The sequence below is a fragment of the Notothenia rossii genome (genome assembly GCF_949606895.1).
Source record: "Notothenia rossii genome assembly, chromosome: 5".
NCBI classification, from domain to species: Eukaryota; Metazoa; Chordata; class Actinopteri; order Perciformes; family Nototheniidae; genus Notothenia; species Notothenia rossii.
In genome coordinates this window covers 57,057,231-57,201,409 of record NC_136903.1, presented here as the reverse complement: position 1 = coordinate 57,201,409, position 144,179 = coordinate 57,057,231, and the positions used below count along the sequence as shown (strand labels likewise).

Genomic DNA, 144,179 nt, shown 5'->3' with positions numbered 1-144,179 from the left:
GAATGGAACATTCATAAATCAAAATAAATATAACTTAAATATAAATGACCTCTTAAATTAAAATAAAGTGAACATTAACACCAATATTATCATTTATAAAATGCTATAACAAAAAAAATAACATAAACAGCAGATTATTTGATTACATATACATGCCAACTACAAAATAAGCGGGTATTAAAGTGTAAATGGACAACAAAACGGAAATGGAAATGAAAAGGCCTGATGGTGGTGCTAAATCAGAGCCTATTACCTGTTCTCAGTCTTTTTCTCATCATGCATCTTGTGTGTAGTGATCCAATGTTGTTACCATAGCCTTGCCCTTTAACAGTTATGACGAGCCCTTGCTCAGCCTTACTCACCAAGAGCCCAGCGCCTAGCCTTCTTACAGGCAAAGTCACTGATCAAGTCCTTGAAGTCCAGCTTTCTAGCCAACTGGCTTTCAATGGACAGCATGGCAAGACTGCAAAGCATTATGGGGGGGGGACAGGGCTGCTGAGCCTAAATATGGATCTGTTGGTCCTGGCACCAGGGGGAGGGACAACTGATTTATATGAATAGCTGCTAAAAATATACCTGCATTTGTTAAATGTCAGCTAAAAGAGCAGTGAAATGAAAAACCTCTGAATTTTCTGTGAAGATATTAACAGTACTTAATGTCAGCAAAACATCACAATTATTATTTACAATGGACTAAGCTTGGCTAACAGACTAATTTCCACCACTCATGGACCACACCCACCTTTTCTTTTGAAAAACTGGGTGAATACTGTCGCCATTTAGAACCTCTCTCTTGTCTTTCTCTCCTTTCTTTTCTTTTTTGAAAGCCTGACTTTGTGAGTCGTTGAGACACCGTACACATGTAAGTACTAGCATCCCTCCTCACATGTTCACACTCTCTGCTGCTAGAAAGAGCAGTGCCGCACAGTGTGTAGAGGCAGGACCAAACCATTACATGTAAATAGAGGGGGGTGTACAGAGGCTTTGGATAATTAACTTTTGGAAGAAAAAAAGTGAAATGAATCGTTAGTTTAGTGAGTACATTATCAATATTACGTTATATTAATGTTAATTATTGGTTATTGATGAAAGGTTACTTAAACATTTGTTCTTAATGTTCTAAAAATGTTTGGGGCCCCTGTCAGTCACGGGCCCTTAGAATCTTCCTAACTTTTCACCCCTTTACGGCGCCCCTGCACACACACACACACACACACATACACACACACAGTATTTTTGCATATTTAACTGCCTGAGGCTTGTCTTGCCCTTGTCAGTGGGGAATGTCGTGATTAAGACACACTTGCAATCCATGTTGGGATATTCCTTGTATTAAGCCAGCGTTGAAAGTAGTACTGATTAGTTTTTCCAAATGTGTTAGTGTTATTTAAAAACTAGTGCAGTGCCCATTCGGGGCATGGTCGTTCAGAACTTGTGCCCGTACTAACCGGACCGATTGTTTGGCTCCCATAATTGCTGCTCGCAATGTTGTCCGGGGGGCGTACCCGATCGGAGCGCGTAGATTCGTCAAAAATAAAGGTTTAGAGAAATTAATCCCCAAAAATTCTAAATGAAGGATGCACATCATCGTGCAATCCGCAAGCCATATCCGAAAGCTTAGGTCGATCTGACAAACAGTCAGAGAGATATGCGAGCCACAGACACACACACAGACACACAGACATTTCTTGCTTTATAGATAGATAGATAGATAGATAGATAGATAGATAGATAGATAGATAGATAGATAGATAGATAGATAGATAGATAGATAGATAGATAGATAGATAGATAGATATATAGATGGATAGATAGATGTTCATGCAATTGAAGCACAAAGCAACCTAATGATACTTTATTTGTTTTGTTGCAGGTCATAATGTATTGTCCTTTTTGTGGACAGCAGCAGGACTCTAAATCAGCCTTTTGCTGTTCATGTGGCAAGGACATCAAATTCCTGTGTGATGTTGATAAAACAGGCACAAGTGGAGGTAATTTTTATTTTGTTATTTTTTGAATTAGGCTTAGGCAATGTACACTCTATATCTTATGAGTATGGGTGAGAACACTGTATGTCTCTCTGTTCTTTGTCATTGACGATTGATTGGACTCTTATTTCAAGCAGAGGCTACAGGAAAAAGCACACTGGAGTTATTTCGGACTTTCCGGAGTGTAAAAGAGAAGGAGAGACGAGCAGGTTTTAAGAAAAAAGAAACACCATCAAAAGACAACCTGAAGGTTGTGAAGGTACTTTTTTTTGCTGAGATATACTAATAATTAGCTGACAGTCCATTCTGTCATGTATTTATAGTGTCACTGAACTAGTTAACAGTCGCCTATTTAATTGTTTCTCTGTAGATTTCAGTAGGCCTTCAGAGGCTGAAAGATGGTGTACTGAAGACTGTGAGAGGAACAGTACTTCCCCTTTTGATGCGACCAGAGTCGGATGCGGACGAATTGCAGAGAGCTGCTGAGCAAAAAATGAAGACCTTCGACAGAAATGTACATGGCGGTCCCTACGTACTGCTCTACCCTGACGGTACAAAGATAACTAATATACCAGGAACAGAAGTACCCTTCACTCTAAACGAGTACAAAGAGGTAGTGGGGAAGGCCTACCAACGTATCACACTGTACATTTGTACAGCTGAAGATTTCTTTACATCAAGTAATTGTGAAATGAATTACCAACCAAGAAGAGCTTTTTAAATTGATTTGTTTGTCAAGGAAAGCACTCTGTTGTTCTGAGTAGTCTAAAATCCTCTTATACCTGTTCTTGTATTTCACAGCCCAGGAAACCAGCTCTGAATCCAACTCATCGGATTCAGAGGTGATCATCATGAGTCCAACTTCTGCAGAATTCAATGCAGCTGATACATTAGTGAGTAATACATTTGTTGTATCTTAGATCGCTTATATTGTAAATTCTATCTGGAAGTGAAAATGTTTCTAGATTTCACATAGACGGCATATTTTTACGATGAAACATGTCCCAAAATAGCATTTTAAATTGCGGTAAATGTTGCAGCGTCCTGGCCTACCCATATTTTTCAAACTTAAGAAAACAACTTTATTTAGTGCAGATCCCTGCAAAATCACACCATAATAATTTGTAGTTTTTTCACTGAAAGTAATAATGTAAGAAGGATCATTCCCCCTGTCGCAAATCACATACACTATCAGTCAGAATAATAGAATTCAATATTTATGTTCAAATGTGTTAAGCTCTAGTTCTGTCAAATTTGAAGTGTCACACTGATATATTGTTTTTTACTTCCAGGTATGGGAACCTGCAGAGTCAGGCAGTGATTCAGCAGCTCCGGTAATTGTGGCTCCTAAACATTGTCTATTGTTCACATTTAGCCTTGTCTGGAAATATTGTCACACAATTAATGTCTTAAACTACATGAAATAACGTGTCACACTGACCCAGAGATCCACGTTTGTGTACATTAGAATAGTCTTTTCTTTCTAAATCAGCCCTCAGATAGCCATGATTTAAAATACTTCAACTTACCTGTCCTATCCCTGTTATGGTTTGTGATTCAGGTCTTATTTTCTGACTCACAAGAGGGCCCAGGAACCTCAGGAGGTGTGCTGGAAACTGCATGCTATAGGTATTATACTTTCCTTTCTACAATTCAAGTATGTTTTATATGAAAACATCAACAATGTAAACTTGTGTATGTCAATTTATCAGCAAATATACTCAGCTGTATGCGCCCATTGTAATAGAGGATAAGGATGACTAAGACAGTGTTGAGTGCAGTCATGACATTCCAGAGGATACAAAGTAAGAGAAAAGCTACCCTTACTTCAACTGTGGTTGTTATTTTTCCTGATCAAAAATGTGTGCCATGGTGTCATAATTTATCTGATGACAGGGTGGACCAGCAATCACTTCCTGAAATAACTGCAAACCTGGCCCTAGAGATTGACCGTCGAGCTGTCAGCAGATTTAACATCTGTCGCTCGAACATCTGGGATGGAGCAGTCAGAGGATTCAAAAGGGCAACATTCTCAGAAATGAAAGACATCCCGGTGAAATTCTCTGACGATGAAGGGAGGTTTGAGGAAGGTCTCGATACACGTGGCCCCAAGAAAGAATTCCTCTCCCTTCTCATGAAAGAGCTGAACAAACGGCCCATATTTGATGGACCTGTGGAGAGCCGCTACCTGGTCTACAATTCAACAGGTTCTGTTTTGTGTATAATGTTTTATAAGAACCCATATTTCAACCTTGCAGTGTTTTCAAATATGGAAACTAATTTAATATTTCTTTATTCTGCATTATCTTGGACAGCTATCAGAGAGGATGAGTATTATTTAGCAGGGAAGATGATTGCTGTGTCCATTGTGCATGGTGGACCTGGTCCTAATTTTCTGTCTGAGGATCTGGTCAGCTACATCTCAGGGCAGAGCAGTTTCAAGGCATCTGTCGGAGACATTACAGATGAGGAGATAGGGAAAGTCCTGCAAGAGGTATGAGAAAGGTGTGAAATTCTAAAATAGGTAAAGAGAGAGTTTTGTCCACTTAAACCATTCTTTCAAGATATACTTCTGGCATTACCATTTTTTATAATTACGTGTCATATTTGAAATGTGTGGGACTCTGTTATCTCTTCTTTTAGATTCAGAATTCACCCTCAGTGGAGATCCTTCAGGACTTGATGATACGGAACAATGCCATGTTGCAGACTGCTGGGTGCTTCAGACATGTCAGGTCATGTGAAGAAAACAAAATGATAGTAGAGGATTACCTCAAGTGGTACATAATCCACAGGAACAACACTGCAATCGAAAGGTAGGTTTTTGTATTTCATTGTTATTGCTAAAATAATTATGAAAAACGTGTTGCTGTTGTCCCATTTTCTTGCTTACTTACTTCTACATGATGCCCATGTATCTTTGCATGCATCTTTTAATTGTATTTTAGATTCAAGGCTGGACTTGAAAGTTTGCAGTTTCTGACAGCTCTGCAGCAGCATCCGACGGTCCTGACCCCTGCTCTCTGTCATGCCGATGTGAAGCTGTCTGCTGCAGAGATGGAAAATCTGTTCCAGCCTGAATGTAGTCAACAGGGAAGCAACAGAAGGGCTCAGGAAGAGAAAGCTATGAGTTACTGGGCAGACTATCTTCTCGATTGTGAAGGTTAGTCAATTTGCTCTTGTCTGATTTTTATACACACAGATTATAAAAAGTTCCGGTGTTGATGTAGATAGTATTTACTGTCAATTGATTCCAATGTTCTCTACTTTTTAGAAAATGACAGCTCAGTGACCTTGGAGGAGGTGTTAATGTTCGCTACAGGTGTGCCATGTGTGCCTCCTGCTGGTATGAGTCCTCTGCCACGCCTTCAGTTCCTATGTTCTACAACGTCAACATTCCCAATGGCAAATACCTGTGCCAACATTTTAAAGCTTCCTCTTTTGGACACTTATGGTGCCTTCAAAGCCAACATGAACTTTGGCATTAATAATTCCCCCGGCTTTGGGTGCCTTTAAACAATTAAATAACTTGTGGTAAAAGTTAATGTTGCCACACACAGTACACAGTCTGTTGTTTTAATGTGGTCTGTCAGACCAAAATGTTTTGACGTAAGAGAGATGTGAGTATTTTTCATGGCAGATTTGTCCTATTTCATATCTAACATGTGAATAACACCACACATTTGTATTGTATTGTTATTGTATTCTCGTTAGGTAGGTAAGGTAGACCGTGGTTAAATCAAGAGTTCAGAACATGTGTTAAGATGTTTTACAGATATTTACATAAACAGTAAATAAAGACTGCAAAAGGCACCTTGTCGTGCAAATGGGCCAATTTTGTTTTGCCCATTTCATCAACATGTTTTTACATGGGCTTTGTGAAAGAGTAAAGCTGAATGACTCTTCATTAAATGGTTTAAAAGTGTTTCATTTTAACGTAAGGACTTGTTTTTCTACGTATAGCATATATGTTACACACTCGCTACAAAGATGACACGGCTGTAGCTGGTTCACAAGATTTTATTCTCAGATCCACTGTGAAAACAGAAATAACAGTAGCATATGTGACTGATGCAATGAATGAATGTTATTGTTGATTCATCAATTTGTTATGGGCTGTGTCTGAAATCACTCAATACTCCCTATATAGAATTCCCAATATAGGGAGTAGGGAGTAGTGAATGAGAGTGATTTCGGACACGCCTTGGTCTTTAAAATGTCAGAAAGTGAAGCCTCACAGAGAACAAATTAATCCAGCAAATATTCACATTTTAGAGGCTGGAACCTGCTTATATTCAAAACAAAATTAAAATCAATTACCAAAATATTAGGTGTATAATTTTCTGACGATCGACCATTCAACTGATAACACGGATGTAACACTAAACATGTTTTACAAAATACATGAATATGCTGTATGTTTATTTAAACAAAGAAAGGCTTCAGTCTAATGAGTTATGCAAAGATACAAGCTGAATATTTCACTGGACTTATCTACTCAGAATTGCAGCATTCTAAATAATATTCAACCTACATTGGAAACTTGTACACACAAAAAAGGTTCTGGGGGGCTGGTGGGGCAATGTATTCTACACTCCAGACATGTTTTTCATGGAAATGTAATTCTGAACAGCAGCTGTCCAGTTCACTGGTGGAGCCAACCCACTCCGTCTTTGCAAGTCCACAAAATGCATCTCCAGATTCTCATCACCACACAAATTGTACTGGGATGATGCTTGCATGATGCCATCAAAGTGGTGTAGGGCTTCCCAGGACACTGGAAATCCACACTCCCTTCTGCCAAACCTAAGACCAGTCATAAATTGAAACATGAGTCAAGTGATTACAAATGGATCATTTAACCCCCCAAACATGCTAGATAAGCATTATAACTAAAACTCCATTGAGTCAGTTCTTCATTAATTAAATCCTAAACAAAGAGCTTTGACTTGAGAAGTTCATCTCAGGTTAACAGCAGCTCATTCAGTCAAATATGGTCATTCTACTCACTTTCTAACACAAGGTACTTTTTGGAATTGAGTAAGATAAATCGACAGAATAGCTTTGGACATTTTCTGATTTAGGTTTTGTGTTGGAATCCATTTTTAGTCGTTTAAGACTTGAAATCATTTTTGAAATAATGAGTTTTCAGACTAAATGAATCACGTTATTTATCAAGTGACAAACTTGTCATATTGGGCTGATACACCACATTTTATGAAGTCAGATATATTTTAAAGTAATATTACCAAACAATTTGAATACAAACCTATGAGGCAGGTGGTACATGGCATCGGGTTTACCTGATGGACACTGAGACAGGCGAACAGGTCGGATGGTGTGGTTGTTCCACAGCTGTCTGTACTCATTGAGGTCTTTTTGTAAGATGCCCAAAAACACATATCGCAGCAGACACTTGTGCTCATGGCTCCCATTGAAGAGGTGCCTCTCTCTAAGGTCACTGAAGAGCTCGATCCAGAACTGAGTCCTAATGGTGGAATTCAAAACGTTTGTATTTCATGAAAAAAAGACAACTTCAAGTAAAAAGTCACAATATTTTGCTAAAAAGTCACAATATTTCTAGAGATGTTGTACATTTCTTGGTGCGCTCGTACATTATTTCATTTGGGAGCACATAAACTCCCTTGGGAAAATGTTAGTGTACAGCTCTAATGTAATTTCACAATTTTTTCAATTTTTTTCATCCAGATAGATTTAAAGTATTTGGGCACCTCTGTACTATATACACACACACACACACACACACACACATGCATTCTTGGACCTGACCTTAAAAGGCTATACCTTTGCTTTCTGAAGAAAGACCACCAACTCTCGATGCGCTGGTTTGCAGTTGAGGTACCATACATGTGACTGAGGGCTCCTGCAAAATCATCTGTGTGTTGAGATCGTAATGTGCAGTTAATGGCTGCCATAGTGCCGTTTTCAGTTCCACAGTCAGTGCGAAGGCAGGCTGGAAGTAGTCCAAACTCCGATACACACTGCAGGTAGTACTGCGCAATGATGCCCGGATCGTTGTTAGTGCTGCCACTCCTGAGCCACATAACTTTCCTTGAAAAGCCGTCGATGCAGCTACCGATGGCAATACCAAAGGGTTTAAGTTTATCATATCCATCAGCGTGCCACACTTGGTTTGGTCCTGCTGTGACGTATCCCCTTCGGACAAACCTTCGCCTGGAACGAAGTTGAACACCAGATGGATCCAGTCTGGAAATCGTCTGTCTAACATCCTCCCTTTTTACTGTCAGGTGATACTTTTGTTGCAATGTCTGCCACATAGCTCTGTAACCCAACAGCCGACCCGAGTCTCTCAGTTCATGTGCAACAGTTTGGTGTACAGTGCCAATGGGAGTGTAGTCTGTCCTTCTTGTTTAGCCAGCATTCTGTAGCCTCCTCTTTAAGGTCCTCAGACTAAGAAAAATGTTGTGTCTTTTTTCTAGAAAATCAAGTATCACTTCATAAGCGTGTCCCTCCGTGAAGTACTTGTGGATGAGGCCTGCCTCGATTCCTTCATTAGATTCTGTGACTGAAGGGAAAAGACAACAGTGTCATTAGGAATGAAACTTAATAACAAAAAACCTATTAAGAAAAAAATGAAAATGTATCAGTAATGAGGAAAATACCTGAAATGTTTGATGCATAAGTGTATGTTTTCAGTATGTTCAATGCGTGAACAATTCCAGACATGAGGGACAAAAAATAAGAGAAATAAACAGGCAAAGGACAAAATATTGGGATACTTACATAATTGGTAAGGATAAAAATACATATCAATCTAGAGGTAGCGAACAAAAAGGTACCCTTTTAATGCCTGTAGTTGTGCATAAACGCATCAGAAGGCTCAACCCTCAGCACATGAAGGAGCACATAATTGGTCAACTTTGGTATTTCACCTGATTTTTTTACTTGTTGGCATTTTTTTTTATCAGTAATTCTAAATCATGTTGAAATTGCCATGACTGACAATAATATGTGTATAGCATATATTAAAATGGCAACAAATCATATACAAATAAGACATTATCACTGTACTGGTGAAATTCTTGACTTTTAAGGAGGAGCTTACCATCTTCGAGAAAGGGAGCCAAACATTCAATGTTGCTGCCACAGGAGCCGCAAAACCTCCCAAAACACCCACCAGTCCTACAATATGGACAATACATTGCCTGTGGAAAAGGAGCAATGTGAATGTTATTCATTTGCAATGAAGTAACAGCTACTTGGTAAGCTATTGCAGCAGGTAATGTTACCTGCAAACAGCTGACACTAATTTAACAGCAGATATCAGCTGCAATCACTTAATATCTGAACCATGCATCTACAATGTCAAAATAAATATCAAAAAAAAAAAAAAGATTTAAAGCCAGTAAACTTTCCAAAGGAAGCACGTCTTGGACAGGATAGAGACCCTTCTCTATCTCTAAGCAGGATAAGAGACCCTCATTTATCTCTAGACAGGCACATTTAGATGACATGTTGATGGAGTCAAGATTGACTACAGGATGTTAGTGAAGATCTATACTTGTATGTATTCAATATAGGGCTGGGCAACGATTATAACGCGTTAACTTGCCCAGCCCTAATTCAGTAAAAGTTGTTCCTTCAGAGCATGTTGAGGAGAGGACCCGAGCTCGTCTGTTGAATAAAGGCATATTCAACTTACTTTGTGTGTCCAAGCATCATCTTTAAGTACCGGTCGGCTCAGATCCGTTTGTTTAGAAAACAACTAACGTTAGCAGATAAAAGTAGCTATGTTCTACTAACATTATACACTACACACATAATCTGCTCCCACACACAAAATAACATCATTTAAAGTCATAAATACGGCAGTGACAGATATTATCTACATCCTGTGTAACTTTAACATTATAAACTTACCCATGAGATGTTTCCTGGAGATCCCCCAGACTTCTTCTTCTTTCGCATAAAAAACCGCATGTGCATCAGCAATAATAGTCCCCGGTAATTCACTTCCGTTGTGGCTTTTCTATTTGCATCGCAGCGTTTTTATTTGCGCGGCGTTTCTGTTTCTTTTTATTTGCAGCGTTCTTTTTATTTGCAGCGTTCTTTTATTTGCAGCACCCTGGCCTCTCAGGGCCACCGTACTCTTTCGCTTTGTGCTAATTCAGAGGCTTGGCGTTAGAGTTGTGTTTTGTTTCGGTAACAATTGTTCATATCGTCAGTTAGCTGAGTTTCTTCCCGTTAAGTGGCTATGACACATTCATAAGTTGTTAAATGTTAAGAGACCTTCAGAAGCCGTTTCTTGCAAGATGTTGCAGGAAACTTGGGGCTTAATTAATGTCTAAATGTAACTGCAATAACATTGAAGCCCATGTGTAGCTCAGGTAGTATCCAACAGATCTCCTGTAAATGGCCTTTAGTTCTGACCAACATGCCTTCCCACTATCAATTGGCCAACCTAATTGAACACAAACAGGGGCCCCTGCGGAACAGAAGGATCATTGCTCACACAAGTCCCACTCAGCTCGGCCCCATTAACCTCCACATGGGCGGACACACATCAGGCCTGAGAGCAGCCAGTAGACAAATGTGGCTCATCAAACATGTTTGTCCCACATGGACATGCTGGCTGGGAGCCTAATTCACTCTCGCTCTCAAAAAAGAAAATCCTGGACTGGGCCATTGGAAAAATCTGAATCTCTTCAACAACACTTAAACTTGATTTATAGTTTGTAGCTATATAACTATTTACAGGTTCAGAATAATTTTCTGGAGGTCATCAGAGCTTTATTTAGTCAGAGACAAGCAGACCCTGGAGAACCACTGAATAAAACGTAATTTTATTATATAACTTATTCACTCTTTTTGAAATCGGTTGGAAATGGGAGGAGAACTATGTTCCTCCTTCCAAATTTTATTTTCTACGTATTTTGTTATTGTGTCAACATGTGACGTGATCCAGCCATCTTGAATGATACTAGTGACTCTAGTCATTTCTGGATATCTTAGGTAGTTTCACTGTGTGCACACTTCTGGGGTGGGGGGGATACAATATCTATCTTGACTCTGATACCCTTATCTTTGCCATTTTCTAGGCCTCAAGTCCTGGTTTAGATGTACTTTTAACATTAGATACAATACTGAAAGCATTTAGGTGACTTTCTACTTGCATTACATTTTATTATATACCACTACAACATTGCCTCATTCATTTTCTTCTCCAGCATTCCTGTCCAACTTCTATTTGTCCTGACTGCAATTCATTACTCCTTCTCAATCTCTTTTTTCTCTCCTGTCATTGCATCATCTGTCATTTTATTTTATCTCTATCTCCACTCATCATCACTCCAATTCCTTTTTTTAATCCCACCCTCACCTCTTCTCAAGACACCTTGCAAAGAAACTGTGTGTTTTTTTCTGAAGATCCTTGAAGCTTTAGATAAAAGAAAAGTGTGTAGATGTAATAGTGTTTTCAGCATTTTAAAAGAAACATGAGAACATGGACTGGAACTAGAGGCTATTAATGGGATCTTGGAGCTTAATATGTGTTAGAAATCATATAAATCAACATATAGTTTTGTTATCTAGAAATATTTGTATTCCTCATTTTAAATCCTGTAAAACAAGTCTGCACAGAGTCAACAGTCTTGTTGCTGTCACTGCTGTGACAGCAACAAGACTGTTGACTCTGTGGTATCATGATGCCATCTAGTGGAAATATTGTTACATTTTCTTAGACAAATATCTATATATTCAGTATGTGGGACATGCGTCTCACTCCAAAATTAATTGATACGTCTCTCTAAAACATAATATATCCAAGTTATATAAATGCCATGAAAACAAGCAATGGGGTCCTCTGCATGGCCATAACGTTTGGGTTAGGGTTATTTGAATAGTTTTTCTGAGCTCTGGCTGATTCTTAAGTGTTAAACTCTTTAGAAATAACAGTTGCAAAGCACAGTTAATTGAGATAGTTCTAAAACCAAATGGACTTTGCAAAAAAAGCACAAGAATGATGAATTGACCACTTTCAGCATAAGGCTGCAACATAACAACATGTCCGACACCAGACAGTCTTATGTGTCTTTGACTGAGGTGAGGCTTCCATTCAGTCATTGCGCCATAATGCTCAGATTGGAGGGTTGCATTGATGGTAGTTGTCGCGGCTTCCTTTCTTTAGTTATTATATACCAAACACTGGTTCTTAAGGGTGTAGTTCTGAGAGTTTCTCACATCCAAGGTCCTGGATCGTTTGCAGGGCCACATCAAGCTCTCCTGAGTTGTGTGGGCCAACCAGCTTTAGGGTTAGGGTCAGTCCTGGTGCTTTCCAAACTTCTTCCACTTAAGACGTCATGGGGATATGTGTTCTAGGAAACATTCAATGCAGCTGATTATTTATATAATTCTTTGTTGTTAAAGTCTTCCAGTGGTGGACCTTTTTTAGACGGGTTTGTCATGTATGGGTTAGGTTTTTCAATCAAATACATGTATTTATTATTGAGATAAATACATTTCAAGTCTCATATAGCAAAGGGTCTGAATACTTATTACTGATATTGATAACTCAGGTGTTATTGGTAATTTTAAAGAAATCTTATTTGTCCTACTTAGTGATTATGGAGTGTTGAGCAAAGATTGATGGGGATGGGGAAAATATATTTTAAACTATTTTAGCAAAAGGCTTCAACATTAACATTTCAGATCATCTTGACTTTGGAAAAGGAAACAAACATTCTGAACATTATGAGAAACAATTTTTTTTAAATTGATGTTACAATTTAAGTATTTGTTCTTGCTATCCAGTTGCAAGGTCTTTTTGGGTTCATTTAACTGTGAGACAATTATCTTACTCCCTAAATTAAAGGAGCTAACTAACACATTGTCACAAAGCAGAACAATGAGCTGTGTTTTATTTTCAGAGACTTTCACAGAGCAGAGATGACTAAATAATTGTCCGCTTGAAGTTAAAACCCAAGGCCCCGCGGGCGGTGGGCAAAACGCAACATCTTGCAAGAAACAGCGTCTGAGGGCTTCTTAACATTTAATAAACTATGAATGTGTTTTACTCACTTAACGGGAAGAAACTCAGCTTTCAGACAATATTAACCATCTTTAGCTAAACGAAACAAAAGGGTAATAACATAGTCTCTGAATTAGCCCTGAGCGAAAAAAATTGAACTCAGAACTCAAGGTAAAATACCCTTATTACTTATTGGATCTGCATAAACAAGATATCAATTAGCAAGCTGAGATTCCACAGATTCCAGACATATAAGTATCATCACTGAGCGACCAGGACTCGCAACATGGGAAACAAAACCAGACATCACACCTCGTAGCATTACGGAGCAAACAAGGGAGCTATGTCTTACCTTTTGCTGTTTCTGATCAAAAGTTGTGTTCAATGGCATTAAAACGATAAAAAACACTGCTGAAGGTTAATCCAATGGTTAATCCAATGTGTCTGTGTCCCTTTGAAATGATTACTGATAATCCATCTTCATATTTATATCAATAACGGAGATTTCATATTAGCTGCTACGAGAGTGTATGACAGCTTCTGGTTTTGGGCATTCTGGCTACGCATCACTCATTCACCAATGGGTAATGTTTAGATGGATTTTAGGAACTTCCCCTCGATTCTATTGGCTCTAACGGTTAAAAAGAGGTGTCAATCATCAAAATCGACCAAGGGGGGCCATAGATATGGAAAATGCACCAAATGACCTCAGAAGTGGGTCTTTTTCTAAATCTCTCTAAAAAGATCAAATATTACTTGTTTCGCATCAATCTTGATACAGGGTACTTATTATATGTTATGGTTTGGATTCCTAAAGCTTTAAGTCTACTATCCCATCATTCAAGGGTGGTTTTCACTATAAGTAATGTATTTGTTTTGGACGGATATGCACTAATTTAATTTTTTTTACTATGTTCAATCTGAATTTACTTTAAAATAAAAATATTCTATATTGATTCGGACTTTTCTACATCTAACACACAGGTTTATCATTGTCAACTTCGTTGACTCAAGTTTACTTATCAATACTAAACCAAAATGTAATTATATCTCCTTTGAAAGCCTTGTTTTTAGTCTTACACATCCGACCTGGAAAACTTTGCAGCCAATCTTATTTGTTACAGTGTACCGTGTCTTATTATAGACACATGCATTTCCAAACATTTGGTCTACCTACGCTGTAAAATGTATTACCTCTTCGATTTACACACGGCATCTATTGCACGTCTGTCCGTCCTGGGAGAGGGATCCCTCCTCTGTCGCTCTCCCAGAGGTTTCTCCCATGTTCCCCTTTAAACTGTGGGGTTTTTCTCTGGAAGTTTTTCCTTGTACGATGTGAGGGTCTAAGGACAGGTATTGTCATACTGATATTCTGTACAAACTGTGAAGTCCACTGAGACAAATGTAACATTTGTGATATTGGGCTATATAAATAAACATTGATTGATTGATTTGAGAAAAAAGATAATTAATGTACTCCATTTAGAAGTGAAGATATAGTCAATTATTCTGGGAATGTAATTTTCGAGCCTGAGGCCTGAAAAACAGGCTTGGGGCTCAACTCGTATAGCTGTTTTGTAGCAGGTTAAGGCTGCGTGGTGAAAAGTAATCATTTCACACAACGCAAAATCCCATTATCTCTGTCAGTCAGATAAAGTGCAGATGTTAGGGGTGTACAGTAAACACAAACTCTGCATGCTTCTTCTTTTCAGAGGAAACAAAGGATATTGGAAGCACTGAGGTGTACTTGACTCTCTTTATTGTCTGATCATCACATGGTCAGACCAACAAATGTGTACAATCAATATAGCCAAAGCCACTGTGTTGAACTGGTACATGTTATACAGAAAGGACCCAAATCATTTGGACAAGTAGGTAGTTCGCAGGGCTCATCATTTGTTTTTTTAACAAAGCAAATATTTATTTGTACTTGTTGTGGCTGCATGTTTACAGGGGGATTGTCTTGCAAAATAAAACATTAAGATTAAATGGAGGTAAGCAAAATGTAAACCAAATAGCAAAAAAAGAAATATATATATATTCAGTTTATAAATTGTTTTAGTTTACTTGATAAAACATAAATATCTGTTATCGATTTGGTATAATATATTTTGAATTGTTAATTGTAAAAAAACATGTAAAACATGCCTTAATGTTATGATGCCATGCCACACACGTATAGTTACATTTCAAAATTGAACAATTGTAAATTGCTCAATACAATTCACATTTTCCTATAAAGAACGTTTTTTCTGTCATTTTAAAACCCCAAGTCTGGCTCAAATGTTTCAGGTTTAGATTAGACTAGATATACTTTCATGATCATAATTTGGGAATTACAAAAAGTATATATAATGAAGTCAATGTAATTATTTTGGCCCTGTGTAAAAATAAAACAATTGTTTCGATGTAAACACTATACGCATTCAAATGCTGATGATCTTTGGAGTTATTGTAACTACTCTGACAATGTGATATACAAAATACTATTTTCTGTTGAATAAAAATGTTGAATGCCCACAGAGATGGCCAAGAATACAATCATTTAAAGATGAACTCTTCTCAAGACTCATCTATATAGTTTACAAAACGATTATCCAAGTCATAGCATGATAGTAGTTCTTCAAAGACACAAGTTGGAAATCACATTGTCCTTTATCATTGACAGGCATACACACATTTCTTATATTTAGTAACATGTGCATACAGTGGAATACAAATAATACATAGAGGTAAAGGACAACATTTGTTTCTGGATAAAAAAATGGTTTAAGACAATCATATCATGTATCTCTACCTGATGATCGACACAACATGGCAATTTAGGAGGTGTTTATTGGATATCCATGTTTAAGTGGAATTATTTTATAGCTCTTTCCCTGGACTTTTAGGAGCTAAAGAGGGCAAAGTAGGCAATAGTAATCCTTTGAAATTCTGTTCGGTTCAAGTCAAAAACTGTTTTGAATTTATAGACTGACAACATCAGTCCAGGTGTTTTAAAGTGGTATCTAAGAGAATAATCACATAATGGGGCATGCCCTGTAAGGAATTCCTCCCCTAACCCCCTGTCCAAGGTATTACATTCTACTTTTATTATCCATACAAAAATGTACACAAGATTGAGCATGGTGCTGTTGCTCACCGAAGGTACACTTGTTTCGCATGTGAGTGAGTTTAATTGACTACATTGTCTTCAGAAGCCCCTGAATAAAACGTAAACAGGGCAGTGATTCGGGAATTATTGGTCCCAGAGTGTGTGACATATTGCAAAACTGTCACTGATCACTCAGTTTGAGCCTCCTATTATTTACTATAGCAAACCAATGGATATTATGGAGGCAAACTCCAGCAAAGGTATTCAATTAAGTAGTTTAAAAACATGGGGATATCATTATTGGTAAATTAGACTTTTTGCAACAAAAGACTACCCTGACAATTGACAACATTTGAAATGTAGGTCATGTCTTTCAAGTATTTGGTATTCAAGACTTTATCACTATTTTTAATTTTATTAAATTCAGTTTGCCAAATGGGTAGACTATAAGCAAAACCTAATGCCATGTTAAAGGTCCCATGTCATGCTTTTTCGGTTATTACCCTTCCCCTTGTGTGTTATGTAGCTTTTTATGCATGTAAACGGTCTGCAGTCACAAACCCTCAAAGTACACCCTGTAGCGAGTAAAACTCTAACACAGAAAATACCTGTCTATGCTGCCCCAGAAGGCCTCATTGGAGATTTCTCTTCCTGGGTACAGTACGTATTTGGGTATAGTGACGTAACGATTTCTCAGCCTGAGACGGTGGGACGCGGCGAGGCTTCAAGTCTGTGTGTGAGCACACACATAAACTCCCAGCCAGGCTGCGGGTGTGTGTGTGTGCTCGGGCTGGTTTCGGGCTGGGTTACGCTGTGTCTCACTGTCTCGCAGACGGCCACTGGGCTCATAGGGAGGGGGGGGCAGGAGCTCCAACAAGCCGTTTAGGACAGAGTAAATACACATACTATACAGCAATGCTGTATGAGAAACCAATGAGTTTGGAACATTGCACAATATAAACCAATTCTAGTAGACCTCAACAATGGAATTATGATCTGTAGAAATGGCTATGACATGGAACCTTTAAGCTTTGTTTTTGCATGTTTCCCGTTTTTTCAAATCCGCTTATGATCGTGAGCTCGGTTTTAAAGTTGATTTTCTCATAATAACGAGTTCTGACTAAACTAAGCCCCAGGTCTGTTCCATCTTAGGTACTGTGAATTAGTCAAAGTAATAGTTCTGGATAAAGATGGAATTCATGCCTCTGAAGACAGGAGAGAAGTTGTAGATGAGCGCTCGCTCTTCCTCCACCAGACTGGGGAAATGGTGCCGGTTCTTCATGGCTGGAGGAGAGAAAGAGTCCAAGGAGTAAAAGAGAGAAAAACAAATTGGTTATCGAGTGCTTTTCCTTTTGCAGGTTTATTTATTTGTGGGTTTTATTTAGTCACACTTCTATAATTCAACAAAATGGCACCAAAGAAATGAAAAAAAAAAAACAGCCTTTACCTTCAGAGATAAAGAAGCTGGAGGTGTAGAAAGAGACTCTTATGGCAGTGGGGGAGTGAGTCATGCCCGGCTTATCCACCCACTCAAAGGGAGTTTTCTCTGGGTGCCACTGCACGGCATAGAATGGGTATCGATGGGCTGAGGAAAAAAAGATACATTGTCAACAGACAAAGATTCCTCCCCTAACCCCCTTTATATATCACTGTCTTGCAAACTGCTTTAATTTAACTATTAATATACTTTTTTATTATTTATTTAATGTATAAGTTAAATAATAATTTAAAATGCTAAAATGGTATTTAAAAAGAATTGGGACAATTGGGAGCGTTGATCATCAGATCAAGGGGCGTTGGTGAACTCCAGTTCGAAACCCGCCTCAGCCGCCACTGCGTCAGGCCGTGTGTGTCCTTGGGCAAGACACTTTACCCGCATCTGCTCCTGTGGGTAATGTCCACAGTAATTTGTCTAATATGTGTAATGTGTAATTGTAAAGCGCTTTGAGCACCTGTAAAAGCGCTCTATGTAATGTAATGCATTATTATTATTTATTATTATTATTATTAAATGACATGTATGGTCGAACAAAGTCAATAAATAAAAAGTGAAAAAGAAGAAAGATTCCAAAAAAACATTCTTATCAATCATTTTGGAAAACTTCCGACTTCATTATCCATATTTCATAATCTCCAATCCCATCGGAATCTGAATAATATGCTTCAATCTCATAATTCTTAACATTAACAACACCGGTTCAGTCATGAAGGGTTTGCTATTTCTGCCACTTTGCATTAGCTTTTGGAAGGTATAGAGATAACATGAATGATACAGCAGTCAGGAGAAATGGTACCTTCCATGGTGGAGATGAATTCTTTCTTCCCATCGTTGTTAGTGGACAGCACCTTGTAGAACCTCTTCAGTTTGGCATTTCGGCTGTAGTTCTGTTGGTTCAAGGCAGGGATTGAATATCGACTTGACTTAACTTTAGGAAATACTTGTTAGGGCGTTTTGAAATCACTTGAAAGCTGATGACGCCTATCAGATTGTTGGTTTAAAACGTTTTTTTAATTCCAAAATCTGTTGACAATTCAACAAACACAGTGGATGAATCATGCTTATCTAGTCAAGTTAACGGACATATAGGGATTTCAGTTAAAGGGTGAGTTATAACCATAGACTGCATGTATGGTTATGACAAGTTTGAAACAAATTAATCTACGGCACCAAAATACAGCATCTAGCATTAACAGTTAATGCTAAGACTATCGATTATAAGCACGGTCGCATACAAACCATACATAGGTATGCCTGGATTCAAGGTAGGTTTTCCAGGTTGATGAACCTCCCCCTTATACTATCCTTGAGTTTCCTAAATATGTTATTTGAAAATGTTTCTAGAAATATTTAGGAAGACGCAGCTTCCCTAATTTGAAAGCACTTACCCTACTGACATCCCGACCTTAAAGAATTACAAGATTACCACCAAATATAATAATAACCAAGCCAGCTGATGAGGAGAGAAGGGGAGCAGGAAATACCTGTAGAGACAGACTCCATGTGTGGAAGTTGCCAGTGATGTTTTCCACAGCCAGGGATTGCAGAAGATCCTTGGGAAAACTCTGGAACAGACGGCTGGATTGGGCTGCTAGAGGAGAAACATTTCACGCAACACAAGATAGAGGAAGTTACATTTTAGTAAAGAAAACACTTAATGCAGCATCACCGTTGAAATAGTTATTTTACATAGGTAAGGGGAAGTTACTCACACGTTACTTCTCCTTAAAAGTTATATGCATGGCATGTTGTCCTCTATCTAATACAAAAAGCTTAGCAGTTACAACACATACTATGTAATTGTGCTTCTGAGGGCACTGTTTGGTCTCATTTGCATGGGAACCACCCATCCAACCGCATTGATCACCATAAGCTAGACCCTCCAGAAAAACGCGGGCAAAATTCCTTGATTATGCGGGCTAATATCCTTGATTATGCGATCAAACATGTATGGTTTTTATGTGATTTTATGCGGTGAAATTGCGGGAAGTTGCGAAATATGCGGAAAGTTGCGAAAAAAAATAGATTTTTTTTAAAATATTGGGCTGTCTTATTTATTCTCTCTCACACACAACCTGCCAGTAACATTAAACCCCTTTCCTATTCAATTAAACACATTCAATGTTTATTTATTGTAAAAGCAATGGGGCTATTTTAATCACACTCTCTCTCTCACACACACACTTCTCCGCCCCATTCTGTTTACATTTACTCGTTCGTTATCTGACCAGCTTCAATCTTGTAGGCTGCTCACTAGGTTTCTTGTAGCCCTCGAAAGCGTTTTTGAGGTTGATGCCTTGGTTCACGTGAGTTGTTTGGCTTTCTTGTCCACAGCAGCAGAAAGCATTTTAGAATGTTTGAATGAATCAAAGTGGGTCGTCACCTTCGACTTTCTCTTATGCTCCAACACACAGTTGCACGGGGTGCAGAATAGTTTCCCCCCACTTTCGTGAAAGACATCGGGGTACTGCTTTGCCCGGTCTTTAGCAGAAATGTTCGTCGGTAAATGAGATGGATCAGATTTTTTCCTCTTGGTGTTTTCTCTCTCGTGTGAGTTCCACACGTTCACTCTACGGTGTTGTTTACCTTCTGTGATGCGCGAGCTGATGACGTCACGTCATCATCATCACTACTTCACGTCAAGACGAGTTAACTTTTTTTTTTCTCAACTTTGTGTGGAAAAATGCGGGGATTATGCGGCTCTTTGATAAATATGCGGCCTTTTAAAAATATGCTCCATTTTGCTGATTATGCGGTAAATTCTGCGAACGCAGAATCGCGTTTTTCTGGAGGGTCTATCTAATGACCTACAAAGTTATAATGTACAAATGTCAAAGCTTTTTGTGTAACTAGCCTAATTGTAGGAAAATGAACTGAGTCCCCTGATTTGCATTATATAAATAACAACAGGATGCATTGGACACCATGACTGATAACATTTATGAATTACAGTTGAAAGAGAAGAAAAATAGTTAGAAGTTTTGATGAAGGATTTTCTATAAAGATATTCCAATAAATGTCAAATAAAATATAATATGTGTAATGTTTTAATACAGAAAGATGACCTGATAACTCGCTGAGGGGAAATTATTTTCTTTATTCCATGTAATTTAACATTAACACTGCCCGTAATTTACAGGTCCAACAGTAGAGCGACTTCACCGGTTCACAGTCTCCTTCCTTGTTTGCACATTGTTATACTGTTGCCTTCAGAATAATTGAAGATTATCTGAACTGCATGTACCCTTCTAACGCTAACATGTACATGTAGATGTAAAGCTAATGGAAGTCAGCAGCGGGTTCACGTTAAATCTCAGATAAACCTCAGACTAAACCACAGGTCACCGTGCAGTCTAAGCCAGCTTCACAGGACACAGCAATGAGTTAGTTATCATATTTCCTTTACCCAGAGAGCCGAGGACTAAACTGTTCCCAAACCTTAAATCACAGCTAATAATTTTTGTGTTGCCAAAAGGTTTGTATCCAGGGGTGCAGATAACTGGTACGAATGCGCGGCAAACATCTGAAATGCGTAACATCACTTGTGTCACTAGCTATTTTGCGTACCTGATAGGTCATCAGAACAAAAACACATACTTCGTCTACACGTGTTTCTTGTCAACAGTCAGTGGAGTAAACTACTAGACATGTCCAAAAAAACAAAAGACATTAAGCAGCCACTTTGGCGTTTCGCTACCAGCAAATAATCTTCCCACGGACTGGGAGACTTGAATATTTTATTGAAAAAAAGTTACATACAATCAAAAAAACAGCTGCGGGTAAAATGTACCCGTTGGCGGTTCTAGTGTTAATAAGGCATTGTCTGTTATTCAATGCATATGTAAAAACCTAAAAAATGAAAGTAATGGATGCTGAGACAACTCATCTGAGAAGAGAGACAAGAAGAGTTGCTGCAGGAGAAGAGTGAACAAAAAGAGCACAGACCGGCAGAAAGAGTGAAAGGAGAGATTACCTGGCGTGAGAGTAAGAGGGAGAGCCACTGCCTTGGTATCAGTGATGGTCAGCAGGTTTTTATTGGCAGTGAGGACAGACAGCTGCTGGAAGCCCTGACAGGTTCCCCAGATAGGGAAGTAGTCCCCAGCATCATTGGCCTGCAGAGGACAAGAGAGTGAGGAATGAGGAGCTATAATCAAAGTGTCTCAATCGCAAGTAATTCAGGAAAAAATCAAGTGAAACTGGAAAAGTAACCAGTTCAACATGATTGAAAATAAAAATGTCACTTATAATTCAAGTGTCTAAATCTAATACATATAGCAAAATTCATACTAAAACAGTTTGAGCTAGACAAATATCGAAATGTTACAATGTCAAAAATATTTTACCTTTAGAGCCAAGTCGTAAAAGATCTTAGCTGCTCGACTGTACTGTGATGTCTGAATATCTACATCTCCTCCCGGAAGCAACAACCTGAGAAGACAATTTGTTGTTTAAAATTAGGGTCCAGGCTTGTAAATCAAGCACTAGGTTGATTTAAATGTCCAAAGCTTTTACCTGTGTAGAAACATGACTTAATGTGAGTGTTACGTATAAGCTTGCATTTAATATAAAACAACAAGAGATTAAATAAGCAGGTCAAAGCCATAGACAGAAAAATGAGTCTGTGTCCCTTTTAAAAAAAAAAAAATTCAGATGGCATAAACAGCTTTAGCTTGCAGTCTAGTGATTAGCTGCTTTTAAAAACCAACTAACATTGCACATCTTATAAGCTAACAGTAGTCCAAGTAATGGGCATACATATTCTGTCTGTATAAATATCTGGTGACCTGCTCAGCCTGTAGATCTTTTAGCTAAAATCTGAGGTTTAGAGCCTTTAACCACGTTAACAATCGACACGTGCTGTATTAGACCTAAATGCAAAAATAGTCTCCACAGAATAGGGCAAACTCTCAGCCATTGCCACCTCAGCAAACTATAATTGAATGTATAAGAAGCTAACAATAGTTTATTATTGGCCAAACGTCTTCTTTTGATTTATTTCCTGATATGTTTATTAGCCTGTTGATCTTCTAGCTAGCATATTATGCTAAAACCTGCTTTAAGAGACTCTGACCACATTAACAATCTACAACTGTGGTGTATTAGACTCTAAAGCAAAAAATGTTCTCAACAGAAAAGGTCAACATCTCTGCCATCGTCTTATTTCAACATCAACAATCATTTAATGTATAATAAGCTAAGAATAGTTTCAGTATTGGCCAGAAGTGACTTGATCTGCTCAATTAGCCTGTTGATCTTTTAGCTAGCAAGCTATTCTATCACCAGTTGTTATTAGGCCTAGAGCGGGGATGGGCAACTTGGATGGTGGTGGGGGCCACATAATGTATGTACTGGCCACCAGGGGGCCACAGATTCATTTGGAACACACACACACATTCCATATATTTAGTGGTGGCTGGTCATTAGGGGCAGGTGGCACATCCCACTTAGTGTCAGCAGAAAGTATTACAAATAATGAATACAACAAAAGGCAAAAAAAATAATATATATATATAAAATATATTTTAAGATCATGTTTAATCATCTGATTCGTCTGTACATTGCTGTTTTAGTCTGTGTTCTTCTAATTAGTGTCTACAGTGTGTGCCTATTGAGCTGTTTGGAGCCATGTGGGACAAAATCCGATCATGCCCCTCCCTCTCACTGTCTAAGTCAGGGGTCGGCAACCCGCGGCCCACGGGCCGCATGCGGCCCTTCAAGCCCCCTGCTCTGGCTCCCTTGAGCTTAGACAAAAATAAGAAGGAAATAAAATAAAAGTATTTGTAGGACTATTTATATTTTGTTGCATGGTTGAAAATGTTTCGTATCTTGTATTTTGAGGTGATACTTTGACACATAAATAAAAAACAAAACGGTTTTAATTAGGTCAACTAAAATATGCGTCACATCCTGCTACGGTCCCGCGCCAGCGCCTTTTCCTGCGGGTGAATAACCTGACCCCCGGCTTGATGAGCGAACTATGGATAAATCAAAGTAAAGTACCGGAGGAACACAGGATTTAATTCTGTGTGGACAGAGTTATATGCTTTCACAGCAAACGATGCTGGTTTACCGGTATGTTTGATATGTAGAGCCTTTACGTATCGAGGAACAACAAGGGAGAGGAAGACAGCTGACAATCTTCCGTCATAATTCAATGGGGAATTTCATTTATTTCAGAAAACACTTTTTGTTATATTCAATGGAATGCTCTTAACGTCCCGATAGTAATGAATATATTAAATGCGTTGACAATAAATACATACAAAAATTAATCTCTGGAAGCCGTAGCGCTGTAAAAAGCACGACCAATCATTTTAGCCGGCCCGGCTAAAATAACTGGATGGCCTAACTGCCTGTCAGCCTTCCATCTGTGCACAAACTTATCTCGTGGCCTCATTGGTCATGTGCACGTTCGTGTGTGTTGGAGGAGGGACTCTGTAAGAAAGTCTGAAGGAAGAGGAATATTTTTTCCGGTTATGTATTTCCAAATTCTAGCGCACTCGAGCTGGTTTCTCCATTCTTAACTACTGTATCCTACCTTTAACTCTTTTTAGGGTGCAGCTATCTGTTTGATTTATTTCAAAGTGGGCCCATTTTAATAATATTTGTTGTTCCTTCAAATGTGCAGAGGACTCCCCAAGTGCTGTGTTTAATTTATTTTAAAGTAGGCCTGTGTATTATTTTTAATTATCCTTTTAGGAGTTCTTTGTTTCTTATTAGAGGTTAAAAGTTTTATATAATGTAATAAATAGCCTAATAAATGCAAAAAACTGTTTTTTGTCTGATATAACAATAAATACAACTGTATTAGCTATCAAGCTATGAAATATGTTTTGCGGCTCCAGACAAAAACATTTTTGGGAAAAAGGAGCAAAATGGCTCTTTTGGTCAAAAAGGTTGCAGACCCCTGGTCTAAGTGAACGGTGACTGTAAAAACTACACTGCACATGCTCAGAGTATTGTCCTATTTAATGTGTGTGGCAAAAAAAGAATGACCATAGGGGCACTGAGCTGCCATCCCCACCATACTTCATCTCACATAATAGATAATAGAGATTTTTATCCAGAAGGATAGGCAAATGGACTTCATCTTCAAGTCAAGGTAAGACCGCAATTTTATTGAAAATGGGATTTTACTAAGAGAGAATAATTCAATATTTAAATGATAAAATTACATGTTTTGGGTATCCTTTTGTTGAACTGTCTGTTTAAAATTATTCGAAGCATCAGAGAAAAAAAGCTTTTGAAAATAATATTATATTTTGATTTAGGTAAAAGTATAATATTTGTAAACCTGAAGAGTCAGTGCCATGTACCTCACTGCAGAAGCTTATATAGACATCTAAGTTTTTTGTGCCCCACCACTTTTGTACATATAACAACGCCACTGCATATATTGTATGTAATTATTAACAAATTAAGTCTGACATCTTCATTGACATTTTAGAATATTTCAGGGAACATCCTCTAATAAGCTCACTAAACAAATATCCGTTCACAGAAATGTTATTTAATTTTTACAACTGGCATGTTTGTATTGAACAGGTTATTTAACAGTGGAATAAAACTATTTTAAACTATTGGAAAGCGCGAAAAATGTGTGTGCATTAAGATTAACCATTAAGATGACATAAACATGAAGTCATGAACACTAACTCATACATTAGTTGTCTAACTTGAACCTAAGACACTTGTAGCCTGTCTCTGCTGACGCACAATAAAGAGAATGTCAACAGAGACACCTGTCAACCCGCACTCTGCTGTTCCTCCCCTCCCTCCCGATGAAATTATGAATGAAAAGCGTATAGTAATCATAGATAACACGGCAGGGTCCGTGACTGTTTGTTTTCATCTGATTTCAAATAAAAAAAGTCTTGGTTTGTAGAATAATAAACTCGTTTTGCCAAATTCAGATGATAAATACAACTTTGAAGCTTGTAAAGGCATAATTACAAGCGGTAATTTAACGTCACAGCAGGCATAACAACAGCCGGTATTTCTTGTGAGTGTTTCCCTGGGAAACAAACACAATACACACAAACGCGTCACAGATTATTTCGCCGTATTTGGCTGCCGAACGAAATCATGTACGCAGCTTGCGACGTAACTAGGAGTCTAGTCGACGGTATAAGTACTACAAGTTAAAAAATATATATACTTTTTTTATTTGATTAATTACGTTGTTTATAAATTAATCTGAGGGCCGCAAAAAGAGTAGGTTGGGGCCGCGTGCCGCCATTTGCCCATCCTTGGCCTAGAGCATCAAAAACCATTTAGTGTGCTAAATAGAGAGGTTATCAAATCAAATGAGAAAACAAGAGTTGATGTTAACTTACCCATTTATCGCGTTAAATATATGTGCATATTCTTCTTCTGTGCGATTGATTCTGGTGAAAAGAAAAGGCAAAACAAATTTTAGAATTGTTAAACCCAATAACTATCCTAGACAATCAAATACATTATTAACCACACCACATTAAAGCAACATTTTATGTATGGCGACCACTGAAAAATGTACCTTTATTAATAATAACTTCAACATTATAGACCATGAATGTAATATCAACATTAGAGGATATTTAGTACCATGGCCTTTTACTAGTCAAAGTATGACAGGGAAGAAGAGAGAAAAGATTGAGTGTTGTGAATTTTTTTTGATAATTTTGTCTCATATTTCAATCCAATTAGTAATTTCGTCTTAAATAATTAAATCAAATTTTTCTTATAAAAAAAAAGTAACCCACATTTTTAACTACTGGTATAATGACGTTCTGCCCCCTTCTATAGGCTACGCCCCTTAAAAACTCTTCAGGCAGCATGACTGATAACTGCTGTGAGTCACATCACTGTCACATTTTCGCACCAGATGCAAACAGGTATTAATGCTCATTTAGTAATTTTCCAGACTACCTTTTAAATGACACCATACACATCTTACTCACAGCATTAATAGTCATAGTGTCTTGGTATTACACCAAAATCTTCACTGATAACCGTTGGCTTTCTTGGCAGAAAACAAAGCTGCTAGAGCGCCAAGAGTAAAATATAAACTTAAATTGTGGGCTATCTGTTGGATGTTTAACCGTCAACATGTGGTTCTGATGAGATTGTACCACGGCCTTTTTGCTGTACACAGGGGAGCAGTGAGGTAAGCAGTCACAAAAGCAAATATAGCTTAGCTTATGTTGATAGTTGTTTATATCTCTGCGAATGAATGAATGATTTCAGAATGAATTAAGGCATGACCCTATAGGCTACTGTACGTTACACACAGCCTAGATAGAAATTCAAGGAAATTATGCGTAAATACTATGCTTCCTGTGTTTTGGTGTGGACTGCGTTCACATCTCCGATGAACCACCCCAGAGGTCACTAGCAAGCGGTCCGAGACCACCTCTTTTAGGCAGACCAGAGTCCGGTTGTTTAGTTCACTTAATAATAATAATTCCTTATATGTATTATAGCGCTTTTCCAGAGCTCAAAGCGCTTTACAGATACACATTACACACGTAACGGTCATGTACTGTGGAGAATACCCACAGGAGCAAATTCAGGTGAAGTGTCTTACCCAAGGACACAGCGGCTTTACAGACGCAGCGGCGGAGTCCGGTTGTTTAGTTCACTTCAGAGGTCTCAGACTGCGTTCACACAGAATCAAACGAACCGCACCAAGGGGTTAAACACTCCATTCAAGTGTACTTAACAAGGCTGGTGTGCATGCGAACTTAATGTATAGCCTTTTCTCCTTATTCATTGAGGACTCACCTATTTGGCAATCTGAGCTTTCTATCCTAAATCGTTTTTTTGTTGTTTCTCAAAGCAAACGGCCCATTGAAGCAGACACAATGGGAAGATTAGGTACTGGTTTACATAATTGCAGTTGAATGAGTCAGTAAAAACCTTGCGGTTGCAGATGGCCCTGAGCCCAATAGAGATTGCCCTGAAAAATGCGCGCAGACGAAATGACGCACGAAGGGTTTGGGGGGCCTCCCCCTAGAACATTTTGATTTTTGCAGGTCTTAGATGCTGTCTGGTGCATTCTCTAGACTGAATTATAAGATGAACCACCACAATATTATATTCTACAATTTCAATGTTATTCTTCATTTCACTTGTTTCTTGTTTGTGTTTGCTCGCTTGCATACCCTGCATAGCTATAAGAAATACTTAAGTTGTTGGTCAAGACACTTTCCATCTGATGAAGGCAAATGCCTTCCCAGATGTAAAAAAGTAGAAAACATTACATTCAGTTATAACTGCAAAAAAAAACATTATTTACACTATTATGGCCCCTGTTAAAAATGTTTGTAATGTTATCTACTGTAAGTTGGTCGAACGAATGCCTCCTCATCCGGAAGCTGACCGAGCAGACCCGAGCGCATCCCCGAAGCACACAAAATGGTGACGTCAGAGTTCCCGTTAGCCGGCAAAGCTACATCTTTTTGGTCAAAATAATTTCCCTTTAGCGCAATACCGCTTCAGTTGCGCCACTTATGTGACAGACAAGAAGAGTATGTGACAGACAAGAATAGTCAATTCTAATGTCTAACGCTTAATGTGGAGAAAGAGATGTCCTGTATGGGTTGATTGTGCGTTGATCTGTTGGTAATGCCTCGGAGTTCCGGTGGGCATGTAAACAAATGCATAATGCTGCGCTATACTTTGTGGCCTCACCCAGTTGCATAGCGACACTTATTGTTTAGGTGTCTTTTAATAAGCTGGTAGTCATATCATTAGCTAGAACTAGCTGGATCTGATCGATATGGACATAAACGCGAGTGAAGTCTAATCTGACGGGAGAGAGATCAGCTGCTGCTGACGAGTCGACACGCAGCTCTGCATGATCACATGCAGGGGTGAGCGGACAAAACACACACTTCAGGTTAGAATATCACACGTAGCTATTTTAATTACCTCTCAAACTACCTAAACTAGTTATAGATATGTTTAGTTTTACTGTCGGGTCATTCATTACTGATCCGCGAGCAGCATGATCCTGGCATAATAGATTGCCCGATCGGGCAACCAGCAGGTGAGGCTTCATTGCCCGAGCTAAATACTAGATGGCCCCGGCCCATCGGGCAGTCGTTAATGTCGAGCCCTGCTTCTTACAAGTTCCTTAACAAAACATATATAAGAGACTGTTTTACCTCACAGGTACAACTCTAGCCCCGGCTCCTTCCAGGAATTTGACATAGGAGGCAGCGATGTAAGAGAAGCCATGAGCATACTGGTCATCTGGAACATTTTCCTGAGCCAACACACCTTAGGATAAAAGAACACACAAACTTATCACATGATTTTATGTAGATATAGAAAGGATGACAATGCATAGCTGAGAAATCCTACCTACAAAGATTAAAAATAACAAAGAGCAGGAGAATATAAGTCAACGTTAATGTTAATACAAATAACTGGTCCACTCTTGAAGATGAAATCATCTACAATTGTTGTTCATTTAAGTGAGATTTGCCAATCCTTGAGTGTTTCCTTTTGCTTTCCAGAATAAGATATCTAAACAAAACATTATTATTAACATGTAACACAAAACACTACACACTTTACAAGCAAAATGTACCTACTAAAGGCAGTTTGAAAATAATTCCCCATGTCTCCTTAATATGTCAAGAAATTGTCCACAAATCACATCAGACAAAGTTTGACCCCAAAGTCCTCCTGTAATTTCAGCGTGGATTTTAACACTGAAATGCAAAGCAGTAAAAGGGCAAAGAGAGCAGAGGAAGTGGAACAAGCTACATGTATTGCACTGATTGGAGACCACTGGACATTGGTTACAACCATCACGACTTCAAATATTTTTAAAGACAATAACAATGGCATTTATAAAACATGAAAGTAAGACAATACCACTTTTTTTCTAACCCGCCTCCGCCGCCACTGCGTCAGGCCGTTGTGTCCTGGGGCAAGACACGTCACCCTAATTTGCTTGCTTTGCAATTTGTGCCTGTCACGATAATTAATTTAGTTGGACGAAACATTTTCCCGGAAATTATTGCGATAAACGATAATATTGTCGGCACCGTTGTAAGACCATTTTAGACCACTGACATAATGATAATATATAATAATAATAATTCAAGTACATAATTTCAAACAGAACTTTTTATTGAACATCCAACATTGCAAATGAAATGGGAAATAATATTCAAATATATAAATTATATATAATAAATAAAACAAATTATAAAAAATTTATTAAATCACACACAACCAAAACAATCAATTAAATAGACTCGGGCTGGAAAACAGAGCTCTCATTCATATATATATATTAAGGCTCTCAAGTTAACGCGTTAATAACGCAATTTTTTTTGTAACGCCACTAATTATTTTAACGTGCGATTAACGCATGTGTATTTGTCCTTGGCCCGCCCCGTAGTTTCAGAGCCCAAAGGCTTGACATTGTTGTTGTTAGTTGGATGGTTGGATGGGAGATTCTAGCAAGAGATATGGATAAATTAAAAAAAAGGTATTTTAAACAGCAAGCCAAGCACACTGATGCTGACAGCCCCGCTCCTGCCGCTCGCTTGCGGCAGACCGCGCTTGAAAGTTTGCCGGGGAGACGCCTGGACACAGCGTCTACAAGCAGCAAGCTTTCAACAGCGATAGCCAAATGGGTGGCGGTGGCTACAGCTTGCAGGACAATTAACATTGTGGAGGACGAGGTGCTGTGTGAGATAATTTGGATCGCATCCAACGTGTCGACTGGACATCACAGCGCATTATTTTGACCCTAGGTGGGAACTTCAGTCTCATGCTTTGACTGTTATGAAGACAGAGGAGCGGCAATTCGCCGACAACTGTAAACAGGCTTGTCTGTTTGAGCAACTGGCTCAGTGCAAAGAAGTAGACAGGGTTGGGAGAGAGTGTAAGAGAGAGAGAGAGGTTCCAGGTTGTTGTATTGAAAATATTCAGGAGAATATTTGTCATTGTTCCAATGATAATGAACAAACATTTGCATAAAGCATATTTGTCCACTCATATGTTGATAAGAGTATTAAAAACTTGAAAAATATTCCTCTAAGGTAAATTTAGAACAGATAAAAAATGTGCAATTAATTTGCGATTAACTATGGACATCATGCGATTAATCGCAATTAAATATTTAATCGACTGACAGCCCTAATATATATATATAAAATGTAATGCATTATTATTATATATATAAATAAATATGAGCACACATTGTCTTACAAGCAAAAAAAAAGTCCATACAAAGACCCAGATGCCTCAACAGGCCATATCCAAATCTGTATTTCAAAGATTTCGAGCAAGGAACACCAACATGTTTGCATTGTAGGACAAATGCATCTTTGATTGTAAACTTTCGGGAAGGTGGGGGCTCTCCATCTCCAGCTGCCGTGTTTGCTCCCAGCTGGGAAAATGGAGTGGGGTGGTTGTGTTTCAGATGCAGTTTAAGGTTGGTCGTATTGCTAGCTTTTGTTGCTACCTTTTTAAAACAAATGTGACACACCTGAATGAGCTAAAACCTAAACCCTGGGCATGACGAAGGCCTTGCCAGGTCTTTGTAATTCCTCCTTTAGACTCAAACAGAGACCATACAGTAAGTCATCATGGCGTCATGACTTGTCAGTGTTAACCACAATGAGAACAACAGGTTTGTTTTCAACAACATGGTGTCCTGTAATAGTTCTCTATATCTTAACAATAAAGACACATTCCGTAGATCTTCTGTTAAACAAACAGCCTCTGCACAGATTTCATTACGCTGATATCAGTTTAGGTCAGGGGTGGGGAACCTCCGGGCCGTATACGGACCGCAAGACCATTTGGTACGGCTCTCGAGGTGTTTATAAACACACGCAAAAAAGAAAAAAATTAAAGAAATCTAGACCTCAAAATAAGTAAACAAGCGGGTGCCTGTTTTTCCTGGCCAAGGTCAGGGTCCTTGAACACGAGCCTAACGTGTCATCACGTGGTATATGTCTCGTCAGACAGAAATTGCAGTATATCCACTACGTATCGATAGACCACCCAAATACTGTGCAAGCTTTTTTGATGACTTTACTGAACTGCTGTCTATAGTGTTTATTGACTTTGACCGTCTAGTCCAGGGGTGTCAAACTCAAGGCCCGGGGGCCAAATCCGGCCCGCAAACTCATTTTATGTGGCCCGCAAGAGCTTGCAAAGAATATAATACATTTATTATACGGTTACATGCCGCTTTACAGAAGCAGGTTGCCCATAAACTACATATTCCACGATGCATCTTGTTTTGTGACATGGAGAAACTTGCAATTATTTGCCCTAGACTTCTGCTTTCAGACGTAGTTAATTATTACCCTATCCGATAATAATCCAATGCAGGGGCAATAATGTAATATAATACATTATTTTATATATATTATATATTTATATATGTATTTGTATATAGTCTTAAAGTTGCTAATGTTAATGTGGCCCACGATGAAATTGAGTTTGACACCCCTGGTCTAGTCATTGTTGGTGATTTTAACATCCATGTTGACATCCCCCAGGACAGAGGGGCTATATAACTGTTTTGTCTTCTTGATAACTATGGACTGACTTAACATGTGACGGAGCCCACGCACAATAAGGGGCACACTCTGGACTTAATTATCTCAAAGGGTCTGAATATCTCTACGGTTGTGGTGACTCATGTTGCACTCTCTGATCATTCCTGTGTTTTTCCTTTGAGAGCTCTATTTCTGTTCACAAAAATGTTCAAAAAGAGGTAACCACAAAGCGATATTTAACTGAAAATACTAGGGAAATGTTTACTCAGAATTTTTCTTCCACACTTGCCCCTGCTAACTCAAATAATCTCAATAAATGAGCTAGAAGATCATTTTAATTCAAAAATAAAAAAAATTATAGATGCCATTGCTCCAACTAAGGTAAAGGAAGTGACTGGGAAGAAAATATCTCCATGGAGAAAGGCCGTGACAGAAGCAGAAAAAAGAGAGTGTCAAAAAGCTGAACGTAGGTGGCAAAAAACAAATCTCCAGGTTCACTTTGAAATCTATAAAGAGAGACTTGGCCCTTTATAATTTGGTATTGAAAAACACACGACAGTCTTTCTTCTCTGGCATCATTACCAAAAACAAAAACAACGCACGTGCCTTGTTTGCTACCGTCGACAGACTAACTAACCCCCCAGTGTCAGTAGCCTCTGAATTTCTATCCACCAGGGCATACAATGATTTTGCCTCCTTCTTCACTGACAAAATTCAGACAATCAGACAAGCAGTCAGTGCCTCTGCATCAGGTACAGCAAATGTGTTGTCCCTATGTCCACCCAATATCAATTCAAAGACCATGACACAATTCCATCAGATTAATGATAAAAGCCTAGAGGACATTATTCAACTTCTGAAATCCTCCTCCTGCTGCCTTGATATTATTCCAACAGGATTTTTCTAAGATGTTTTTCGTTGCATGGCCTCAGATCTACTTCATGTAGTAAACACATCTCTTCACTCAGGTGTTTTTCCACAGGCTCTGAAAACTGCAGTCATTAAACCACTCTTAAAAAATAATAATCTAGATGCTTCAGTAATGAGCAATTACAGGCCCATATCAAACCTGCCATTTCTAGGTAAAATCATTGAAAAAGTTGTTTTTCAACAGTAATTTCTTGCATTTAAATAACTGTTTCGATGTGTTCCAGTCAGGCTTTCGTCCAAACCACAGCACTGAGAGTGCTCTTCAAAAGGTCTTCAATGACATCCACTTAAACACAGACAGTGGCAGAACTTCAGTGTTAGTATTATTAGATCTCAGTTTGACACTGTTGACCACAATATATTACTCGACCGACTAGAAAACTGGGTTGGACTTTCGGAAGCAGTTATAAATTGGTTTGAATCCTACTTAAAGGACAGAAAAAAACGTTGTTTCTATAGGTAAATACACATCTGAGTTGACAAATATGACATGTGGGGTACCTCAAGGCTCCATCTTGGGGCCTCTTCTCTTTAACATCTACATGCTACCACTGGCTCAGATAATGAAAAACAACAAAATAAGTTACCATAGCTATGCGGATGACACACCAATTTACATAACAATTTCACCAGGAGACTATGCTCCAATTCAAACACTGATTAAGTGCATTGAACAAATCAATGACTGGATGTGTCAGAACTTTCTCCAATTAAACAAAGACAAAACTGAGGTAATGGTTTTTGGAGCCTAGGCAGAATGTATAAAAGTTAGCGCTGAGCTTCAGTCTGCAATGTTGAAAACAACAGATAAAGCCAGAAATCTAGGTGTAGTCATGGACTCTGACCTGAGTTTCAACAGTCACTAGGGGTGGGCGGATCTATCCCAAAATATCGATATTTCCGATATTACGTTACGTTTCAAAATTTCGATACTAGAGCCAATGGGATCGATACTTTTATACTTTTTTTTCCGTCTGCTCTACTCGTCAATTTCTTCAAAAAACTATGTGCAGAAGAACACAAGTATATACGCTCTTTTCTTCTCCTCTCCTCGAGGCTCGCGCACGCACTCCCTGCCTGAACACCTGTTATCAAACTGACTCACAGCAGCCAGCAGGGCAGGACAGCAGCAGCCAGCGACTCGCGAGTGCAACACACACACGCGCATGATGGCTGAGAGAAAGAGGAGTGTTGTGTGGAGCAATTTCACAACTGGCAATTAAAACTTAGCGAACTGTGATGTGTGCAAGAAGACAGTTCGCTACTCTGGCCACTTTGTATTGTTATTTTTCATGTTTGCACTTTAAATTTGCAAAAGTAAAACGTTTATTTGTCTATAAAAACTGTCCTGTCTGTATTCATGAAAATGAATTCAGATTTAGTCTATTTATGATGCTTTCAGCTAAAAAATCATGTCATGCAGCTCTTTTTTTTAAAAGTATCGGTATCGATATCAGTATCCGCGATACTGGCCCTGAAATACTTGGTATCGGATCAAATCCAGATTTTATGGTATCGCCCACCCCTAACAGTCACATTAAAACAGTTACTAAATCAGCCTACTATCCCCTAAAGAATATATCTAGGATTAAAAGACTAATGTCACAGAAGGATTTGGAAAAACTTGTCCATGCTTTTATCTTCAGTAGACTGGACTACTGTAATGGTGTCTTCACAGGTCTCACTAAAAAAATCTATTAGAAATCTACTGCTGATTCAGAACGCCGGTGCTCGAGTCCTCACTAACACTAAGAAAGTGGATCACATCACTCCTGTTCTGAAGTCTTTACACTGGCTTCCTGTGTGTCAAAGAATATATTTCAAAATACTGCTGCTGGTTTATAAAGCTTTGAATGGTTCAGGCCCAAAATACATTTCTGACCTACTGCTAAATTATGAACCATCCAGAACTCTCAGGTCTTCAGGGATTGGTCAGCTTTCTGTCCCCAGAGTCAGAACTAAACATGGTAAAGCAGCGTTCAGTTTATTATGCTCCAAATATCTGGAACAAACTCCCAGAAACATGCAGGTCCGCTGCAACTCGGACTACTTTTAAATCCAGACTAAAGACATTTTTGTTTTTGCCGCTGCTTTTAACTATTCATATCTTAAACTGCACTGTAACTTTTATCCATGTATTCTTTCTTTTAATGTTTATTTTATTATCTTTTCTTTTTAATGACTGATTTTAAATGCCATTTTCTTAATGTCTTTCATTTTTTGTAAAGCACTTTGAATTGCCTTGTGTTGAAAGGTGCTATATAAATAAACTTGCCTAGCCTTGCCTTACGTCCATAAGGAGCCGTACACATGCTGCAGTTTTTGCGTGGCTGTTCCTTTAGCTGAAAGCCCAGTGGCGATCTGTTCATCTGTCATACTGATCATACAGTCAATAACTTTGTTGTTATTAGCATCTGGTTAGCTAGCTATGCTAACGAATACAAGAAGCTTTTTCTACAACCAGTGAGGTAAAGGCACATCTTTATATGATCATTATAAAAAAAATAAGAGAATAAAGTAAACGGGTATAAAATACTATATGACAGTAAAAAAAAGTTGTTATTAATAAACAAGAATACAGTTTAAAAGGAGAGTGTTTTTAAAAATATCCATAAAGAAAAAGAAAACCTGATTATAGTTCTGTTTCATATGGGTGTTGAGAGATGTATCCATAGATCTCTTAATTTTGCTCTCAAAGTGCACCAGATTGATGCTTTTAACTTCAACATTTAAAAAAAATTCTTCCCGGGGAGCATGCCCCCTTGACCCCTAGAGAAGGTTAGGTAAGTTACCTCTAGTTAAAAGTGTTGCAAATAAATCCATTACTGCTAAGTGACATATCATTTTTTACATATTATATACTTATCATTAAAGTTAGAGACGTAAAATAGTGCAAAAGACACATTGTTCAAATTAAGAAAAAAGTACTTATAGTGGTGAAATGTACATTTACCTAAGTAACAAATGTGGGTACTTGTACTTTAGTGAATATTTTCATCTTATGTTACTTTTTACCTTTACGCCACTACATTTTGTAAGCAAATGTTGTAATTTTGATTTAGAGTTACCCAGCAGTATAAATTAATTCATGCTTATACGCTTGTACTTTTACACAACTGCCATTTTGAATGCAGGATTTCTACCTTTAAGTGAGTATTTTGACACCGTAGTATTGCTACTTTTACTTGAGTAAGCAATCTGGGTACTTTTTTCACCTCTACTGATATAAAATAGATATAAGACAAAATGTAGAAATATTTACTTCTAAGTATAATAAACACTGTATACTGAAATAATATATACATATGAGGATATGGGGACTATAAACAGTTGTACAAATAGTGTATGTCAATGGTGACACTTGAGTGAGCGCAGGAGTTAATAAGGGCATCAGATTTTTTTTAATTGAATGGCGATATTAACCAATAATATGCCGACTACAAAATGTTGAGGGCATAGGTAATTAACGTTTATTTAGTTAACGGATTAGATTTTCCTGAAGTGTCGCCTCAAAAAACATACAATACAAATATGATTACATGATAGTACCACGCAGACACATGCTCTCTTTCTCTCTCTCTCTCTCCCTCTCGGTGGCACTGCCAACACACACGCACCTTTTCTCGAACATTCCAGAATAAAACGACATCAGAGCTATATTAATCCCCCAGCCCGTGTCTGCAGGTGGAGGGACTGACACAGAAGCCGGTCCTGGGTCTGGATCTTACCGATGATGGGCCGGTAGTTCAGCGGCTGGTTCCGCCCCGCCGCCGCGCACTGCCGCGTAGAGCACAACAGAGCGGTCAGCGCCGCGAGCCCCACTGCAGCCGAGCGACACATCCAGAACACCGGCAACGAACACAAACACAGATCCTGGAGATGAAGAATGCAGGATACGTTTTTACTAAAATATGAGGGAATTGTTGGTCCAAATAAATGTTTAAATGCAAATAAATTCAGGGCCGATGACAGGAAAACGCGCACAATTGTGGCTGCCAAATAATAATCCGAGCGAAGGTGCTGCCTTAATGACGATCAAAGTTGATTCTCCTCCCTGGCTGTCTTTTTATCTCCGTAAAGCGGGCCGTAAAGCTTCTGAACACGAGCATCAAGTCATTCATTAGGGAACTCCCCTCTGTAGATCTATGTCAGAGATGCGCCCCTTCCTGTTCTCTCCTGATAGAAATAGATCAGCCAGATCAGCCGTCAGCTCAGGTAGAAATAGAAAAAGAGATAAGAGAATAAATCAGTGAGACAAGGCAAATAAAAAATAAAAAAAGCTAAATCACTGTCCTACCTCCCCAGAAAAATAAAATGTCCAACTTTTTGTGTTAAAATTCCAATGTGGCATTTGCTATGTCCAAGCAGGTGGAGTATATTTTAATAGAAACATATAAAAAAAAAGGTATGCATGATCTATAGAATAGTGTACAGCTGCAGAAGTCTATTGTCCAATCATATTAATCTTTAATATAGACATCTATAGCTAATCAGGAATTTGTTTAGTGTTTTCATGTCAGAAAATGTCAAGATTATCTTATTTTACAAGATACACACAATCAAATGTAAAAGATTAGAATTGAAAGACACACTGCAAATACGATTAGGACCCACAATGCATTGCATTGTTTAACATTTGAGTCCAAAATATGTCCTGTCATTTGTTTTATGACCCTTGAAACGTATAATACAAATAATACCTTAACCTACACAGTGGCATATTGTATAAAAGGAAGAGCTTTGTGAAATCATAAAGTTAGAGGCTGGAACAACATTTTAATTTTAATTTGAAGTATAACTCTGAAAGCCTGATTGACACTATAAATCCATGGATATATATATATATATATATATATATATATATATACATGGATGGATGGATACATACAGTACTAGTATAGATAGATGGATAGATATATTGATAGATTGATTGATCGATTGATCGATTGATTTATATATATAGAGAATGTATGTGAATGTAGAGGTATTAAGCCACAGTGGGACCAACTGATTTTTCACACCCAGGGTCATGTTCCAAAAACCCATTCAGTTGCAAAATATGAAATCACTGCCAAACACACTCTCCTGATTTGGTGGCTCTCTGTTCCAGCTTATCGCAGGGCTGCAGCTGTTGTGGGCAGAAACAATCCCAGGCTTTCTTTTATTTTTTTCATGTAGGGGAAAGTTGTGCGAAAGAAAATATGTACAATTAGTATTTATATGCATTTTTGCTAACACTGCATCTCTGTAGACTTCAGAACTTCTGCTGACTGGACATTTGTCAAGAAAAGCACTTTGCTTTATTCACCTTATGTGGTGTATAGTGTCAGCAGGTTATCCTGTTTCATTTAATACCTGAGCATTTGTGTCTGTGTGTGTGTGTGTGTGTGTGTGTGTGTGTGTGTGTGTGTGTGTGTGTGTGTGTGTGTGTGTGTGTGTGTGTGTGTGTGTGTGTGTGTGTGTGTGTGTGTGTGTGTGTGAGAGAGAGAGAGAGAGAGTAGATGAGACTGTCCACAAAATAATGTGTTAGTGAACACTGCAGTAAGGATAAGGTTTTTTTTTAGTGTGTGAATGTGTATGAGTGTATGTAATTTGATGAAGTCAGCTGTTTCATAATGCAGGTATCCCACAAATTAGTGATTTTTAGTTACAGTACATTGCAGAGGGACAACATGCACTGCAACACTATGAGGAACCACAAGAGGTCAGAACTCCTCCACCTACAGTAACAGACATTTTTGAACTGTGTATGTGTGTTTGGGTAAAATTGTAAACCTGTTATGTGCTCAACCTTCATAATTCTGCTTTAAGTTAACACATTTGTCTAATGTGGCATTCTGATATGTCAATGATATCAGTGTTTAATATTTAATTATACAATATCAGGATGTATGTATTTACTTATGTGCAGTTATGCATCTGGTTGTTTTTGTCAGGAGGGGTTGAAACTTCCTGCAGTGGGTCCTGCCTGAGTGATCTGCTGAATCAGCGGTGAAATTTGTTATTTTGGGTTGCAGCATTCCAACTGTACAATCTGCTGGTAAAAACGGCTAAACAGTTTCAAGTTGAATGCTGCTTAAAAAGCACATATTATGCTCATTTTCAGGTTCATATTAGTATTTTGTGCCTCTACTGTGGCATGTCTCCATGTAGAATTGTTTTTTTATTTCTCATACTGCCTGTGCTGCAGCACCTCTTATCACCCTCTGTCTGAAACCAGAGTGCAGTCTGCTCTGATTGGTTAGCTGGCTGACTCTGTTGTGGACATGTCCAGCATACCATGGCCCTTTCTCATTTCATCAAATCCCCCTCCTCGACTCCTCGGTCCTCCGGTAGTGACCCGGATATGAATTTCAGCGCGCCATGTTGAAGGACATATCATTTCTCTAAATGCACTTCAAGGACCGAGGATCGAGCGTCGAGGAGGCTCTCTGGAGGAGCTATAACCGAGGATACACTGATGGGTCCTCCACGGTCCTCCACGGCTCCTTCGTGGATGCATTTCCGGGAACAGAGATGTTTCAAAGAGTCGTGACGCACGGCCGGACTTATCTCAGCCAATGACAGCTCTGCATGCATCCCCTGGATATTATTTTATTCTGCTTTCATCGCAACGCTATGTTTACATTGAGAACAGCTGTGAGGTCTGTGCAGAAAGCAGAGCAGTGTGTATAATATATATATCACTCAGTTTAACAGGCCTACTCTCTGTATTTGCTTTAGTTTAGTAGATATCTACAAACAAAGAGTCGATATTTTTCTAAAACCATTTAGTGCTTCACATAATAAAATACACAACGGCTGTAGCCTGTTTTAGGACCTGTAGGTGCGTGTGTGTGGTGTGGTACAGTGTGTGCGTATGCAGCGGACAGACAGGTCTCAGTTGGTTTGGTGTCCTCTGCCTACTTTTAATTGCCTACTTGTAAATAAAACTTTTGGCCCGTAATTTATTTTCCTCATTGTAGCGACCAGAGAGGGGATATCCAGTCTCTGATAGTGTTACGTTATTATGAGAGTGCTCTGTTTGATTCTGAAATTGTATATATTTATATAAATATATACGTGTGTGTTTTGTGTGTGTGTGTGTGTGTGTATGTGTCCGCATCTGTAGCCTGTTATAGTCTCATTATACCGCACTATGAATTAATTAAAAGAACATATATAAGTCTTCATGAACACATCTGTCCATCAGAGGGCTGCTGTGTCTCCTGTCATCATTAATGGACGTCTCTTTAAAATGACCGCTCAGAGGAGAGGAGTTCTCATTCCTCTAACCGCCTGCTGCTTCCCCTCCTCGGCTCGCATCTCCTGTGGGCGGCACTAAGTCTCGAGGAGGGGAATTAGAGAAATGAGAAAGGGCCCATGAACTATGTGTTGGAGTGCTTGCTAATAGTAGTGCATGTGTTACATTGTGATGTAAACAAAGGAGTCCAATGGAGGTGTTTCAGGAAGGGTGGGTGTAGCTCTTTTCACGACACAGACACAGGTCGGTTCTTTAAAACGGGCGTTTATTTCCTGGGAGTTTTCATCCTGTAGCCTCCCCTCTTCCGTTACGCCGTGAGAACTACAACACCGAAATGACACGTATACATAGCCAAACATATTAGCATATTGTGCTACATATATGAATGAAAATAAGAAAATGAAAACATAAAACAAATACCTCGTTGGCCGCTTGTCGTGAAATGAGATTAATTTAGTTCCTTTTCTGCATAACTTTGTCACAGACTTCTTGTCACATTAAAACTTTATCACAAACTTTAGCAGAGCTTCAAAAAAGATGTCAACCCACGTTGAGTTGCACAGTGTAACAGCAAAACACGCAGTACCAGCACATGAACAAACATTAGTTCCTAGGCACAAGAAACTCACACCCACATCGGCCCAACATGCAAAACAAACTGTACTAAATCATGCTATATTTAACGACTATAAAACAACATGAAATAAAGCATTTATCTATCCAACTGAACTATGACATTAATTATATTATTCTTTTTTTAATCAAGCTAACTTTGTTACGTCATTTACACTCCCACCAAATCACTCATTAACTCAAATGTGGGATTTTCGTTCAAACAAAATGCAAAGAAACAATCAAGTGTTTTCAGTGTGTATGACTATACTCTCATGTATGGGACTTAAAGGCCCAGTGAAGTGCATGTTTTTGCACCAAAATGAAATGGCAGTTTCATTCCTTACATATCATTGTGCCTGTTCATGGCTAAAATATTTTTTAATAATTCATAATTAATGAATTAATGAATTATTAATTTTGCCGTCTGAGCCTAACGGAAGTTGCAGACGATAGTGGCTGTGACGTCACAAGATGTACCCAGTTGCGATTGTAAACATGGCGGAGACTCTGGAAAGTGATACTAGTGTGAGAGAAATGATTGATTTGGACAGCTTTTCGGACAGGATAGATGAGGAAAGTGATCAATTTGGTGCACTTTGAGGGCAACATTAAGAGATTTATGGATACAGCTCTCAACACTCATATGAAACATATATTTCAATAATCAAAAAACATTGGAATGATTTCTTAACCTATTTTATACAACTAATATTACATAGATGGAAATATTTGTTTACATAGATGACCAAACCCACTGAGATAACTTAGGCTACAGTTTACCTCCCTGAGCTGACGTTATCTCTCTCAGTCCCACAGGAGAGCACTCTCCCTCTCCTTATTGTTGAAACAGCTAATCTCCGTTAGCTCCGAGCTAGCACCAGATGCTAACAACAACCCTGTAACTCTGTCAGTCTCTCTTTCTCTCTCTCTCAAATCGACCACTGGCCTTTATTTATCATGATCAATCAAATAATCTACGAAACAATGACACCAGCCAGGCTCACCTTCATCTTTTGGGAACAGAAACATCGCCACTTCGGCAGACTTGACATTACTACAGCCAGCGGCAATGCATCGTTTCCACTGTGTTTTTCATCCCTCTTTCTTCACTGTCGCCTCCATTGTCAGGTTTTCTCGATTGGCAATCACTTCCAGTCGACTCCGACACACTTTCCAGGAAAATACTAGCTCAAAAACGTTGAGAAATTCGACTTCGAAAAAGAGAAAAAACGAACGGTGGTGAATGTAAACAGTGCAGCGGCGTCCATCTCGTGACGTCACGCAGTAGATCGCAAGCCACGCCCACGAAGGCGAAGGTCGACTGCAGATTTCCCCGGAAAATTCAAAACTCGTCAAATTTGTTGCTATTCCAACATTTTTTGATATGGGTTCCAATGGACAATTTTGGTCATTACTATACGTATTAGCATAACAGATCATGCACAGGTGCACACTTCACTGGGCCTTTAAGTGGCCTGAAGTAAGGTGACTACCTTATGAATAGATCTTTCGAGGTAGACTATTCTAGTGTGTGGTTTTCCTTTATCAAGTGTAGTGTTACTGACTGGTAACTTCAGCTTTCGCTTACGCTTTCGCTTCCACTCGTTTCTTGGTAGGCTGTCATCTCGCAGAATGACAATGTCATCTACTTGTGAATTCCGTAATGCCTTTGGCCATGTCTGCCGCTGTTGGAGGTTTAGCAGGTATTCTCGTTTCCATCTTTGACAGAATTCATTGGCAAAGAACTGCACTCTTCTTTCTTCAAGGCTAGTTGCTTCATTAGTTCTTGGCTGAAATCCCTTGGATTCTCCTGCAAATCTTTTGAGTCTTGCGACGGCTATCACTTCCCTGGACCAGTCAGAAAACTTAGAGAAGCGGTTCACCATCAAATTTTCTTCCATAGTCTTGACTGTGTGAAGATGAACTTTGCGAAGTTCAGGATTGTTTGTTTCCACTTCTCCCACCTTCTCTTCACATGGGAGGTTCAGCTGGAAAAGAAAGTCAGGTCCTTTTAGCGAGTTAGACTCTTCGAGTTCAACTGCACTCAGCCCCTTTGAGGCGTAGTCAGCTAGGTTATTTTCTGTAGTGTGTTCAGTGAAATCAGACTCGAGAACTTTGATTATTTCTGTTGGATTGATCTCTTTTACTTGAGTTCTGCACACAAAGTGTACTTATCTCTTCAGCTGAATTGCTGGCTGGACAGCAGGTGTTACTTGTCGCACTATGATTCTGTGACTAGTCCCTTTGTGTCACTGTAGTCTTTAGCTGGATTCGAGGAGCCGATGATACTCCAGCCAAGATCCGTCCGCTGTGCATATGGATAATTGTCTTCACCGGAAAGGGTCTCTCTTGGAAGGAGGGCTTGCTGACAGTTATATCCGATTAAAAGACCTACTTCACAATCCAATGGTGGTGGAATCTTGTCTGCTAACTGTTCCAGATGTGGCCATTTTAGAGCTGTCTCTGAGGTAGGAATGTGTGATCTGTCAACTGGAATGAACTCTCTTGTGAAAAGAGGTGGCAAAGGAATCCTTTTTTCCAGGTCGTATCCCCTCACTTGAAGATCTGTCAGTTTCTGACTGTTGACTTTGTTGACATTGTAGATAGCCGCAAACGAACATTTTCTTTGTTTGTGTCAAGATTTTGGGCCACTTCATCTAGAATGAAAGTCGTGTCACTCTGTGTGTCCAAGAGTGCGTAGACAAGAACTTCTTGTTCTGGCTGTTTTGTGGATGAGACCCAGACTGGTATGATTGAGGACGTTTGTGTGCTTGGGCCTTCTTGTATGACTGTTGGTGGTTGCAGCGATTTCTTTGGTGTCTGTTTTGTCCTTTGAGATGTCGTCTCCATTAAAGGTTGTTGACCTTTTGCCTTTGAACTTGTCATCATGCAAACACATTGGATGTCTCCTCTGACACTTTTCACATGTGCTTTTGTCATTGCATGCCTTTGACTGATGACCAGTATTCAAACATCCAAAGCATAGCCTTTCTGCATACACAAACTTGATGCGATCTTCAACTGTCTTTTCTACAAACTTTCTACACTTTGGGAGGACGTGTCCTGTTCCTTTGCAGAAGATGCATGTTGGGATGCTACTTTGTGTTGTGTTTGTGGACAGTGTCTTTGTTTGAATAGTTTGGCTTCTTGGATTCTTTGTTTTTTCACTTTCGACACTCCTGATAGCTTGTATCGAGGATATGGGATCACATGCGAGATCTGCTTCCTTTGATATGAAATCTAGAAACACTTTGAATGGTGGGTAACCACCGTTTGCATGTCTGGCCTCCATTGCTTTTCGGTTCCAGCCGGATACCAACCAATCTGGCAGTTTCATCAATATTTGTTGACTCTCGTTGAAGTCATTCAGTACTTCTAATGTCTTAATGTGGGGCATTGCAGTCTCACAGCTCTTAAGGAAGTCTACAAATTTTCTTAGTTCGCTGCCATCTTTAGAGCTTACCTTTGGCCATCCATGTAGCTTGTCTCTGAAGGACTTCCCAATAATAAATGGGTCTCCGAAACGTTTTTCTAACAGCTGCCAGGCAGAGTCATATGCTGCTTCGGTGCCTAACAGGAAGAATAGTTCTACTGCTTTCTTTGAAGCACCTCCTATGTACTTTCTTAGGTAATACAGTTTTTCATTCTTTGGAATGTTTTTCCTGTCTATTAAAGTTTCAAAGGATAGTTGCCAGTCTTTGAATTTCAAAGGATCTCCTGTGAATAATGCAGGCTCTGGTGTTGGAAGGTGATTTGCACTTATTGCTTCTGCTAGTATTTTAACCAAGTCAGCACTATTCTGCATCTGAGCTAAGGGCATTGAGGTTGGTAGAGCTTGTGGTACTTGCTGTGGACTGTGGAGACTATAAGCTTGACTTGCAGGTTGTAGTGGTTGAGGTATGAACGGAGGACTTGAAGCATTGATGACTTGTGCTGTTACTGGCTGAGACTGATAAACGAATGGTGGAGTTGTGGAGTACAGAGCTTGGGTTTCTCTAGCTGGTTCAACATCATACAATGAGTCGATTGCTTCACAATTTTCTTCTATTCGATTGTACACCTTGACTCGAGCTCTTGCGGCTTTCAGCTTTTTAACCTCTTCTAGGCGTTCAAGCTTTCTGCGCTTTTCTTGCATTGCCTGAAGTCTGGATTGCCTTTCGAACTCAAATTGTGCCATCTGTTTTTTATCTTCAGTCTCCAGCCTTTGAAGTTCTGTTGCTTCCTTTTCTTGTTCACCTAAAATTGCTAGGACTTCCTGAGATGCAGCAGCTTCAGCTGCAGCTTCAAATCTTTTGAGAAGACTAGAATGAGCGGAGCTACATTTTGATGGACAAGACAGTGGAGATAATGAAGAGTCAGTTGAGTTTAGAACAGATCCAACATCGGGCCAAGATTCTTCCTTTAAGTCTGCTGTATTCTCTTCAAACTGTCTCTCTGCCATTCGAATAATGAATCCTGAGAGTGATATGCATGTATCAACTCTGCGTCGCAGGTTTAGTTCAGGAGTATGTATAAAACATAATTCTTCATACATGGCTCTTATATCTGAGCAAGTGCTTTTTATATTTGCAATAAGCTCTCTCAATTCATCCTTGGAGGCGTCATCATTCAGTATTTCTTTGCCTATTCTCACATGGTACCTCCATTTCTCGTAGACGATTCTGTAGTGACGTTGTACACTTTTCAACTTTTCAGCTTGGAGTTCTTTTCCTTTTTCTGTTAGTGTTCGATTTCTTCCACTTCTTCGTAGCTCTTCCACTTCTTCTGCCAACTCTGATTCTGTTGTTTCAAGTTGAGCAGATGATTTGGCATTTTTGTGGCAGGTCTCAGTCCCTGCTTCTGACATTTTGAGATGACTTAATAACTTATAACCGACTGTAATAGAGCATATGTAACTACTAAGCTTGAATTGGATGACTGAATGTATAAATGTAAGTAATCAGTGAGGTTATCAAATGTATGCACTCATTAACAAGTTTAACTTGACCTCTGCTTTACAACAAAATAACAATAACAAGAATAAGATTTAGCTTGTTACTAATAAACCTTAAATGTAGTGAAATATGCTTAAAAAGGCATTACATCACTTATACTTTACAAAGAAAATGTTTTTGTCAGTGGAATTACCCTTTAAAGCTGAAGTAAATTGTCCTTTAATTGTAATACCTTTCATAACATGTGAAAACGTTCTTCTTTTTTAACTCGAACTTATAAATAATATCTTCTTTCTTTAAGATTAACTTATAATTTCTTTACTTTCTTATATGATTAATTTTCGTCTTTAAACCCTTTGACATGTAACATTCATGCACACCAACACATTAGCTTCATCACCAGCATGTAGGCTTAGCATAGATGATAGACCTGAGTCCTTATTTGCAATTTCCAGATTAACCACTTCTCACACCACCTTTAACTTGAAGGATGTGGGAGAGCACTTCCTGGCTTTATCCTGAAATGTTGCGACTTTGACACAGTCTAATCACCGTAGCTTGCGGTCGTCATGCCGACAGTGCACCGCTGGCGTTGCTTCTCTGATGTGCTGGATGGTCCTTGAACGCAGCGTCGTCTCTCGCTCCAGTCTCGTTGTCTTTCCCACCCGCACTGAGCAGGCGAGTTCTCACTGTAGCTCTTTTCACGACACAGACACAGGTCGGTTCTTTAAAACAGGCGTTTATTTCTTGGGAGTTTTCATCCTGTAGCCTCCCCTCTTCCGTTACGCCGTGAGAACTACAACACCGAAATGACACGTACATAGCCAAACATATTAGCATATTGTGCTACATATATGAATGAAAATAAGAAAATGAAAACATAAAACAAATACCTCGTTGGCCGCTTGTCGTGAAATGAGATTAATTTAGTTCCTTTTCTGCATAACTTTGTCACAGACTTCTTGTCACATTAAAACTTTATCACAAACTTTAGCAGAGCTTCAAAAAAGACGTCAACCCACGTTGAGTTGCACAGTGTAACAACAAAACACGCAGTACCAGCACATGAACAAACATTAGTTCCTAGGCACAAGAAACACACACGCACATCGGCCCAACATGCAAAACAAACTGTACTAAATCATGCCATATTTAACGACTATAAAACAACATAAAATAAAGCATTTATCTATCAAACTGAACTATGACATTAATTATATTATTCTTTTTTAATCAAGCTAACTTTGTTACGTTATTTACAGTGGGAGTGTGTGGGAGAGAAACTCCCCCTGCAGGGAACATGCAGAACAACGTATATAACACTACAGCCCAAAAAACACGATAGGGCTTTTTTAAGAACACTTTGTCCATATGCACTTAAGTGAAGCTTTATAAAGTGAAGTGCTGGTTTGCATGTTGTTTAATGTATTTTGCAGAATTGAGCAAATGGAAATTAGATTAACGGTAATGTAAGGGGCTACCAAGTTATTACAATTCATTCTGAGAAGAAAATAGACAATGAAAAAAAAGTGTTTTCAAGTTCAACTTTGTTTTGTTTAAAAATCAGGTAAAGTTCATGATGATGCATCAGAATTGAGCTGAGTTCTCAACACTGCACCTATGCAGTGCTTATCAGGTGTGTAGAACCTGAGTGTGTGTGTGCTTGAGAGAGAATAGAATACATTCAAGGACACCTTCTATATGTTGAATTGTGTGTGTGTGTGTGTGTGTGTGTGTGTGTGTGTGTGTGTGTGTGTGTGTGTGTGTGTGTGTGTGTGTGTGTGTGTGTGTGTGTGTGTGTGTGTGTGTGTGTGTGTGTGTGTGTGTGTGTGTGTGTGTGTGTGTGTGTGTGTAACTTGCTTTTTTTATGATTGCACTCAATAAGCCCCTGACTGTGTATTCTAATCTGCTCTTCCTACGCCTCGGGCAGTTCAGTTTGTACGGGTGAACACCCTTTTTGCAATCACCAAATGAAGAAGAGTGTGTTCCACCTCCTCATCTGTGATGTCACACCGCTGTACAGAGAAAGTCCACTGAGACTGAATTAGGGAACAAGCAGCCAAAGAGTGTGACAGTGGAGCTACAGAAGGTGATTCTCCTCAGGATATGAGCTCACAGTACTGCTGATGAATACTAAGTGGGATAGAAAGGTTATTAGCATTGCTAATCAATAAGGTTTGTTATTAACAGGGGATCACATGTGTGCTATAAAAAAGAGGATAAAACCACAGAGGCTAACTCTGCATAGCAGTCAGAAAATGGTAATGGCTCAGTCAGTAGGGGCTTGGAATGTGCACCTCCTGGGCCCTGCCGTGGTGCCCATGAGCAAGGCACCGGACATTCCCTCACTCCACATTGTTCCCCGGGCGCTGTACACTAGCTCCTAGTACTAGACTCCTGATACTAGGATGGGTATGCAGAGAACACATTTTATTGGGTCTTTCTCAATGTCGAGGTGGCTTCCTTGGTAGAACATGTCCCTCCGAGTCAGTTCCTTCAGAAGCAAGGCAAGAATCCTTCCTTTCATTCGGAGAACGAAGAATGGGACAGGCTAGCAAGTGTGCAGGTGTGCGTCATATGAGAGGCCCCGCTTTACATTTTCCGCCAAAGATTTGGGAAATTGGTCCATGTGCAAAGCCTTGTGGGGATTTTAAGACTGCGGAGGATACACATGTGCAGCCTCAAAATTTTCCGCAACGAAGTACGCCGGCCTCGGTAGAATTCCAAGTATCCTGGACATTGGAACAGTCCTTCGGCGGCACTCGATGACGTATAGTATCCTTGAAATAGTGGCTCTGGAGCAGCTTTCCTCGACATTGAGAAACACCCAATGCGTGTGCTGTGTGTTATGCATGTGTGACCATTAAAGAGTGTTTCATCCTCCAATTCTATTTTATTCTATTTAGCAAAGAGCAAAAACTGATTTATATGCAGTTGGTGGAAACCAGAAAGATGGACACAAACATGACCTCAAATGAATCCTATGACTGCTCTGTGTCTGCTGGATGTGTAATAGCCTTGACATTAGCTGTATCAAAGGATCGCTATTCTGCTCATTTTCAGGCTCATATTTGTATTTTGTTCCTCTACTGTGACATGTCTCCTTGCTTTAATGTTCAAAAAGGTCTTTATTTTCTTCTGCAGCACCTCTTTTCCCCCTCTGTCTGAAACCAGAGCCCAGTCTGCTCTGATTGGTTAGCTGGCCGACTCGTTGTGATTGGTCAACCGCTTAGAAACATCCCGCCCCTTAGCCTATCATGTACAATGTGTTGGAGTGCTAGGCAATAGAAGCCCAAGTGCTACCCAGTGATGTCATATGATACGGAAGTACATAAAAGAGTCCAATGGAGGCAATGGAAGGAGAGAAACTGTTACGGCTGCTGCCTTCCTGATCGTCTGAGTGTTTTCAGCTGTGTGTTCTATGTAAATGAGCTGTGCGGTTGCCCTCCCGGTATTGGCTCCCATCTCCTGGTCCGCCTCCTGAAGATTGCGATTGGAGCACGCCGGGCCCGACGCACTCCAATCGCAGCGCACAGCCGGCGCACACCTGCTGGAGATGACTACAAAGCTTGGGGACAATCCTCATTCTGGAGGCTCTGTATGTGGACAGATGCCTCTCGCTACTTGCTCTCTGTTCTGGGGTTAAACTTGTGTGGTTAGTTAGAGTGTAGAGTAGCTTAGTTAGTGTTTAGAATAGTTTAGGATTCGGTGACGGTTGCCTGTAGTTTAGTTGTGGTGTTGTATAGATTCTCTGTGTTAGTTGTACCACTTTTAGAGTGAGGTTTTGTTTCGTTCCTTATTTAGTATATTAGTATGTATTTTCCCTGTATGTCTTAAGACTCCCTTTTTGAGTCCTCCTTTAGTTGGTTATTTGTCAACCTGTGCCCTTTTGGCGCCTTTGTTTGTTTCAGGCTGCTTGCCTGCCATTTTGTTCACAGCTGTTTTAAATAAACACTTATAATTAATACCAATTCCCTACTGGTGTGTGTTGCATTCCTCTTCCCCTAGTTGGGACGTAACATACATGGGGGGCTCGTCCGGGATAAATAACTAATTCCTGGGGTTATAAGTGGTTTGTATAGCTGAAAACAAATTGGTAAGGTTGTGTGCAGTTTTAGCTGAGTATGGCAACTTTTGATTTGGAGTCGTTTTTGGTCTGTCCTTCTCATGAGCAGTTAGTTCAGTGTCGTAGAAACGACTTATATGAGATAGCGCAACATTTCGGTCTCCCAGTGGCAAAACAATTGTTAAAAAAAGAGTTAAAGGCTCTGGTGGTGGATGAGTTGGTGGAAAGGGGTTTTCTGATGCGGCCTGCACAAGCTGAGCTCACTGTGCCAAATGACCGTGCTAAACCAGAGGGTAGTGGCAGCGAGGGGGGCGAGCCGTGTGAAGCACTGCTCAGGCCGCCTCGTAAATGTCCACCCTCTCCGGTTGGTAGTACAGATTCCCGGGAAGGGAATAAACTTAAAGTCCGCCTCGCCCGACTTCAGTTGGAGGCAAAAGACAGGGAGCAAGACAGGCAGTTTCAGTTGGAGCTAAAGAAAATCGAGGCAGATAAGGAAGTCCAGATACGGATTCGTCAGCTGGAGCTAGACTCCCAACTGCGCGCATCCGGTGCTTTTGACTCTGCCGGAAGAAACTTGTCATCTCCACCTCCTCCACCTGCCTTTGACGTGAGTAACAACATTTCGCTAGTGCCAACATTCTGTGAGACTGAGGTGGATGCCTATTTTAGCGCATTCGAGAGCATTGCTACAGCATTGCGCTGGCCGGTTGAAGTTTGGGCTCTGATGGTAACGTGCAAATTACATGGAAAAGCTCGGGAAGCAGTTGTGGCTCTCACGTTAGAGGACAGCCTGCAGTATGACTCAGTAAAAGGTGCCATCCTCAGAGTGTATGAGTTAGTTCCTGAAGCTTACCGGCAAAAGTTTAGACACGATAGGAAGAGTCCTGATCAAACGCACGTAGAGTTCGCTAGGAAAAAGGGAATGTGTTTTGCTAAGTGGATTGCTTCATGTAATGCTACGGATTATTCTTCTCTGAGAGAATTGATCATGTTGGAGGAGTTTAAGAAGTGTTTGCCTGATCGCATTGCGGAGTACATGAACAAACAAAGGGTAAACTCTCTCTCTGCTGCCGCTGTGTTAGCTGATGAGTATGTGCTGATGCATAAAACTGTGTTTTCCCCTGTCTCTACGGAGAGATCCCGCCGTGTGTCAGCCGCACCATTTACTCAGCCAGCAAATGTGTGTAACGTGAACAGAGAAGAGAGGGAGTGTTTTTACTGTCATAAACCTGGACATGTCATCGCCAATTGCGCAGCTCTGAAACGCAAGGAACAGCGGCAGAATATATCCCCGCCTAAAGGCATTGGCCTGGCTACACGCGCACGCGCACAGGCAAGTAAATGTGACCCTGATGTTTCATTAGCTGATCCTGTGATTGTGCCTGTGCCTTCAGATGAAGCTGTGTCCGAGGAGAAGCCAGAAATGGTGGCTCCCCCTCCTCCTCGTGAGGATGTCGCGAGACTGGCGCAACACGCCGGCTCAGACAAGCCTCTAGACTTCTCGACACTCCCGGTAACCCGAGAGCGTCAGCTCGTGTATCGGATCTTAGTGTTAGTGTTGGCTCTACAACATGCTAAGATTGATGTTGGACCCAGCCTTTGGCCAATTGTGATGTGTACCTGTTACGATCCATTCATATTCTGCCCCAGCGTGTCCAAGCACAACCAGCGGCTCATGCAATGGGCTCTGATTGTGCGGGACTACAGCAGTAGACACCCGTCATTAAAGGGTTCAGAGAATGTGTTGGCCAATGCTTGTCCAGGTTGAGTTTGAGATGTTAGTGTGTCCAGGTTGAGTTTGTGATGAATGTGTGTTATTAGGAATTTCGTTAGAGTGCTTAGGTTCACAAAACCTGTGGGTTTGTGTCTTATGGGGGGGAGTGTTACGGCTGCTGCCTTCCTGATCGTCTGAGTGTTTTCAGCTGTGTGTTCTATGTAAATGAGCTGTGCGGTTGCCCTCCCGGTATTGGCTCCCATCTCCTGGTCCGCCTCCTGAAGATTGCGATTGGAGCACGCCGGGCCCGACGCACTCCAATCGCAGCGCACAGCCGGCGCACACCTGCTGGAGATGACTACAAAGCTTGGGGACAATCCTCATTCTGGAGGCTCTGTATGTGGACAGATGCCTCTCGCTACTTGCTCTCTGTTCTGGGGTTAAACTTGTGTGGTTAGTTAGAGTGTAGAGTAGCTTAGTTAGTGTTTAGAATAGTTTAGGATTCGGTGACGGTTGCCTGTAGTTTAGTTGTGGTGTTGTATAGATTCTCTGTGTTAGTTGTACCACTTTTAGAGTGAGGTTTTGTTTCGTTCCTTATTTAGTATATTAGTATGTATTTTCCCTGTATGTCTTAAGACTCCCTTTTTGAGTCCTCCTTTAGTTGGTTATTTGTCAACCTGTGCCCTTTTGGCGCCTTTGTTTGTTTCAGGCTGCTTGCCTGCCATTTTGTTCACAGCTGTTTTAAATAAACACTTATAATTAATACCAATTCCATACTGGTGTGTGTTGCATTCCTCTTCCCCTAGTTGGGACGTAACAGAAACTCTGGAGGGAACTTTGGGATTTAAGTCTTTGCAGAACATTTACATGCACATAAACCTATATAACACACTAAAGGGAAGGGGAAACCCCCCAAAAGCCCTGAATATATAAGATCTGGTGCTCTGGTGCTTTGGGAAAGCCCCCAAAGCCCTTCCAAAAGCACCAGATCAGGTGAAATTAAGAACGGTAATCATCTTATTCATGAAAAATAACCACAAAAAAGGAAACGGAAAGGGAAACCGCCCCCAAAAACTAATAGGGCCCCTATATTTTCATAAAGTGATCTTTTCATTTGAAGAAAAAAACTAGTATATGAAAAGTTTGAAATTACCACATCTACAGGAAAACCTATCACTACCAGTCCAAAAACCATTAAGAAAGGATACAGTTTCTCCTCAAAGGAGAAACTGTATCCTTTGGCATTTCCGTTGAGAAACACCACATTGAAGTTCTAACTAAGACATTTAAATTCACTCTCGGCTTCCTTGACTTAAATGTTGTTTTTCAACTTCTTCCCGTAAAAGGTTGGTCTCTGGCTTATTCCTGTCCCAGCTTGACTACGATGATATAATTTATAGATTTGCCTGTCCCACTGTTTTGGCCAAACTTGACCCGCTCTACCATGCTGCACTGCGATATATCAAATGCACCCTATAGGACTCATCATTGCAAACTGTATAGCTTAACTGGATGGTCCTCACTTAGTATAGGATGCAGCATTGGTTTATATTATTGTATAAAGCCATTTTAGGTATGCTTCCACTGTATATATGTGCCAGATTTGTTCCAGTTTGTGACTCGTATAACCTCAGATCCAGTGCCTGGATACGGTTCCTGAGGCCTGTACTACGAAGGGAAAACTCTGGGATTCCGGTCCTACGACGCTGGTTCTCTTCTTACCGGGCTAGATCTCCATGGTAACTTATGCTGAACGGCAAACCTGCTCCGAAGCAGGTTGGGTTCCAGGATAAGAGATCAACTCAGAGCAAGCACCACCTGCTGACCAATCAGAGCTCAGTGTGTGGAGTTTAAAGCTATAAAGGAAATACGGAAAAACTGCCGTTGCAGGAAAGACGGCAAAAATCTACTGACTGTGTGAACGTGAACATTAATAGAATATCACCTCCCATCTTCAGAGCAATCTGACTATTATAACATTAGCGTTAAGAAAGCTTACTTAAATATCTGCACAAGTTCACATAAGTAACCGGATCAAACTAACATTACGTACAGTCCACGGCACTGTGAGTGCAGACGTCGATGTGTCCCATTATCATTCATATCACATCATAATGTATCATACATTTCCTTATCTGAGTCAGCTTCTTGAGCCGTATCTGGCCGTGCCACACTTACAGTATCACATACTGTATGCAGAAGTATTATTTTAAGCAACGCATTAAGTTGACGATCCACTCGTGGCACTCGTGGCAGTGATATCATAAACCTGTTAATGTATTCACCTTGCAGGTGATGTGGCTTTTATCATGGATAAAGTGTTTTAGCCATGGATGTTTAAAGTTTAACTTCTTCATATTTGACTAATATTATAGTTCACTTTTCATTCAGGAAGTATGACGCTGCGCTGTCGGTACGCTTCTCCATGTTTGTGATTGGTCAAATGTTGCTAACCCTGCCCCTTTCATGTGAACGTGCACTCAGCCGGACAGAGAAGCCCTGGCTTGAGTTAACGAGTTAATAACCAGCGTCGTAGGACAGTTTAGCGAGAGCGCGTTTGTTTTGGATTAGGTAAACCGGGTAACTCAAACATATCCAGCTTATGTTGAACCGGCTTCGTAGTACAGGCCTCAGGTACCTGCAGTGCGGACTGAGGCTGGGAAAAGGAGTTTTTTTTATTATGATGCTTGGTCTTGGAATGACCTTCAATCAAGCCTCAAACTGAGGGCACTTGTCCCTATAGCCTGTTTTAAATTGAAGTTGTCTGAGGTCCTTACCACCAGCTGCTCTTGCGGTAATAAGTAGTGTACCTTTCTTACTGTCCCAAATGTGCACAATGTAGTCACTGCTTTTCGTCCTGTTTACTTAGTTGTGTTCTCTGTATTTTATATGTCTGTGTTATGTGTAATAATGTGTAACTTTGCTGCCTTTCTTGGCCAGGTCAGCATTGTAAATGAGATGTTATCTCAATGCTTTTTATCTGGTTGAATAAAAAAAAAAAAACATGGTTATCCATCATTAGGTTGCATTGGTAGTTGTGTGTGAGAGATGAGAGACGCTCAAACTGCATCATTTCTGAGCTTGTCGGTTGCAGAAAGTTACACTAATTGTCTGGTATTCTGATTTTAGAAAGGTGTCATGGTTTCAGACACTTTTCCACCATCTGGAAGCATTTTGTTTGAAGCATACTGATCTACAGAAGTAAGTTGAACTTTTGACCAAAACATCTATCAGTCAAAATTAATTTGTACAGTAAAGAAATCCATGAATACTAAAATAACGAAACCCATATTCTCAGCGATGTATTACTTTTTGTTTGATTGTATTTGGCTATCCACATTGCCTATTTGCATAATTGTGTCTCTGTAAGGCACTTTTAACATGTGTAATTCAGATTTGGATAAATAATATTAATATACGTATGGCTTTATTGTACAAGGGGAAGGTCTGTTTCTGATGGTTGTAATTGCTTTATATTAGCAAAGCACTCAAAGTGCTATGTTAAAAGGTTTGTATATTTTAGGAGTAATGCCGCAAACAACCCCTACTTCTGCATTGTTCAGTGTGCGGTACTAGTAGACACTCAAAATATTCAGCGGTTCTTTTTTCATTACATTTAGTTTTGAGCATTTTTTTTTACTTTTCAATTAAAAATCTTAACTAACGCTTATTACAGTGCATCTTACCCACCCCAACAAGTTAGCTAGCTAGCACTAGACTTAATAATCTATCAGTTGCTATGCTAATAATACTAGGTCCAGCTCCACCCTCTCTTACACTCATGGTACCTAAGGTTAAGGTGACTATGTACACCTTGTATACACAGTCTATGCTCATCATAACTTTTTTAATTACAGTAATGATGTATTTGCTTAGCTCTGAGGTCTATATAGAAACATTTAAAATATCTGTGTGTACTGTAATGTTGCACAACTCTTTATTGATCATGTTTCATTAGCTGCAGAGTTCTTTCTAAATGAAATATTCGATATATTAAAGTGTCATGGTTTCGGTGTATGTATTCCCGATTTGTTGCTGCTTTGTTTGTTGCTTTCGTTTCACCTTAGTTTTAGTTTTTTTTATTTGAGTTGAACTGTTAATAGAGTGGTGCAGTAATGCGTCCTCAAGCCCGGAAAGGATTTAGCATTTTACCACTTCTGGTTCCCTTGTCACAAAGTCAACAGTTTTTTTTAAGTGTTTGTGTCAGTGGCTAATAAGTACCAAAATAAGACTACTGAATGTCATACGGCGACACAAGTCCACCTTTAGCTTAATGATGGTGACGCGCAACCATGCAACTGATGTAAACTTTTATAGCCTAACCTAATCCCTATGTGGTGTTAACACTAGAACCGCCAGGGGTCGCTGTATACCTAAAACCGCCAACGGGTCAAATTGACCCGCTATTAGAATGCATTGATTTTCAAGGTACAATGTTATTTTATTTATCATACTTGAACACAGGGTTAACGTTGAGTTTTGATCGCCCAGTGATGAAACTTATACCAATAGAATCTGTGGACTCTCAGCTTTCATATGCTATCTAGTTTGTGCAGATTGCATGAAGTGTAAAATATCGCTCCCGTGTGTTATGTGCAAAGTGTCTCTCTATCTCTCTCTCTATCTATCTATCTATAACAGGGGTGGGCAAACTTTTTGGCTCGGGGGCCACTATGAGTTTTAAATTTGACAGACAGGCCGGGCCAGTAGCAGATAGGTAAAAAAATATGTAGCTGTCCACTCCTCATTATACACTCGGCACTCAATGTTAGGGATGTAACGATATACCGAATATCGCGGTAAATAAACGTCCCAATACCGTTGTGAGACTGACAAAATATACCGCGATTTAAAAAATAAATAAAAATGTTAAACACTTTTTTTTTTTAAAACCTTTATTTAACCAGGTGGTCCCATTGAGATCATCGATCTCTTTTTCAAGGGAGACCTGTCCAACATGGCAGCAAGTAGGTTACAACATGAACATAAAACAACAGATAACACAAAAGGACATTGTATTTACAGGGCTACATTTACACACCTAGAGACATTGACAAGTACCAACAATATATTTATATCTCGCCCTGTCAATAAGCCTCACCTTCTTGGCAAAAACCGTATTGTTTTTAAAGTGGTGAAGAGACAATGCACAGTTTGACCCACTTCTGTCACCCATGGCCAAAGGATATCTCTCCGTCCCACTGAGGTGGCTACCGGCCCGTCTACACTACAGGCATGAAAAAATCCTGAAGCTGGGCGTGTCTGAAGCTTGGCGATTGTTTGCGAGCAACCAATCACATGAATCTCCCGCCCCCGACATACAAAGCAATAGCAATGTTAAAACGAGGTAAACTGGATATAAACTCTCCAAACAGGCGAAAAAACTATCAGTTTCACCCACTGTCTCTGCCACCTCACTCCATGCCTGGTTCCTCCGGTTTGTATCCCGGTAAATAGTTCCGATCGTGAAGAAACGGGTGATTTGCTACCGTAATATCTCGTTTGGAATATGAGGAAATGAACTGCGGTCTGGCTCTCCCAGCTTGCACGCGGTTTGATTGGCTGCGCTTGCATTGGCGGGATTTGCATAAACGGGATTTGATTGGCTGATGCCAAGCATCGAGCCTCAAAGGTTGAACATTGTTCAACTTTTGATGCCGATAGACGCTCGTGATGCTTGCAAAGCCATGCCATGCTCCCCACAATGCAGTTCGGCGAAGATTAAAAATCTTCTACGTCACCCCATTCAAGTGAATGGGCGAAGCGTTGAAAGCATTTTTTGATGCCTGTAGTGTAGACGTACCGTTAACTTTTTCGCTGTCCGTCATTTTGACAGACAGGATCGTAAAATATCCATCATAATCCCTTATTACCCGTCGGGTCTGAACAGTTCACGAGAGAGCACGCTCGTGAACTTTCAACGGGGGGGGGGGGGGCGGGGCGGCGTTATGCCGTGTGTGCATGCACCTCGCGGGAGTGCGCACAGCGTAAAGCAAAACCTCCCAGACATGTATTGATCTGTACGGCAAAGTACGGTTTGGAAACTATATAATTTCCTTTTGGAGGGCATGCATAACACGGCATAACACCAGAGCCTCACTGCGGGGAAACGTTGGCGCTGTTCCGAGTTTTTTCTAATCTATCAAAATGACAGACTACTTTCAGATTTTTCCGTCATTGTTAAATAAAATATTCGGTTAACGCGACCACTGCTGTCCCAGCAACATCAGTACCAAGCGAGATAGTTTTTTCCAGAGCAGGGGATATTGTAAATGCCCAAACATCCCAGCTTATAAATACCTGGAAATGTGGACATTCTCATATTCCTAAAAACCTGTCTGATGATGCTGAGTGAGTGACTAGTGAGTTTGAGTTGAGTTACTTGAGAAACTAAAGTGAAACTTGATTTATTTTATTGCAGGGTGTGATTATTAGTTGTTTATTTGTGAGATGCAGTGGCACAAAGAAAATGCCTACTTTGTTTGGTAGTACCAGTAGGTACAAAAACACTGGTTTTTTTTGTTCCAGTCTGTTACTGTCACTTTGTTTTTGACACTTTAAAATACTGCTATCCTACTAAAATGCTGTACAAATCAGATGTATTATGTAATAAAGAAACATTTTCCGAGTAAAAAAATATTTTATTACCGTGGACTTGTTGTCGCGATACGATATTATCGTACCGTGAGTTTTTGGTATCGTTACATCCCTACTCAATGTTGACTTTCATTTTCTTTGGTCCAGTCATTGTTAAAGATGCAGGTTCAAAGGTGAATTAGGTTCAAAGGTGAATTATTGCGTCATCTTTTGCGTCATGACGTAACCGTTTACCTGCCTTCTTATGACCCACACAGCGTTTTACGTCGCTGATTTTCTCGGCAACACCGCTCACAACAACATCAATAGAGGTAGTCTTTAATTATACGATGCCAGATTAAATTGAAGAACTACTTCTCCAACCTTGTACCTTTCTCCAGAGTGCCTTGGTGTATTGTTTATTAATGTGGTTCAGCTGCATTACTGCCCGCTGCAGTGCTGCTCGTCTACCGGAGTTTATTCTCCCGTTAATTCGCGGTAGCGGCCGCTGTAAAGTTTTCATTGTCTGACTCACAAACTGTCACAAACAGCTGATAAATATCCCCCAGCTGTTTGGCATCACGACGCTGTTATGAAAGTTTCTCTGGCATTCTATAGGTGACGTTAGCATAGCAACCGAAGCTAATCAAATTGACTATTTGTTGCTATCATATTGTGGCATAAGCCGTTTTCTATGCGCATATTTTACCGGCGTAGTTTTCGTTATGATTTTACTTGTGGTGGCCACATGTAGCCCATGAGTTTATTCCATCCGATAGCTGAAATAATACAAAACAAAAGGAAAACGTCTGCCTCTTCACAATGATCAATAACAGTGAACGGATGGTTATTAAAGTAAGGTAAAAATAAACAGAATCACACTAAGCCTGGTTAGTGTTGCCTGACTTTATATAAGTGTTTTTTATAAGTGTGTGGTCACGTTCTAGTCATTTTGCTCAGCGCTACTGCTTGTTACAACTTGTATTCACCGACCTTGCCTGGTTGCCGAGTGGGGCCGGCTGAGAGAATAGACCAGACTCCAGCAAAGAGTGCACCATCTAGTGGGATCAACTGAAATGCCGGGTATTGCAGGAAAAAGGCTAAATGAATGCGGTCTTTACTATGATTTGGACAATTTTGTACCAATATTCGGCGGGCCGGATTCAAAAGCCCAACGGGCCGTATATGGCCCGCGGGCCTTAGTTTGCCCATGCCTGATCTATAACTATGTATCGATCTATCTATCGATCTATCGATCTATAAATATCCATCGATCTATCTATAACAGGGGTGGGCAAACCTTTTGGCTCGGGGCCACTATGAGTTGTAAATTTTACAAACGGGCCGGGCCAGTAGCAGATCGCTAAAAAAACATTTAGCTGTCCACTCCATATTATACACTCTGCACTCAATGTTGACTTTTCTTTTCTTTGGTCCACTCATTGTTACAGATGCAGGTTCAAAGGTGAATAAGGTTCAAAGGTGAATTATTGCGTCATCGTTTGCGTAATGACGTAACCGTTTACGTGCCTTCTTATGACCCACACAGCGTTTCACGTCGCTGATTTTCTCCGCAACACCGCTCACAACAACATCAATAGAGGACTGCGTCGGGTAGTTTTTAATTATACGAAGCCAGATTAAATTAAAGAACTACTTCTCCAGTCTTGTACCTTTCTCCAGAGTGCCATGGTGCATTGTTTATTAATGTGGTTCAGCTGCATTACTGCCTGCTGCAGTGCTGCTCGTGCACCGGAGTTTATTCTCCCGTTAACTCGCGGCAGCGGCCGCTGTAAAGTTTTCATTGTCTGACTGTCACACACAAGCAGCTGATAAATATCCCCCATCCCCATAAGTGAATGTGTTTTAGTCTGAAAGCTGTTTGGCATCACAACTCTGTTATGAACGTTTCTCTGCCATTCTACATGTGATGTTAGCATAGCAAGCTAATCAGACTATCTTGACTACTTGTTGCTATCATATTGTGGCATAAGCCGTTTTCACACATTTTTTACCGGTGTAGTTTTCGTTATGATTTTACTTGTGATGGCCACATGTAGCCCATGTATTGATTCCATCCGATAGTTGCAATAACACAAAACAAAAGGAAAACATCTGCCTCTTCACAATAGTCAATAGTGAATGGATGGTTATAAAAGTAAGGTAAAATAAACAGAATCACACCAAGCCTGGTTAGTGTTGCCTGACTTTATATAAGTGTGTTTTATAAGTGTGTGGTCGCGTTCTAGTCACTTTGCTCAGCGCTACTGCTTGTTGCTTGTATTCGCCGACCTTGCCGGGTTGCCGAGTGGGGCCATCTGAGAGAATAGACCAGACTCCAGCAAAGGTAAATTATGTCTAGTGCGCCATCTAGTGGGATCAACTGAAATGCTGGTGTCGGTACCAGATGTGTTCGGGGTACCATATGTGTTCGGGGTCCGTCTCTTACCAGTGACGTCACGACGTAATGACGTCACGCATTGTGATTGGCTGTACGGTAATTTACCCACGCTGTCTAGAGTATAGAGGGTTTTTTTGATCATTACATTACATTGTATTTAGCTGACGCTTAAGTGCATTCGACCAACAAGATAAAAACTTGAAGAAATACAATAAAACTTGAAGAAAAACAAAGACGAATGAGGAGAAGAACAAGAGAAATCGAAGGTAAGAAGTATAAAACGTAATATGGTAGGTAATATGTAATATGTTCAGTGCCGTTGGTACGTTAGTTCAAACAGTAACAACGGACTATTTTTCTTAGCGTATGCATGTCAATTTAAATCAATACATACAACTATTTCACATGTACAATATTTTCTTAGCCCTAATACTTAATACTACTTATTTCGTTTTGATTGTTATATTTGATTATATTATATATTATCAATAAATTATATATTATATATCAATATGATATACTTTTCTATATAATAGATTATCAAAAAAAGTATTTATTAAGTAAGGGATAATGTGCAGCAATCACAATCAAGTCCACAATCGAATCCATAAAGACAAAGTAAATCTGTTTACAGTTGTTTCATATGTATGTTGAGAGGTATCCATATATCTCTTCATTTTGCTCTCAAAGTGTACCAGATTGATGCATTTAACTTCAATATTTTTAAAAAATCACTCCAAAGGGAGTGCTTGTTCTTCCTTCTGTCTGTCTGAATCTGTGTATTCTCATGTTCCGATTAACCCAGCCAAATTTGTCTTCTTTTGTGTCTTGATGTGATCTTGAGTCGAGGCTGATCCTCTTGCTGTGGTCCCGCATCCTGGATCCTCTATCCTAAGTTCTGGATTAAGTCGTGGACTTCGGGTCGTGGCTGAACCTGTCTCTGCGGTCCTGCCTGGGTCTCGTCGTGCTGCCTCCCTGAAGGCTCCCACAGGATTGTTGACATCTTCGTGGATTCATCCTATTATTATAGACGCATGCATTTCCTAACATTCGGTCTACCTATGTTGCAAATGTATTATCTCCTCGATTTACACACGGCATCTATTGCACGTCTGTCCGTCCTGGGAGAGGGATCCCTCTTCTGTTGCTCTCCCCGAGGTTTCTCCCATTTTTCCCTTTAAACTGTGGGTTTTCTCTTGAAGTTTTTCCTTGTACGATGTGAGGGTCTAAGGACAAAGGGTGTCGTTTTCTTCTCATACTGATATTCTGAACAAACTGCTGTTGTATTAGCTGTAAAATGTCTTTACTGTAGGGTATTTTTTATTATTTGTACAGCACTTTGGCTCGACCAAAAATCGTTTATAAATGTGCTATATAAATAAAACTTGATTTGATTGATTTGATTTGAAAGGGTGTGCGCCAAGGTTCCATATTAGGACCAATAATTTCACCATATACTGTATGTAAATAATCTCTAATAATCTTTCAAATGCTGCTTTCTATTTCTATGCAGATGATACTGTTATTTATTGTTCATCCTCTTCTATAGAGCAAGTCTTGATTTCCTCCAGTCTGCCTTTGATGTTATTCCATCCCATTTATCTCAACTCAAGTTAGTATTAAATGCAGACAACTCCAAACTCATGATATTCTCAAATCGCAAAAAGTTAACTTATTTTCTCCCCAACATTTGTACTGTTCAAGGGACTGACATTGACATTGAAAGGGTCACTACATACACATATCTAGGTTTTATTATTGATCAGAACTTATCTTTCAAGTCACACACTGAAAATGTTGTTTTAAAATTAGGTTTCTCCTTTCAGACAAGGAAACATTTGATCTCTGCAACGTTTTTACCAGTATTGGATTCTGGTGATCTGCTTTACATGAATGCCTCTGACCAGTGCCTAAAGAGTTTGGATACTGTGTACCATTGTGCATTATGTTTTATTACATATATATATATATATTGTGAGTTTGGAATAAATATGCACTTCATGAAAATTATTAGTTGGTTACTGTTAGTAAAAAAACAGTAAGGTTAATACTGGATGTTTGTTACACTTGGATATGTTTTCTGTAACACTTGTAACATAATTATTCTCCAGTTTATGCATTTGAGTGACTTGCAGTTAATGCTCGACATTCAATTCAAAACCTTTATTTATCCAGGTAAAATCCCATTGAGATCAATGATCTATTTTTCAAGGGAGACCTGCAGCAGTATATGAAGACATAAAAACATAAACAACAGAACAACAAAAGGACATCATACAGCAAAAAATACAGGGATTACAATTTACATATCTATCCACATGTACAGGTACCAACAGCATCTGACTGTGGAGCATCCAACCGAGCTTTAAAAACATGTAGTGGTACCAGCTTGGTAATTTTACATTCTTTTTGCAGACTGTTCCAAGTTAGTGGAGCTGCACATCTAAAAGCTTTCTTCCCTAAGACAGTCCTAGCACTTGGCACATTTAATAAAACCACAGCATGAGATCTCAGGCAATAAGTACTTTCAATTTGCCGAGAGATCAGGGAGCAGATATAAGATGGTACTTTATCCAACATGGCTTTTCTAAATGAAAATGTACCAGTGACTGAGCCTCAGTACAGTAAGTGATGGCAAAACCGCCTTGGTTTACAGTGTACAGTGATGCGTAAGTGCTTTACAGTTTGTCACAAATCTCAGTGCACTGTGATAGTAAAACCTTATTGTGGTGTAATTATATATCCAAAGCAGTCAGAAGTCAGAAAATCTTTAGTGATGTTTAACCACTCAGAAGACAGCCCATCAAAATGAACACATTGGGACCTTTCATAGAGGTAGTTCATCTTCTACATATAATAACGGACAAAGTAAAGAATGAAGTGTAGGCTATGTTTAAATGTTCGGAATTTGACCGTGTATGATGGTCCTCTTGAGTTGCCGTACAGCCAATGGCGTACAGCCATTGCTCCGTTTTCATGTTTTTTTAACATGTTTTTCACAAACATTTTCACACGCTAGGAGCATAGGAATAATTCAATTCGGTTCGTCATGATCTGTAGATGTGATTTGCCCCCGAGCACCCCTGGGTAAATTACCGTACAGCCAATCACAATGCGTACAATGCGTGACGTCATTGGTAAGAGACGGCCCCCGAACACATATGGTACCCCGAACACATCTGGTACCGACACCGGGTATTGCAGGAAAAAGGCAAAATGAATGCGGTCTTTACTATTTGGACAATTTTGTACCAATATTCGACGGGACGGATTCAAAAGCCCAACGGGCCGTATATGGCCCGCGGGCCTTAGTTTGCCCATGCCTGATCTATAACTATGTCTCTCTCTCTCTCTCTCTCTCTCTCTCTCTCTCTCTCTCTCTCTCTCTCTCTCTCTCTCTCTCTCTCTCTCTCTCTCTCTCTCTCTCTCTCTATCCCTCTATCTATAAGGAACCGCAGTAGACAACAGGAGCGAGATCAATAGCGCGAGCTATATTTGTTTAACCACCGGATTGGCAAAACAGGAGAGTGTGTGCACCAGTCTGCCTTGATCTATGTATTCATGTCTGTGACACTCACATTGCTACCCACAGCTGTTTTATAGAAGGAAAACCAACTTCACTTCATGAAATCTCTGCAGCACCAGGAGGCAGCGGGAGGGTTAACTCAGCCTCTGAGAAGAGGAGCGCGCAGTGCCTTTCACGCACCGCCTTTCACGCACCGCCTTCACTGTGTTTACCTTCAGAATCATTAGAAAAGAGCGACCGCAGGCTGATGTGTTTTAACCACACGCACACACACACACACACACACACACACACACACACACACACACACACACACACACACACACACACACACACACACACACACACACACACACACACACACGCACACACACACACACACACACACACACACACACACACACACACACACACACACACACACACACGATTTAAACGCAGACTTCTGTTCCTCAATGTTTCGTTGCGGGCCCACCCCTTTTTTTTTTCAAACGCTCCCTTTTTTTGTCCATCTGTGGCGGTAATAGGTAATAGGTGCGCTGTGATGATTTGGCTGTACCTTTAGTAATGAATATTAAATGTTCATTTGATCATTGGTTTTATTATGAAAACGTTGAGACCGGAAATACTGTTTTGAACCCGTAACTTTACATGGAGGCTGTACCTCAAATCATTTTCGTAATATCTATCAAACTATATATCCTACATATCGACTGGACATGGATTCTAAAAGTGCAATATACACTTCTCGCTAGAAATCTAATCAAAAAGCGTTTTAATGGCCAAACTGTCCTACAATTTAGGATTTTACAGAGAGGGTTATTTGTGAATAAACGACCATCTGTAACGTTTGCATTCAACGGGAGCAGGACGTATCATCATTTGTAAAATATTATACTACATGGGCTGTATGATGTAAATCTTGTACCGTAAATGTTGTATTAAATAAAGTTAATATTACCGACGTAGATTAACGTCCCTGTAGCTTCTTATTGCACTTGCAATATACCATTAAAGGAGTTGAACGTTGCTGTTTGCTATTACTATAATACCACGCAGGGATAAGCCAGAGTTTACAACCTTTGCATGTGGGCACAACACGTTTTGACTGTTTTGACCCAGATTAATTAGCTATACCATATGATATCGCCAGAGGAAGTCGTCATACTTATAGATATATAAATATATATGTGTCAAAGCTCTAATCAAATTAGAAGTAGTATTAATTATACTTGTATATATACAGTTGCAAGAAAAAGTATGTGAACCCTTTGGAACTACCTGGATTTCTGCATAAATTGGTCATAAAATGTGTTCTGATCTTCATCTAAGTCACAACAATAGACAAACACAGTCTGCTTAAGCTAAAACCACACAAACAATTATATGTTTTTATGTTTTTATTGAACACACCATGTAAACAATCACAGTGCAGGGTGGAAAAAGTATGTGAACCCTTGGATTTAATAACTGGTTGACCCTCATTTGGCAGCAATAACCTCAACCAAACGTTTCCTATAGCTGCATATCAGACCTGCACAACGGTCAGGAGGAATTTTGGACCATTCCTCTTTACAAAACTGTTTCAGTTCAGCAATATTCTTGGGATGTCTGGTGTGAATCGCTCTCTTGAGGTCATGCCACAGCATCTCAATTGGGTTGAGGTCAGGACTGACTGGGCCACTCCAGAAGGCGTATTTTCTTCTGTTGAAGCCATTCTGTTGTTGATTTACTTCTGTGCTTTGGGTCGTTGACCTGTTGCATCACACATCTTCTGTTGAGCTTCAATTGGTGGACAGATGGCCTTAAGTTCTCCAGCAAAGTGTCTTGATAAACTTGAGAATTAATTTTTCCGTCGATGATGGCAATCTGTCCAGGCCCTGAGGCAGCAAAGCAGCCCCAAACCATGATGCTCCCTCCACCATACTTTCCAGTTGGGATGAGGTTTTGATGTTGGTGTGCCGTGCCTTTTTTTCTCCACACATAGCATTGTGTGTTCCTTCCAAACAACTCAACTTTGGTTTCATCTGTCCACAGAATATTTTGCCAGTAGTGATGTGGAACATCCAGGTGCTCTTTTGCAAACTTCAAACGTGCAGATCAGAACACATTTTATGACCAACTTATGCAGAAATCCAGGTAATTCCAAAGGGTTCACATACTTTTTCTTGCAACTGTATATATGGCCTGTGTTGTATATACACACACAAATGAACAACCTTGTGTGTCAAATAACAAGTTGGATTGTAGTGTTTATTTTAGTGTTGTTTTATACTTATCCACATTTTGATTTCAGAGCACAGGAGAATGCTGGGCACAACATAAAGCTCAACAGTGAAGCTGGCAATGCTGAACAAAACCATGTTGAGTCATAATATTTATTCAGCTGAAAAAGTCAAAGCTCTACAAAAATGTAATTAAAATACATAAGCATTTCAGGTAGAAATCAGCATTTTATATATAAATTCACAAAAATAAGAAATGAAACCTAAAAGAGATTAACACAGTTAACACATGTATACCCCTGATGGCTGGCATAGGTGGAACAAATAGTGACAACAAATGTAAATACAATTTATATAGATTAAAAGGTAATATATATAATATTGATTGCAATTATTATATTAAAAAATCCACCAAACATGATCAACAGGAAAGCCCTCTGAAGGCATTTCATGGTTTGAAAAAAAGTTGAGGATGGGGTCCAGACAGTTCAATCAGGAGAGACTTCATTTTGTTTAAAGAACATTTATTGACACATGTCATATGATAAATGTTAAGTCTTTGGCAATTAGATCCTGAAATCTTATATCTAAAGGGGGAAAAGCCGTGAACATATAGGGAACCCCCCGGGGTCTAGACACTGGTGATGATGATGCTGAAGATCTGGATTTGATGAGGAGATGGGATGAAGAGGAGGTGTGATGAAGTCTTTGGATTAGCTCTCCTGGCTCTGGATATGATGAACGGAGGTGGGTAGAGAGGAGGCGGACGGCAGCATGAACACCTGCAATCACAGCTGACTGCAGGAGAGAGGAGAACCATTTTAAAGTTTGGCTGCAGCACGGTGATTGGCTGCTGGAGAATGAGGTGAATGTAATAGGTTAAAGACAGCGCCCGTGATGAGCTGATTATAAGCAGCTGCGGAGTGAATATATACATACCCAGTCTTCCTGAAAGAACTTGCGCTGAGCTTCATATAATGACAAGTGTTCAACAGTTATTCCTGTGGACAGAAGATGGCACTTTTCTGAGAGGGAGCAAGCTGGCAGACACTGGACAGTGGCAAACCAACAGATGAAACAGGAATCCATCTGAGAGGCTATGTGGAAAAGGATAACAAATAATGTCAGCAAGACATGAACATATTTAACCACTATCATTCAATTCTGTAATTGCAGGTTTGTTAGGATGATATTTCAAACATAAATGGCCTCTCTTAGTTTAAAGCCCACTCACCACGTCAAGGTGCAGGCCACGAGTGAGGGCACAACAATGATCACAAACAGTACATACACACGAGACAACACTTACATACATATAAATAACTTACATATACAATGAACAATAAACATTTAACAAATACAATGTTTGGGTAGTTATTTTAATACATTGAATACATTGAATACATTTAACAAATTGAACACTTTGAATACATTGAATGCATCATACATTTAACATAAATAACACAATTGAAATGTACAATAACTAAACCCTTAACTACATACACTATACATCTCCAGTGTGGGAATATTTCAGCAAGATTTGGTATTAGATATGAACAAAAAAAACTGACCTGTTGAGAGTTTTGCATGTCCATGTTCAGTACAGACTTGTTAAGCGTACTCCAAGTAGTATGTTGAACACAGACTTGCAAACAAAATACACCAAATTGGTCAGTTACAGTTGAAGGTACAGATACAACATAATGAATATTGGCTAGAAAGAAGCTTGGGATGTTGCTGTTGACATTCACATAAATCGTTCCACTGTTGAAAACCATGTGTTGCGTTTCTTAACAATAAATAAACAGAGGACTGTGACAACATATAGAAGGAAATATAGAATAAATATGTTTACTTACAACAGTCATAAGGAAAAGAAACACGCACAGAGCTCATACACATATAGAAGAAGATATAGAATAAATATGTTTACTTACAACAGTCATAAGGAAAAGAAAACATGTACAGAGCTACTAAGAGCTAATTACTAGCTAGCCGCTAGCTGCTAACTGCCGCGGCCGCCTCGTTAATATCAAACTCCATCATATAACAATCCAGTCATGGATGTATAATAAGAAGTGCCATGCTGTCATGAACACGCGGTGCTGTTACGTGTACGCAAATTGACGTGCTTGATGTGAACGAGCATTTTGGGGGCATGGTTAAAGTTGCGCATGCGCTATGAGCGCACATACGGGTACTTCTCAGGCATGCCGGGTAATCTGTGACGTTTCGCTCTCTCAAAAGTTGGGCCATTTTATCATCATGCACAACTCTCATAGGAATGAATGAGGCCCCGCCTTCCACGCTGTATCCAGTTCTTATTATACATCCATGGCATTGGCACAATCTCATCGGATCCAAATATGGTCATTTCCTTTGTATCAGCAACCAATCGTGAAAATACAAAAGGGTCTTAAACCAAGAAACTAAATCTCATTGGCTGGTGTCAACTTCTGACAATGTGATTCGTTCAGATGCGTCACGTGGTGTGCTAAAACACTTCCTGGTTAGCTTTCCGCTAGAAATTTAAATCTCAAAATGGCAAAAGAACGGCGAAAAAAACGTTCACAGAGAAGACAACAACAATTGTCACTTGCACGAAGCAAGATTATACAAAAAACAAATCACCCCGAACATGAAATGCCTTCACGGAGTGCGTCGAGTCATCCAAAGAACAGGAGGGTAGCGCCACACTGCAATCTTTAAAGGTTGTTTTCTCAAAATTAGTTTTTTCTCCTACTCTGAGTCCAAAATGTCAACTTCAGTAGCACGTAGATATACCAAACCTTCCAGTTATATTCCTATCAATATTATGAAGGCTTTTACAGAAGGGTTTGTTCATATGTCATTCATATCCTGAATTATACAGTATAAGATTGTATACCTACAAAAAATTGATATTTTAGGGCTGTTGACAGTATTTTCAGATTTATGGAGTGATAAACAGAGATATCCAAAATCCCTTCTGTAAAAGCCTTAGATGCTAATATGACTACAAAATGAAACAAGATTTTTGAACCTGGCTTTATCCAAAGTTCAGATTTCGGTTCCTGAAATGTGTTAAAAAATATTTTTGCATATTCAGAAAACTTGTAATACAAGTAACAATTGCCTTATTGTAGGTAATTAACTGGAGACATTTCTAGCTGAAATCTTTAAGTTAAAAAAAATTACCCTATTCACCTGGGGTGTCTCAACTTAACTGTTAATAATAAACCATTATAGACCTACATCACTTAGCAACAGCTGCACATGCCCACATGCTAACTATGGGTCTTACAAACCTACATAACATTAAAAATAGTCAGAAAATATGATTTACAATATTAATAAAACTATGAATTCAATTTTAACTGATGGACAAGGCAAAACACTGCACAGCGGCTGCAGCATTAAAGGAAAATATCGTCTTACCTTGTGTTGGGGCTTCACAAAACTCCAAATGTAGCCTTCCTCTCTGGGGTAGCACTAATGAAGACCCTCATTAGAGCAGATACATCCACATTATCCAAAATGTTACTATGGACATGGATCAAAGTCAGAAGTGTCAGTCTCTTCTGTGTCATATTACTCTAGTTGTAGAGGTGGTGGGCTGAGGAGTAGCTGATGGTCCACTCTTTTTATTGGGTTGTTTGTTGGAGAAAAAAATCAAAAATCCTTTTTTGCGCCATTCTAGAAAGTTGTCACTCTGCAGTGTGTGTGTCTGGTCAATTACGTCACTATCCCACGACCTACGACCTAGATGACTCGGATTTTATTTATTTGGAAAATAAATCCAAGCCACCTGACTGATACAAATATATACTATGACTATTATATGCTACTGTATACAGCTAATTTTATTTTAAGTAAAATCATAACTATTTAATGTAGTTTAATCATTTTTATTTAGGTGGTCACTCAGTTTTTCAAATGTACACCACTCGCCAACAGGGGGTGCTGCAGCACCCCCAGCACCCCTACTTCTTGCGGCTATGCTCTCACTCCATAATCGTCCAGGAGCGACGCTTGGTCAGGGTCCCGTGGCGTGCAGTTGTGACGCTCCGAGGCTCCTTCAGCTTCATAAAGGGATGCAAATAGCTTTCAACTGATTGCAATGTATTCCCATCTGCGGCGGGATTTGACGCTCATGGAAGCACGCCATTCGTTTGGGTCGGCTGCCCTTAAAGGCAATGTGAGCGTCCATTCCCATTGGATAACGGAGAATTGTACACCCGGAAGTAAGTATTCCCCTTACTGTCGATTGATTTTACAGTGATATCTGCACTACTCATTGACTAAAAAACACCAGATTATCCTTCTTAATTACACAACATTGATTGGTTTAAATTTTGTGCAATGCTTTTGTATTTTTCCCCTTCAATTCGGAGAAACAAATATTTTTTCGGAGTAAAGGATGGCAGAAGACACTACACTACCCAGAATCCCCAGCTATCATTTAGGACTAAAGCCATGTGCTCTGTTTGACAAGCCCCCTGATTAGTTCTCAAGCTCTGTGATTGGTTGACCTCAAACTGCATTCCATTCATTCCAATGGCTGGCATCTATGTCAAGTGATCTTCAAATTTCTCTCTGCAGAAAAAAAAAACATGGCCAAACTTTGTTTTATTCTCGGTGGAAAATGCCTATTTTAAAGTTAGTTTGGCCATTAAAATGCGTTTTGATGTCATTTGATTCTACAATTTAGGATTTTCCAGAGAGGGGTTATTTGCGAATAAACGGGAGCATGTTATTTCTTACACAACCACTAGTGGTGCTACACTTTAAAACGTGGCTATGGGTCGTAATCTAAGGTGCTTAAACAATCAACCTATTTGGTTGTTTTTTGTAGGAGGACAGGCTGCGAAAATCACTGCATTTTCTATAAGGTAAATATTACCTGCTGGCGCTGATGGGTATAAATGGCAATTTTTTCAATCTGACTTCATTTTGACAATTTTTAACAACAGAGGGTGCTACATAACACACTTTCAGGAAAAGTCACCGACTGGGAGAATTGAATATTTTATTGAAAAAAAGTTACATGCAATCAAGACCTAACAATCAACATCGGCACCTCTATTGTTTCCCCGACTCAGACTGCTAGGAATCTAGGTGTGACCCTAGGTAATAAACTGTCCTTCACTGCAAACATCGCTGCTACAACCCGCTGCTGCAGATACACTCTTTACAACATCAAGAGGATACGTCCCCAGCTGACCCAGAAAGCAACGCAGGTTCTGGTCCAGGCTCTCGTCATCTCACGCCTAGACTACTGCAACTCCCTCCTGGCTGGTCTACCTGCATGTGCCATCCGACCTCTGCAGCTCATCCAGAATGCAGCTGCTCGTCTGGTCTTCAACCTTCCTAAATTCTCCCACACCATGCCGCTCCTCCGCTCACTTCACTGGCTTCCGGTAACTGCTAGAATCCACTTCAAGACACTGGTACTTGCGCAACATGCTGGATCTGGCCCTTCCTACATCCAGGACATGGTTAAACTGTAAACTCCAGCACGTGCACTGCGCTCTGCATCAGCCAAACAGCTCGCTGCACCCGCACTGCAAGGGGGACCCAAGTTCCCATCAGCAATAACATGTGGGTTTGCTATCCTGGCTCCAAAATGGTGGAATGAGCTCCCCATTGACATCAGGACAGGAGAAAGCTTACACATCTTCCGGCGCAGACTGAAAACTCATCTCTTTCGACTCCACTTCGAACGATAGAACTATTAACAAAGCCCTTATATACTAATCAGTGGCGGCCGGCCCATAGGGGCGCTAGGGGCGCCGCCCCACCTCTTCCCACATACAAAAAAAAATATTAAAAACAATATTACATTTAAAAAAAAATATTAAAAAAAATATATATTAAAAAATATATATATTTTATATTTTTTATTTTTAATGAACAAGGTAAATATCATACAATTGGTATCAGTAACATGTATAATCTACAATAAAATCTTGTTTAAAATTGTGTTACGATGTCTAAAGTTACTGATAAGTCACATGTTTCCTGCCTGGCCTTGCCCTTGGCATTAGTTTATCATTACGGGGCGCTGCCCCCGAGCCAAACAGCAGCAACCAGCACGTTGCAAAAGTCTCAATAGTAAACTGTGCCGCCGAAAAATAATTTCAGCCAATCAGCGCCGTCAAATATTTTGGTCACGAGGGCGCTCACGTTGGCCTCCACGTTGCTTACGTGCGTTGACGTGAGTTGTTTTTTAGACTCGTGAGGAACTGGGGTAGTATCTATAGCAGGGGTTAGCCAACACGGTGCCCGCGGGCACTCAGTCGCCCGCAGGGGTAATGTGAGTCGCCCGCCAGGCATGTTCTAAAAATAGCTCGCCAAGCAAATCCAAAACAAAAAAGGAAATGTAATTAAAATAATCTACTCTATACATAAACGAAACCTAAATCATAGCGAACTCTATCTACTTACTACAACTCTAACACCCCTCCTCCCCCACCCCCACAATGAATATCGACCAATCACGTTCTTGCTTGATTTGCGGGACCAGCATTGCAGTCGGGAAGAAAAGCAATGTGGCACCTCCCCGCTGATTTTCCTTCTGGCAGAATCTACACAACACATCAGCCCCATTGAACAGCCTATCATGCCAGCCTATACAACACATGAGGAGCAGAGTTTTACTCTGTGTGTGTTGTAACTTGCATATACTATTTATTCCACTTGACGCACACACGGCGTAATCTCCACTGGGGACATGTCCCCCGCACTTTTCGAAATCCCGTTTGTGTCCTCCCACTTTACAAATATGTTTATTATTATTTTTTAACGCAACCCGTCATCGCCAAGGAGGAGCACATAGCCTCTTTGAGCGAGCGAGAGAGCTTGGGCGAGAGAGAGAGAGAGCGAGCGAGAGAGAGAGAGCGAGAGAGAGAGCTAGGGAGAGCACACTTTTATCTATTTAATATAGATAAAGTAAGAAGTCATTCCAGTGTGTACTATAGGACAGTACAAAAAACAGTTTAAAAGGGGTGTGATTAGTAAAATATGCATAAGTGAAAAGAAAGAATGCTAATTAGGTAACATAAGATAAGAATAAACCAGTTTAAATGATTTGTTATTGATTGTGATAATATTCTAAAGATGATTGGAGTATTGAAAAGTATACAGCTCCCTTTCATATGACTGTTGAGAGCTGTATCCATAAATTCATTTTGTACTCAAAGTGCAGCAGATTGGTGCATTTCACTTCAACATTTAAAAAAAAATCTTTTAGAGGAGGTGAGGACCCCCCTAGAAGATGTGAGATCCCCCCTGGAGGATGTGAGGCCCCCCCTAGAGGATGTGAGGTCCACCCCCAAATAAAGCAGGTTAAAATTATTAAATTGCATACATTTTCTTTTAGTAAACACTGAAAACGGGTCCCACAGACCCAAAAAGCACACAAAGGTTAAAGGTAAGCATATAATATATAAATATAAAATATATACACTGCAAAAAACAAAAAAAAGAGGAGTAAAAGTAGCCCCCGACTTGCTTTATTTTTTGAAAGTACCCCTCATCCTAAAAAAGGTTGGTGACCCCTGATCTATAGTAACGCAGTGTAGGCGGAGCCGTGACGTCATCTTCAATGAGCTCCCCAGAAAAACAACACAGCTGTTAGCTCTTAGCACTCAGAGCTCACATCTCTTCATATCTGTTCAGAAACTAGACAAAAGTTAAACAAGTACAAACCACATACTGTCTGTGTCATGGCGAATACAGTCGCTGGTTTATTTATGTCTGTATAGGCCGTTGCTGTGAGTGTGGACGGTCGGAGCATTTACAACGTTAGCTTAGCCAAATCTCAATTAGAAAACATGCATTTTAAAAGGTTTTTTGCCTGCCGTCTGTCTGCAGACATGTCAAAGCCTTAATTCATGGTTTTTACTATCTGGTATCAGTATGTTGTTACTTCGGCATAATTTTGAAACGTGTATTACAATTAAATCATGGTCAAATATGTTCATTTTGTTGTAGTTGTAGCCCCCTTGACAGCGATTCTCTCTCTAGTTTAGCATACTCAGCCCGACTCAGCCTGGTTGTTCCTGGCCCTAGAACCACGATTTTATGGGGCCATTACATCACCAGAAGTCCCAATTTAAGGGGTCATTTCTCCCCTTACTCACTATATCAACAGCCCCACCAAAAATATTTTCCACCAGCCGCCACTGATACTAATAAAGGACTGGCTTATCTAAAGCCAGTTGAGTAGCACTTGAAATGTTTTCTTCAAGTTTGTATTTTGTTGGTCGAATGCACTTATTGTAAGTCGCTTTGGATAAAAGCGTCAGCTAAATGCAATGTAATGTAATGTAATAAAAATAGCTGTGGGTCAAATTTACCCGTTGGCGGTTCTAGTGTTAATATGTGGAAAGTATCCTGCTGAAAACAACCTTCTTGAGAATCATGAACATGTGTTGGCCACTAAGCTTATTTTCTGCAATATTACCAAAATCGGGGGGGAATATTATTACTTTTTGGTTACACACCACTTGCTATAACTTTCTGGTCGGCCTACAAAAATCGTCATCACTGCAACACTCTAGAAAGGTTGCTTTGAGTTATTTTCACCTGTCTCTTGTTTTTCCCGGAGTGGGTTAATGAGTCGCATATAGCAGCTGCTGCTTGTCCAAGTATTAATATGTTTATCATACATATTGGCAGTGCACCAAATATGCATAATGTAGGCTACTTAAGTATCCTTTTAAAATGCAGAAATTACTTGCAGCCACGAATTTTTAAAAATATCTCTCCTGCAGTAAATACTCTTCTGTAAAGGGAACTACAAAAGAATAGACAAAGTAACTCAGAGAGGAAGAGAGAGTGGAGCGAGAAGTAAGGGATGAGCAGAGACAGAGTAAATGAAGTACAGACAGCCAGTGCGAGGGATGGAGGGACAGTAGGGGAGACAGAGAGGCAGATAAAGAGAGACACATAATAATGAATGAAACGGAGAGAGAGAGTTGACTTGACTCTGTTAGCAGAGAGTAAGAGAGCGGGAGAGAGACCATTGGTGCCGCAGCGGGACTGACTGTTACACGGACTGTAAGCGGGGTCGTAACCGGAGCGAGCAGCGTCTACTCGTCGTTTACCGCGAGACACACCGGGGGAGGACAACAGAGGGGAAGAAGAAGATATAGGGGAATCGTTACATTTGCTTCTGTCGCCTGCGTGTCACCACCTAACCCGGACAGGATCTACTCTCTTCATCACTCCTCATCACTCTCATCTTCTAGACCTCTGCTCCTCTTCCTCATGAACATGCCGGGTTGGCGGAGGAACCTCACTTTCTGTCTGCAGCGGATGCACGAGGAAGGTAGGAAGGCAAAACAAATGAACGTGCGCTTGTTTTTTTATGCTGTGTCTCATCTTGTTGATGAAATGTGAGCAGTTTGTTTCCGGAGACACTTTGAATCTTTCCAGTTTCTGCTTCATGTGTTTAGACTTTTCCGGATCACTGGAAGTGTGCTCGCGTGCGTCTTTGGCGCATGTGTATTTGGGGCTGATTAAGAAGCACCTGCTGCTTTGGTATGTGCTGTGTGTGTGTGTGTGTGTGTGTGTGTGTGTGTGTGTGTGTGTGTGTGTGTGTGTGTGTGTGTGTGTGTGTGTGTGTGTGTGTGTGTGGACACGCTTGGTCTGCTTGAGCCGCACACGTGTCACCACTGGTTTGTTCTGCCGTTTCAGCGGATATTGCGCGAGGCTACTGATTCTGGCAGGTCAGAGTGCGTGTGCGTGCGCGTCTGTGATAGTGACAAATAATAAGAGAGGGGGAGAAAAAAATGCTGCGTGTTGGTCCTGCAGCATGAACACAGGAGGAGGCAGACAGTGATGCTGTTGGTCATATACACTGTGCACGTGCGTGCGTGAAAGTGCGCATATGTTAATGTGTGCAGCTGTGAAAGTGTCCCATGTTGAACTGAGTTAACAATGTTGAGAGAGAGAGATTTCTACATTAATACCTTATTCTCTAGACATTATGCGTTTCTGAAGGTTAAGAGCATATGTGAAATGGGAATTGGAATGGCTTTTAACATTTAGCTGAGCTTTTCTGAACTGTGCCAATAGTTAAATGTGAATAATGTGTTAGTATTGCAATTAAAAGTGGCACATGCCCACTATCTGTGTGACCACACCAACATGGGATTCTGATGTTGGTGTAGCATGTGGTCTATTTGTAGAAATAATGTACAAATTGGGCATTTTATTATGGATGATCTTGTTGGTTTGAGTGAATGGATATATTCAAATGACATATTAATGTTACAACTTGGTGACAACAGTTTTTGGGAGGCTGCCTTCCTATTTCAACATGATGAAGCCCCGGGCATAAAGCCAGGCCCATGATGAAATAGTTTTCTGAGCTTAGAGTCCAACCCCAGCTCCATCCAAAAGTTATAGGTTGTACCGGGAAGCTGACTGTCAGCCAAGTCTTGTGGCTTAAAGGGACCAAACCTTGCAACTTTTATAGCTGCAGTTTAATGGGTTTGGAATGAAAGGTATTACAATTGCATATTTTGTTGTGTGTGCACACTGTTAAGCTGCATTCACATGATGGACAATTTGCTCCTTTCTCACTGCAAGGTTTGGTGCAGAGCCTTGCGGTGAAAACAGTCAGTTCAATTTTGTTTCAATGATTACCTCCCTTGCTAGCTTGTGCCACTTCATACAGCTGTTATCTGATTGGTTGCATGTTGAAAGGTCAGGGGTTAACAAGGTCTATAGGTCCTGACACACCAAACTGACACCAAAGAACACGTCCCGACGGACCCGATTGTTGTGTCGTGTCTCCTGTGTCTTGGCCAAAAAGTCGCTCTGGAACACACCTCAAAGACTTCAGCTGACGGCCAAGTAGCACGTACGCACTGTGCATGCTTGAGTGGCAATAACCCTCCTTACCAGCAAGCGGCGGTAGTGTGTATTCTTAATTCAAAAGAGGCAAAGGAAGACAGACTGCGTGATATATACAAACAACAAATAGCGTGCGTTCCATTTTTACTCTCGTCCATCACAAACTGTTTAGCAGACTGTTTCACATAGCGACTTATAATCGAAAACATGTTTAGTAAGGTACTGGAAAATGAAAAATAATAGCCGTCTGTGTGTGCCTTCTTCACTTCCGTTTCGCTTCTCATGCACTGATTCGCTAAGCTGAACAGCCAATCAGAGTGATTTATTTTGCCGACAGCCGACACCTTCTGATGGAAGGTGTCGGCACGGCTGAAAAGACACGACTGTGCTGGACACACCAATCTGAGTAGGTCGACAGGTATGGCAAGCCATTTGAGTATTTATTCCATATCTTTGATATCAGACGGCAGCTGCCTACACTAGTTGGCTCTTTGATTTCACCTGTTAAATATATGGTCACACTAGTTTGGCACTCGGCTTTACTAGTTCAATAAAACATTATACTAGTCACTCTTTTTCAGAAACTAGTGGCACTTTTGTCTGACTAGTTACCACATATGCCTTACTAGTGACGCCAGGAGCAGCACTAGTAGCACCAAAATCCCAACTTGTAGGCTTTTTGATGAACTAGTGACCCTCTGACCGTACTATTGACACTAAAAGTCTTACATGTTAACTAATGCGCTGCAAAAGCTATGACATGTTAACTAGTTACAAAAAAGAAGCAGAACTTTTTAACTAGTGGCATACCTTTTTCTGCACTAGTTAACTAGTAGCACCCAGAATCACTCACTAGTTAACTAGTAAAGGCAAAAGGTTCACTAGTTAACGCCTATTTTTACCTTACTAGTTAACTAGTGCACACACATTTGTATTACATGTAAGGCCTTTCCTTCAACTAGTTTGGCTTTTTTTTTGCACTAGTGAGCAACTGTATGCAACTAGTTAGATATTGATTAAACATGTATGGCTTTGTCATAAACTAGTTATATTTTCAGCCCACTAGTTGTGGTGTTCTTCTCTCTAGTTCAACAAAATGACTTACCAGTTGACATGTATGTGCAACTAGTTTGTGTCAAAAATTCACTAGTCAAAATGTATGACTTTGAAGCTATTCACTAGTAAACTAGTAAGAAAAATGTGTAACATGTAAGGTCAAAGTCTAACATGTTTATAACAGAACCTCACTATTGAGAAAAAATGCCTTCCAGTAGTTAACTAGTAAGAAAAACATCTGTGTCACTAGTTTACTAGTGACTCCTCTAAGGCTCCACTAGTTAACTAGTGAGATAACGTGTGTAACTCGTTAACTAGTAAGGTAAAAACAATTGTACTAGTGTATCTAGTGGACACTTTGGACCTCACTAGTTAACGTGTAGACATGTTGAGCCTCACTAGTTAACTAGTGACTACTGTTAAAAATATTGTCCGTGGGAACTCAGTCAGTGTGTGTTTTGCCTAAAAAAATACATGTTTCTGCTGTGATCCGAAGAGGGTTATTCCATCTTTCTATCCATCACTAATGTCTCTCCCTCTGTTATTATCACAGTGCTATTCTAATCCAAGCACTTTTCAAATTGCAGCTTAATAACATGTTTTAAACAGGATCTATATTCCTGTCTGCTGTTCTAAGGCAACTTTCTAATTTTAACAAAGTCTTCAATGTTCTTACCTAATTGGATATACATTCATATGATCATAATTACAAAAATACTTTTGTTTTATATTTTTGTAAATATGGTCATATGACTGTATTTTAAAACACATGTATTTAAGCTCTTAAAGAAACTATTTGGGCTGGGTGGCGCTCTATAGCTAAGGGCCAATAGGAGACCTTGATGCATTCTTTCCCCTCCTCCTAGTGTGACTAGTGCACATTTGGGAACATTTTAAGCCTCACTAGTTCACTAGTGGAATTTAAGTATCTCACTAGTTAACTATTAAAGGGAAAATGTATAGTTCACCTCAGATCTACTTCATATAGTAAACAAGTCTCTTCACTCAGGTGTTTTTCCACAGGCCCTGAAAACTGCAGTCATTAAACCGCTCTAAAAAAGCATAATCTAGACGCTTCAGAAATGAACAATTACAGGCCCGTATCAAACCTGCCATTTCTAGGTAAAATCATTGAAAAAGTAGTTTTTCAACCGTTTCTTGCATTTAAATAACTGTTTCGATGTGTTCCAGTCAGGATTTCGTCCAAACCACAGCACTGAGACTGCTCTTCTAAAGGTCTTGACATCCACTTAAAGACAGACAGTAGCAGAACTTTAGTGTTAGTATTCTTAGATCTCAGTGCTGCGTTTGACACTGTTGAACACAACATATTACTAGACCGATTGGAAAACCGGGTGGGACTTTCATCAACAGTTCTAAATGGGTTTGAATCCTACTTAAAGGACAGAAAAAACATTGTTTCTATAGGTAAATACACATCTGAGTTGACAAATATGACATGTGGGGTTCCTCAAGGCTCCATCTTGGGGCCTCTTCCCTTTAACATCTACGTGCTACCACTGGCTCAGATAATGAAAAACAACAAAATAAGTTACCATAGCTATGTGGATGACACACACATTTACATAACCATTTCACCAGGAGACTATGCTCCAATTCAAACACTGAGTAAGTGCATTGAACAAATCAATGACTGGATGTGTCAGAACTTTCTCCAATTAAACAAAGATAAAACTGAGGTAATGGTTTTTGGAGCCAAGGCAGAACCAGTGTGAGAAAAAGTTTTTAGAGAGTACTTGTCCATGGACAAGTGAGTTTGGCAATTTACTTGTCCGAATACATTTTCACTTGTCCAGAATGGACACAAATTGGGGCCACTGGAATCTTCTTCTTCGCCATTGTATTTCACATTTTCCCACGGCTTTTACGTAAGATTTTACTGCATCACACATAGGGCTGGGTATCGTTTAGATTTTAACAATTCCGGTTCTGCTTTTCGATTCCAGTTATTTTCGGTTCTCGATTCCGGTTCTTTGAGAGGGTAAAAATAAGTCCCATGACAAACCTGTGAGAAAAATATATTTATGAAAACATTAAGTCAAATCTGTATTCCTATTTACAAATCAGTTCATACTGTTTAATTTATTACGGTTATTGAATACAATTATATAAACATAATCTCTGCATTGTTTTGTTAGTTCTAAGTGGTGCAGTTTAAGAATGTACAATTGGCCCAGTCTCCTCTGATGTTACACTGCAACCTGCCTGTGAGACAGAGTCCAACCACACAGTCTGTGTGTCCAACACATGTCCTGCAACACACATGCTGCAACCTGCCTGTGAGACAGAGTCCAACCACACATGTCCAACACATAGGCCTAATAATAATAATAATAATACATTATATTTATAGCCTATAGGCCTAGCGCTTTTCTAAAACTCAAAGACGCTTACACATGTCCTGCAATACACATGCTGCAGCTGCCCAGCTGCTCACTGTTTGTAAAAGTAAATAGATAGTATTTTAATTTCAATAATTTCTATACCCTGCTTCATAAACAATACTGACATCCCTGTGCTCCTCCGAGTATGGGGGTCCGGGGATATGATTACAGCGCGAGGACACAGGGAGGCTGCTTCACTTCATAAAGGAAATGGCGGTCAATATTAACAACAAAGGAGCTAAAAGTCCTAATAACCTTCATTACGTGTTAGAGAAAGAACATAAGAAAGTTTGACAAAGATGAGGCTGTTAAACGGGCAGTGAATCCGCTGTGTGTAGAAAGAGAGAGAGAGAGAGAGAGAGAGAGAGAGAGAGAGACGCTGAGCTGCACCATGCAGCGATCAGCTGGTCCGGAGCAGAGAGAGGGAGCTGCGGTCCGCGGGGCTCGGCTTCGCCTCCTGTCCTCACAACTCTTATCAATCCCGGGAACGGACAATTGTTATTTGTTCCTACTCGGAACCGAGTTTTGCTTCCCAACCCTGCCACTGTGCTAGACTTCCCGCCCCCGTCTAACTGTACAGAAAGCGGCGAGATGCATTTCATTAGGAATCGACAAACAGAACCGAAACTAACATTTCTAAACGAAAAATGGCGGACACGTCCAATTTGCGAATGAGTTCTGCCTTTTGTAAACTGAATCTATCAATAATATAACAATAAATCCGGGCGAAAAACGTCACTTGTCCGCCGGACAAGTCAATTGAAAGATCTACTTGTCCGATATTGTAAATAACACGTCCCGGACGGTGGGACGTGTACTTTTTCGCACACTGAGAACGTATAAAAGTTAGCGCTGAGCTTCAGTCTGCAATGTTCAAAACAACAGATAAAGCCAGAAATCTAGGTGTAGTCATGGACTCTGACCTGAGTTTCAACAGTCACATTTACACAATTACTAAATGAGCCTACTATCACCTAAAGAACATATCAAGAATTAAAAGACTAATGTCACAGCAAGATTTGGAAAAACTTGTCCAAGCTTTTATCTTCAGTAGACTGGACTACTGCAATGGTGTCTTTACAGGTCTCATTAAAAAATATATTAGAAAACTGCAGCTGATTCAGAACGCTGCTGCTCGAGTCCTCACTGACACTAAGAAGGTGGATCACATCACTCCAGTTCTGAAATCTTTACATTGGCTTCCTGTGTGTCAAAGGATATATTTAAAAATACTGCTGCTGGTTTATAAAGCACTGAATGGTTTAGGCCCAAAATACATTTCTGATCTAATGCTAAATTATGAACCATCCAGATCTCTCGGGTCTTCAGGGACTGGTCAGCTTTCTGTCCCCAGAGTCAGAACTAAAAATGGTAAAGCAGCGTTCAGTTACTATGCTCTAAATATTTGGAACAAACTCCCAGAAACCTGCAGGTCCGCTGCAACTCTTACTACTTTTAAATCCAGGCTGAAGATTTATCTTTTTGTCTCTGCTTTTAATTGAAACTGAGCCGTTGTGTTCATCAGTAAAGTGGAACTTCTGTGTGAACTATTCATATCTTAAACTGCACTGTAACTTTTTATTCATGTATTTTTTTTTTAATGTTTCTTTTATTATATTTTATTTTTAATGACTGTTTTTAAATGCCTTCGTCTGAATGTCTTTCATTTTTGTAAAGCACCTTGAATTGCCTTGTGTTTGCCTAGTTAACGTGTAGAAATGTTGATCCCCACTAGTTAACTAGTAAGGTCAAAAGAGTTGTCAACTAGTTAACTAGTGAAACTTGGCCTTTACTAGTTAACTATTGAGTGATTATGGGTGCAACTAGTTAACTATTGCAGAAAAATGTATGCCACTAGTTAACTAGTTCTACTTATTTTTTGTAACTAGTTAGCATGTCAGAGCTTTTGCAGCGCACTAGTTAACTTGAAAGACTTTTAGTGTCACTAATACGGTCAGAGGGCCACTAGTTCATCAAAACGCTTACATGTTGGTACTTTGGTGCTACTAGTGCTGCTCCTGGCGTCCCTAGTAAGGCTTATGTGGTAACTAGTCGGACAAAAGTGCCACTAGTTGCTGAAAAAGAGTAACTAGTATAATGTTTTATTGAACTAGCAAAGCAGAGTGCCAAACTAGCGTGACTATATCTAACAAGTGAAATCAAAGAGCCAAATAGTAAAGGCAGCTGCCGTCTGATATCAAGGATATCGAATAAATATCGTCAGGGTATAGTGATGTGAGACAGTGTGTCTTAGTGAGGCATCGGTCAATGTCAACAGGTTGAATTCTATATTGCCTAAAAATAGTAGTGATTTATTCCATCATTGTAAAAGAAAGAGTGAGGGCGCCTCATGTATGCTAACATGTGTTCTCTAACCCCGCGAGTGTTTATGTTATGATTGACAATCCTTTGCATGTTTACCTAATCTGTATGTGTGAATAGTACCTTTGAACATGCACTGCAACCCTGAAATTATCTTGAAATTACCCAGAGGAGCTGCAGGTGAGATTGCAAATGTCAGAATCAGTTGAATGGGACATTAAATTACTCTGCAAGCTACCGGGTACGAATGTTGGAGAATCCCGATGAGAGAGTAGGCGTGTTAGTAAGGCTGGTGCAAAACCGCAGGAAGACAATCATCCAAGGGTAATTTACACAAAGACTTAAACAAAAATATCTGACTAAAGAGACGACAAGATTCGAGAAATTCTGTCCTTAACGGATACATTAGAATAGTCAGGCTAATCCAAGGAATGACAAGGGACTAGGTTTCTTATTTCTAATTGACAAAAACAGGACTTAACCGCAGTGCATCATGTTTTGCCTACGCTACCCAGGGGCCACCCTGTTCCAAAATCAAACAATGTTAAATTTGCTTTTAATATGGACAATCTTCTATTATGTGCTACATTCAAGGAAGATTCAATGGTCATTGATGGTCATTCTGTAACACTGCATTGCACAATGAAATACAGCCATTGTAGAATTAACACAGACAAAATAAACGTCAGAGAATGCATTTGGTAAGAACCAATGTGAAGAGGGTTTGTACATCTTGTTTGATAAGTACCCTGTGGCTGCTTTTGAGCAAGGCATTGAACCCCCAGCTGCTCCAGTGAAGGTCATCATTGGCAAAGTGTAAACCATTACTCCAGGGTGAGGAGGATTAATTTACCCTGCATACAATTATTTGGATCCACCCTGCTCTGCCTAAAAATAACAAAATAACATACATACTGTATATATTTATTCATTTGAGATGTGATAATTTATATCCTAAATCGGATATCGATTGAATAGACCTCTCATTTCCATCATTAGAAGCCAAATCAGGATTGGCTTTTCTAATGGAAATTTTGAAATAATGTATCACTTAAATTGGACCATATGGACTTGGTGTAGAACATTCTTAAAAAAAGATTGCGGATTTAAGATGGTTTTAATCCTATGATCTGTTGATCTTCACAAATTCAGATCTGAACAATTGAATAGCCAACAGAGCTGGATCTGATGGTTTTTAAATCAAATAGATAACAGACTCAAATTGTGACCTTTAAATAAAACTGCAAATATCTTTGAAACTTACTGGCCATTTGTTTTATTTCACATGTGGCTCCAACATAGGGCAGTTTTAGGAAACGGTCATCCAAGCAGTTTGTAGTGTGTATAACATATATTCTAATAAGCTAATGTCAGCTGTTTGGCATTCCTGTTTATCTTCTTGCACTAATACAATTCCCAACATTTCAGAAAAATCTAGTTACAAAGTTATTATTGGGCGACCTCTTTTGTCCTAATTAAATTATTGTTTTGACAGTAGATTGAGTTCAACATCAGGTCGATAGATTATCAATAATATCGATAGGTTAGTCAGTTTCCTTTCTGCATACATCATCGTGTATTATATTATTTTGTGTGTTTGTACAGTTCAAAGGAAATGACCAGTGTGTAATGCATTTATAAGTAGCCACCGCTGTGTAACAGTTGTTTGATCAAAACATCTCATTGCCCTGTTGAAGGACAGATTATGGATAAGCAGGCCTGCCTGAGTGTGTGTTTGTTTGTATTTGTGCAGACTTTAGAGGGAAAAGAGAAGGGAGAATGTCTGTGCATGCTACAGTCATCCATCAAGCAGACGATGTGGGGAAATGTAAGGGTCCAAAGAATAATGGCCTCCATGATTTGCATGAAAGCCATCGAGAAGTGGGAGGAAAAGAATAAGAGGGGACGAAAAGGCAAATAAAGTGAGAGACTGAGAGAAAGGGACCTGAGAGGGAAAGCCAAAGGAGGGAATCGGATAAAAACAGAGTAGAGTGTAAAGGAGAAAGATAGAAGGCCCGGCTTCTAGTCCTTATCAGTTATAGGAGGAGATCCCATTAATCACGAGACGAGAAGATCAAATAATGTACTGGTTAGTGGAGAGCAAGCCTAAGATTGTATGTGTGAGTGTGTAATAAATGGAGCGTGATTTATCTCCAAAAACGCCTTTTTAATAAGGCTTAGTTGTATTATCGCTGATGGAAAGAGAGAGGAGTGCAGAAGACAAGAAAGGAGGAGAGGAGGAGACAGAAGAGGATAAAGGAGGAGAGGGAAGACATGAGTCAGAAGGCATAACACAGCCCTGAAGGTGCTCCCGGCATCGTTTAACATCAGTACACCATTAGTGTTTATTTATAGGCATTAGATTATAAGAGAGAAATAAGCAAAGTATACCAGCTTCTATATAGTCTAAAAAAAACTGTTACTGATCTAATACTTTTTGAAAGTGACCCGACAGTTTCCAAGCATTTTTAGGAGTTGGCAGAACTTCTGCATCTTTTGAGTTGGTTAAAAAAGACAAATGCAAATGTTCAGATGGATATTTGTATTTTTGCCTTTACTGGGACATGTCTCCATCCTTTAATGTTCAAAAAGCTCTTTATTTTTCTCATACTGCCTGTACCAATTTTCACTCTCTGTCTGAAACCAGAGCCCAATCTGCTCTGATTGGTTAGCGACCAGGTCTGTTGTGATTGGTCAACCGCTTAGAGATGTCCCGCCCCCTTAGCCTATCATGTCTACGGAGCGCTAGCCAAGATTTAGCTTAATAACAGGCTTTAACGTGCAGGCAAACTACATTACTAAGTTTAACAAACTCAAAACATGCAGAAGTTCGCCCAACTACTTTAAAATGCTTGAAAACTGTTGCCTAATTTTTATAAAGTTTTAGCCAAGTAACAGTTTATATAGTGTAATGAGAGGCTAAAACCACAAGAAAAAATACATACATTATAATAAGAATTTGTAAATTGTAATGGCTAAAGCAAAGTTTAATGTTTAAGTTATTCACCAATAATTGTTCGGCTGTGGCCTATAGCTGTAAAGTATAGTTGCAGGGTTGTTGCTCTGATCATCGGCTCTCCACATGCCAAACTGTCTTTTGGCAAAACATTTAACCTCAACCTGCTCCTGATAGGGGGTGGGTGAGTAAATGGATGAATTAGGGGCAAATTGCTTTGAATATAAGCTCTATTTATTCTGCAACACCAGGGCATTTTTTATCAGTTGGGGTTGATCAGTCCATTAATTCAACTGACAACCAATTGGAATAGTCAGTCTGGAGGTGCACAATGGGCTTGTGGTGTTCCTTTTTAACTATTGTCTGACAGTTTATAGACTCATTAATAAATGAATGAATAAGCAAAAATAATTGTTGTTTATAGCACTCTGTGTGTCATGGTGATCCAATTCAATGTCTGTATGTGATTATGAAAGAACACGTTTGGACCCAGGTTTCAATGCAAAACAGAGACCGGCCCCCTCCTACTTCACAACTCTATATCAGTTGATGAAATCTTAAAATGCCACCTGTAGCACCTATTTGCTGTAAAGGTCAGGAAAGAAACACTAAACCATATATTGATATTAAAAACAAAGAAAACCTGTTTACCTTAACATGACGTATTACAGTTGTTGAATATCATTCAAATGAATACCACCATTTTGTTTGGTATTCTTCTGTTATAAAGTGCTATGTTTCATTATTTACAACAGGTGCTGTTTAATGGCCAAAAAGAGTTTCCTAAGTACATTATTCAAGTAGGATGATTGAAGTCTGTAAAAATGTGGGTGGCAAAATGTTTTTGACCATGTTACCACGTTTAAATTATTAAATGCACAGTTTTATATTATTAAATCAAGTCGTTTGTCGACCTGGTGAAATGTAATTCAGATGGAAATAACCTGCCGTGACACTGTAATTAACTTTCAATAAGCCCTTGTACAAGTTTCCTGCCTCCCGTGAGTACATTAGGTCTTTATTAAAGGTTTGGAATGAAATTTAACATGAATCAGAACAGAGATGTCCTTGCAGACGCCCAGGAGCTTTGTGCATTGTAATAACAGCCACTATACTTCTATCACATGATTCATTTATGGTCCATCGATGAGCTATGTAAGGGTTGTTTAGGAAATATGTAGAAGTCACTGATTGTGAAGTGTTCTTATAAAGAGCATCTACTACATGTAGGCAAAGGAAATTACCTGGCTTTGCAAGACAAAAACAAAATGTTCTCTATCAGATCAGCAGAGATTTGAATGTGATAGAGCTTTGTGCAATTCAAAGAAAAATCTGTCAGTGATGAAAAATTCTCAAGCCTCTGAGAGTATACAGACTGTATCTTATTTGAGTGGGGGTGGGTTGTTAATGCGAAACAGCTTATTGTTATTCTTCAGGACACTTGTAAAACGGAAATAAAATGCTATTAAATCTAATCCCAAAGTGCACACAACACAATATCTCTGAAGTGTTTCCTGTGGACGAAATAGCTGACGCTGAACCTTGTGACAGTTCTACTTAAGGTTTTGCACACCACTTAGATTTAACATCCAGAGCCGGTCGTGGCCTCACTGGAGCCATAAGGAAATCTCTGCTTATGGGACCTCCTACCTGACCACTGTAAACTATTTGCCATTGCCAGGGTCAAAGACAACTTTAGCCTCTTCTTGATTCGTTGTTTTGCGGGACTTTGTAATCATGCATCTTTCTCTGTGGTGCTGTGTCTCTTATGTGGTAGTCTCTCTCTTTGTGGTCTTTTTGTGTATTGTTGTGGCCGTTTTGTGGCCGCTTTGTGGCCGTTTTGTGTCTTTTTTGTTGTCTTGTCCCCTTTTTCCGTCATTTTGAGATTCTTCTTTCCGTGCTACAGTGAGAATAATACCATGGACCCTGCAGCATTCGTGCAGCATTCCTGCCCGAGTCTGACTGAAATACATAAAGATTACTTGACAGGTAAATTACATTACATTACATTACATTACATTGCATTTAGCTGACGCTTTTATCCAAAGCGACTTACAATAAGTGCATTCGACCAGGAAGATACAACCTTTAAGAAAACAGAATCATATAAGTACATCAGGTTTCATAGAGCCAAACATTTCAAGTGCTACTCAACTGGCATTTAGAAAGCCAGCCCTTTATTAGTATATAAGTGCTTTGTTAGTAATTCTATCGCTCGAAGTGGAGTCTAAAGAGATGAGTTTTCAGTTTGCGTCGGAAGATGTGTAAGCTATCTGCTGTCCTGATTTCAATGGGGAGCTCATTCCACCATTTTGGAGCCAGGATAGCAAACCCACGTGTTTTTGCTGACGGGAACTTGGGTCCCCCTCGCAGTGCGGGTGCAGCGAGCTGTTTGGCTGATGCAGAGCGGAGTGCACGTGCTGGGGTGTACGGTTTAACCATGTCCTGGATGTAGGAAGGGCCAGATCCATTCGCAGCATGGTACGCAAGTACCAGTGTCTTGAAGTGGATTCTAGCAGTTACTGGAAGCCAGTGAAGGGAGCGGAGGAGCGGTGTGGTGTGGGAGAATTTGGGAAGGTTGAAGACCAGACGAGCCGCTGCATTCTGGATGAGCTGCAGAGGTCGGATGGCACTTGCAGGTAGACCAGCCAGGAGGGAGTTGCAGTAGTCTAGGCGTGAGATGACGAGAGCCTGGACCAGAATCTGCGCTGATGTCTGGGTCAGCTGGGGACGTATCCTCCTGATGTTGTAAAGCGTGTATCTGCAGCAGCGGGTTGTAGCAGCGATGTTTGCAGTGAAGGACAGTTTGTTATCTAGGACCACACCCAGATTCCTTGCAGTCTGAGTCGGGGAAACAACAGAGGTGCCGATGTTGATTGTTAGGTCAAGAGTGGGACAATCTTTTCCCGGAAGGAAGAGCAGTTCAGTCTTGTCAAGGTTGAGCTTGAGGTGATGAGCAGACATCCACCGAGAGATGTCTGCTAGGCAAGCAGAGATGCGTGCGACGACCTGGGTCTCTGAGCGGGGAAAGGACAGAATTAGTTGGGTGTCGTCAGCGTAGCAGTGGTATGAAAAACCATGCGGGCTAATGACAGACCCGAGCGAGTTTGTGTACAGGGAGAAGAGGAGGGGACCAAGAACCGAGCCCTGAGGGACCCCTGTAGTTAATTGACAAGGGTCGGACTCGGACCCTCTCCAAGTAACCCTGTAGGTGCGGTCGTTGAGGTATGAGGTGAGGAGGGAAAGTGCAGTGCCTGAAACTCCAAGTTCTTGGACAGTGCGAAGGAGGATCCGATGGTTCACTGTGTCGAATGCAGCAGACAGGTCCAGAAGGATGATGACAGAGGAGAGGGAGGCTGCTTTAGCAGTGTGCAGTTTGTCAGAGACAGCAAGGAGAGCAGTTTCTGTTGAGTGACCTGCCTTGAAACCAGACTGGTGCGGATCCAGAAGGTTGTTCTGATGGAGATAAGAGGAGAGTTGTTTAAAGACAGCGCGTTCAAGTGTTTTAGACAGGAACGGGAGGAGAGAGACGGGTCTGTAGTTAATAACATCAGACGGGTTGAGAGTGGGTTTCTTTAGGAGAGGGTTTACTCTTGCCTCCTTGAGACTGTTTGGAAAGTGACCAGAAGTTAGAGAAGTGTTGATGAAATGGGTGAGAAATGGTAGAATATCAGGAGCGATAGTCTGAAGGAGGTTTGAGGGGATAGGGTCCAGAGAACAGGTGGTAGGACGGGCAGAGGTAACGAGGGTAAGAACCTCACTTGGAGAGAGAGGGGAGAAGGAGGTCAGTGTGTGGGTGAAGGGAGGGTCTGGTGACCCAGAGGTGAAGGAGGTCAGTGTGTGGGTGAAGGGAGGGTCTGGTGACCCAGCGGTGAGTAAAGGTGAGTCAGAAAAAGAAGAGCGAATATCATCAACCTTTTTTTCAAAATGGTTAACAAAGTCGCTTGACAGAAGGGAGGAGGGGTTGTTGTCCACGATGTTTATCAATGCCTTTCTAAAGGACCAAAATGACCACAGAAAAAATGAATGCATTAGCTTTTTCTTAACTGCTGTCTTTATGATTATGGTGTACTGCGATCAGGCAACTGAAACAGTGGTTACGTTTAACCTGGGGTCATAAGGAACCAAATTGACTGCCATCACTGTTAAAGGAAACCAATGTTGGGCAGCCAGGACTGTGAAAGTTCGACTTCCTACCCTACATTTGTTTGTGACTGTATTCCAGTGTCATCCCATCGGCTGAAGGCTTTTCACAACATCAAGAGCTTGTTTGTCAGGATCATTTCAATGTAGATGGTCTTGCTCCAGTGATTTCCTATACAGTTCCATACAGTTGATGAACTTGTTAAAGAAACACAATAGAAAAAAATTGGCTAAATCAATGCAACTTGATACCATCTTTCATAGGCTCTGGCTGCCTAGTAAACGCCCACACCCTGTTTTTATAACAAGAGGCTTTTCATTACAAAGTTTGTTTTGTGTTAATCTGATGATATCACCAAGGTTACTTGTGCAAACTTTTGATTTCTCCATCCAGAGTGCTCTCACAGGTTCAGTGTTATCAACCAACGACAGATACTGCTGGGTTACACTGGTGGAGTGTCCAATTAAGTGTTAAAAACTGCAGATTGCTAAATCAATCAATGAGTCACTGATGGATGTATATAATTGAAAAATGTGTTTTGTGGTCTTTCGGTTTTTCTTTCTGGCCTTTTAGGCCCCGGCCACACGAGGACGAAAACGGTCGTTTGCGTTACTGTTTAGTGTCATATAGACCGTTCGGCCACACGAGGACGACCGAATATGACAGTAAACAACTGTGGAAACGATAACGGGTCCCAAGGTGGATAGAACGGCATACGCAACGCTCTGGGGGGTCCAACGGCTCCGTGTGTACGCCCTATACCAGGCCTATTCAACTGGCGGCCCGAGGACCAGATGCGGCCCAGAACCAACTCCCGAGTGGCCCAGCCTCCCGTAGCCAAATTCCTACACTAGTACAGACCTTGAACGCAACACTCCGCGTTTCATAGAAACCACCAAACCTCAACGCAGCACGTTTTTTGAAAGTGCATCTAGTGGTGCTAGTAACGGTGGTCCTATGATAGCAACTCTAAAACATGTCTCTCTCAACTCTGAAGCGTAAACAGAGACAAAACGGTCATTGATCTTGTGGAGCAGATCCAAGTCAAGCTGGACCTTTTCGCGACCGACTTGAGCACGGGTCGGATGCTGCATTTTCCGACGCTCCCCAAACACATCACATCTCCGGCACAAATCACGGATGTGATGACAGATTTCATTGCGAGGTTGAAAGAGAACTTTGCCGGTCGATTGGATGGACTTGCTCTGCCCACAGAGGTGATGATGGGCTTTGCCAGAGACCCCTTCACTGTTGCAATAGAGGGGGACGTATCAACCCGAGCAAAGGAAGTGGTCCCCTGCATCGACAAGGGGAAATATATACTGGAACTTATTGACATGCAGCGCACTAACGGGCCAGCGAAGTTTTGGAATGATGTCAAAAAACAGCAGTTCCCTAACGTTCAGAAAGTAGCGATCTACGTGCTCAGTATGTTTGGATCAACATATGTGAATCAAGCTTTTCACACATGAACTCAATCAAAAGTAGCACTCGCTGCTCCCTGACTGACAGCACTCTTCACCAATGTCTTAGGATTGCATTGACATCCTATGAGCCAAAAATCACTGCTCTTGTTCAAAACAAAAAATGTCCCTTCTCCCATTGAGAAAGTCAGCAAGGACAAATCACAAATGAGGTGATAGTAAGCACCTAGTTTACTATAGTAGGCGTGTAGTGTATTATTAGTATTCATTCATATAGTTACCCGTATCCCTTGTTATGGGTTTGTGCACTGAAGGGTTTGACAGTTCTTTCTGTATTCATTTAAATGCACTTTGTAATGTGTCTGGGTCAAATGTGACAAAAACGTATGATTTTTTTTGCTATTACGTGAAAAGTGAAAAAATAGTATTGCTACAGTACTACCTCTTTGTGTTGCATTGGAGCTCTTTAGCTGTTTTCTTTGTATGTGAGGACATTTATTAAGACTGCTATTATTGTATTCAGTAAATGCACTTTGGGATGTGCCTGGTTCAAAAAACATAACCTGAATATTTGACTTCTAAAGCAAACAAATGTAATGCTACAACTGTGTACTTTTTTTCAGATTCTGTTAAATTAATGCTAATTTGTTGTGTTTTATGCACTTTTTGACCTACCTTTTGTTAGATGAACAATGAATAAAAATTGCATGTTTTTCATCGCAGTAATATGTGTTGGTTTAAAATGTGTCACTACCCGCTTTTTACTGGCCGCTGAATGCTGGCCCAGCTGAATTTTGTAGTTATAAAATCTGGCCCAACTGAATGTTTAGTTGAATAGCCCTGCCCTATACGATCATTTTCTGATAATGATGATGCAATAGCCCCGCCTCTCCCCACCTCTGGTGCTCACCCCCGCGTCAAAGTAAACTGCAAACTGAATTCAGATTATTTATCTTTCTCTCGATATGGACACAAACGCGAGTGAAGTCTAATCTGACAGGACGGAGACACGCAGCTCTGCTCACCTGCAGCTCCTCCCGCTGTGATGCAGCGGTGAACGGAGTAAAACACACACTTCAAGTCAGATATTCATCCTTAGCTATTTTGATTTCCTCTCAAACTACCTAAACTAGTTATAAATGTGTTTATTTTTACTGTCGGGTTACTCATTACTTAGACCCTCCAGAAAAAAGCGATTCTGCGATAGCAGAATTTAGTGCATAATCAGCAAAATGGCGCAGATTTTTAAAAGGCCGCATATTTATCAAAAGGCCGCATAATCCCCGCATTTTTCCACACAAAGTTGAGGGGAAAAAAAGTTCACTCGTCTTGACGTGAAGTAGTGATGGTGATGACGTGACGTCATCAGCTCGTGCATCACAGAAGGTAAACAACACCGTAGAGTGAACGTGTGGAACTCACACGAGAGAGAAAACACCAAGATGAAAAAATCTGATCCATCTCATTTACCGACGAACATTTCTGCTAAAGACCGGGCAAAGCAGTACCCCGATGTCTTTCACGAAAGTGGGGGGAAACTATTCTGCACCCCGTGCAACTGTGTGTTGGAGCATAAGAGAAAGTCGACGGTGAAGAGCCACTTTGATTCATTCAAACATTCGAAAATGCTTTCTGCTGCTGCGGACAAGAAAGCCAAACAACTCACGTTCACCGGGGCATCAACCTCCAAAACCATTTCGAGGGCTACAAGAAACGAAGTGAGTAGCCTACAAGATTGAAGCTGGTCAGAGAACGAACGAGTAAATGAAAACAGAATGAGGCGGAGAAGTGTGTGTGTCTGTGAGAGAGAGAGTGATTAAAATAGCCCAATAGCTTTTACAATAAATAAACATTGAATGTGTTTAATTGAATAGGAAAGGGGTTTAACGTTAGTGGCAGGTTGTGTGTGAGAGAGAATAAATAAGACAGCCCAATATTTTTAAAAAAATCTATTCTTTTTCGCAACTTTCGGCAATTTCACCGCATAAAATCACATAAAAACCCTGCATGTTTAATCGCATAATCAAGTATTTTAGCCCGCATAATCAAGGATTTTAGCCCGCATAATCAAGGATTTTTGCCCAGGTTTTTCTGGAGGGTCTAATTACTGGATCAGCTGCTGCATGAGACAGACACTGACGCTGTCCGAAGAGAGGGAGGAAAAATAGAGGCTCCATGTATTTTATTATTATATTATATAGAGTCGTTATTCATTTGTTTTAAAGCTCAATAAATAGCAAAGAAGACCTTTGACTGGCACTTTTATAATTTTGTCCGGAAGATTAAAACTTTAATACACGTTGACTGGCGAAAAACTCTGCCCGGTTCCCTCGGCCCCCACCGCGGAGAATAAACAGAAGGGCAACCATGACAACCATGCTTCTTCGCTGCTTTTGTGGAGGAAGTTACAGCGCCACGTACAGGCTCCTGCATATGTACTGCAGCTTCTCCAGCGGTTGAAGCTAAACGGAGCTGTCTCGTGTGGACAGACACTATCCGGTGAACATTGCGTGTGGACGGAAGCTTTTAATCCTTTTTGCGTTAATCCTATGCATTTAGCCGTATGCGTCCTTGTGTGGCCGGGGCCTTAGTTTTTGTTTTTTGTTTTCTTTCCCCTCGCCTCCTCTTTCATTCCTACAGTGGGAATAAACCTAATTTGAACATGTCCGATAGTCAAAATCACTACTCTTAGAGGCAAAGTTTATATACAGTGGGGCAAAAAAGTATTTAGTCAGCCACCAATTGTGCCAGTTCTCCCACTTAAAAAGATGAGAGAGGCGTGTAATTTTCATCCTAGGTATACCTCAACTATGAGAGACAAAATGAGAAAAAAAATCCAGAAAATCACATTGTCTGATTTTTAAAGACTTTATTTGCAAATTATGGTGGAAAATAAGTATTTGGTTAATAACAAAAGTTCATCTCAATACTTTGTTATTTACCCTTTGTTGGCAATGACAGAGGTCAAACGTTTTCTGTAAGTCTTCACAAGGTTTTCACACACTGTTGCTGGTATTTTGGCCCATTCCTTCATGCAGATCTCCTCTAGAGCAGTGATGTTTTGGGGCTGTCGCTGGGCAACACAGACTTTTTCAACTCCCTCCAAAGATTTTGTATGGGGTTGAGATCTGGAGACTTGCTAGGCCACTCCAGGACCTTGAAATGCTTCTTCCGAAGCCACTCCTTCGTTGCCCGGGCGGTGTGTTTGGGATCATTGTCATGCTGAAAGACCCAGTCACGTTTCATCTTCAATGCCCTTGCTGATGGAAGGAGGTTGTCACTCAAAATCTCACGATACGTGGCCCCATTCATTCTTTCCTTTACACCAGGGGTGGGGAACCTCCGGCCTCCGGGCCGTATATGGCCCGCGAGAACATTTGCTACGGCCCTCGAGGTAATTTATAAACACACGCAAAAAAGAAAAAAATTCAAGAAATTTAGACCGCAAAATAACAAGCGAGTGCCTGTTTTTCCTGGCCAAGGTCAGGGTCTTTGAACACGAGCCTAACGTGTCATCACGTGGTATATGTCTCGTCTGACAGGAGTGTAGTTCTCACGGAGAGCACCAGAACGCGGTTCCGGGCCGGGACGCGTCTATCGTTTATTCCAAGAATATCCATAAAGAAAAAAAATCTGCTTACAGTTTTGTTTGATATGGGTGTTGAGAGATGTATCCATAGATCTATTAATTTTACTCTCAAAGTGCACGAGATTGATGCTTTTAACTTCAACATAAAAAAAAAAATCTTCCTGGTTATTTGCAAATTATGGTGGAAAATAAGTATTTGGTCAATAACAAAAGTTCATATCAATACTTTGTTATATACCCTTTGTTGGCAATGACCTAGGTCAAACGTTCCCCCCCACTTAAATCATATCCACATGGATATGAAACTAAATACATTTGCACACATCTTGTGTCCATATATTTCTGTTTTGGTGGTCATGCCACGGTGCATGCATGTGCGGGTCATGGTCAAATATCTGGATTAAGAGGTTGCTTTTTCTTTGCACAGCATGAAAGAAAGGCCAAATGAATGGGCTGTGATTTTAGTTTTTTAAGCAGACGTTGAATTCAATCATTTGTACGGCCCTCGGAGTATGTTGTAAAAATTGAAATGGCCCTTGAGAGGAAAAAGGATCCCCACCCCTGCTTTACACGGATCAGTCGTCCTGGTCCCTTTGCAGAAAAACAGCCCCAAAGCATGATGTTTCCACCCCCATGTTTCACAGTAGGTATGGTGTTCTTTGGATGCAACTCAGCATTCTTTCTCCTCCAAACACGTCTAGTTGAGTTTTTACCAAAAAGTTCTATTTTGGTTTCATCTGACCATATGACATTCTCCCAATCCTCTTCTGGATCATCTAAATGCTCTCTAGCAAACTTCAGACGGGCCTGGACATGTACTGGCTTAAACAGGGGGACACGTCTGGCACTGCAGGATTTGAGTCCCTGGCGGCGTAGTGTGTTACTGATGGTAGCCTTTGTTACTTTGGTCCCAGCTCTCTGCAGGTCATTGACTAGGTCCCCCCGTGTGGTTCTGGGATTTTTGCTCACCGTTCTTGTGATCATTTTGACCCCACGGGGTGCGATCTTGCATGGAGCCCCAGATCGAGGGCGATTATCAGTGGTCTTGTATGTCTTCCATTTTCTAATAATTGCTCCCACAGTTGATTTCTTCACACCAAGCTGCTTACCTATTGCAGATTCAGTCTTCCCAGCCTGGTGCAGGTCTAGAATTCTGTTTCCGGTGTCCTTTGACAGCTCTTTGGTCTTGGCCATAGTGGAGTTTGGAGACTGTTTGAGGTTGTGGACAGGTATCTTTTATACTGATAACGAGTTCAAACAAGTGCCATTAATACAGTTAACAAGTGGAGGACAGAGGAGGCTCTTAAAGAAGAAGTTACAGGTCTGTGAGAGCCAGAAATCGTGTTTGTTTGTAGGTGAACAAATACTTATTTTACCGAGGAATTTACCAATTAATTCATTAAAAATCCTACAATGTGATTTCCTGGATTATTTCCCCCCATTCTGTCTCTCATAGTTGAAGTGTAACTAGGATGAAAATTGCAGGCCTCTCTCATCTTTTTAAGCGAGAGAACTTGCACAATTGGTGGCTGACTAAATACTTTTTTGCCCCACTGTATATTGGAATGCTAAAATGTTTCACCAGTAAGCAACGTTGTTACAAAATGGGACATATTTTGCAGTCAAACATTGTACAATACAATGTATTATGGGTCCTAATCTTATTTGTAGTGTATCTGTAAACTGTAATCTTGTTAATGTCTTTTTGTGGACCAAAAGAAAGCTGTAAAAAATCCATACAAAATAGCAGGGGCGATGTTTGTCTATGTACAGTTGTGTGTTTTTGCATGTGTGTGATGCATGTAGAAGCCATGTAGCCGTAGGTTAGCAGTGGGCGAGGGGTAATGCTGCTTTAGTCATAATAGGATCTGACGATGACTCATGCACAGCAGAAACAACAAACGCTATCCTCTTCTCTTCCTCTTTACCGTCTCATCTCAGGCTCCCTTTTCTTATTTCTTGTCCCAGTCTCCTTTGATTCCTTTCTCTTTTTTGTGACTGTCTTCTCTCTTTCATCGTCCCTCCTCCGCTGCATCCCTCTTTTCCTATCTCATCATGCATCATTCCCTCTTGCGTCTAAATTGTTTGCCTCTAGTTGCTTTACTTCACTTTATTTCTCTATCTCCTGTATTCGTCTTGTCTCCTCTGGTCTTCCCACATTTATTTAGTTGATTTCCTCTCCTGTGGCAGCTTATTTTGTCTTCCTCAGATGTTATTATCTTTTCTTTTCTCTTCTTGTCTCTTCCCCTTTTTTAATGTCTTGTCGTCTTTTCTTATTCTCTTCAATCTCAAAGTGTAATTGTGTTCCTGTCTGCATAGCTACTCTTTTTAACCAAAATATGCTGCTAACTTTGTCTATTTTATTATTAAATGTATTCAATTATTGCAACAATTGAGAAAATACGACCTCCATTCAATGGATCTGAGGATCATGTGAACAAAAATCATCATTAATTCTCATCACAAAATATTCATTTGATGCTGCTCACTGCATTATGTATACAGTTTATCGAATTGAAAATGCTTAACAACTAGGGTTGCATAGGGGCGGAAAGTTTCCGGTAAGTTTCCGGAAAGTTTCCATGGGAAGTTAAGCTGGGGAATTTTGGAAATATTCAATGCAAAATTAAACAAAAAACATGACATTTCAACAAAAACAAAAACAAAGTAGAAAAGAACAAGTTTTAATTATTTTATTGAACAATTATTTGTTTTATTGAAGAGCGAAAACAGGAATGTTGCGTTACATTTTACTCATCTACCCCAACCCCACTCATTAAAAAATGAACAAAAATGTACCCCCATCCAAAGATCCCCACAAAGTCCCATTCAAAATGTTAAATGAAAAGAGCTCTTCTTCCACCAAAAAGTCCCATTAAACATGCACATATTCCTTCAAGCAATCCTCTGCATTTTTGCTAAACCCTTTCAGTCAATGGGCTCTTCCTGGGCCTCATCAACATCTAACTCTGAGTCTTCCTCTTCAGTGTCACTGTCCAGCCTTGTTGAGGATGGCTCTGTGTCCGGCTCAAAGAGCCTTAGGTTTGCCCGAATGCCAACCAGGTTTTCCACTCTCACATTTGTGAGCCTGTTGCGAACCTTTGTGTGGTCTCAATAGCCATGCAGTAAGCAGTGTGCTATGTCATGGATATTCAAGTGTACTTGAATGGCATCGGTTTGTTTTAGTCAAGATTATGCTAAAATATACTTTCCCCAACTATATTTAAGTTCCCTATGAAGAGCCAACCTTCAATTTAGAAAATCCCCAGTTTATTCCCATAAATTCCCGTTAATTCCCGTGGCAAGTTTCCATCTTTGAAAATTCCCGGAATTTTGCAACCCTATTAACAACACAGTGTGCAAGTACCATCAGCCACACAACTGCATTCAAACATGGCAGACTTTCCTCTCTAAAATGTTTTAACTATTTGCTATAGGGTGGTGTATTTAGGCTGCGCTCCCTGTTGGCTCCACCACATTGCTGCTGCTCAGCTCACCTCTTCAGTAACAGCTGCAGTCTGATTCTACTATTGTCCCTCCTGCTGCTGTTCATAAAGCCATTTAGTAGCCCAGTGTGGACAGCATCCATCTGTGGTCTGACTAAAGCTATTATCCTCACTCCACCGTTGCCTTTTTCTGGTGCAATTTTTCATTCATGAGATGAATGCATGCCGCTTTTAATTCCACCTATGCTGATCTGGTGCTTCGGGCAGGCATTTAGGGGCATCCATGCTACATTCTGTCCCCTACCCTTAGGTTGCTACCATATAATAATAAACATAGTTTGCTTTTTTTAATGAGGCCCTATCATGCTTTTGGGGGTTTTCTCTCATGTACATGTATATATAGGATTGTAAGTGGTCTGCAAAGGCGCAATCCCAAAGTTCCCCAGTTACATTACATTACATGTCATTTGTTAGACGCTTTTAGTGACTTACTTCAATACTGTGGACAATCCCCACAGGAGCAATTTCGGGTGAAGTGTCTCAGGGACACAAGAACATGTTCCTTTGTTTACTTCCATAACATAATGACATCACTGTGTAACAATTGCGCTTCTATTGGCTAGCGCTCCAACACATTGTACGGACATTTTCGAAACATATCTTAGCTGTTGAACTATCACAACAGAGCTGGCCAGCTAACCAATCCGAGCAGACTGGGCTCTGGCTTCAGACAGAGGGGAAAAATAGGTAATTAATAATGTCAAGCATCATCAGGTCTGTGGCGGGTCCTCACTCGTAAATCCCCCAATGATGACGCAGTAATTGTGTGTCGTAATGCCCCTTTTGTGCTTTATTTGTAAACCAGCTGCAGTGATTTATAAATCCACCAGGTAGCACTGATGGAAGGTAAGAACAGCTGATTTGAGGGTGCATGCTCTCCACACAGAACAGCTCGTTGTTCCTATGCATAAAAAAGTGGCATGTAATGCCAGTCACCAGAGAAGACTACTGGTTGGATGGCTGAACAAATGTATGTATTTACTCATTCCGGTCTCGAACCAGGGTACGGACAGTCGCTTTGTGTCATCCACTATTACTGGACTAAGTGCAAACCAAGTAGGACATTGCATCGGTTACATCAACATTTATCTAACTCAGACACAAGCACCATCCAACACAGTCATGTCTCCTTCCTCCGGGGACAATTACATAAAGATGAGCCGATCACCTGCTCTTTACCATGTCTGGAAGCTCAGATAGTGAATAATAAACTGAACCGACAGAGTGCAGTTGTTATGCATTGGAGACAGAACCACTGCAGATTGTTTTCCACCTTGCAGACCCTCACATACATGCTTGGGTGATGCAACAATACAAGTGACCCACTGCCTGTCTCTCTGCCTCACTCTTGATTAAAGTCTGTTGTGTTTGCCCTGGGTTGATTGCTTTCTCAGGAACTTCTCTGTGTGACTGAGCTGCAGCGCACATAGCCTCCTGTACAAAGAGCAAAGGCAATTTTTGTTGATTTGTTTTATGATCCTTCGGCCCTTGAAACCTATTTGTTTCATATTGTCAAAATCTCGCAAACCCACTGGTATCGGTACGTTTTATTTTCTTTATCCCCAGAAAAACATGTTATTTTTGCAGAGGTGTATAGTTTCCTTCAACAAACCGAGATTAGCGTACAAGAGATTTATGAGCCACAGAATTATAGTGTTGTAAGAGCGTGACCCAGAAGGGCCATTTTTAAAAGGGTGTAAAGCATTGTACCACAACATAATATTCTTTATTGATAGGACTGGTTTTATCACTCTTTCTCCATTTGTTTTACACACATTTCACGTCTTTAATGTCGACTGAAGCCTGTAGAAGTCCCTCATTTCCCATATCAGCAAGGTCATCAATTTGTCAATCTCAGAACCTCATCTGTTCTCCCTTGCTTTTGTATTAGCTGTCCTTCTCTTTTTCCTCATTTTCCCAGCCTCAGTGTAGACTTATTCCTACTGAATTTTTTACGATCAATGGCAGAGAAAAAGAGGAGTGACAAGTTCTTGACCGGACTCAAACCCAGGATTTCAGGGTGACACTGTTACACTGCAAACTGCCAGGTCACCAGGGAGCCTCTATTAATCAATCGATGTTATTTCCTCCCTGTGTCATTGTTGGTCTCAGCCCCGTCCTCCTCTCTTTCATTTTCTTTGGTACTTCAACACACATTATCTATCCGTCTTTTTTTCTTTTCTAATGAAAATTCAAAACAAACATCCAATGCTTTCTCTCCATTCCTTTCAAACAAACACACACATCCAATATTTTGCTCACCGACATCTCCGATACATGTTTGCTTTTTAGATTATCTTCATGTTATCATCTGTAGGAAGAGGCAATCATTCGTCTGGAGAAGGGCGCGTCATCTGTAATCCCGTTCAATCGTCCTTAGTGTCCTATACTTAAATAGCTGCATACCCTTTCCATTCAGTAGCAACATTCTGTTACATCAACTTTGTTTGCCTGCAATGCCCTCTATAATGATTCCTGTTCTCTGGGACCTATTGCTCTAATCATCCAATGTTCTTTCATGTTCTGCGTCTACACCCTATAATTCTCTGATAAAACCTCTATTCTGTTGTTGGTTTGAAATTGTTCCCCCTTCCTTCTTGTGTATTCCGTCAAACCTTTGAAAAACCCACCCAATGTTCCATCCTATCCTTGTTACAGCAATACTTTGTTAACTGCAAAGCAGATGCCCAGCTTATGGAATGCATATGGTTAGCTAATCGCAATCGAGTGATAATGGTTGATGAAAGTAATTTATACCTGATTTTAAAGACTGTAATGGCGATAAATGGTTGATCAAATCCATTCCCTCATCTACTACCTGCATTTACTACCCTCACGTATATCTTGCTATACGTCTTTCAACTGTCCTGCTATAACACTGTGTACCTGCCTATTGGCTTGTATACCCTTCTCTGGTCTGCTATTAACTATTGTTAAACCCTCCAGTTTTATACTCCTCCAATCTTTACTCTTGCCAACATTAACAAAAAATAATATAGTTGACCTTGTCTCACTTTAGTTTCACTTTCTTTTTGTTCAGGTTAATAAACATACATATGAAAATACTATGTCAGGGATAATATGCAGCCAGACAGTCGTTAATGAAACAAGAACAGATCTCAACATGTTGTTCTTTTTCATTAATGACCACTTTTATCTACATTATCCCGACTATTACACGGCCAATTATTATATAAACCAATGACTACAATATTGATTAAAATATGATTGTGTTGTTTCCGGTAAGAAAAATAGCCGATTCCACTGCTGGACGTAACTTAAAAGGACGGCAGCACTGATGGAGGTTTTCTATAACTGTCCAGGTCTGTTCACACTTTATTTTCCAAGAAACAGTCCATAAGCACGGCCAGAGCCAATACTGTGTTCCCGTTAGTGTCTACTTCCTGTCTGTCTTCTTCTGCTGTTCCCTTAAGTCTCATGAATCCAACATTTGGTGCTCTCCACAAATATAAAAATGAATATTTAAAAAGTATTCAATGGTGTTTTCTGATGGATGAAAATGTGTGTTGGTTGTCCACAGCTGACTTTAGATGAACCAGACTTCTTTCTGGGGATTGATATGCCTGAACATGCTCCTTAGCAAGGTCTGCTCTCCTTAGCAGTGGGCTGCTTGCTAAAAATAGCAGACATCTGGAATATCCAAATTGACCAATCAGAATTGAGTACTCAACTAAGCTGTGTAATAAACCTTACCACTTAAAGTTGGATAGTTCCTCTATCAACAGCAGACCTCTGAACTATGGTGTCAATCAGTGCTTTAATTGGAATAAAAAAGGTGCCAGTACTCTAAATCAGCAACTGTTTCAAGTCAATTTATTTATACAGCCCAAAAACAAGTATTTGGCACAAAGTCATAGTATATCCTATAATGATGGTGGGTTTGTCCCTTTACTGTATATTTTAGAAAGGCTCACTGTACTTAAACAAAATGACTCAGGGTGCATCTGAGATTAGAGGGGGTGCAGGGGTAAAGTGCTATTTTATAAGTGGGGAGTGGACCTGAAACCCTCTAGGGGGGTCCGGGGGCATGCTCCCTCGGGAAGATTTTTTTTTAAATATTGAAGTTAGATGCATCAATCTGGTGCACTTTGAGAGCAAAATGAAGAGATATATGGATACCTCGCAACATCCATATCAAACAACTGTAAACAGATTAACTTTTTCTTTATGGATATAAAAGAAAGTAAAGCCTGACTCCTACTGGCGGCTGGTTAAATGACTCCTCGTCCCTGAGTCAGGGTTCCTGCAGGTTTCGCCAACTCAAATTTAAGACTTTTCAAGACCTTTTTAAGACCACTTTGAATAGAATTTAAGACCTATTTCGCGGCAAGAAAGTATGAAGGAAAATTGCTAAGAAAGAAGAAATACGTCCATAATTACTTACAAAGTAAATGTATTCATGTTCAACATAAGAACAATGACTGAACATAACAGCATAACAGTACAGAACTGTGTTAGCGTGTTAGACAAAAAGTGTGTGTGTGTGTGTGTGTGTGTGTGTGTGTGTGTGTGTGTATACAGTATGTGTGTGTGTGTGTGTGTGTGTGTGTGTGTGTGTGTGTGTGTGTGTGTGTGTGTGTGTGTGTGTGTGTGTGTGTGTGTGTGTGTGTGTGTGTGTGTGTGTGTGTGTGTGTGTGTGTGTGTGTGTGTGTGTGTGTGTGTGTGTGTGTGTGTGTGTGTGACAAGAGCTATATTCAGAGCTCTGCAGCCTTGGCTACAATATTTCATTGTTGCTGTTGTATTATTGGTGTTTAGCTACGGTATTTAGCGTCTACAGCACCTCCGCTTTTAGGGTTGACATGGGTTGCAGTCGAATAATCCAAAAATCAGCCCCTATTGTCTATCCCTATCGTCTATTCCTTGACCTCTGAGTGAAACATCATGGGGTTAAGGGATAGTGGATAGGAGAGTTCAAAAGGACTTAAGAGAAGAGACTGCGGTACTTTAGAGAATCCGACTGCACTTTCACTATCCGACGTGTTTATGATGCGCCAGCGGACGTCATAAATGTGCGTCTGCTGCTGTGGAGAAACTATGGAAACTACATTTTTCTATACACGGACTACAACATGGATGTTATAAGAACAAGGGACTACTGTAAACTCATCTAGAGACTCTGCACCGTGCCCTGATGCTGTTGTTTTATGCTTTATGAACGTGGACAACAGAGAAACATATTCTTCATGACCAAAGTTGGAATTGAAACAAAAAAGGAAAGTGAAACTTATGCTCATCACCCTCTCCCTCCGATCCACATTAATACAAATGATCCCAATACGTATGATTGTATGAAAAGATCTTAAAATCAATACAAATGTATTTATTATAAACGTTAGACCTTAACATCTATCACTGTGTATATCACCATTCAAACATCTTTTAAAAGTTGAACAAACCCCGGACAGCTGAGTAAAGACTGTGAAATGTTGACTTTTTTTGATCATTTCAGTAAAAACTAACGTTCATATTTCTCTTTTGGATTATAACACTGATGAACGTTCAAAACTAAGCACTTTGGCAAGTTACCACATACGTTTTAAAAAACGTAATAAGCACCGTAACGTTCATGATATAATTTCTCGGTCATAATCGGTTGTTTCCGTGAACGGCCGAATGTTGTGTGACGGCAAATGCTGCGGCTGCAAGGCATTGTGGGGCAGCATTTTCTCCTCTCCTTTCGGTGAGGGAGGTCCAGTGGTTCCTAAGCTAAAGGAGGTTATAAAGGAAGTTTGAAACCTCCTTTCCTATCCTTTAGAGCAGTGGTTCTCAACCTGTGGTATGCATACCAATGGTGGTACGCCAGCTCCCGCTAGTGGTACGTGGAGGAATCTGACATATAACAAATATTAAAAAAAATATATATTACATTTTCTTTTTTTTTTCTTTTTTTTTTTATACTTAAAGGAGAACTATCATGCTATATTTGAATAATATATTGTAGGACCATACCTATATAAGGTATATTTATAAGTTTTCTTTTTCAAAATATTAAACAGATCATGCATTTTAGCCATGCCTCATTTCGCTCTATTTTCCTCTCCTCCACCCTATCTTTGGCTGCAGCTGACCACGCCCCCCTGCAAAGGAGGGGGCCGAGTTGCGAGCGTCATGTTACCATGCTGTTACCATGCCACGGCAACCTCTCATTCCCCTGATTAGTGGAGAGTTGGCCATATAGGCGGAGCTCCTCGTCACTGACGTCAGACTATTTTCAAATCTGTAACAGTCTTTTTTATTTTTTTTATTTAACCTTTATTTAACCAGATAAAAAGCATTGAGATACAATCTCAATGCGGGATCTGTATCAGATCCCGTTTTTAGAGATTTTGGGTATGGAGGAAAAGAGGGAGGGTTGTGTTTTCTGACACTTGGTGAGTTCCCTGACACAACGGGGACACATATTCATGTATAAAAGACGTACAAAGGTGCATTTTGCATGATAGGTCCCCTTTAAAGGTGGGGTAGGTAATTTTGGAGAAACCAGCTTGAGTGCGCTAGAATTTGAAAGTACGCAACCGGAAAAAATCTGCCACTTCCTTACGGAGCCCCTCCTCCAACACACACGAATGCGCACATGACCAATGAGGGCACAAGATAAGTTTGTGCACAGATGGAAGGCTGACAGGCAGGTAGGCCATACAGTTATTTTAGCCGGGCCGGCTCAGATGATTGGTCGTGCTTTTTACAGTACTACGGCTTCCACAGATGACATTTTTTATGTATTGTCAAAACACTTCAGATATTCATTGCTATTGGGATGTTAAGAGCATTCCATGGAATGTAACAAAAAGTGTATCTCGAGACGGTTTCTCAAACTTACCTACCCCACATTTAACCTTTACACATAACACAGACATATAAAATACAGGACACACAACTAAGTAAACAAAAAGCAGTCACTACATTGTGCACATTTGGGACATTAAGGTACACTACTTATTACTGCAACAGCAGCTGACGGTAAGGACCTCAGACAACTTCAATTTAAAACAGGCTATAGGGACAAGTGCCATCAGTTTGAGGCTTGATTGAATAACATTAATTACAAAATAAATCATACTATCAAAATACTACAACGAATGAAAATAAGCTTGAGATAATTGAAACTGTGGTTTAAATTAGTTCTAATAGGCTATTGTTATTTTTAGATTTAGAAACGAAAACATTTTTATTTTTATTTCTGGCGTTGCTAATGACGACCATAATACCCGTGAACGATTAGCGAACGTTGCAAGCAAGCTAAAGAAAGAAGAAAGCTGAATGATGTTAAAAACGTGGCTCAAAACGGGAGGTATTCGGAAGAGAAGTACAGAGGAGAATATTACCAGCGAAAGTGAACAAGTGAATGAGGAGGAGGACAGTCATCAACCGAGTACAAGCGCAGGCTCCGCCAGCAACACAAAAGTGATATGCACAGCCTCTGTGATGGAGGAGAGAAGTGACTCAGGAAGAAGGCATTTGCTCAAAGGATGGAGAGAGGTCAAAAGCTGAAAAAGCACACACTCGTCCTTAATTGTTATCTTTTTTCTTATGTTTTTTCTTTTCTTTTTTACTTTGCCACCACAGAAATGGCAATAGCAAACATCAGCAGACTGAAGATGAGCTATTAGCCCTTAGGCTCATCTGCTCCTGGAGGCTTCATTATTATTGGAACTGAATTCCCAATAGGACATTTTCTGTTTCGATGTGGGTTGTTGCAGGAAGCCTACATTCACACTTTGGTATAGGTCCAGGAAATGACATGTGTGTACAGGTGACATTTGTTGTGTGAGAATAAGTTATTATTTTGTTCTTTATATTCTCACTTGTGGTGTGTGAGTAAGTGAGTGAGAGAGAGAGAGAGCACAATAAATAATGGTATTATTAATACATTTGCCTCTGAGTCCTGCATGAACTGTGCATAGACTGTATTTTAACATTGGTCATATGGTGGTACTTGGAGAGCCAACTATTTTCTCAGGTGGTACTTGGTGGAAAAAGGTTGAGAAACACTGATCTAGAGAATTTGAACGGCACTTATCATGGCTGCCACTGAGGGACTTCCGGGTCATTTAATTCGGTTAGGAAGGTTCCTAAGCTAAATGGACTATTCGACTTCAGCCGTAGACTCAAACGTCGCCCGGAGGTCCCCTGGTGTTGTTGTGGGAGCTGCTGCACTAGCTAACGCTACATTAGCAAAACAGACGCTAATTTATTTTGCAAAATGTGTAGCAGGCTTCAAACACGTTCCCCTCCACCGGTTTCAACCAAGCACTAAATTCGATGTGTTCCAACCAAATACAGTTGAACTTCCCCATATTTATTTGTAAGTAGATTCGAAGATACATGAGTTTCTGACTGAAGCTTGGTTGCTAGGTTACTAACTGGGTGTTCTCCGATAAGGGGCCGGGGGAAACAAAGTTAGTGATTACTGGTTCCATGTTGATTTATTTCAATACAGATTTTTGGGGGAACTGAAAGGCTCTTACCGTACTGGTTACTTTGCAGCCCGGACATTTTCCCCAAAACACATTTAGACGGTATCGCAACACAGAAGTATCTTTCAAATCCGATCATTTTTAAGACCTTTCTTATTTTTTTGGTCATATTTAAGACCTTTTTAAGGCCTTAAATTCAGATTATCAAATGTAAGACTTTTTAAGACCCCACGGGAACCCTGCTGAATACATTCACCATCTTTCAGCAGGAAAGGAGAGAGGGAATCCTTGTCCGGCGACAACCGTTGTCTTTTCGCACCATTATTAAGCCACGCTAACATTTTCGAAATGCTAACGTTATGTGATGTCTTTTCTGCTGTAGTCTATCGCTGCGGCGTATCTAGGTACGGTGGCCGGCGGCTGAGTACCGGCATTTTACTGAGTACCTTGCCGGTACTCAGTAAGAAGTGCCGGTACCACATGGGTACAAATCAGAAGTGCCGGTACTGCGTACCGGTGAGTACCGGCCCAATTCAAGCACTGGTGTCAACGTTGGATGAACTAGATGCTAATCCTGTACTTCTGTAGAAAGGCCCATAAGAAGTTAATAAGCGACTCGTCAGATAATTAGTGGGCGAGAATGTCAAGAAACTAATCGGCAAACACTGCTTTGAGCAGTGCATGTATATCTTCAGTCTCGGGTCTTCTGGTTTTCCTTTTTGAAGGGGTTTATTATTACCCTTCAACCGCTCTTGATTGATGTGAAAACCTTTTGTATCATATTTTGTCAAATATATGTTTGAAGTGTTGCTACATATCCCTGCCACTCTTCTGCAACACCCTCTCCATTACACTCCAAAACCCTGCTGCAAGTCCCACCACATAAGCCAGAGCTCAGCAATATCACAGCGGATAAGAGCATTGAGTGTGTGCGAGTGTGTGTAGCAGCGACGTGCAGTCAGGGGAGGCAGGGGAGGCAGAGCCTCACCTGTCATACTCCAATGTAACGGAAAAACAACTAAAGAAAAACTAAATAGTAATAATAATAAAATGTCTCCACTGATCTATGATGTAAGTGTGATTAATGTATGATTCCAATCGCTTTTTAAAGTCAAAATCAGCTAATTTGCCGAGCTCCGCTACAACTACGGGTAGCGATGAGAAGTGAGGCAGGGACGAGCTCTGCCTCTCGTAAGCCCACAGTAATTTGCTGGAGTGCGGGCACTAATTTAGCGCGGGCACTTATTTTGTGAGCGCGCTCAAGCCAGTTACTGTGGGGTGAGGTGAGGCACACCTGCCTCACCTCAGAATGTGTCACCCCACAGAAATTGGCTGGAAAGCGGGCCCTAAGCGCATGCCTGTTACCATCTGACTTTAGGTCACCAATGTAATGTTTGTAGATCCCTTTATTAAATTTATCCTCGCCATCCATAGTCTCTAAATAACTTATTTAACGTATATATGATGTTTAGGCTCGCTGGTCTCATCCATAGACTGTGGTCTCATCATATAACGGCAATGAAAAAAGCAGCAGGAGAGGCAGCCATAACCTCTGCCGCACTGAAGGGGGAGCACGTGAGCCCACAGGTTCTTGTTGCTACTGTTATTCTACGCAGAGACGGTAGACATAAACAACAAACTAGACTTTTGAAACTACAGGAAGATAAGGAGAACTTTTACAAAAAACGAATAGATTGTTGTCTAGAAGGAGAGCATGGACTTAATCTTCAAGTCAAGGTAAGACCACAATTGTAATGAAAATGGGATCTTACTAAGAAAGAACAATCCAATATTTAGATGTTGGGTATCCTTTTGTTGAACGGTCTGTTTAAAATGAATTGAAGCATCAGACTAAAAAAGCTTTTGAAAATAACCGAATATTTTGATTAAGGTCAAAATATAATATTTGTAAATCTGACTCTGAAAGAGTCAGTGCCTCACCAGCCATGAAGCTCACCGCACGTCACTGGTGTGTAGTGATGGTGGGATGAAGGTGGGGGTGAGTACAATGTCAGGGAGAGATGGGGGAATAAGGAATGAGCTGGAAATGGAGTGAGAGAATGCTGAAAGGAAGCAGGTGTAAAAGGGAAAATGGAAATAAAAAAGAGAATTGAATTTTGAAATGCACTTTTATCGATCAACTGGCAGAACGGAACAACTGCATTTCAATGTGTCGAAAAGCAGAACTTAATCCTAAATCTCCACTGGTGCTGCTTTTGGGCACCGGAAATACAATGTGATTTCAGTTGGCAGCTTACTGTTGTGTAAAATAATTTGACTGTAAAGGGATTAGTATGATTCAAAGATAGATCTTGTTGAATTTTCGAAACAAAATTGAAGTTTTTAGACAAGTTAAAGAGCACATATTATGCAAATTGTTGGTTCATATTGGTACGTTGTGCCTCTACTGCATTCAACTAAAATTCAACGAGGTCCATTTAGAGAAAATCTCCCCATGCAAAGGTCCGGAGCTTCAAAATGTCTAACTTGCTTCATGAATTAGTGTGATATATATTGAAGTAGCTTGTAGCTTTATCAATGTCTGCATGTAATCAACAATTGACTGCCAAATAAAGAAAGTACAATTCATAAACAACAATTTGTATTGTCAATTAACATTGAACTATACAGATATAGAGTCAAATAATGTGGATATGTGTAATGTTCCTCTCGGACTGCATTTAAAAAATAAAATAGAGAAAATAAATAAAATAGCTTTTGAAAATATGTGCATCTTAAAAGTGCTTAATTTTAAATGAATAAAATAAAGTGTAGCAGCAGCTTGAGTTTCCCTTTTTCTTTGTTAACCGTTTCACATCATGACTTAACAGTTTCAGACGATTATAGAACAATATCAGTCTTTACACAGCATAACAATTGAAAAGTTTTAAAGTATAATTTTCTTTCCCTCTTATATTGAAATCCCTCACTCACTTTGTTTTGTTCCGTGCGAGAATTGAGCTCGAGCTTGTCATTCCAGGAGTTTAAATCTGGGCTGAAATGGTGTCAGGGCCATTCTCATTCACACATGCAGGTGCTCATTGGTTAGCCTGGAACGATATTTAATTGTACTATGTTGATCCTGGTGGACTGATCATATCGGACTCTGAGACTGCTTATTGTTTGTGACCTCAGTTCTGACTTGAGAGGGAATGTTTGGTCAAACACTTTGTGTTTTGTCTCATAGTGGCGTTTTGGCACTTTTAATGAGCGCCATGGTCTCTGCACAAATGAGACACACTGGTTCTGTGCTCCCAGTGGGCAGGATGAACATGAATGACTCCGTCCACTGAGCTCTGTTCTCACTGTCCATTTTCCTCTTCTTGGAGAACGCCATGTGTAATTATTTGTCTCTACCTGTCTGCCGCTATCACGCCTGTTCACTCTCCTCTCCGCTTCTCTCCCTGTATCGCTATTCGCTAATTATTCTCTTCACTCACTTTCTTCTGCCGCTGTCTCGTCTCTTCTTCTGTGTTTCTCTCCCTGTATCGCTCAATTGTCTCTTTCGCCCCCTGTCGGTGGCGGTTAAAATAGAATCACCCCGTCAAAATTGAAATCCCCTATTAATGTATTGATTATAGGTCCAGGTCCGTATAGGTCGGCGTCTGGGTCCGGATCCGGACCGCGGTCCGCCTGTTACTGAACTATGCTCTACTGTAACATGTCTCCATGCTTTAATGTTCAAAAAGGTCTTTATTCTTCTCATACTGCCTGTGCCGCAGCACCTCTTTTCAGCCTCTGTCTGAAACCAGAGTGTGTGGGAGAGAAACTCCCTCTGGAGGCCACACAGGGATTGTAACCTTTGTAATGTGTTACGGTTTTAGTGCATGTAAATGGTCTGCCATTTACATGCACTAAAACCGTAACACATTACAGGAAATGGGCATTCACACACATCTAACAAGAAAGTTGACCTTTCCCAGCGTTTCCGCCAGGGGGGCATCTTGCCGTCATTTGAAGCCCTTATTCAGCTCGGGACGCCTTGAACGCAAGCCGAGGGCGTCCAAGAATATTAATAACTCGAGAGAAGATCGAGAGTTTTTATTTGATGAGAAGGAAAAAGGACAAGGAAATCCCTCTGTTGGAGGGGCAAAGGAGTCTGGTGGGATTCTTTTCGGAGTATTTTGAAGATCGTTTCCCCGACATCGAAGGTGCCTGCTACAGGACAACACGGAACGTGCGCGATTTGGACGCGATGAGCGGGGGAGTTTTAGTGGAGCACGCGCTGTTTGGGAGCCGAAACAGCTGGCCCGAGCCAAATGAGCCTGCTCACTAACGTAAAAAGACAGTATCTTTGGGCCCTTCTCACTTCCGTTAAATGGATTCCTTGCGTCCCTCACTTGCGTCGTTTCCCTGTGACCATGCTTCCACCAGGGAAGCATGGAGAGACGCAAGGAAACCAAGAGAAGCAGGGAAATGAGTTTTAAGAGCAATGGGACGTCCTTTCTTCCAGAGCGTCACGTGAAGCGACGTCCGTTTGTGATGACGCCGGACAGCTGTTCGTCTGACAGCAGCCAGCTCTGTCCCCGTTATTTTCACAAACACCCCCGCCTCTGTTAGTATACATTTACTGACACAAACATTTGTATCATCTGTTGTAGACCCAAATACATTCAATAAAATAAGAACTCATTCTCAAAAAAGATAAACGACATTCTTAAAATGTATAAATGAAAAAAGCGATCATGAATTTTTTTCCAATAAATGAATAAAACATTTTTTTCCCAGATATATCACATATTTGTAACTAAATGATACATGAATTGAAACAAAACACGGTATAAACTGAGGAGTGACTCTCGTGAGTTTCATGTATTTTCTTCACTCCGCTGGGAAACGGCTCTCATGTCAAGAAGCATCAGATCAGTGCATGCGCTGCATCGTCCAATCAGTGAGTAATACACAGTAAGGGGGCGGAGCGAGTATCTGTGGATTTCATCGGAGGATGGTCTGGTGATTCCTTGGTTATCGCTCCTCCATTATCGCTCCTCGATCGTCGGTCCTGACCTGTCCTATTCAAGGTTCAATAGAGAACACAGCAACACTGGTGCTCACCAAACCTTGTCTAGATCAGAAAAGCTCCTGAAGAGGAATTACATCGCACTGTTTCCACCTGTTAGATACAACAAAAACTAAACTCCACAAGGACGGATTCAGAGGCTATACTTGTATTGACTTTCTCTACCCAACTGTCAAACTGTCTGAACTGATTACATATCACAAAAATAAAACTGAGTTCAGGTGAGGTTCAGGAGAATAAATCAGCTCCCTCATGGAGGGAGATAAATGTGAAGCATATGAAGAATGTATTACTACTAGGAGTGTTGCATTGGAATTCAGATCATATTGGCCATAATTACTACTTTCAGGAGGAGGAAACACATTTATTGTTCCAATGCCTGAACTCATGGTCGTACAACTGGAATGGGGACCTGACAGACTGAGAGAGGCCACTGGCACATTTAAATCACTGCACAACTACCACAATCACGTACATACTGAATAGGGTTAACACCACACAACATTTTCTATGAGCAAAAATTAACAACATTTACAGGATTCCGAGAAAAAAAGTCTGAATTCTGAAAAAAAAATCTGAATCCTAAAAATAGTCTGAATTCGATCTCACAATTCTGATTTTAATCTGAGAACAAAAATCACTTTTTGTCAAATCCCCCAAAAATGCACATTATTTTCATTTCAAGGAGAATGAAAAACCAGCATTTTATAGATTTTAATTTGTTTTCCTCCACATTTTGACTCGTCTATCCATCTAAAAATATGTTCTGTGTGTGTGGTTGTTTAGATTGTGTTCAGTCTGCAGGGCAGCCAGGCATGTGGATTAGCTTCCTGTATCCTAAACTGTGTCTGTCAGTGGCTGTGAGCTAGCATTCACCTCTGTGTGTGTGTGCGGGTGTGCATGTGTGTGATCGTTGCTCTCTCTGGATGAGAGCGTGTGAGACGAGAGTGTGAATGTGTGTGTTTGTCGCTCCATGATTACATGAGTGTGTGTACATGTATGTGTGGCCCCTTCTGCTCTGCAGTTCTAGCTGGCTGACCTACAGACAGACAGACAGGGCACCTCCACTGAGAGTCATGCCTCATGGCCTTTTTCTGCAACACTGTGCGAGTGTGTACATGCTTTTATGTCTCATTTGTGTGTGTTTATTTAGGAATGTGTGTCTGTTGGTGAATGCACAGTCCATGCACGTGACTTTGCTGTGTGTGATATATTTGTAAATGTCGGTTTAGAAGTGTCTTTCTGTGTGTGTGTGTGTGTGTGTGTGTGTGTGTGTGTGTGTGTGTGTGTGTGTGTGTGTGTGTGTGTGTGTGTGTGTGTGTGTGTGTGTGTGTGTGTGTGTGTGTGTGTGTGTGTGTGTGTGTGTGTGTGTGTGTGTGTGTGTGTGTGTGTGTGTGTGTGTGTGTGTGTGTGTGACCCACTCAGTGTTCACTATTGTGTGTTTCTTTATCTCAAGCCAAACATGTCCTCTTTGTATGGCTGTGGTTAAGTCTGTGTAGCGTGTTCAGATCACAAATCCTTTTTCAGATATACACTTTATTAATAACAAAAACATGCTTTATTCTAAGATACAATATGTTCAGCCTGACATTTGGTATTGCCGTCTGCTTGTCCAAATAGAATCAAACCACGCACAGTTAGTTTCCCATTTGGCTTCCCCTGCTCAGATGCCTATCGACAGGATCAGTATTGGAGCCTCTTATTCTGACAGTATCAGCGCTGTGAGCGCTCAGCGGCCTGCTGGCTGCAGATATGGCCTTCTCATCCCACGGTCGCATGTTCAATCCCCGCTGCAGCTCACGTGTTATGCAGAAATGTCACCATGGTTTAACCCCCACAAACACGAGTAAAACGTGAGTTACTGTGAGCTTCAAATGAGCTTGAAAAAACATTTCCACTCATCAGGTGACTGGGAATTTTTAAGAATTGTAATTTAATCCCGTTTTACATTTCCATATAATATTTAAGAATAAGACTTAGATTAAGACATACTTTTTGAACTCCCGACGGAAAATAAAATGTTTACTCTGATGTTTTTTACATTACACACGCACACAAACAGGACCTAAACACATCCAGTAGTGGAGAGGTGTCGGAGCGAAGGGGCTGTTAATGTACAGCAGTGGTGGAAGAAGTACTCAGATTTGTACTTACAATAAGCATCAATACCACATTTCCAGAATCCTTTGTTAAAAGTTAAAGTCTTGCATTCAAAATCCTGATTAAGTTAAAGTACAAAAATATCGGCATCAACATATACTTTAAGTATCAAAAGTAAAAAGACCCCTTATGCGTAATGGCCCATTTCAGAATTTTTTATTGAGTTACTGGGTTACTATTTTGATTTGTTCATGTATATATGTAAAAGTTTATTAAATAATGGATTTAGATGTGGTATTGGCTACAAATCTAGACCTAAAAAGTACCTAGTATATTAAAGATGTCAGATAAATGTAGTAAGAGTACAATATTGGCTTATAAAATGTAGTGTAGAAATATGAAGTAGCATACTCAGGGTAAAGTACAAGTACCTTTAAAATTGAACTTAGGTATAGTACCCGAGTAAATGTACTTTGTTAATACCCACAACTGCGGAACGGCCGGTCGTCAAGTAGCCTACCATTGACGGCCGGCTCGGTTCGCTGACGGCCGGCACCGCCCTTACTTTATAATGTTTTTAAACGGCCTCATCGAAGTTGCGCCGACAGAGGTCCGCCGTTTCCCCACAGCGAGGCTTCCCCCCGTTGACAGTTCACTAGCACCCCCCTCCCCTCTCCCACCATCCAACTAACAAGAGCAACAACGTCAAGCCTTTGGGTCTCTGAAACTACGGGGCGGGCCGAGGACACATGCGTTAATCGCACGTTAAAATAATCAGTGGCGTTAAAAATTGTTTGCGTTAACGCGTTATTAACGCGTTAACTTGACAGCCCTAATTGAAAACAGTGTACGGTAGTTGTTTAACCAGAGGTCTATAAAAGGAAGGCTCCATTGTAGATGCTGGCTTAACTGCTTATGCAGATTTCAGGCAGTTTCTTAATTAGGTTTCAGTTAATTGCACACCCACACGCAGCTTTTAAGTCAATTATAGGCTAAACTGATCGTGGGCTTTGAAAATGAGTAACACATACAGTTCAGTACACACGTGCTCTACCGCCCCCCCAGCATGTCTCACTGCCTGCCGCTCCTCGACTCTCACATGCTGCCAAAGTAATCATTGCCATGGTGTTGAATGAGTAATAGGGTGCTGTGTGTTTATTTCTTTATTTTTAGTAAAACAGTGGCCTATTGATGTTCAAATCTACAACCCAACCTTTGCAAACCATAATTACTAGTTACATTTTTTGGGTTGTTGCGACATATTAAGAATTTGACTACAACACACTTACTTGCACATGAACTTCGTTACCAACCAATTAAAAATGAGAGGACAGAATACACTCTCCTTCTACATTTCCCATGTGTCTTTTTGAAATTGCACAGTGTACTCAGGCTTGTGGATTAATGGATTACAGCATAACATATTCAGGATGTAAAAAAAAAGGTAACGGTTTTCCCTTATAGAAATAAAGACAAATACTTTTTTTTAAGTGGGGATAAGTAGCATGATTATAATGTTATTAAAAAAACTAAAAATACTATACTACTACTTTGTTATAAAGGGATCAGATCTTATTTATTCTCTGTAAACTGTAGTGTTGTATAGGCTAACACTTGAAGTGTGAGTTTATATTTCTTCTATTTATTTGCATTGCATCTGAGATTTAGGTAATCAAAAGAAATGGAAAGTAATCAGGCTTTTTTTTTGTATCTTTCTATTCTATATATAGGTACTTGACAGCAGTTAGAAGCATCAACATCATCATACAGTGCAGAGTGTCGTCAAGGTATCAGCACATGAACTGCAGCTAACCTAGCACTGAACTCAATACTCCTGTGGTGTACGAGGTGTTAGCATGCATGTTACCGTGTGGGTGTCTTATCTGCTTAAAGCCTGATATTATCTATAAAGCTTTAGATGTTGTTTTGCACGCTTTGGTTTATGATTTACAGGGAGAGTAAGAAAAGGAGGGTTTTTCTTCACTCACCATACAGTCTCATATGCTGGTTAGATTTGGATCTACGTATATCAGAAGCTCTGAATGTAGCAAATTACAAATTCACTGATTATTTTACTATTTTACTTGCAGGCGATTTCCCTCTTTATGCCTGGACTTGTCTTTTCAATCTGATAAATTCCCAAATAAAATGAAAATAGCAAAAGTTATACCATTATATAAAACTGGGGATAAACACCATTACACAAATTACAGACCGGTTTCATTGCTCTCTCAGTTTTCCAAGATCCTTGAAAAGCTTTTTACAAAAAGACTTGACAGTTTCATGGAAACACATCATCTTTTGGACGACAGTCAATATGGATTCAGGAAAGATAGATCAACATCTATGGCAATAATGGAATTAAGTGAGGAAATAGCAAACTGCATGGACAATAAAAAACAAGCAGTGGGAATATTTATAGACTTACAAAAAGCATTTGACACCATAGATCACAATATTTTACTGATAAAACTGGAACGGTATGGCCTCATAGGGGTGGGATTAGACTGGGTGAGAGATTATTTAAGCAACAGACAACAATTTGTTGAAATTGGTGAACATAAATCAGAATACATGAACATAACTTATGGAGTACCTCAGGGGTCCGTGTTGGGTCCAAAGCTGTTCATAATATACATCAAAGACATTTCCAGAGTATCAAATATATTGAAATTTATTTTATTTGCAGATGACACTAATATTTTTTGTTCCGGTGACAATTTGAAAGAGCTAATGGAAGTGATAACAGCAGAAATGATTAAAGTAAAACATTGGTTTGACACAAACAAATTATCATTAAATATAAGGAAAACAAAGATTATGTTATTTGGAAAACATAAAACAAATCCACAGGTGCAATTAATACTCAGTGTTGGGACTGAGTTACTGTAACGCCGTTATTTTTGGCAGTAACTAGTACTCTAACGCGTTATTTTTTAAATTCAGTAACTCAGTTACCGTTACTACATGGTGCGTTACTCCGTTATTTTTTTTATATAGTCTCGGCTCCCAGACGTTGGTGAGCGGCGCCAACAGCAAGGAGAACAGAGATGAGAACTGTACTTAAGTACAGTACTTGAGTAAATGTACTTAGATACTTCCTGTGTCACATGCGGAGACGCTTTGTGGGCGTGTTTGTGTTTAGTTAGCCTACTAACAATACTATCATGGCGACGGCGGAGCACAAGTCGAGTTTCCCCTGCATGGAGATATGCTCACTATTTTACTTTTCTCGAGCATAAAGAAAATAATGTGTTAGTTAAGTGTAAGTTGTGTCTTGGCGGGTCAAAGATCCTATCTACTGCTCAAAACAGCAATTCCAATCTGTTAAAACATCTGCAAAAAACAACATGCTGGGACGAAGCTATTAGTTAAGGCCACAGACCCAGAGCCATCTGACGCCACCCCACCTCCACCCAAGCAACAGCGGCTGAATTTCAACCGAGGGACTGCTAGTCAGGTGAAAGTGGATAAAGCCATTGCACGGTATGTTGTTGAACACGTGCAGGCTATTTCTACAGTGGAGTCACCCGCTTTCAGGGAGCTAGTAAGCATGATACCATGTCCGGGCGGCACACGGCATATGGGACGCAAAACGTTTTCCAACTACCTGGAGAAAGAATATACCAAAATGGATAGCGAGCTAAAGAAAACATTTGAGGGGCTGGAATACATCTTGATCACCGCAGACATTTGGTCTGTCCACAACAGAAGCTTCCTCGGGATAACATCTCACTGGATAGACCCCACCACTTTACAACGCCAGAAAGCTGCGTTGGCCTGTAAAAGGATAAAGGGTAGGCACACGTACGATCTTATTGCTAGTGAGATTGACCACATTCACTCTTTGTATGGAGTGTCAACAAAAGTTACCTCCACGGTTACTGATAACGGCTCTAACTTTGTGAAAGCCTTTGCCATGTATCAACCGAAATCGCTCTCTGATGACGATGATGAAGAAGAGGTTATCTTCACTGACGTTGCAGACGTGCTTAACACCGCTGCAGAGGAAGGGATTGTTTTACCTCCGCACCAAAGATGTGCATCTCACACACTAAACTTAATTTCATGCGCTGATGTGCTGAAGTGGCTCCTTTCAAATCCTGGGACTAAAGGAATCTACAGAAGCTCTACAGCTAAGTGCACAGCACTGTGGAATAAGGCAAGCAGGTCCACAGTGGCCTCAGAGATAGTGAGCGACGTGTTCACCAAAAAGCTGCTTGTGCCATGCACTACCAGATGGAATTCATTTTATGATGCTGTGGCAAGAATTGTTGAAATGCCTATGATTGACTTGAGTGCCATCTCTGATCGTTTACAGCTAAAATCTATTAGCGACAGGGAACTTCATTTTCTGAAGGAATATTGTGCCATAATGAAGCCACTCACAGTTGCTCTGGACATCCTGCAAGGAGAGGACAACTGTTACTTTGGCACCCTCCTGCCCACTCTAGAAACATTAATGTCAAAGACCCTGGAGATGAAAGACAGTCTGACTGTAGCAACTGGCCTACCTGAAGCCATAGTTCAGGTAAGAAACATTCATCAACACTTTTGTAATTATCTGGTTTTCCCTCTTCACTGTAGAGAAAGACTGCATGTAATCAGCACCAGCAACACCACTAATTTTTATTACAGCACACGTGGTATAATTGTTAACTATAGAATAGATGTCATTAATATTGTTAGCTGAAAGAGAGCACTAATATAGCCAAAGAAAATTGATGAAATGTGCAAAAAGTAGTTTTCAATGCATTCTATTTAAGGGACACAATAAGTCTTGAACATATTGATAAACTGACTGAAATGTATAAACTCTACTCCAGGGTGCAACAGAAATAAATAGTAATACTTTTTTTGGCTAAATAAAGTTTTAGTTTTAGTTTTAAATTATTTAATAACTCATAACTATAGTTCAAAATCACCTGGCGGTGTGCAGCTTTCATGAAAATGTACACAAATAAAATGAATAAATAAAAGGGAATCTCACTTATTCTAATGTCTGTGTCACTGTGTGTATGTTTTACAGGCTTTCAAAAACGATTTGCATCCGTCTTGGAAAGCAACGATGCAATGCTGGCAGCCGTCACACTTCCCAAGTTTAAGTTACGGTGGGTGAGAGACCAGAGGAAGAAAGAGATGGTCAAGAGAATTCTGGCAGCAGAGTGTCACAAGTTTCTCCCTGGCCCTGAGCAGCAACCAGCCAGGAATCCTGTGTCTCCAACAACTCCACCAGACTCAGGCTCCTCCAAAGACAAGGAACAGGACTTTTTTTGCTTTGAGGATGACGATGAAACCTTCAGCACTGTGGAAACTGAGGTAATGGCCTACTTGAAAACATGGAGAAAAATGGAGATTCTCAAAAGATTTCCCACAATAAAGGCAATTTGTCTGAAGCTAAATGCAGCTACCCCATCCAGTGCACCAGTTGAGAGACTCTTCAGTCTGGGAAGTGTGGTACTGTCTCCAAAGAGGAACAGGCTGTCTTACCAAAGGTTTGAGAAGCTGCTTCTCATGAGGTACAACAACTGGTTCGAAAGCTAAACCTCCACTTTAATTCAGGTCTTTGCCAATAAGCCCTTTTTGTTGTTTTGATTAACTAGGCCCACATTTGTTATCTGTGTGTGTGTGCCACAGTGACACAACAGCACTTTAATTTCTGTTATATATATTCCACAACACTTATTGTATGCTTGCTGGACTTCATACTTGAACTAAAGGAAAAACACTGACGTTTTTTTATACTTATTTTGTTGGACTACAACAGCAGTTGCCTCTATATGGTGCTGAAAGCACTTTCATTTTTGCACTTTGATTCTGAACAATATATTCAGCTTACTCTCCATTAGTTTCAGAAAAGCTGGCATACAACTCTTATTTTATGGTATTGCTCGTAGATTTCATTTCTGAGGAGCTGATGTTTTTTGTTTTAATGCATTTATGGTTGTCTTGTCTGTACCATCATTTGGTGTGAAAGTACATTCATTTTTTCCAACTTGATTCTGAATAATATATTCAGATTGTATTTGATCTTGGGAATGTTAGTGTGTGTATTGTTGAGTGTGTTCAGATCCACCATAACAGGTTTACAGCTATGTTGTGTTAATTATGGCAGACAAGACCTGTAGATTGCAGGCAACTAAAGTTTTGTCAGTTTGTTCTGGCCTGAAATAAATTGGCACTTTGAAACATATCTTTGTGTTTGTGTTTGTATAGACCACATTGCTTAGCAGAGTTCAGTGATGCAAATGTATGTCAAGTTGATCAACAGATTGTATTATTCTCCAATGCAATAACAGTACTTAAATGAAGGCTATAAGGGCATTAATGGGAGCTTTTTTTTTTTGGGAGCCCTTTTTTAAAGTAACTAAAACGTTACTTTTCACAGTAACGCATTACTTTTTGGTGCAAGTAATCAGTAAAGTAACTGAGTTACTTTTGAAATGAAGTAACTAGTAATGTAACTAGTTACTGGTTTTCAGTAACTAGCACAACACTGTTAATACTAGATAACATAAAAATAGAAAGAGTATATGAAATTAAGTTCCTTGGTGTGGTTTTAGACCACAACATCAGCTGGAAACCTCATATCAATCATGTAAAAGCAAAACTGGCTAAAACCATCGCAATATTGGGAAAAGCCAGACACATTCTGGACTACAACTCATTGTATACTCTATAACAGGGTTCCCCAAACTTTTCAGCCCGCGACCCCCAAAATAACAGTGCCAGAGACTGGCGACCCCCTGTCGACGGGGGGGACGGGTGCGCTAGTGAATTAATGTCAGTTTTCCGCACAAACACTGCGCTAGTGGATTGTCAAAGGGGGGAGCCTCGTTGCGGGGAAATTATACAGATGGCTAGTCCACCCCTGAAAATGTCTATGTAAACGTTATTATTAATAATATATATTTTTTTTAAGTCATAAAAAAAATTAATCTATTTTTTTTAATAATTTTTTCTTTTTAATTTTCCATTTTGTAATCATGTTGCGACCCCCACTCGGGGTCTTGCGACCCCGACCCCCCGACGACCCTGCTCTATAACACACTAATATTGCCATATCTGATTTACTGTGTCGAGATTTGGGGAAACACGTACAAAACCAACCTACAGCCGTTATGCACATTACAAAAAAGGGCTATAAGAGTTATCAATAATGTTGGATATCTTGAACACAGTAATGTATTATTTTTGAAGTCACACATATTGAAGTTCATTGATCTGGTTAAATTTAAAACTGTACAAATCCTGTACAGAGCAAGACATAATCTACTACCTAGGAAATTAAAAACATTGTTCGTAGACAGAGAGGGTGGGTATAATTTGAGGAAATCTACATTTTAAACAACTCAAGGTCAGGACAACTCTGAGAAGTATGAGTATAACAATCTGTGGGGTGATTTTATGGAATGGTTTGGAACAGGAGTTAAAACAAAGCACAAGCATAATTCAGTTTAAAAGGATGTACAGAAACACTTTTTTGAAAAACTATGAGAATGAAGAGAGGTGATTGAAGATGAGAAAGTATTGTAAATGTATGTATAAATGTAAAGATGTGAGTAGGAATAACTTGCAGAAATGATTTAAAGGATAATCATTGATTAGCAGTAAGTAAGGGGTGGGCATTAATAAGCATTTACTTCCTCCTGCTCCCTTTCGGACACATATGATGTATTATTATTATTATTATTATGAATATTTGTGTTGAATATATAAATATTATTATGAATATTGATAAATACTGTATTCTAACAATACGGTATTCTGTTTTTCACATTTATTATTTGTTTTTTAAAATCTGTTCGAAATAAAGATGGAAATGAAAAAAATGAAATTACTTGAAATGTTTTTTTTAAATGTTTTTTTTTTTTTATCTGTCTGCCAGGTCTTCAAAAATGATGTTCACTTTGAAAACCTTGGTTCTTAATTTTTATATTGTATTACATTATTGTGCTTAAACATGTATTCCACCTCGACCGATGCGACCATGTGTGTTGTGCTTTTTCTTTGTCTGTTTGTTCATCCAGGGGGACTATCAAATCAGATGGTCTTGTTAGTATTGAAGGTATTTTTTTAAAGAAGAATGTTCAAAAAGCTCTTTATTTTTCTCATACTGCCTGTGCTGCAGCACCTCTTTTCACCCTCTGTCTGAAACCAGAGCCCAGTTTGCTCTGATTGGTTAGCTGGCCGGCTCTGTTGTGATTGATCAACCGCTTTGATATGTCCTTGCCCCTAGCCTATCTCATACAATGTGTCGGATCGCCAGCCAATATAAATAAGAAATACAAAGTTATGTCACTATGTTACTGAAGTACACAAACGATTCCAAAAACTAAAGTTGTAGAAGTAGTATTAGTAGTAGTAGTAGTAGTAGTAGTAGTAGTAGTAGTGCTCACTACAGGTGAAAATATAATTCTCTAGGCTGCGACTATATAAAATCAAATAAGAAGACCAATAGGGAGCAGACGCATGTTCACACCTTCTCTAACTGATGGCTTGTTTTTTAGGGTGTTTCTGTGTGTGTGTGTGTGTGTGTGTGTGTGTGTGTGTGTGTGTGTGTGTGTGTGTGTGTGTGTGTGTGTGTGTGTGTGTGTGTGTGTGTGTGTGTGTGTGTGTGTGTGTGTGTGTGTGTGTGTGTGTGTGTGTGTGTGTGTGTGTGTGTGTGTGTGTGTGTGTGTGTGTGTGCTGCCAGCTCTGGCCTGTCTTCACCCTGGCAGCTCTTCCCTCCACACCTCACATCTTTGTCTGAACGATCATTGCTCCACATTTACTTTTAATCCAGTATTTTGCAACTTTTTTGACAAACTTTTTAGAATTCGGTAGTCGATTTTAAATATGTATTTACATTGTTGTCAACAGTATTGTCTACGGAGCCCCCTAGGGGGAATACATTTTTTGAACGAAAAATAAATAAAAAAGTTTTGCGAGATATCGCACAAGTATTGCGAGAGCTCGCAATACTTGTGCGATATCTCGCAAAACCCCGTTGCAGTTTGTAGACGGTCACTAAGCACTCCTCTCCCTCCTCCAGCTGCAGATTGTGACCAAATCTTGATGTGTGGCTCGGATGACGGCGCGTATTGAACTGTTCTGATAAAAACGACTCTGTAGCTCGTTGTCTACCTTGCTATGATTGTAAAGTCATGTTGTTTGTATTTTTACAACGTTATGTTCATGAGTTATTGATCCGCGAAATTCGAATCTGTCAATAACTCAGCTCAGAGGGACGTGCATGTCCCCTCGCTCTGAGTGTTCTCTTGAGGTGTCTTCACTTATGTGAAACCCGCCGGCGGGGACCCTGGGTTTTTTTTTCACGACACTGTGTCTCAGGGGAGCTTAATATTTAAGAACCTAATAATGTGTTGTATCAGATTAACGGAAATAATCTCAGCTAACTGACGATATAAACATTTTTTCCCAAAACAAAACAAAAGTCTCATAAGAAGCATCTAAATGACCCCTTAGCGAAAAATGCTCACGGACATTGGCACAGAACTTAAAATAAAAGTACCCTTATTACTTATTGTAGCTGCACATACAAGATATCCGATTAAAGCTGAGGTTCCACAGATTATTTAGGTATATAGTATCATCAATGAGTGATCCGAATTTGCGACAGGGGAAGCAAACACAGACATCACAACACGTACCTTTACGGAGCTTCTAGGGAGATTGTCTCACCATAGCTGTCAATCTGATCAAAAGACGTGTTCAATGGCATTAAAATGAGAAAAAACGCGGCTGAATCGGTTAATCCATAGGTTGATAAAGCTCCTGGGCAATAATTTGTCTTATTTATAATCCATAATTCCATTTTTATGTAAAAATCGGAGTGCAAAAGTTAGCTGCTAATGGTAGCCACCAGAGTGGCTGCTGCTTCCGGCCTAGGCTATGCGGCAGTCTAACACACACACATGACCAAATAAGGACTATGTGGGAGTTCCCCTCGATTCCATTGGCTCTGACGGTTAGAAAGAGATGTCACATGTCAAAATCCAGCAAGGGGAGCCAGAGATATGAAAAATCCACCCAAATGGACCCAGAAGAGTTTTTTTTTGCTAAATCTGTCTAAGAAGGTCAAATATCACTTGTTTTGCATCAATCTTGATACAGGGTACTTATTATATGTTGTACTTTGGATTCCTAAAGCTTTTAGTCTACTAACCCATCATCCAAGGTTAGTTTTCACCAGGGCCGCCCCTCCCTACAGGCCAATCACGCAGGCTGCATGGGGCCCCGCCTTGCGCAGGAGGCCCCGCCCAGAGGGCCTCAACTGCTGTGCGCAGTTCTCCGCTCAGTTCTCCGCGCACCCCCCGCAAGAGTGAGAGGTGACAAGGGGAGCACGTCTCTAACCCGACACCGCTGCAATGAATCGACATCTGACCAATCACGGCTTTGATACGGCCACTAGTGCAGGTGAAGAGATGTCGGTGAAAAGACAGTTTCAGTCCGAGAGGGAAAAAAACAAAACATGAAGAAACTAGAGCATCACTCGAAGGTGGGTTATTGTATGAGTAAAATGTACAACTTGCGAATGTTGTATAAGTCAAATTGCCAATTGCCATATTAAAACACCAGCTGCAATTCACGACATGAAGAAGGCAGTCTCTGCATAGCATATAGGCTAATGGAGATGCAGTTATTTCCAGCATTCTTTATTTACCATTCATTCAAGTATGTGATGCATTTTATCTGCTAATGTACAAAAGGAAGAGTGACAAACTCTGTCTAGTTGGCTTACATAACAGTTAAAGTTTACAGCCAAAACAACATGGAGCATTTTTTCCCCTTTTATTCATTTTTATGTCAATTTGCACATTTCATGGTGATGCTCAGCCTCTCCCCTTAACACCTAACAGTCATCATCATGTCAACCACAACACAGAGAAATACTGATAGAAATGTGTGTGTAGTTGTTGATACATTGCTGACAGAAGGAACTACATTTGAATACAGATTTAAGAAATATCAGTTTTTGAGCATGTCATAAGCATGTTTTGTCTTGACTATATTACAACTATATTATAATAAAATAATATAGTATTTATATTATTGAATTGATTATGATTATTTTTATTAGTAGAAGTAGTTTATTTGCATTAATTATATTTTAATCTTCTTGAGGCTAGTATTTGGCAGGAAATGCAGACGTATTCACCTGTAAACGCATACTGAACGACATACATGCACATTTACCTCACTGCATAAAAAAGAAACTGTGTTGATTATAATAATAAACAGGAATTATATTTGCAAAGTAGCCTACTTTGTTTCCCAAACTTTTTTGTTCACACCTGTCGGTTGGGGGGGGGGGGGGGGGGGGGGGGGGGCTCATCTCACAATGTCGCTTGGGGCCCCAAGTTGGCCCGGATAAGTACAAAATATTTTTGGGACGGACATTATAATTTACAGTTTTTTACCATGTTCATTCTGAATTTTCTTTCAAATAAAAAATATCTACACTGAACAAAAATTAAACACAACACTTTTGTTTTTGCTCCCATTTTTCATGAGATGAACTCAAAGATCTAAACATTTTTCTATATACACAAAATAACCATTTCTCTCAAATATTGTTCACAAATCTGAAAAAATCTGTGATAGTGAGCACTTCTCCTTTGCCGAGATAATCCATCCCACCTCACAGGTGTGGCATATCAAGATGCTGATTAGACAGCATGATTATTGCACAGGTGTGCCTTAGGCTGGCCACCATAAAAGGCCACTCTGAAACATGCATTTTTGCTTTATTGAGGGGGTCTGGGGGGGTCCGAAAACCAGTCAGTGAGGGTTAGGGTTAGGGTTAGGGTTCGGGTAATGTTGTGAGTCGACTGGCCTGTGTTCATCGTCCATACCATACGCCTGCCCATACCATAACCCCACCACCACCATGGGCCACTCGATTCACAACATTACCCTAACCCTAAACCTAACCCTAACCAAAAGTATTGCGAGATCTCGCAAAACATTATTATTATTATTTTTTTCAAATACATTTTTTTTTCTTCTCCGTGTCCCCTAGGGGGCTCCGTAATTGTCTGCTTTCCAAACAGGAAAACCTCGGGATATTTCTGGAATTACTTAGATTGACACTTTTCTTTAAATATGGGTGTAGAAACAATGGAAAGTGTTTTTTCGTTTTAAATAATAGAATGCGTAATAATTGACAGTCCTACTAAAAGCTTGGCCTTGAAATGTTATATAACTTCCTATGTCATAAAGGTTAAAGTTAGCTAGTTAGCTTGTGAACAGAGGATCTTCTGATCAGTTTGGTTCAACCTCTGGACTGGCAGGTATCAAGTCAGGGGGTGAAAGTGGCCCTTAGATCAGACTGGTGGTACTGGGCTGCTCCCTGGTGTAAATGTGACCCTCAAAGATAAAGGACTGCTCTCAGTGAACTTCCCACTTCATTTATACATTAAATGGAAGAAAAAAAAGATAATGAAATGGAGCAAAGAGAAGTGTATAGATACACTCCATTTCAGGAAAACTACTACTAAGCCTAATGCCACATCAGATTGCTCTTGTATTTTAAGGCATTTGATATAATATCAGAGGATTATGGTACCTTCAATTCCTGCCGTCACCTGGCTGATTGGTTGTTCTGTGAAATACAACATGCATAGATTTCAATCTTTCATGGGCTGCCTAACATGCAAAGGTAAGGGACGGACCATCATCGTTCCTGCAGCATTGTTGAGCATGCAAGCCATTCTGCTGGTGGTTTCCTAACATCGAGCAGCAAATGAAGTATCTACAGATGTAGCACTTCATTTCAGACTCCAGCTTACAGCTTCCTGCCTACGACCTGCCTAAGACCAGTATAGAGGAATGTTAAGCCCTCCCACTATTTTCCAAGAGGGCGTTGCCAGATTTTCCATTTCAGGTTTTAACCAGGAGATGGCGCTTCATTCACAAATACAGAAAGACAAGTTTCATGGACTTTCAGTTGTGTTTTGAAGAGCATTTGAACACATCAATATTTTAGATACTATACTAAAGTATATCTAATCTTGTAATTCAATAATATATAGTCTTTATATATTACATAATCATAATAATAATGTAAATGTTTACATTACACTTCTTTATTTGTTATGCTCATACTTTTACCTTTACAATCGTTTGTTTTAATATGCAGTATATTTTTTGTATATTTTTGTGTTTGCTTCCTCCTGCTCCCTTTCGGACACATACTGTATGATTTATTATTATTATTAATATGAAGATATTATTAAGATAAGATAAGATGTTACTCTATTGATTGAACATTTTAGTTTAGAATGTGCTGTCCCACGGTAATTCAGAAGGCTCACAGGTCACATTCCGACCATTATTTAAAACAATAGGTGCTTTCACACCGTCTACAGTTTGATTTATATAGAGGGAGCTCTGTGGCTGAATGGCCAGCGATTAGGTTTGGCGCATTTATCATAGGTGATCAGAGCTAACTGCCTGCCGTCAGATTTCATTTAAAAAACAGATCTGATTTTAAGACTATTTCTACGCTCATAAAGAATGATAAGAATAAGAATAATGCGTATTGAACTGGTTTCATTAATTAGTGAGTTTATTTAACACTAGAACCACCAATCGGTTCAATTTATGTGATGTTGTGTGTGTGCAATGTAACTTATTTTCAATAAAATATTAAAGTCTCCCAGTCCGTGACTTTTCCTGAAAGTGTGTTATGTAGCACCCTATTTTGTTAAAAATTGCATTCTAATAGCAGGATTTGACGGTTTTAGGTAGGCATATACAAAAACCTCTGGCGGTTAGTGTTAAGGTAATTAGGTACAGTAGAAGCCCTTTTTTTTATCAGTAACGAATTTAGCAGTTGAACATAAAAGTCAACGAACTGAGGGTCACTTGCAATGACAGTGTTGTGTCTACTGTAAGCTTGTCACTCAGAGTAACCTACAGTTAATTTAGCTGCTGGAGAAGAAAGATCAGGGGGGAGGGGGAGAGAGCTGTGGTTGATGGGCCATTAGTTGTGTAAATACACAGCTGAGAGCTGCCGTTTCATTCAGACTGTTTAAAAAACGGTAACAACGGACTATTTTCCGCTACGCTTTGGGATCCTGATCTGCCGACGAGGCTCCATTAAAATATAAATATTTTTAGTGAATTACTGAGTTTAGGCACGTTAATAACGTTTTAATGAAGTTGAATACAGTATATTCATATTTGTCAGTGATTTCATGTCATTTCATGTAGATCTGCAATACAAATATTTTAGGGGTATGGGGGGATCTGGGACCCGGAGTAATCTGCGGCCGTGAGCTGTTATGTGCCCTCATGACACGCATGGTGTTCTTTTTTTATATATTATACTGAAGTGCGAGCTGTGTGCTCGAGTCTTCCTGCCTGTCGGCTCTGCTCATGGTGGATGTATAATAAGGCTCTGCTGCTCCGAGATGATGGTCTAGCTTCAGCAGCTACATTACCTACGGGTGCGTTAGTTAATATTAACTGTGCGTCCGGAGTCACTGTGGCACAGACTGGACCTCTGGTGAACAGCTGTTAGAACGGGCCATTCAGGTGTTCAGAGCAGAGCTCCCTGTCGGAGCAGCAGAGCGTGATGTGAACTGAAAAGTTTTTCTGTGGCAATATTATTTAAGGAATAGTTGAGCTAGCTAGCTAGCATATATTGTCACTATCTGCTAACGTTATCTTTAGCCTTCTATTTCTAATAGTTTTGTTCATAGGCTATAAACAGAGGTGGTATAAGTATATATATATATATATATATATATATATATATATATATTGTACTTGAGTAAAAGTAGAAGCACTCAGATCTTGTACTAGAATAAAAGTAGTAGTACTCAGATCTTGTTCTTGAGTAAAAGTAGAAGCACTCAGGTCTTGTACTTGAGTAAAAGTAGAAGCACACAGATCTTGTAGAGTAAAAGTAGAAGTACTCAGGTCTTGTACTTGAGTAAAAGTAGAAGTACTCAGGTCTTGTACTTGAGTAAAAGTAGAAGTACTCAGATCTTGTACTAGAGTAAAAGTAAAAGTACTCAGATCTTGTACTTGAGTAAAAGTAGAAGTACCAGAGTGTAGGAATACTCTGTTACAGTAAAAGTCCTGCATTCAAAATGTTCCTCAAGTAAAAGTAGAAAAGTATTCTCATCAAAATATAGTGAAAGTAGCGACAGTAAAAGTAGCCATTGTGCAGATTGGTCCATTTCAGAAAAATATATATGATATGTTTTATAATGATTGATCATGAAAGTGTTCTCAAAGCTGGTAAAGGTGCAGCTAGTTTGAATGACTTTGTATACTGTACTGTACTTTGTATACTGCTTGTGGATTTACACCAGGTGGAACTAAAGTCTGATTTAACACTTGATTATATTTCACATCATTCATCCACATCTGTAAAGTAACTAAAGGTATTAAATACATGTAGGGGAGTATAAGTACACCATGTACCTCTGAACTGTAGTGGAGTAGAACAACAAAGTAGCAAAACATTGAAATACTTAAATAAAGTACAAGTATCTCAAAATTGTGCCCAAGTATAGTACTTGTTGAGTTTATGAACTTAGTTACTTTACACCATGTGGCTATAAAGATAGAAAGACTAAGCCTTGCACAGAGGCATGAAAATACATTTTCAAAATGCTCAACAGTGCTGCCAAAATTATAAACTGACTGCTACACAATTAAAATAAATGCTTTTATATATTTCTATTAGATGTGACTCTTTGGCGTTTCTGTTATTATTAACACTGACGCTTTAGTTGTTCTGACTGCTGAAATCCTCTGTTATTCCTCATTTTAAAGCCGATATTCCGTGGGGTGGGGGAGCCGGGGTCTCGGATCCTTGTCACCTTTCTCATACAGATGAGTTTGCATCCCAAAGCCTCAGTCACCTTAATTCATGTAATAAAAACATCTCAGGTCAGTAACACTCAAAGCTAAATGTGCAATACCATGTTCAGCTATGTTACTATTTATAATGTTATTGTTGTTACATCCGAAGATGTACATAATGGAATGATTTCTTAACTTACAGTAGGCTATTTTTTACAATGGATTTATTAAATTACTTTGAATATTGTCATTGTTGAAGGCTTTTAGAGAAGGATGAACTATAAGCCTGAATTACATAAAATGTTATACCTAAAGACATAAAAGCCACAATAAATAAATCACAATTATTCTAGTTAATTTTACATCCCATATTGCTTTCAACCCACCAGCTTTTATGGTGTTGTTACGTCACTAACTGTAAGCTTGTCAGTCTATGGTCACTCAGAGTAACCTACAGTTAATTTAGCTACTGGAGAAGAAAGATCAGGGGGGGAGGGGGGAGAGAGCTGCCGTTTCATTCAGACTGTTTAAAAAACGGTAACAACGGACTATTTTTCTTAGCGGATGCATGTCAATTTAAATCAATACATACAACTATTTTTTAAATCAATAAAAACATTTTCTAAATCCATAAAAGCATTTAAATTAATATTGGGGGTCATGTCGTTACTTTGTTGAGAATGTGGAAGCGGGATAATTTGCAGCGACTTGTTCCTTATGGAGAAAATAACACCCGTCATGCAGACCAAGATCCCTCCGCTGCGCGTTGGGATCCTGATCTGCCGACGAGGCTCCATTAAAATATAAATATTTTTGGTGAATTACTGAGTTTAGGCACGTTAATAACGTTTTAATGAAGTTGAATACAGTATATTCATATGTGTCAGTGATCTCATGTCAATTCGGCGAACATAAACATAAATGATCGTGGTGAAGATGATGATTAAATTGATAAAAATCGAGAGCCGGGCTGCATTTCCTCCCGTTCGTTTTTTTTGACTAAACAACATTATTTTGTTAAATAACAACATGGTGATGTTTTGTAAATGATTACATGTCTCTTATTTAGCACAGAGTATGATATCCGTGACATATGGATCTTAACAAAGTTCCGCTGTACATCCAGTGTACTGTATCTGTCTTTATTTCACATGAGCTCCAGTGTGGAACCCCACTGCACCCCCTGGTGGATCAATGATCCATTGCAGCTGGCTTCATTATAATTACATTTATCTATCGCTCTCAAGTCAAGCTGGAGGTTTTCCCTTGAGCGAGGGCAGATCAAATACCAATCACGGCCCTCGCGTTTCAAACTGTCTGAAATGAATCGCTACATCTGTAGGTCTTGTTTTATCTCATATTTATGTTTCAACTCATGAGTCATCTTCCTGAGACATATTACACCAGCCTTTATTATGACCACATATGTTGAGGGTTTATGCCGTTGCATGAAGCTTAGAATTAAGCTCCATCAATTGATTTTGAATTTGCTGTACTCCTCAATGCTTCACAGCCTCTCAGTTGTGAGATGGAAGGAATGCTTCTCTGACTCTTTACATTAAGCAACCTAACATTTAGTTTGAGAAGCTTTAAAGATGCTAAATTGGTATGTTTCTGCTGTTACACACAACTGGTTATTCCTTTTCATTCCTAACATCTTACCTCAAATTTGGACACAATCTGATATTTTAAGATGTCTGATCCCTCCTCAACATTGGAACACATTCAAGAGAAACATCACTGCAATCCAAATATGTTGGATTTTGGCAAACACATATTATGGGGGGAAACAGAGAGTGGCGTTTTTATATGTACAAAATTGGTGGGGCACGAACAACTTAGATGTTTATATATAAGCTTCTGGTGCTTTTTTAAACACGTAAACAAATAGCATGGTTCCGATAGGATAGAGAGAGGGAGGTGGTGTCGCTCTATGAAAGTAAATGGGACTCCCTGATAGTTGAAAATCTACGCTAAAGGGCCCCCCACTGCGTTGATAGTGACTCCAAGGAATCCTGACATACAGGACGAGTTGGGAGTGAGAATGTGTTGGACAGTGACGAGAATACTCATTTCCGGCAGCGAGAGCTAGCAACCACGTTACTATGAAAACGCAGACACGGGAAATACTGTTTTCACGCCGAGAGATGACGATAACTTCACATGGACACTGGCCAATCGAAAACCTCTCTAGTAACATACGTAGTACATAATACATTTGCTTGACAAGAACTGAAAAAATCTTCGTATTCTCCACAAAAATGTGTGTTGTAGTGAACCAAAAGTCGTGATAGAGGCTTGCTTGTCAACATCCGGGTATTTCTGTACTGGTGGGCCATGTTAACAATACCGGGTCACTATATCAATCGATCCAGCAGAGCAATAGCCTATAGGCAAAACACAGAAGATCAACAAAAGATATGACATAAAATGAACTTACCAAAGCTGAAGTAGATAGTAAACTTCATTCATTTTCTTTCCGTTTTACTGATTTGAATCACGATAAGCTGCTCTCTCTCGTCTCCTCTTCACAACTACACTTTTCGCGGCACACGTACTTACAGCCAATCAGCTCTGAATTATGAGATGACGTTTTGGTAGGGTTGCCAGCACTTTGACCCACTGGTGATTATTTTTTTGCCGCACACATTGAATAGAAAAAGACTGAGCACAACTTTGTATAAAATCCATGTAAAATGTGACCCTGACAAATGCTAATAATTAAGGTATTAGGAGATGAATACAAACATAATTAACCCATAGACTTTATGCACATATTGAAAACCAACATAATTGGCTTCTAATGCACTTTCTTTACTCATCACACTCTTGGAATAATTTAGCCTTGCAGTTATTCAACTGTTTTGCTTCAAATGTCACAGTGCATTTTAATACTAATAATGACCTAACAACTGTGATTTCTGTTTTTGGTAGGACACACTAGCAGCTACACATTAGATACTGGTACACAAGGTGTTTGCATTTGGGAGCTGTAATCTGTCGGATAAAGTCATTGATTGTGGCTTTATAATTGAACTCATACCCAGGCATTTAATACCAAATGAAAGGTATTTCTCCTCGTCTATTGCAATGCTAATCTTTTACTGAGACGTCAGACATCTATCCACCCTTGTAGTAGGTGTGCGTGAGTGTGTGTTTGTGTGTTTGAGAAAGAAAGGCTGATACAGACAGTGAAGTGGAGTGTTTCTGTCTGTGTTTGTTCCTGCCTGTATTGCTTGTTCATGTGTGAGTGAATGCGTGTGTGTGTGTGTGTGTGCGTGTGTGTGTGTGTGTGTGTGTGTGTGTGTGTGTGTGTGTGTGTGTGTGTGTGTGTGTGTGTGTGTGTGTGTGTGTGTGTCACGTCTGTGTTCCAGTTCAACTCTCTGTCTAGCAGCTTACCTGTCTACTGAAGCATAGACACACAGAGAGAACACAAAGACAATTACCATTACATTACATTACATTACATTACATTGCATTTAGCTGACACTTTTATCCAAAGCGACTTACAATAAGTGCATTCGACCAGGAAGATACAACCTTTAAGAAAACAGAATCATATAAGTACATCAGGTTTCATAGAGCCAAACATTTCAAGTGCTACTCAACTGGCATTTAGAAAGCCAGCCCTTTATTAGTATATAAGTGCTTTGTTAGTAATTCTATCGCTCGAAGTGGAGTCTAAAGAGATGAGTTTTCAGTTTGCGTCGGAAGATGTGTAAGCTATCTGCTGTCCTGATTTCAATGGGGAGCTCATTCCACCATTTTGGAGCCAGGATAGCAAACCCACGTGTTTTTGCTGACGGGAACTTGGGTCCCCCTCGCAGTGCGGGTGCAGCGAGCTGTTTGGCTGATGCAGAGCGGAGTGCACGTGCTGGGGTGTACGGTTTAACCATGTCCTGGATGTAGGAAGGGCCAGATCCATTCGCAGCATGGTACGCAAGTACCAGTACCAAATTACCATTATTTATTTTTTCCTTTCATGGGGTGTTGAAATATTCAGAAAAACGTGTTTCCAACTTGAAACCTTCTTTTGAAAACCACCTCAAGTCAGAAACAAGAACTGAAAAAACGAAACCGACTTTAACACAACATTTTTTGTATCTCTGTAATAAAATACAACACACCTAAGTGTCCATGTTGTTTCCACATTACAACTTAAAGCGCAAAACAACAAAGTTGGAAAGATGTCTGTACTCTCCAAGTGCCATTCTAGCACTGATTGTTCTTTTAAAACAATTACAAGATTGGTTGTTGATTAAAAATTGTATTTTGGCATGACCCCAATAAAGAACATCTCTAGAGGCGGAATAAGGGAATACTTAGATGAAGGACAAGAAGCAAGAAGGTGGAGAAGACAAGAGGAAGGAGAGAGAGAATAATATCCCAATGTGCTGGATAAACAGCAGCCAATCCCATTTCATCCAGACTTCAAAGGCCAAGAACAGCAGGGATTCAGACTTCCACTGAAAGGATTCTGTCCCCTCTACCTGAACCGACCACCTTCAGATCCTTCTTTACATTATATTAACAGTAGCTTCAGTTTTTCATCCACAGCGACTTACCACCAGTCTCCGTACAGCTATCAGCCGTGGCAGGAACAATTATCTTTGAAATCAATCAAAGCTGATCTGCTGTGACTGGTGGAAGCATGGTCAAGTAATTACACGGGTTTGGTACTCAAGAGTCGGTATCTTCCTCATGTAGTGCATATAAATCATCAGAGAGGAAGTTTGAACTGGCGGATTTTTATACACATCAAATAGAGTAACATTAAATTAAGTTATTCTCATCATCATTCTGCCTAATCTACTTAGTTTTCCTTCCTCATCTACCTCTCTAGAAAAAGATAAATATTTGAATCTTGAATATTTTAATGATAGAACCTTTATCTTACCACCATGCATGAACAGCCTAATTTGCAAAGATTCCAATGACCATATCATGGTGTCACATGTTTTGATCTTATCGTTTCTGGACACCAATGATTGTTCTGTTTCCTGTAGTGTGTTATAGGTTGTAGTGCATGTAAATGGTCTGCAAAGGCTACAATCCCTGTATTCCCTCCAGAGGGAGTTTCTCTGCCACCCTGCCTAAAAACCTCCATTGGACTCCTTTGTTTACTTCTGGAACAATGTGACATCACTATGTAACACCCACGCATCTATTGTTTAGCGCTTCAACACATTGTACGTGATGTAAGGGGGCTGGAGATCTCTAAATGGTTGACTTATCATAAGCGATGACAGCTAACCAATCAGAGCAGACTGGGCTCTGGTTTCAGACAGAGGGTGAAAAGAGGTGCTGCAGCACAGGCAGTATTAGAACAATAAAGAGCTTTTTGAAGAGACATGTCACAGTAGAAGCACAAGATACAAATATGAAGCTGAAAATGAGCAGAATATTGTCATGATTTTTGTGTTTGTTTCGTTTCCTGTTTTATTTTGACATTTATTTTTCTCCTTGTGCCTTACTATCTGTATTTTCCCATGTGCCTTGTGTGTATTTAGTTTTCCAAGTGTTCTCTGTTGTCGTCAGAGTTTTGTCGTCCCAGGCCCCTTCAATGGTCATGTTGGTTTTCCCTGTGCTCCTGTACCTTGTGTTCCTGATTTTTTCCCTCATCGTTAGTACATGTACGTGTGTACATTTGTTTGTAATTAATAGGCTTGCTTTTTATTGAATCTACTGCCATTTCATTTCTTACTGCACTTGGGTCCAACTTCCTGTCAAACCCTGACAAATCTGTCCTCTATAAAAGTCAGTGCTATTATTTCTCGCATGTGTTGTAATGCTACACACTCAATAAGTAACATGCCACTTTACTATATATTTTTATATGAATTGCTAACTGGGAAAAGTGCAGCAATAATTGTTTCAACATCTTTAAAGCACAGAAAAGGTGACATCAACTCAATTACCTTCAATATGCTTGGGTTCTCTCTGTTAACTGTGACGCTTGGTTCCTCACATTAATGAACACCATTTCCAATCTATTCAGAAGATTTCTTAAACCTCCTATTGTCTTCGTTTCCCCCCCCCCCCTTACTTTGGTGTTCACAGTCAAATTTGACCGGTCCTGTTTCAACTGCTATTACATATCATAAAGCCTTGATGCAATCGAATGTAAAACAAAAAAGTTATGATTGATGAAAGTAGTAAATCGGTCAGATTTGACCCGAAGACAACAGGAGGGTATGATGAACAATTGTATTCTTCTAGAAGTAAATCAATTTTTCACAAAAACCATTAATCATCACCACATTTCATTTAACACCCTTTCAAACTGTACTTATTGTATCAGACTACTGGTATACATGAAAAACTGCAGTAAATATACAAAGAATAGACACTGAACATGTATTGCGTGTGCCAGGTGTGATCCATGTGGGGGGATGGGCACATAAGAGCGGGAAATGTATCAAATTATTCTGTGTGTGTGTGTGTGTTTGTTTGTGAGTGCCAGGTGTGATTCACATGAGGGGATGGCCACATAAGGGGGGAACCATAGACTGTATATATAAATGGACGTAGGGTCCGTGACGTCACCCATAGGATTCTCCAGAGTTGCCGAGAAGCCCTTAGTAGGCGGAGTCGGCCACTAACGGCTCGACAGTGACGTCAGAGTTCAACTCCCGCCTCCTCCAGCCTGCTCCAAACATACGTGCCAACCTTTAGACTTCAGAAATCGGGAGCATTTCAAAATGCAAAATTGGGGGTGGGGGGGGGGGGGGGTGCTAGTGGATCGCCGGAGCTGTTAGATTAACATTAACATGCTTATTGTAGTTGTAAGTGCACTGCCTTGCGGCCTGTAGCACCGTCCTTGATGGAGCATATGTGTGGGCTGGACCTGTATTTTACAGGAAAGGAGTGAGCAGAGAGTAGAGTAGTTGTCGATTCTTGTTCTGTTTTCTGTGAATATCTGCCTCACCCTCTCAGACTTTGAGTTGCGCGCGCTGCTAAAGAGACGTGTTACCATGGAAACCAAACAATGGTGTAGCTGTATTAAAGTCAGAGTGGAAACAGTCATGTGTAAATCTGATTTTGTCAGAAATCGGGAGAAATGCGGGAGAAATATGACCCCGGGAGGAAAACTATAGGTTACTTACGTAACCCCAGTTCTCAGAGTAACATGAAGTGAGATGTCTCACTATGGGATGCGCCTCAACGCATATGCACCAGAAGCATCAATCTCATTACGCCAATCCTGATTGGCTGGTGATCTTGACGCCAACGTCAGGGAATCCACCAACCCTATAAGTAGCTTGCGCCACGACGCAGGCGTCATTCAAAATAAGCACCTCTTCTCGCTTCGCCTCAGCAAGAAGGGCCGTCAGGTGAGACATCTCACTTCATGTTACTCTGAGAACTGGGGTTACGTAAGTAACCTATAGTTCTCATTCATAACACTCCGTTCGATGTCTCACTATGGGATATTGAGACTCCCGCATTGCCAGACATGCTTATCTCGAAAATCACCAACACAAAAACAGAACTTAACAGGTAGAACCCTGTCCCAATACGGGGCCCAGCACTGCGCGGGCCACACTTGGAGCAGAAACATCTAGCCTGTAAAAGCGGACAAAAGTGAGCGGCGAGGACCAGCTCGCTGCTGCACAAATGTCTTGAATGGAAACACCCTTGAACAAAGCCCAGGATGTAGCCAATCCACGAGTAGAATGAGCGCGCAGGCCCGTTGGTGCCTGCAAACCCTGACTCGTATAAGCCAGAGCAATCGTCTCCACAATCCAGTGGGAGAGCCGTTGCCTGGTAACGGGCTTGCCCTTATGAGGGTTAGCCCAAGATACAAAGAGTTGGTCATTGCACCGAAACTCTTTCGACCTGTCCATATAAGTGCGCAAAGCACGAACCGGGCAAAGCAAATTCGGCCGCTGTTCCCCAGAGGAACCTAGCGGTGAAGGAAATGCCTCAAGGTCAATGGGAGTGCATGAGCCAACCACCTTAGGCACAAAGGCCGGGTTGGGCTTCAGCAATACTCTCGTTTGCCCCGGGGCAAACTGAGTACACGAAGGATGCACAGAGAGCGCGTGAATATCACTGACTCGTTTGGCAGATGCCAGAGCCAGTAACAACACTGTCTTCAGTGACAAGTGCTTCATGTCAGCGTCTTCCAGGGGTTCAAATGGAGCTCGAGCGAGCCCATCTAAAACCACCGTCAAGTCCCACAAGGGCACCAATGACCTGGAAACGGGGAGGAGCCGGCGAGCCCCTTTCATAAAACGGCAGACCAAGGGATGTTGACTAGCCGTCTTTCCCCCAAAGCCCACATGGCATGCGGCAATAGCAGCCAGGTACACTTTGATCGTGGAGAAAGCTCTGTGTTTATCAATCAGATCCTGTAGAAATGATAGAATCACACCGACAGGGCATTGAAAAGAGATGTGTTTCTTTTGAAGACACCACTCCTCAAACACCCTCCACTTACAGTCATAGAGAGACCTGGTGGAGGAAGCCCTTGCACTCTGAATAGTGTTTATCACTTTCTGAGGAAGCCCCACTGTACTCAGGTTATACCACTCACGGGCCAGGCCCATAGCGCCAGGTGCTCCGGGTGAGGGTGAAAAATCATTGCCCCCGCCTGAGATAGAATGTCCCTGTGTAGCGGGAGCTGCCATGGCTGTCCGCACAGCAGCTGATATATCTCCGCCAGCCAGTACATTGCAGGCCAGTGTGGAGCTATCAGGATCAGTGTGTGGCGTTGTTCTCTCACTCTGGCCAGAGTTGGAGGAATTAGAGCCAGGGGTGGGAACGCGTATAGAAGGACCGGGGGCCAAACGTGCGCGAGCGCGTCCACGCCTAACGGTGCATTTAGATCGCGCATTGAAAAGAACAGCTGACATTGAGCATTTTCTTTTGATGCGAACAGATCTACCGCGGCCCGGCCGTAACGCACCCACAGCTGACTCACAATCGTTGGATGTAGAGTCCAGTCTGCGTACAGTGGTGCACCTCTGGACAGCAGATCTGCCCCGAGGTTCATCACTCCCGGTACGTGTGTCGCTCTCAGAGAGAGGAGACGTCCGCAGCTCCATAAGATCAGTTTGCGTGCCAGCCTGTGTAACTGTAGAGAACGCAAACCCCCTTGGCGGTTTATATACGATATCGTGGTCGTGTTGTCTGTCCTCACGAGGACATGATGTCCCCTGAGAGAAGGCAGAAAGCGTCTTAGGGTGAGAAACACCGCTAAGAGCTCCAGATAATTTATGTGTGACCGTTGGAGGTCTCTGCTCCAGAGACCCCTCACAGGTCGACCTTCGTATATGCCCCCCCAGCCCGTCAGACATGCGTCCGTGGTGACCACCTTCTGCGATAAGACAGCACCCATAGGCACGCCTCGCACCAGGAAAGTCGGGTGCAGCCAGTGGCGTAGCGCCGTTACGCAGTGCACAGTGACCATCACTCTCCGCGCGCCATGACGCGTGGGGTTTAGTCTGAGGGCAGCTACCCAGCGCTGAAATTCCCTCATGTGTAAGCGGCCCAGACGTACTACTAGGATGGCTGACGCCATGAGCCCCAGTAACCGCAGACACGATCTGAAGAGAACATATTTGCGTGGCTGGAAACGAGCGAGGCAAGCCCTGAAGGCTCTCACTCTCTCCGCTGACAGGCGGGCTGTGAAGGGCACCGAGCTCAGGCGTAAGCCCAGGAAGAGCACCGACTGGGCTGGGGACAACATGCTCTTTTCTGTGTTTATTACAAAACCCAGGTCGAGCAGGTGTTTCATGAGGATATTCGTCTGCATAATAGCCTCCTGCTCCGACTGTGCCAGAAGGAGCCAGTCGTCTAAATAGGTTGCCAGGCGAATCCCCTGTTGTCTTAACGGGGCTATCGCTGCCTCCGTACATCGCACAAACACCCGTGGGCTGAGAGACAGACCGAAGGGAAGCACTCTGTACTCGTAACAGACACCCTGAAAAGCGAACCTCAGATATTTCCTGTGTGGATAATATACTGGGATGTGAAAATACGCGTCTTTCAGGTCGATTGATGTGAACCAATCGTCCTGACGCACGAGACGCAGTAGGGATGTGTGAGTGAGCATCCGGAATTTGTATTTTCTGAGATACCCGTTCAGAGCCCTTAAATCTAGGATGGGGCGAATTCCATTCCCTCCCCGTTTGGGAACGAGGAAATATTTGGAATAGAAGCCGCTCTGACTCCGTTTGGAGGGTACGATGGATATGGCTTTCTTTTCTAGTAGCGAGAGAATCTCCTGCTCTAGAATGTGAGCCGACGCTCCCCGGGCATGTGATTGCACAATGCCCGAGAAGCGAGGGGGGGTGACAGCGAATTGGAGTCTGTAGCCCCGTGATATCGTTTTGAAAACCCAAGCAGAGCATGTGAGCATTTTCCACCTTTCGCTCCTCAGAGCGAGCGGGGATGTCACCATATCTCTGTTGTCTGCACCCTGTGACCGCATTGGTTGTGTTATGGCGCCCTCTAGTGTCTGAACACGGTGGCGCTCTAGGGTGACAACCTCGGTTGACACTGCGCATGCGCGCGGTGATGGTGCGTTCACAGGCCCGGCCACCGTCCGCATTCCGAGAGAGGCGTTCATAGCCACTCTCAGAAGCGGAGCAGTCGCCTGACTGTTTATTGACATTATTATTTGTCTTTTTAATATTTTCGACTGTGCCCTTGGCTTTAAGCCTGGAAGCAACAGTGGCAAACATTTTATTTTTAGACCCTTGTGTGTGTTTGTGTGACTTGAACGACTGGCAGGAACTGCTGCCAGTGCTGTGAAGTCTGCTTCCCTCATGGCGCGAACTGGAGGATGACGTGCAGTCATCACCCGAGGCGGCGGGAAGGCGGGAGCGTGGTTGTCCCCCGGAAACACATGGGTGCTGGATACGTGTGGAACACGATCCAGGGCTGAAAGAGAACAGGAAACCTCCAGCCCTTTCCCCGAGGGGGGGAGGGAAGGCTGTCAGGCTGCCCTCTTCTTCTTCCTCGCCTGGTGACTGAAAGTCTGGGTCGGCGGTGCCTGTGTGGCTGCTGCCGGGACCGGGGACTTTCTCGGCCAATTCGTCCGCGCCTCGCGTCTCGGTGGGAGACCGGGGGCGGGCTGTGGCTTCTGCCATCTCGGGACCTTGAACAGGGCCGAGTGCGGGGTAGCCTGGGGGAAGGTCCGTCGCAGGACCGTTGGGGGCGGCGGCTGGGCTTTCCGAGGGAGGCAAAGCTGGAGAGCTTCATCCTCCTTCTTCTTGGCCTCACACCGCTGTTGCATGGAGGCAAGAGCTGAGCCGAATATGCCCTCAGGGACGATTGGCATGTCCAACACGTCCTCCTTTTCCCGGTCGGGGAGGTTTGTCAGGTTCAGCCATCTGGCTCTCTCCTGCACCACCATCATCCCCAGCGATTTTCCTGTGGCCTGTACTGCACAGCGCTGCACGCGGAGGCAAATATCCGTGATCGCCATGATCTCCTCCCACACGGCCGGTTCAGGCTTCACCGTCATGTCCGCGCACAGCTCCGCTTGGTACGCGGTTAGCATGGAGGAGACATTTAGCGCCCTGGCGGACAAAGCAGCCGCTTTGTAGGCCCGTTCAGTCATTGCGGACTGGAACCGGTCCGCCTTTGTCGGCAGTGTGGGGTTCCTGCTCGGGGCCGCCGACACCCGCGGTTGGAGGTGGGCTGCCACAAGCGGCTCCATAGGAGGCATGCGGAGTAACCCGAGCTTCTCCATGCCCTCACAGTCCAGAGAGGAGGCTCCCTGGATTGGGGCCTTGCTGCTGAAGGGGCGGTCTCTCCAGGAGACCGACACCTCATCCAGCAGCTCCGGAAATACGGGGAGAAGTTGCCTGGTCAGCCTTGCGGCTTGGGGCAAGTTCTTTCCCTCGTATCTAGACCTGGAGGGCTCTCTGGCCGCTTCAGGCCAGGGGATGTCCAGCTTAGATGCAGCGCGTTGACACACGGCCTGCAGGTCCATGCTGAGGCGGGGGAGCGGTGGCTCGTCCCCGCCCGGGGAGGTAGACATGGCCTCAGGCTTGGCAGCCTGGGCAGACGAGACGAAGATGTCATCTTCGCCTTCGTCTGAGTCGGAAAGAAGAAACTCCGAGGCGTATTCTTCTTCCTCCTCCTCATAGTCCAGCTCCAGGACATCCTCCGCGGGTGAGGCCATGGTGAGGTCCAGTTGGGAGCCCCAGCTTGACACAGCACGGGGCCCCCTTCCCGCGGCTGTCGCCGCCACCGAGTCCCAGCTTGACACAGCGCGGGACCCGGCACCCGTGGCGGTCGCCACCATGCCCTGCTCGCCGGCCGGCGAGTCTACAGGCATGGGGAGGTCTCGGACCGGCATGCTAGCTTGGCGCGCTAGCCGCCGGCGGCGGCTTTTGGCGGTAAAACGGGAACAATGCCCGCACGCGCCGGGGGTGTCGATAGCCTCCTGGGCATGTTGCAGCCCGAGGCAAGACGAGCAGACCTGGTGTGAGTCAGTACTCGATATCTTTAGCCCGCAGCCGCAGAGCCGAGCCTCCGACACTCCGTCTCCTCTGGTGTGAGGGAGGGAAGAGTCCATCTTAGCTAGCCTTGGTGCGGCGTAGAAAGGACAAACGAGCAACAGGCGTGTTACCGTTTGCGGGAAAAAATCCAAAAACCTTACCGTTATCCGTTGGAAAAAAACGGCAGGGTAGATTCTGATATTAACTGGAGTGTTAATACAGTAAATTCCCGTGCGAAGCAAAAGTAGCTGGCGAGCGCCCGTCGACCGAAGGTTAGCTTCGTATATCAGTCTGTGGACCGTTAAGCTAGCTAGCTACTGATCTTTCTCGAGATGTGCTCCGAAGCGAGAAGAGGTGTTTGAAAGACGCCTGCGTCGTGGCGCAAGCTACTTATAGGGTTGGTGGATTCCCTGACGTTGGCGTCAAGATCACCAGCCAATCAGGATTGGCGTAATGAGATTGATGCTTCTGGTGCATATGCGTTGAGGCGCATCCCATAGTGAGACATCGAACGGAGTGTTATGAATGAGAACGGGAGAGGGCAATGAAATCGGGAGTCTCCCGCGAAAATCGGGAGGGTTGACAAGTATGGCTCCAAATAAGGGCAAAGAGGCGGAGCCGAGGCGGAGCCGAGGCGGGACCTGCTGCCACCGAGCTGAAAGTTCCAGAGCTAGCTGAAGCTACCAAGCTAAGCTAACATGCTCCCCATCTGCACACTGGCGTGGCATTTTACGTTTCTCAGGTAAGTGGACATGAAACTATTCAGCAAAACTATAAATAATAATCTAAGTTATTGAGTTTTTAGCATAATACTTCAGAATCTTAAAATCACTTAACGTTTGTATGCAATTGTGCTAAATTCAACACTGGAATCAAGCAAATATTAATATGTTCGCGTGACATTAGTTATTTATATTTTGATATCACTTAATTATACGTTTAATACATTTAAGTCAAGCTAAGGTACATGTGATAGTAGCTAGTTAGTGCTCTTACCTGTGAGGCCTCCTCCAAACAGCATAATAACCAGACTGTATCATTAAAACTAAGTACCAGTTATAGATCCTTGACTTCAGACAAACAATTCAAAAGACAACATGTATTTAAAGACCAATCTTTATTTGAATGTGCCTCTTAACCTGATATATTAGTTATACAGTAATAGTATTGACAATCTAAAAAAACTGAGCAACTCAACTGTCAACTTTATGTTTCTTATTGTCTAAAGCATTTGTTATTTTCATTTCCCCCTCTCATATTCAGTGTGGACGGATTGAGACAGCGTGGTGTCCAGAAAGCTGCAGAGACTTCAGGGAGAAACCTCCGTGTGATGGACGTCCTGTCTGTTTGTTTGGCCCGGAGAGGACTGAGGGTCTTTCCTCTGCGAGGGGGACCAGGCCTGATGGAGGAGCCCATGCTGGGCAAAGCTGATACCAACTGCACAGGCCTAGTCTGTCACTTTATGTGACTAAATGTGTTTACTTATACATGTAATAGTTGTACATCTTCTGTCCATATGTGCGTTTAATTTAAAACATTTGATTAACTTTTGGTTTACATTTCACTAAATTGTATTTGCACTCCTTTTGTCCATTATTCTTACTGAAAATGTTAGATTACACATTCACATCTGACTGAGGATTGGCCCTATTTATTTGTGACGTTGCAAACTCTGCGGTACAAGGCACAAGTGATGTGAAGCTCATAAAGCCAGGCAAATATAAATAATCAGCTGATGGAGTGTAGATGTGGAA

At 40.7% G+C, this 144,179-nt stretch overlaps 3 protein-coding genes and 2 long non-coding RNA genes across 6 annotated transcripts; 3 read left to right on the top strand and 2 right to left on the bottom strand.

Moving 5' to 3' along the window:
* The first annotated feature begins 1,878 nt into the window (after window positions 1-1,878).
* Window positions 1,879-4,057, top strand: LOC307041098 (uncharacterized protein). Its single transcript, XM_079684433.1, has 8 exons — window positions 1,879-1,991; window positions 2,126-2,247; window positions 2,359-2,668; window positions 2,790-2,881; window positions 3,281-3,322; window positions 3,550-3,617; window positions 3,701-3,793; window positions 3,885-4,057. The coding sequence occupies exons 1-7, from the start codon at window positions 1,880-1,882 to the stop codon at window positions 3,750-3,752; spliced, it is 798 nt and encodes a 265-aa protein (XP_079540559.1). The 5' UTR covers window position 1,879; the 3' UTR covers window positions 3,753-3,793; window positions 3,885-4,057.
* A 619-nt stretch (window positions 4,058-4,676) lies between these two features.
* Window positions 4,677-5,574, top strand: LOC307041097. The gene is made up of 3 exons (XR_013808688.1): window positions 4,677-4,804; window positions 4,937-5,151; window positions 5,263-5,574. It is a non-coding gene; the product is annotated as an uncharacterized lncRNA (long non-coding RNA).
* A 9,164-nt stretch (window positions 5,575-14,738) lies between these two features.
* LOC307040644 (gamma-glutamyl hydrolase) lies at window positions 14,739-37,199 on the bottom strand. 2 transcript variants are annotated; one of them, XM_079683695.1, is made up of 10 exons: window positions 37,022-37,198; window positions 36,766-36,910; window positions 28,739-28,853; window positions 25,925-25,975; window positions 21,932-22,016; window positions 21,562-21,700; window positions 19,073-19,179; window positions 18,385-18,475; window positions 17,538-17,675; window positions 14,739-17,374 (listed from the first exon to the last, which is right to left on the bottom strand). In XM_079683695.1, exons 2-10 carry the CDS (start codon window positions 36,875-36,877, stop codon window positions 17,253-17,255), a joined length of 960 nt encoding a protein of 319 aa, XP_079539821.1. In that variant the 5' UTR covers window positions 36,878-36,910; window positions 37,022-37,198; the 3' UTR covers window positions 14,739-17,252. The 2 variants fall into 2 exon arrangements, with proteins under 2 accessions (XP_079539821.1, XP_079539822.1); XM_079683696.1 differs by having other exon boundaries at window positions 19,073-19,176; window positions 36,766-37,199.
* Window positions 37,200-65,290: 28,091 nt separating this feature from the next.
* On the bottom strand, window positions 65,291-132,497 carry LOC307040649. The gene is made up of 3 exons (XR_013808558.1): window positions 132,408-132,497; window positions 67,277-67,338; window positions 65,291-67,135 (listed from the first exon to the last, which is right to left on the bottom strand). It is a non-coding gene; the product is annotated as an uncharacterized lncRNA (long non-coding RNA).
* On the top strand, window positions 111,168-123,039 carry LOC307038744 (uncharacterized protein). The gene is made up of 2 exons (XM_079680403.1): window positions 111,168-118,673; window positions 119,172-123,039. Exons 1-2 carry the CDS (start codon window positions 117,696-117,698, stop codon window positions 119,259-119,261), a joined length of 1,068 nt encoding a protein of 355 aa, XP_079536529.1. The 5' UTR covers window positions 111,168-117,695; the 3' UTR covers window positions 119,262-123,039.
* Window positions 132,498-144,179: the final 11,682 nt, after the last annotated feature.

Bases quoted from the DNA above. Each gene is read 5' to 3' on its own strand.
- LOC307041098 (XM_079684433.1), top strand. From the start codon at position 1,880: ATGTATTGTCCTTTTTGTGGACAGCAGCAGGACTCTAAATCAGCCTTT. The intron at 2,882-3,280 runs GTGAGTAATACA...TTTTACTTCCAG, and splicing joins TCAATGCAGCTGATACATTA to GTATGGGAACCTGCAGAGTC. The intron at 3,618-3,700 runs GTATTATACTTT...TCAATTTATCAG, and splicing joins CTGGAAACTGCATGCTATAG to CAAATATACTCAGCTGTATG.
- LOC307040644 (XM_079683695.1), bottom strand. From the start codon at position 36,877: ATGTGTCGCTCGGCTGCAGTGGGGCTCGCGGCGCTGACCGCTCTGTTG. The intron at 18,476-19,072 runs GTATTTCCTGCT...TTGAACCAACAG, and splicing joins CATGGAGTCTGTCTCTACAG to AACTACAGCCGAAATGCCAA. The intron at 17,375-17,537 runs GTAAAGGCTGTT...TCTCTCCTCCAG, and splicing joins CAGCTTCTTTATCTCTGAAG to CCATGAAGAACCGGCACCAT.
- LOC307038744 (XM_079680403.1), top strand. From the start codon at position 117,696: ATGATACCATGTCCGGGCGGCACACGGCATATGGGACGCAAAACGTTT. The intron at 118,674-119,171 runs GTAAGAAACATT...TATGTTTTACAG, and splicing joins TACCTGAAGCCATAGTTCAG to GCTTTCAAAAACGATTTGCA.